This window comes from Diuraphis noxia, unplaced genomic scaffold, assembly GCF_037042655.1.
Source record: "Diuraphis noxia isolate RWA-SAM2 unplaced genomic scaffold, SU_Dnox_SAM2 contig0001, whole genome shotgun sequence".
NCBI classification, from domain to species: Eukaryota; Metazoa; Arthropoda; class Insecta; order Hemiptera; family Aphididae; genus Diuraphis; species Diuraphis noxia.
Genome location: NW_028301711.1, coordinates 42694926 through 42839104, shown reverse-complemented (window position 1 = coordinate 42839104; position 144179 = coordinate 42694926). Strand labels below are relative to the sequence as shown.

At 27.0% G+C, this 144179-nt stretch overlaps 14 protein-coding genes, 2 long non-coding RNA genes, 1 other non-coding gene and 1 pseudogene across 33 annotated transcripts; 7 read left to right on the top strand and 11 right to left on the bottom strand.

Annotated features, from left to right (window-relative positions):
• The first annotated feature begins 11070 nt into the window (after window positions 1–11070).
• On the top strand, window positions 11071–15822 carry LOC149060714 (uncharacterized). Its single transcript, XM_089216514.1, has one exon. It carries the CDS (start codon window positions 11293–11295, stop codon window positions 12568–12570), a length of 1278 nt encoding a protein of 425 aa, XP_089072640.1. The 5' UTR covers window positions 11071–11292; the 3' UTR covers window positions 12571–15822.
• A 5759-nt stretch (window positions 15823–21581) lies between these two features.
• Window positions 21582–33817, bottom strand: LOC107168778 (Protein phosphatase regulatory B subunit well-rounded). Of its 2 annotated transcripts, XM_015518301.2 has the most exons (12): window positions 33205–33817; window positions 31246–31736; window positions 30904–31126; window positions 29234–29430; window positions 27892–27993; window positions 26902–26994; window positions 25646–25776; window positions 25030–25089; window positions 24722–24935; window positions 24291–24410; window positions 23463–23692; window positions 21582–23406 (listed from the first exon to the last, which is right to left on the bottom strand). In XM_015518301.2, exons 3-12 carry the CDS (start codon window positions 31121–31123, stop codon window positions 23187–23189), a joined length of 1587 nt encoding a protein of 528 aa, XP_015373787.1. In that variant the 5' UTR covers window positions 31124–31126; window positions 31246–31736; window positions 33205–33817; the 3' UTR covers window positions 21582–23186. The 2 variants fall into 2 exon arrangements, with proteins under 2 accessions (XP_015373787.1, XP_015373786.1); XM_015518300.2 differs by having other exon boundaries at window positions 30904–31736.
• Window positions 33818–55302: 21485 nt separating this feature from the next.
• On the top strand, window positions 55303–56725 carry LOC107171879 (adenosine 5'-monophosphoramidase HINT3-like). Its single transcript, XM_015522135.2, has 5 exons — window positions 55303–55590; window positions 55963–56086; window positions 56170–56236; window positions 56301–56433; window positions 56503–56725. The coding sequence occupies exons 1-5, from the start codon at window positions 55483–55485 to the stop codon at window positions 56584–56586; spliced, it is 516 nt and encodes a 171-aa protein (XP_015377621.1). The 5' UTR covers window positions 55303–55482; the 3' UTR covers window positions 56587–56725.
• A 1605-nt stretch (window positions 56726–58330) lies between these two features.
• Window positions 58331–62169, bottom strand: LOC107168775 (3'(2'),5'-bisphosphate nucleotidase 1). Of its 2 annotated transcripts, none has more exons than XM_089215854.1 (6): window positions 61894–62169; window positions 60842–60969; window positions 60477–60695; window positions 60096–60144; window positions 59744–60012; window positions 58331–59662 (listed from the first exon to the last, which is right to left on the bottom strand). In XM_089215854.1, the coding sequence occupies exons 2-6, from the start codon at window positions 60959–60961 to the stop codon at window positions 59402–59404; spliced, it is 918 nt and encodes a 305-aa protein (XP_089071980.1). In that variant the 5' UTR covers window positions 60962–60969; window positions 61894–62169; the 3' UTR covers window positions 58331–59401. The 2 variants fall into 2 exon arrangements, with proteins under 2 accessions (XP_089071980.1, XP_089071986.1); XM_089215860.1 differs by lacking the exon at window positions 61894–62169 and adding an exon at window positions 61036–61174.
• A 4816-nt stretch (window positions 62170–66985) lies between these two features.
• Window positions 66986–70232, bottom strand: LOC107170402 (pleiotropic regulator 1-like; annotated as a pseudogene). Its single transcript, XR_016190078.1, has 9 exons — window positions 69967–70232; window positions 69768–69884; window positions 69526–69681; window positions 69228–69467; window positions 68809–69159; window positions 68604–68730; window positions 68323–68527; window positions 68106–68237; window positions 66986–67577 (listed from the first exon to the last, which is right to left on the bottom strand). The product of XR_016190078.1 is annotated as a pleiotropic regulator 1-like (transcript).
• LOC107170408 (RNA demethylase ALKBH7, mitochondrial) lies at window positions 70167–72732 on the top strand. 2 transcript variants are annotated; one of them, XM_015520515.2, is made up of 5 exons: window positions 70167–70271; window positions 71089–71409; window positions 71482–71664; window positions 71828–71955; window positions 72457–72732. In XM_015520515.2, the coding sequence occupies exons 2-5, from the start codon at window positions 71089–71091 to the stop codon at window positions 72593–72595; spliced, it is 771 nt and encodes a 256-aa protein (XP_015376001.2). In that variant the 5' UTR covers window positions 70167–70271; the 3' UTR covers window positions 72596–72732. The 2 variants fall into 2 exon arrangements, with proteins under 2 accessions (XP_015376001.2, XP_089074435.1); XM_089218309.1 differs by lacking the exon at window positions 70167–70271 and having other exon boundaries at window positions 70325–71409.
• Window positions 72733–73100: 368 nt separating this feature from the next.
• LOC107170405 (pre-mRNA splicing factor cwf19l1) lies at window positions 73101–76784 on the bottom strand. 3 transcript variants are annotated; one of them, XM_015520514.2, is made up of 12 exons: window positions 76529–76784; window positions 76405–76463; window positions 76167–76336; window positions 76013–76108; window positions 75678–75895; window positions 75462–75592; window positions 75107–75402; window positions 74940–75025; window positions 74749–74864; window positions 73844–73988; window positions 73575–73756; window positions 73101–73505 (listed from the first exon to the last, which is right to left on the bottom strand). In XM_015520514.2, exons 2-12 carry the CDS (start codon window positions 76431–76433, stop codon window positions 73364–73366), a joined length of 1611 nt encoding a protein of 536 aa, XP_015376000.1. In that variant the 5' UTR covers window positions 76434–76463; window positions 76529–76784; the 3' UTR covers window positions 73101–73363. The 3 variants fall into 3 exon arrangements, with proteins under 3 accessions (XP_015376000.1, XP_015375999.1, XP_089074373.1); XM_015520513.2 differs by having other exon boundaries at window positions 76013–76114; window positions 76529–76747; XM_089218247.1 differs by having other exon boundaries at window positions 76013–76114; window positions 76630–76653.
• Window positions 76785–76893: 109 nt separating this feature from the next.
• On the top strand, window positions 76894–83565 carry LOC107170404 (uncharacterized). 4 transcript variants are annotated; one of them, XM_015520507.2, is made up of 4 exons: window positions 76894–77251; window positions 80665–80879; window positions 81446–82334; window positions 82827–83565. In XM_015520507.2, the coding sequence occupies exons 2-4, from the start codon at window positions 80716–80718 to the stop codon at window positions 83382–83384; spliced, it is 1611 nt and encodes a 536-aa protein (XP_015375993.2). In that variant the 5' UTR covers window positions 76894–77251; window positions 80665–80715; the 3' UTR covers window positions 83385–83565. The 4 variants fall into 4 exon arrangements, with proteins under 4 accessions (XP_015375993.2, XP_015375992.2, XP_015375998.2 ...); XM_015520506.2 differs by lacking the exon at window positions 76894–77251 and adding an exon at window positions 80034–80175 and having other exon boundaries at window positions 82827–83519; XM_015520512.2 differs by lacking the exon at window positions 76894–77251 and adding an exon at window positions 80970–81001 and having other exon boundaries at window positions 80740–80879; window positions 82827–83564.
• Window positions 80218–87179, bottom strand: LOC149060713 (uncharacterized). Its single transcript, XR_016190077.1, has 2 exons — window positions 86365–87179; window positions 80218–80340 (listed from the first exon to the last, which is right to left on the bottom strand). It is a non-coding gene; the product is annotated as an uncharacterized LOC149060713 (long non-coding RNA).
• A 144-nt stretch (window positions 87180–87323) lies between these two features.
• Window positions 87324–93764, top strand: LOC107170414 (MAP3K12-binding inhibitory protein 1-like). The gene is made up of 5 exons (XM_015520524.2): window positions 87324–87972; window positions 88066–88234; window positions 88290–88633; window positions 89187–89255; window positions 93625–93764. Exons 1-5 carry the CDS (start codon window positions 87907–87909, stop codon window positions 93709–93711), a joined length of 735 nt encoding a protein of 244 aa, XP_015376010.1. The 5' UTR covers window positions 87324–87906; the 3' UTR covers window positions 93712–93764.
• Window positions 91398–97928, bottom strand: LOC107170412 (hydroxymethylglutaryl-CoA synthase 1-like). Of its 5 annotated transcripts, XM_015520519.2 has the most exons (9): window positions 97788–97928; window positions 96831–97075; window positions 96561–96755; window positions 95582–95707; window positions 95306–95497; window positions 95019–95169; window positions 94331–94492; window positions 94006–94226; window positions 93531–93877 (listed from the first exon to the last, which is right to left on the bottom strand). In XM_015520519.2, the coding sequence occupies exons 2-9, from the start codon at window positions 97060–97062 to the stop codon at window positions 93774–93776; spliced, it is 1383 nt and encodes a 460-aa protein (XP_015376005.1). In that variant the 5' UTR covers window positions 97063–97075; window positions 97788–97928; the 3' UTR covers window positions 93531–93773. The 5 variants fall into 5 exon arrangements, with proteins under 5 accessions (XP_015376007.1, XP_015376005.1, XP_089074415.1 ...); XM_015520521.2 differs by lacking the exons at window positions 93531–93877; window positions 97788–97928 and adding an exon at window positions 91398–91737 and having other exon boundaries at window positions 96831–97095; XM_089218289.1 differs by lacking the exon at window positions 97788–97928 and having other exon boundaries at window positions 96831–97531.
• On the bottom strand, window positions 97875–100668 carry LOC107170413 (ERI1 exoribonuclease 3-like). Of its 2 annotated transcripts, XM_089218318.1 has the most exons (6): window positions 100651–100668; window positions 100194–100370; window positions 99211–99357; window positions 98245–98454; window positions 98082–98178; window positions 97875–98022 (listed from the first exon to the last, which is right to left on the bottom strand). In XM_089218318.1, the coding sequence occupies exons 1-6, from the start codon at window positions 100651–100653 to the stop codon at window positions 97934–97936; spliced, it is 723 nt and encodes a 240-aa protein (XP_089074444.1). In that variant the 5' UTR covers window positions 100654–100668; the 3' UTR covers window positions 97875–97933. The 2 variants fall into 2 exon arrangements, with proteins under 2 accessions (XP_089074444.1, XP_015376009.1); XM_015520523.2 differs by lacking the exon at window positions 100651–100668 and having other exon boundaries at window positions 100194–100612.
• A 394-nt stretch (window positions 100669–101062) lies between these two features.
• Window positions 101063–102802, top strand: LOC149060711 (uncharacterized). Its single transcript, XR_016190076.1, has 2 exons — window positions 101063–101189; window positions 101258–102802. It is a non-coding gene; the product is annotated as an uncharacterized LOC149060711 (long non-coding RNA).
• On the bottom strand, window positions 101274–101397 carry LOC149060712 (U5 spliceosomal RNA). The gene has a single exon (XR_016190054.1). It is a non-coding gene; the product is annotated as a U5 spliceosomal RNA (small nuclear RNA).
• Window positions 102803–105908: 3106 nt separating the features above from the next.
• On the bottom strand, window positions 105909–116222 carry Art4 (arginine methyltransferase 4). 3 transcript variants are annotated; one of them, XM_015520526.2, is made up of 12 exons: window positions 115855–116222; window positions 115314–115546; window positions 111390–111518; window positions 111199–111302; window positions 110919–111134; window positions 110651–110828; window positions 110214–110304; window positions 109624–110019; window positions 109352–109542; window positions 109176–109286; window positions 108959–109095; window positions 105909–108760 (listed from the first exon to the last, which is right to left on the bottom strand). In XM_015520526.2, exons 2-12 carry the CDS (start codon window positions 115525–115527, stop codon window positions 108611–108613), a joined length of 1917 nt encoding a protein of 638 aa, XP_015376012.1. In that variant the 5' UTR covers window positions 115528–115546; window positions 115855–116222; the 3' UTR covers window positions 105909–108610. The 3 variants fall into 3 exon arrangements, with proteins under 3 accessions (XP_015376012.1, XP_015376011.1, XP_015376013.1); XM_015520525.2 differs by having other exon boundaries at window positions 115314–115591; window positions 115855–116221; XM_015520527.2 differs by having other exon boundaries at window positions 109364–109542; window positions 115314–115591; window positions 115855–116221.
• A 2124-nt stretch (window positions 116223–118346) lies between these two features.
• LOC107170403 (uncharacterized) lies at window positions 118347–123262 on the top strand. Its single transcript, XM_015520505.2, has 5 exons — window positions 118347–118535; window positions 118625–119387; window positions 121019–121149; window positions 121213–121377; window positions 121442–123262. The coding sequence occupies exons 2-5, from the start codon at window positions 118676–118678 to the stop codon at window positions 121544–121546; spliced, it is 1113 nt and encodes a 370-aa protein (XP_015375991.2). The 5' UTR covers window positions 118347–118535; window positions 118625–118675; the 3' UTR covers window positions 121547–123262.
• A 418-nt stretch (window positions 123263–123680) lies between these two features.
• por (Protein-serine O-palmitoleoyltransferase por) lies at window positions 123681–127425 on the bottom strand. Its single transcript, XM_015520516.2, has 7 exons — window positions 126953–127425; window positions 126670–126885; window positions 126377–126605; window positions 125009–125234; window positions 124827–124945; window positions 124537–124766; window positions 123681–124471 (listed from the first exon to the last, which is right to left on the bottom strand). Exons 1-7 carry the CDS (start codon window positions 127017–127019, stop codon window positions 123996–123998), a joined length of 1563 nt encoding a protein of 520 aa, XP_015376002.2. The 5' UTR covers window positions 127020–127425; the 3' UTR covers window positions 123681–123995.
• Window positions 127426–132944: 5519 nt separating this feature from the next.
• On the bottom strand, window positions 132945–140109 carry LOC107170411 (uncharacterized). Its single transcript, XM_015520518.2, has 3 exons — window positions 139953–140109; window positions 133883–134147; window positions 132945–133465 (listed from the first exon to the last, which is right to left on the bottom strand). Exons 2-3 carry the CDS (start codon window positions 134104–134106, stop codon window positions 133183–133185), a joined length of 507 nt encoding a protein of 168 aa, XP_015376004.1. The 5' UTR covers window positions 134107–134147; window positions 139953–140109; the 3' UTR covers window positions 132945–133182.
• Between the last annotated feature and the right edge of the window lie 4070 nt (window positions 140110–144179).

The window sequence follows — 144179 nt, the reverse complement described above, 5'->3', positions numbered from 1 at the left end:
ATGGGAAATAAGGACGTGCCTATAGGGTAGTTGATTAGTCGTTAGTGTAAACTAAAAATAGAAAAACTTATCTGTTGAATGACCAATATTAAATCATAGGTTCATATGTAAACTAAAATGCATATTATAATTTATAAAATTATAATATTATGTACAACGCGTAGTTCTCCATTTAGATATTATAGCCGAAATTTGAATAGTTAAATTAAATATTGTTCAATCCTATTTTGCGCGTACTCATTACAATATGTCGTATGTATGAAAAACAATAATTTTGTATGATTTTATGCTCCTTAGACTCATAGGCGTGCGCAGGGGTATACAGGGTATGCAGCTGTACCTATCTTTGGAAGCTCTTTAATGGGCAAAAATCGACTTTAAAAGAAACCTTTTTTGTGCAAGAAAAACAATTAGTACGTATAATTTATAATGTTAACAAGTGATTCAAAATGAGAGAAATGATATCAGACTAAATGCAGTGACAACGTTTGATTCACGTAAAAAATCATAATAAGGTGATAACTATATGCTAAATTGCTAACCACCGTCTGACATATAAAATAATGAGTTCCCATGACGAAAAAATTATCGTTGATAATGAATTCCTCTGAAGCAGTTTCATTTTTGGCTCGAGTGAATAACAAGTAACTAGCAATATTGACAATTATAAATCCAATTCAAAATCGCATTGACTTACTAACATAAGAAGTATAGGCGCCCGCAGAAATTTTTCTAGGGAGGGTAATGTTAGGATTTGAGGATAAATATTATAATTTTACTAGGTGTTTTAAAATAATAACCTTTTTTATCATACTCGTATACAATATATTATATTTTATTATATTACAACGTACAACTTATTTTATATTAGTATATTGTTGTTTAGTATATAGTAATTTATCTTAAATCATTCAATTAAAAAAAATATTTTGAAAAAGCCAGGGGGGCAAATGCCCCAGCTTTTCCCCCCTGCGGGTTTCTATGAAGTAAATAAATAATAATAACGTAAATATTTTAAGGTATGTAAATAACTATGATATTTAAATCATTGTAAAAAACAAGCCTTTATTTAAATTCGGCTCACCCAAATCATTATTTATAATATTATATGGAATTCAAATAATAACGTATTAGTTTAATTGGTTATCAGTTATTTATTAAGCTTATATTTGTTTTCATATTATCATAAAACTATATAAGTTTAAAAATACTAAGTTAGGTACGAAAAAAAATATAAAATATGTTTACCATACGAATTTTTAATAGTGTGCCCTAAGTCAGTTAGGGTTCGGAAATATGCTGCCGGGCGCTATTAGCAAATCGAAACATTCAGTTATTAGTTATCAACTACCAAGTATTTGTGGAATACATACTTTTTGTATTTTGTCATGATATTTGTTACAGAATTTTTTTTAAATTAAACAGTAAGACATTTCAATATTTGTGTATTATGTAGGTAGGTATATAAACTATCAGCATTTTATATGCTGAAAATAACTTTAAAAGCACGGCAGGGCAGCCTTTTGCACCCCTTGAGGCCTTTAAACAGAAGCCTGTGCTCAAACTTAATCTGATTGTACATTTTAAATTTGTTTTTCACGTCTTAATCATCACAAAATCGATTTCAATATACACTATTATGTATACTCATGATATACATGTTACAAACATGAAAATATATACTCGTGACTACGATAATCGTTTGTGAAATTGTATAAAACCGAGTTCCACACGACACGTACCTACATACATATGTGACGATTTTTTGCCCTGTTTTGTGTGGCCCTCATTATAAACAAACAAAAAAAGTTCAGGACCCATACCGTCATTAGGTTCACGAGCCATTACTAAAAAAATAGATTTTTCAAACCCTCCGAATCTCAAGTGATCGAAAAAAAAGAGAGAGAGAGAAAATAATATATAATATAATAATATTTCCAGTAAAAATCGATGTGCAGTTCAGATTTGATCACAGCTATTATAATCTAAAATATTATATAATATTCTACTTAGAACGATCACAAACGATTTTTAAGTACACGCATTGCTATATTATATTATTTTTATTATTATGATGATATTGTATTACATGCACACCCGTATATATTATCACTATTATGTCTAACGTATGGGCATTAGGTACTGCAGTGAAGTGCACCGTGCATATTGCAACAGCATCATTCACACGAATAAGTGTAAGTATACCGCCGTGCTTGTACCTATACCTATAATAATAGTGTATTATACACAGTTACCGCTGGATCGAATAATGTAGTCATGAAGAACTGCACGTCACCTCGTCATCGTCGCACTCGACGACTCTTTACAATGGCCATGTTAAGTATATAAATGGCTATTATTATTATTAATAATATAACAACGGGATAGCGGTGAGATGGCCAGGTGCTTTGAGGTGCGCGACGGCGCGATGCTGGTACACTGTCTTACGACAAGATCTACAAGTGTCACTCTGAGAATCGTATACGAATTATTGTATTGTGTATATTATACAATAAAAAACTAATATTATTATTATACTGCCCATATTCACGTGCAGTGGTGCAACCCTTCCTGACGATGTGTACATTTCGTCGTGCCGCGGCGGGGTGACAGTATATACGAGTGGCCCGCATTGTCGTGTTAAAAAGAAAATAGCTCGGCACAGCATGGCGACTGTCTGACGATACAGCCATTATTATTATCATAATATCGTTATTTAGTTTTTTTTTTCATACCACCTATAGTAGTATTTATTATGTATTTTATACGACCGCGTCGTTGTTGTAAATATTATATTGGCGGGTGCCCACCTACTAAATAGTGTACTTACGTATCTATACCTACAAAATACAACCACTATAATAAAATGCATACAAATAACAACAGTCTGTTAAGTCTTGTCGGGTGTCACTGTCGAGTATTATAATATTGCCATTTACGAGTATAACATAAAGTGCAATTGTATATTATCTATTACCCGCACAGGACATAATATATATAGGTAATATATGTAGTAATATTGGATCTTCGTCCAACGTGCAACACCACGGTGTGACTAATACATTCCTATATTATTTCAGTGTTAAAACTAATATTGAAAATAAAACGTAAACCGATACATATAGGTATTCATACATAAAAAAAAGAAAACACTGTAATTATAATTATTATGATTAAAACTGCAATAGTTATATCTAATATTACAATAATACATTATATTATATTATTTTAAGGTAAATATTATATTTAAATTATATAAGATATAATATTATATGTTATTAACTACTGTAATAAGTTAAAACAAACATAAGTAATTATTTAGGATAGTAACAAAATCTCCATAAGTTTTATATATACATATGTACAACACCTTCTTATAGATCTGAAATCTTAACTGAGGTAGGGGGGATTACTTTTAAAAAGTGTCTAGTACCTGCTGTGTTGCAGTACTAATAGTGTTCAACACATCTGGTGTCCATGTCTGAGGCCAGACTTTTCGAGCTTAATTTATTTGAGGAGATTAATGAGATTTTTATCCGAATTTATCCGAGTAAAACAGAAATCATTTAGGTGAGAGAATAACAGATCGCATGGACCTTCACGTTCAACACATTAATCAAAAACTTAAATGAAACCTAAATGGCAATGTATAAAAATTGTTGGAACTTAAAAATTATTCAACTTCAAAGTTTGTAGTGCCAACTACATGGCCAGTTCTCAGCAATGTCAAAGTAAAACATTCAAATTTCTAAAAATGATGTATAAGAAATACATCATTGAAAAGTGTTGTTAGACAAAAATTATAAATACACTTTTTGAGTTTATATAGAGACATAAAGTGGTGAAGTTAAAAATACAAATTGTAAATTATAATACAAATGTGTATTCAAATAAAAATCATGACACTTTTAACAATGATCCAACAAACTCGATTATACATTAATTATTTTTTCATACATTTATTTCTTTAGAAACATTAAAAATATTTAAAAATGTGTTTTTACAACAAGGTATTCAACACTACATAATTTGTCTAACTATATACAAAATCTTCATACTGAAAAATGTAAGTACCTAAAAAAGAGTGCACTCTACTGCAGTGTTAACTATCAATACTGTATACATTTTCATTGAGTAAGAATTCAAGTAATAAGTTATTGTTATATCGTAATGTACTAATGTATGAGTTAAATTTGAATAATTGACAACCTATTACCTAAAACGAACCTCAGAGAAGACTTTTTTAGACAGTTTTCTACAAAATGACTAAAATTATTATTATTCGTTTAAATATCTTGTTTCGTCCAAATTTTAACTTCAAATGTCTATAAAAATAACTGTTTAAAAAGCTATACTAAAATCTTATAAAGAATCTATTGTCTTAAAGATTTTTTATTGACATCAACACAAAAACATATTAAAAACATTTAAAAACATTTAAAACTTCAATCGTCAAGGCAGCGGTTCTTAACCGTTTGTAGAACCCGATGAAAAATTTTTAGAAATCGGGGAATCTCTACCAATTTTTGTCAAATACCTTTTTTTACAAAAAAAAACTTCATGTTATCATAAAATTATAATAGTTATTTTATATCAGAATTATAGGAAGTAGGCATAAGTTTATCTCTTAGAATATAAGATATATTTTACGTGAAAAAAAATAATAATCCAAAAATATTGTATAATAATGCACTCTTGTCACTTATCGAGGTTAATAAAAAGTAGATATCACTCTGCTGTACGTACTGTACGTAGTAGGTGTTTATAAAGTTTACTGAGATAGAAGAGTTAAATTTAAAGTCAGTTGCAGAATAAAATGAATAAAATCATTGTTACAAAAACGATTTTGAGCGAAGACGGTATATATTATTAAAGTTATTCATTTTACTATAAGATATTATTTAGAAACACGTTGGTAGATTCAATTTGTTTTTACAAAAAAATTTACATTTACATTTAAAAATGACAAAGTATTTTGATTTATAGTGTACAGCTATTGTGTAGATGACAGATATATGTGATGTATTCAATAGCCGACCATCTTTTTACTCAATTTAGGCACACAAGGTCGTTTCTTATTGAGCAAATGAATACATTATTTAACTTTTTTATTAGCTATGTCTGATAAAGCCCGGAATTATTGTCATTACCCAGGAAATATTTCTAAACGCATCATTGTCATACATTTACATTATTTTCTGGTTAATATCGTAATTTACTGTCTACAATTTGATCGGAAATTCATCATTGTTGACTATTAATTACCGGTAAATTCCGTAATTTACGTATTTACCGATAACATGTACCTATATAAATTCGCCGAAACAACACCTATAATATAATCTTATTATTTTGAAAATGTTGGCATTTCCATACCGGATTTTTAGGTTTGTCAGAGAGAAGTGAGAGACTGACCAGAGTGCAGCAGGTATATGGTATATATGTGTATAGTTGCAGTAACCGGTGAACTTTTCGAATCCTGGCGCATATATTTTAAATATATATACATATTATTAAAAACTTCATCGTATACACGTGTCGGTCGCTTTTTTCACGCATACATTATTATAAATTATAATATATAATTGAACACACGCGTCGTATTTAGACGCGCGCGTGTGTACAGATACGCCGCTGTCCTGTGCGATCACCCCACGGGAACGGTCTATATAGCTCGGATCACATCAGCTGCCATCGCTGCACAATACGCACGCACACGCGTCATAACCGGGACTTGGATTGGCGGGTAAAATACGCATTTTAGCTTAATATTATTAATATCATGTTGTAAAAACACAGGACTATTTGAATATATTATATTTATTATACATCATTATGAATTAAAATAAAATCAATACCTATATCGCTAACGACATTGATAATATTTTTTATTTATTTATTTTTTAATTTTTTAATTTTTCATTTACACAATAAAATATACAATCTGCACAATTATGCACAATTAGCATATTTGATAAGGGTTACATATAATACATGAGTACACATGAGTAAGAAGCCGCACCCACTAATGGCACTTGACTGGAGGTTGTATTGATAATATAATAAATTAATAACGTACGCAGAATCGCGCCCTCTTTAATTTAAGTCTCCAATGTGCTGGGGGACGCTTAACAAGAACTTATCAACTTGCAGATATCCAATTCAAATTAGTTTTTATTTGTAAATATATATTATTTAATGAATAATATATAACTAAAACAGCTTTAAAATTTAAATTCATTTTTTTAACGTTTCAGTGTATGTTTCCAATTTATTTTTACAGAGCAGACACATAATATGTATATAGATGATGGAATCATTGGTCTTAGTAAGACTATTGTTTTTACAATCTTTAAAATGAACTTTTTATGAACAAATAGGTGTGTGAAATAAATAAAATGATAGAGGTTTAGACCTTGTAGATTTCGTAAAGCAGTTTTTTTAGATACCTTTAGACTTTGGACCTTTAGTATAAAAACTCGGAAACACTCCTATATATTTTTGGTTTATTTCTTGTGAAATATTTCTTTGAAACATTTCACTATACGATGAAATTTTCACAAAAACTTGAAACATTGAAATTTTTCTAATACAAATATTAATTACGATTATTTATCATTACCTAACCTAAAACCAAATAAAAACGTACGTAAAAACATAAACGTCAACATTTTAAATTTCATGAAATTTACAAACACATAAGGTATATACAATAACTAATATACATTTTCAAATCTTTTTCACAAATAACATGTATCGTATACTCGATAACTCCGGGGATGGTAAATTGAGTCCCAAATGACCCCAACTCGGTAAATTGAGTTCCGGCGAAAAATAGGTAGTAGGTAAGTTGAATCGCAGAAAAAATAAGGTAGTAGGTAATTTGAGTCCCAGGGAAAATCTATTTATATGCATTTAAATTTTAAAAATATACACTATAAAATTTTTATTTGTGATTTTTGGACATTCATTGACTGCGTGTTGCTATTTTCAAAATCATATACAAAGCAGTCCAATTCAATTGTCCACAAACCACAAATAAAAATTTTATAGTGCACATTTTTAAATTTTAAATGCATATAAATCGTTTTCCCTGAGACTCAAATTACCTATACTGCCTTATTTTTTCTGGGACTCAACTTACCTACTACCTATTTTTCCCCGGGACTCAATTTACCGCTTTCAAAATATACCAAACTTATCTCGGACTCAATTTACCTAGCCCCGATAACTCGTCACTCGTCAATTTATAATATTTAATTTTCAAAATATTTATGTGCGTCTAACATTTAATCGATATTGACCCATTCGATTTATGTACACATATTTCGTTCTAATGAATAATAGTAGCAATTGCCTATTGTTATACTCGTACTTAAACTATTTGGACAGTAATTTACAAATAAATATTTAATAATAAGCATATATATTATAATAGGTAGATAATGTACAGTGAGAACCTAAATAAGTAATTAATCAAGTCCAGACCGATGAAATGAATGTGCTGATGTACCGCAAAATTGTTGTTGTTATAAAACTAAGCCTACTGCACCGTCGGAACGAGAAGGGTGCGCCCCTCACTAGCCTTTTATGTATGGGTAAAAGTGTGTGTGTACTGTGTGTGTGTAGTAGTAGTACTTCAGTGTGCACGCATGTTAGCCACAATCTGGGCACATATAATTATATTTGATTTTGTTTTTGTACTCAATAAAAGTATTTCCACCAATATTTTGTTTGAATATTTACTGTAGACGTTGCCATAGGTATTTATTTTTTCTTGAACTGGTCTTGCACTGATCCGAAATTAGTTAATTCGTAATATTGATGATTTTTAAAACCTTAAATGAAAAATGTTATACTAATATCACTTCTAGAGTGTATTTTACGACTGTATAGGTATACCTACTTAGTTTGTTCATGGAATTTACTAAAGAGCCTTTAAAACCCATATCTGTTGGCAAATGTAAGTTCATATGCGAGACCTAACATGTTAGTTACTACATGGTAAAAAAATGAGATAGGTATTATGTAAGTTCCTGCATGGAGCATGGTAAAAAAAGTACGTATGATGAGTATAGTTCAATTAGTTCATACACGGTAAAAAAAGGCACGTAATAAAGTTCCTGCATGACAGAAAATTATATTATACTTTATAAAATATATTATATTATACCTATAGGTACTATGATTTTATTAAATATAAATAACTATTGAAATATCATATTAACATGTACGAATGAACCTATATTATGATATTTGTTATATGTTATACGGGCAATGTGGTCCTGCCCGGGAAAAGTGAACCACGATGTTTTTTTTTCCCCAACTAATAATATTAACCGAATAAACAATAATTAATTATATTCATGTATTATATTAATATTACTATTACAAATATGTTGATGAAATAACAAATAAAATAGCAAATATTATCATTTTATTTAGGTTAGTCGAAAATATAAATTATTGCTCATAATAATATATCGTTGACTGATTTTATCAAGACTGCAGCTATTAATTTTATCATTCCGATATGGCCATATCCGTATGGAAAATGTATGATTCTTAAAAAGGTTACGATAGCAAACGATTGTACGATACCAAACAAAAACAAGTTTTTTCAGCGTGTTTCAAAAATTTCGTAGTTTATTGTGAAATTGCATTTCATTGAATTTATTATAAATTACTTAAATTATTTAACAGTTATTATTATTATTAAAATTGTTTTAAAATATTCATTATATGATAAGATTTAATAAAATTAATAATAGTATTAAACTTTTAAATACTATATAAACTATTACAAAAAAAAAAAAACATCGTGGTTCACATTAGCCGGGCAGGACCACATTGACCGTAACATATATAATTATATATAGTTCAGCTGTTAAGCCGTTTATGGAACTTACACTTTACACATACCACTTCTCTGCCATATATAGGTACATGCCTTTATTTTACCTGTTTACTTTCATATCTCATTTTTATATTTCGTTTAGTAATTTACGCATCCCATAATATATAGGAATTTACTTGTGTAATTTTGTAGCAGCAATTCTCATGTAGGAACTTAAGATTCCCATATTTTTTAATCTATAATCTATATACTCTATAGCATAAACTATCGTACAATTCACAGGATAAGTAACAATTAAAATGATATTTATAAAATAAAATGTAAAATATATAAACTCATTATATGACAATATTTCATCTTACATATTTCTTGTTAATTGTTTTCCATTAAATAATACATCAACTAACTGAAAATCATACCCAATGAACACTAAAACATAGGTACTGATATTTAAAGTAAATATAATGCCTTTAATAGTTTATTACAACAGACAACATCTCTTGATTAATATGAATTGAATTTAAAAACGAATCAAATAAAAAATCTAAACCAAACTTAATCGTATTATCACTGCGATGAGTGAACGACTATTATATTATTAATAATGTATACCTATGACATTCGGCATTAATATAGGTAATATAATGTGTTATATACGTATTATTATTTGTATGCCATAGAGAATAAATAAAAGTTTAACGCAATTATTATACCTAGCAACAAACTTATTAGTAATATACTAATATATATTACTACCATTATTATCTATTACATTACTTATATATATTAGGTATACGTACTCATGTACCTATATATTTACGAATATTATTTAACGCCATTCGACACCCTACATAGGTAGGCGTAGGTAATTTACAACAGTCGGTTGAGGATCGAGATTTGTGCCGCAGATCATTATATATATAATATATATTATATACATTAAAATGACTTTTTATAACCTCAAATAAATGCATCTATAATAATTAACTAAATCAGACTATGTCTCTTATAGCAAATAATATGAATTAATTATTTTTAACGAAACCTAGAAAGGTAAACGAAATTATCTAAGTTAACGAAAATATCTTATTATTATCTATCACTGCAGCGTCGAGCAAATGACTATATGTATTATTGTATTATTTGAAAATATTTGAAATTCGCGGCATGTTATATTTATAATAATATATATAGTTTATGCAAGCATTATCTGTGTAGAAATGTGTACCGTGCATTTTCAAAACACATCATCGCAATCATATAATATATTAACTACCAAGCAAAAAATTCAGTTGCACATCCATAAAAGAGTTTGTACATAATATCTATACGAATATTAGCTACAACTATTAACCACCCTATAACGAAATGTACAACGGTCGGTCGAGGGCTGAGATTTGTGTGCCGGGTTCGTATAATAACCGTCAAAATCAACCCTCCTCATCCCATTCGTCGGACGACCTTCCAACCCGCACTGCCACCCACCTATATACCCACCACCATCCAACTACCAAATAGCGCATATATGGACCCGTCGCATATGTACGCGTATTTCAATGACACTGCAGCAAGCATTGTATATATAATGATACCTATAGCTACTATAATAGTGACATAGTGTTAAGTATAAAATTATAGCCACACGGAGACTGCAGAGAGCGGAAAAAAAGCGAAAGCGCTGCACAAATGGGGCGGCGGCGGTGGCGGCAGCGTAGTGGCGAAGAGGAGATTTTTATTCGCATGCCGCGCGCCGCCGCGATTTTTATCAACTAGCCACCCACCCGTGGCATGACGCGCGCGCGGTGCCGTAGTGCACGTAATGTGCAATGTAGTGCCGCCGAACGGCAGCTGCAACGGCTGTGGCACGCGTCCCCCTTAATCCACCCCCAGTTCACATGACCCACCGACAACAAAGGTATCTACGCGCGCGCTCACACACACAGACGCGCGCTCGTGCACAATAGAATTATTATAATATTACATAGACGTGGTGGGCGCTCGCGTTGTTTATTGTTATTATTGTTATTGCCGTATATATACCTACGCGACTATACGTCACAGCACAACCACCGCCGATGAGTGTTACTGGGCGGCAGTGGGCACCGGGGTCCTGCCCCCTGCAACGGTCGGCGGCCGCAGTGATTGGTCGGTGGCGGCGGCGGCGGTGGTGGTATACTCGCGCGCCGCCGATAAACGGTACGCGGACTACAACAGGCCACCACCGCCGCCGACACCACCTCTGTTATACCACGCCAGCTAGTGACACCAGCAGCAGTCGGCAGTCACGCACCGCAACAGGAGCGGCGCGCACCGACGAGATAGACACGCGGCGCCGTCAGTACTGCAGCCGTAGCGCGGGATCCCGAGGCGTCTAAGTGCATCAAAGCGATCGCATTCTATATCCACCCACGACACAGCATTATTATTAACGCGCAATGACCGATTACGCGCAGGCCGCGGCTGCGGACCCGTCGTGGACGTGGTGGATGACCACGGCTGCGGCGGCCGTGCGCATGCGGAACCTCCAAAACCACCATGGAGACGTAAGCGGTGGCAGCGATATGGACGACGAATACGCTGGGCCCGGCGGGAAGCGACAGCGGATCGGCGACGTCAAGGACGAGTATTGGCCGGTCGCCTTGGACCGCAACGAACGCGGCGCACTGCTGCTGCGACATCGACTGGAGACGACGAACGACACGTCGTCCGCGGGCCCACTTGACTTGTCTGTGAAAGCTACGCTGACGACAACGGCTACGCGCATAGTGGACGGACGATTGGGAGCCGGCGGCTATCCGAAGGCCGTCACACCGGAAAAACGACCGGTCGCTACTGCCGCGAGCGCAAACCGCGGTAAATCTTCCAAGAAATCAGCGACCGGCGGTACGGCGGCGGTAACGACGGCGATAAAAGCGGCCACACGAAAACTGCTACCGCAACTCATGCTCGATCGCCACGTTGACAGGTCGTCGCCGGTGTCCGGTACGATAATCGTACCGGCCCCCCTCGAAGAACCGATGGCAGCTGGCAGTAAACGGCTGATGTCCACCTCGTCGTCGTTGTCATCGTCTTCGTCGTTATCGTCACCTCCGTACCCTGCGCAGGCAGACTGCGGTGGACAGGACGGTGACCCGCGGGACGACGAATACGACGGTGGTGACATCGACCCCGAGTTCAACATCGTTGTGGCCACCGACGAGGCCCGTCGCCAGATTGAGAGCATCCCCAACGCGCTGGGCCCGTACAGGTGCCGGCTGTGCGGCGTCCGGTACGCCGACGCCTTCGCGCTAGCCCGTCATCGGTGCCGGTGCATCGTACACGTCCGGTACACGTGTCCCGAGTGCGACAAGGTGTTTCAATGTCCGGCCAACTTGGCGTCGCACCGTCGGTGGCACGGTAACGGGGCAGCTGTAAAAACGACTGGCGTCAGCAGTAATCGCAACAAAAACGGCGACAACGGCGGTAAACCCGTCAATACCGCGCCCAATATAGTCAGCGACATCGCCGCAGTCATCGATGCCAGCGACAGTAACTGCAGCAACGTAACGACGGCGCCGGTTACGACTGCTTCGGGATTCAAAAAGAACATATTGCAGCGCGCCGTGCAGGCAGCCGCGGCTGCAGCAGCCAACGATGACAACAACAACGACAACGACGATGGCGACAAAAACGACAGGAACTGCAAGAACGACGGCGGTGACATCGCCAAATAATCAACTGCTACGTCGCTATGTTGGGTATTTTATGATATTTATTGAAATTTCACACATTATTTGGTAGGATTATTTTTAATAGTTTTGTACACACATTGATAATTATTTTATTTTTGGTGTAATCACATCCGAGTACACATAATAGCCATTGACCGCCGAAGCCCCCGCGCGCCCTCCGTTGCCACTCTACGTCGTCGCGTTGTAAATATAATGTTCAAATTTACAACGATTATGGTTTTAAGCAGTCTGCGCCTCAAATTTGTATTTAAAAAGAATTATAAACAAATAGATTCTATTTAAATGATTCGATCGTATGCAAAAGCTCTGTTTAGATACAAAATCTCTAAGAAATTATCGATAAAAGATTAACAAATATTGTGTATATTTGTATTACCAACTTTAGAGTATAGCCATAGAAACAATATTCTAGTCAATGTCCTAATATATTTCTAGTCATAAATAATTAAGTATATGTATGCGGTATGTATGAATATATTTCTAGTCATTAATAATTAAATATGTATAGGTATTTTTTATGTATGAAAATAGATTTCTAGTCGTAAATAATTAAGTTTGGGTACCCATTATGAATTATAATATGCGATGTGTATGAAAATAATTCTAGTCATACACGCGTGTATACCTATCATAATGTCTAACACAATGTTAATAGTTTATCGTATATTAAATGTCTAGTCCAACTCGAAAATTATCTAGTCGATTGAAATTTTCCGTAAAAACGAAATTAATTCTAGTCTATTTTATTCATAATTTAAATCATTGATTACTCACCTCCCTTGAAATTAAACTACAGACGCACGCACGCGATTTAACAATTAATCAAAAATCATCTATGTTTCCCATTAAGATAATATAAACAATTTTTTTTTATTCATAATTAATTTATAAGCTTAAACTTTCACGTGGAATAAGTTGTCACTGCTCGGTGGTGCCGGGCATTCAAGTCACCGCAGCGACTTCAGTAAAATACTGCATAGGTAAAATGTAGCCAATTCAAATAAAAAAATTCATAAAAATGACCTATAGTTCTTAATCCGTTACCACCGAGTCGTTTTCGACAGACTTTTGGGACACAAAGCGTCAGTATTTAGATAATAATATTTAGCACCAACAACAACAATAATATGAGTTGTATAATTATATTGTTATTACCTACTGTTATATTTATATGTAAGTTTTTAACTAACTGTTATTTATATTTCATAATTTGTATATAATATATTACGTATTTAAGCATGTGCGGTGGCAGTGATGGTTGTCAGTATATGAGTATAGGTATGTATAATAATTTCGAATGACTAAATTTCACCGCTGCCGCACTTCATATTTAATATAGGAATGTGTATATATTTAACTGTAATAATGTGTATAGGAAGTATACATAAATATTTATTCATTAATTGTATATTATTATAAACAACGCCGTCGTACGGCTCGAGTACGTTCTAGTCATTTATCCCCATATATTATATATTTAGACTGATACCTATATACACATTACACACACACACACATATATATATATATATATATATATAAATGCATGTATGTATAGGTACATCTTATAACCCTTTTGTCCCAAATAAATTTATACTATATTATAAAATTATATGTTTTGTATATATTATCGTATTTTAAGCAATACCTAAATAGTAATAATCTAATAAAATTAGATCCATGTCTAGAAACGAATAATTATTTTAGTCCGTGAAGTTTAGTCTGGTTGAAATAAACTCTAGTCAATACTAAAAATATAGTCAAAATTCAATCTAGTTAAGAATATAAATCTAGTCGAAATTTATGATCTAGTCAACCTATATATTATCAAAATAAATTATAAAAAAGTCTAGTCGAAATAAAATCTAGTCAAGCTTAATCAATATATTATATAGATACTTTACACCAGTATATATGTATTATATAGTCTAGTCACAATAAAATCTAGTCATGCCTTTTTAACCAAGGAATACCTACCTATAATATTTACTTGTACCTATACAGTATAGATGTCATATTATATGCACATTAGTTAGTCAAATAAAGAGGATATAAAAACCTATAGGTAGTTAAAACAAAATCTAGTCGTCAGAAACCAGCTTAGTCAAAAAATGAAGTCTAGTCATAACTCGAAAGAGTTTTATAATAATGTAATTGGCACATATATATAATATATTATGTATGCAGTGCATGAAATATAAATCAAAGCTACCCCCAAACAAAATTAACCACTTCAAAGCTTACACAAAACTAATTGTCAAAACAAACTATTTGTGTTTATTTTTATATTTATTATCAACAAACCTGAGTTAATAACTATTTTATGTTATTTGTGTCAATGAATCTAAAATCCAATTACATAAGTATAACTGGTGTGTTGACAAGTGGCATATTATAAAAAGTAGGCGTGCGTATCGGCGGTCATAATAAATAATATTTTGTGTACAAAAATAAACATAATCTTAAAGTAATTATTGATAATATCAATATATCTACATTCTACATATCTAAATATTACAGTCTACGATATTACCTATCCTAATTATCAATATGGACACTACGTAGGGTACACATTATTATTCATTATTAATAGTGAAAAATATATATATTGTATTATTATGCATAAGATATTTTATTGTAATTTATTATCTACTTAATTATTATATTTATATTTGTAACAGAATTTGTATCGGTCATTCAAACGAAAAATCGTATGGATAACCTATACGATTACCAATAATCCTATATTCTAGGTTTATCGTTTATCTATATAGAATACATATTATATATTATTGAAATATTTATAAATTAATGTATAACCAATTATAATTTTAATTATACTATACAGAATAATATATTTATTTTTATCATTTCGTAGATATTATTTCTATTTTTCATTATAATATGAGTGAAAAACAAATATATTTTATTTTAAAAACTTACTCATATATTACGAAACCTAAATGTTTTAATTTTTTATTGATCATATTATATTTTACATTACTAAATTAATTATTAATTTTATCATAACCTAAATATGTATTTATTTATTTTGTACTATTTCATACTTAAGTAAAACTTAATAATATTTTCCATTTTTCGTCTAAAACACATTATTGTTACAAATTTTGCATCCTATATATTTATTGTTAACATTTTTGCACAAATTATATCGTAGGTACGCGTATTAAAAAAAATTTAAAACAACCACTATTATTACTATTACTGTCCTACATTATTATTTTATTTATTATTATTATTATTATTATTATTATGATTATTATATGCATATATTTATAATAATATTTTATTTGAAATAAATACAGATATATAATATATAATACGTTTTTTTAATTTAATACTCAATAACATCATCGCATATTGTACTTAATGTATAGTATCAATCTCCATCCCTAAGCATAATAACAAGTCACCTAGGCAAGGAACCCTATGTCTCGATACCATGTAAAAAAAAAGGCAGGGATGGCTTTTTAGACATGGCTGGAGCGGTAGCTAAATCATAACTTTCAGAAAACTTTATAGTATGATATTATAATGATTCTTTGTAATTTTGTTAGTTACAGTATATACCTTTTAAATAGGAGTTTGGGAGGGGGTCACGTCCGCTAGGTTCCCTAGAATCCACCCCTGAACTAAGGTATGCATAATTTAATGGTGTATGTATCTTCTAATCGTGATAGTCGTCCACAGAGTGCGAACTGCGTAGTGAATAATGCATACGTAGCTAAATAGTACGTAGGGGCTGATGGAATTTCAAATTTTGATACATGCAAGTATCTAGTATTGGCAGTATTTGTTAACTACAGTATCTACGGTATGACTGGATAAATACGGGTGATGTTCGTTTGGGTGAAAATATTATAATGTTTACGACCAAAACATTAATAGTCTGTTTGGAAGACTATCATTTATAACTAGAGTAAGGATGTTGATGACCTAAGAAATACAAAATAATGCCCTAAAAAAAAAATGCAAAAAGCCCTAAAAAAGTGCAAAATGCACTAAAAACTTCAAAAAATGACCTTAAAAATAATCTGAAATACTAATTAAGTGAAAAAATGTATTTATAAATAATAATTTTTATTAGAGATATGGGCATAAATAAATTTAAAAAAAAAAAAAAAAATATAAAAGTAAAATATAAATAAAAAAAAAATTATATTAATATTTTCATTATTAGTGTTAGGATGTTGATGTTATAATAAATTATAACTGTTAAGGCATGTGAAATTATTTTTACCTGCGTAAAGTAAAAACCTGGTGACTGATGCGAATTTTTTTTTAAATAGGGTCCATTATTATTAAAATTAAGAATTCATTATGAAGTACCTATTTATTGTGTCTCTTGATGTGTATGGTAAACGATCATAAACCTCACATAATACACTGATTGTTTTAATATAGGTACAATTTCAACTTAATAATGATTTATTGTAGGTAGGTGATTCATTTTTCAAAATTATTTCAATGAAATTAATGAATGATTATGTTATTTGAAATTAAAAAAATAGGTGCATATTATAAATTATTTAATTGTACATTTTTTAACTGTACAATATTTCTCCTGCATTGCAAGCACATTTTTTAGTGCCTCACAAGTATTAATACATATTCATCGATTGAAGCCTTGATGACCCACTATTCCTAGGTCCATTACCCAGCAACCCTAACTTCAAATTTTGATTCGAAACCTATATAAGGCTATATAAGTTCAGCTATATATATTGAGCCTATATGAGCGTTTCCTCGGCACCACCCAAATCAAAGAAGGGATAGTTTGAAACCGTTGATTCACCTTTCACTATTCACAAGATCAGGGACGGACTGGGATATAAATCTGTACTTATGTCGGTCCTTTATGCAAAACATATAACTTCAAATTTAGGTACCTACACAAATATATTTATAACTAATAAATTAATACATTAATTCTTTAGTTTAATGTTTTAGAGGCACTATCTACTTTATTGATTATGTCATCTGTACCTATCGATATCATGTTATCATATTATCTTACGGGATACTAATCTGTAGTCAAACCCTTAGGCTTAGATCATATACTAGAATCGTCTTAAGCACAATAATGCACATATTTAAACTATGAAATAAACTGACTAAAAAATTCGTATAAAAGTATGGAACAGAGATCTCGATCTCTTTTTTTATTTTGTGTTGGTGTAAGGGAATCCAGACATAGTAATATTACTTTAGGTGACTGTAAGAGTTTTACAGCCTTCTCTGCTTTTTCATTACCTGCTATATTGCTATTTCTAGGAATACACATAAAAATATATGTTTACCAGCGGATCGTGCTGTGTAACATGAATTTTTGAATATCCCTAGTTATACCGGAAAGGTTGAATGGGTTTTTAAGACTTTTTAATATACTCGTACACGAACTGAGTGAAATATTTGACTACTTCTCGTATGGCTAAGATCTTGGCTGTGTATTTTTACGTTGTTTTAGAAAGTTTAAGTTAGATTTCAATGTTGCCACATTAGATTGCTCCTCCTACTCTTAGGTTTGTTATTGATGCGTCGGTGTAAATCTGTGTGTGAAGTCCAGCTTGGGCTATAATTTCACTGAAAAAGTATTTATATAATTTAGGATTTGTATATTTTTTGGAAGGTGATACAGTTTAAGATTAATATCTCATGAGATAAACCATGGCACTGAATGCTGATAAATGAAGGTATGATCTGGTCTAGATTGAATATATTTTGTAAGTTTTGAAATAGATTTTTTGGAAAAGTGAAGATTCCATGTGGAGTTCTATTTATTTAGGCTACAAGTAGGAATTTCTGATTTAACCAGATAGTCAGTGTTAGAGAGGATAATCCTATATTACATATTGAGGTGGCAAAATTCATGAATATTGGATAGATTTCATAGTAACAAAATAAAATAATATGAGACATAAAAAATTGCATAACAAATACTTAAAAAATTTACGGCTTACATGTAAAATGTAAATGGAGAGATATCAATATAATAAGTTGTCATACTCCAACTAAAAAAAAACTAGAAGACATTTATGACAGTATAAGTGATATACCTTACTCTCAACTCTTAAGATTAAAGTAAGTTCATCGAATGTCGAGATCGACAAGAAACAAGAATTCAAACCTACAATAGCGTGAATTAACTTATATAATTTGCGATATACAAGAATATGGCTATAAGTAACTCAAATTTCGCCCATAAATACATAAGCAAACCCAGATTTCACCTTATGGATGTGTATAAAAAACCTACAGATCGAAAACATGGTGGTGGATGAACAACTTAAGAAGTATACAATAAATGAGAAGTTATTTTGGGATGAGTAGTCATTTAGAATTTCTTGGTAAAAGAAAATCGGTGCATAAAATTATTTACCAAATGAAACCAAAAAAAGAAAAATATTCTGTAAGTTCAAAAGACGAGATGAACAACAATATAAAACTAGAATACCAAGAACACTAAGAACAGTAGACAAAATTAGAAAAAACAATGAAAGAGAAACTAAAAGCAAAAGTTATAATGGTAACCTATAAAAAACCCAAGAGTAGATTGCATGGAAGTATCAGAAGTTTTTTTTTTGCAACTATAAAACGAATCATTAAACCAAAACTTTAAATAAATCAAAAACCATGATGGTGAAATACGAATGGACCCTAAAGAAAAAAATTAAAAGATGAAAACAACATTTCATAGAATTGTTGAACGAGGATATTTCATTTTAAAGAGAAGTGAATATATCAAACGAGTTAAACAAAGTGACAAACCAACAATAAGCACTGAAAATTTCAGACTGTAAATACCGGCCGGGATCGGATAATATATGACAGGGAGCTTGAATGAAGCGATTAATAATAACGTAAATTAATAAGACAAGTCAAGTTTTTAGTACAAAACTAAAACTGAAATACTAAACTATCGCTCTTAAACATAGATTATTATGTATTTGCGAATTTGCGATGATATTCATGAATCAACAACATCATACGTAGAGGAAACTTGAGGCGAGTTGTAGTAACTTCTGAAAAGGAATAACATACAACAATACAACATAAGAATTTAGAACAGCTCTCAATCATAATCTAACTAATAGAAAAAAACAATATGAATATCACCAAAACATTTGATTATTAATATGCAAGCCTCAATTTTCGAAAAATTGAACGTCTTCCAGTATTTATGAGCTATACTGAGGATAAAAATAAATGGCCAAACTCTCCAAAGAGACAAGATCGTAGATAACAAAAGCTGAAACACCTTTACTCAAAATTTTCAAATCAAAATTATATTTTTTTTTTAAGCTTGGGATTATACAACAATATATCCAACGCGTATATTATTGCGAAATGTAGACTACCACATCAATACCAATTAAAAAAAAACTAAGATGTTTAGAAAAAATATATAGAAGACAATTTATAATTAAGATACAGAAGGAAATTTAACAAAGAAATCAAAATAAACGGTATCAGTGATTAGCTTCGAAGATAACAGAGTATTGAATGATTGGAACACGTGATGCGGATAAGTGAGAAAAATATAAAAAAAATACAGAAAATATGAATTGGAAACGAATGGCGAAAATACTTTGAGAATAAACCAGAAAAAGATATCTGAAAGTTGTCATAGAATAGTATTTTCACAGTAGTATAAAAGTATAATATATAATATAATAGTACCTTAATAAAATAGGAAGATTCAAGTCTGTGACAGTAGAGAAAACTTTAATATTTAAGAAGTAGATGATTTAAAGTGGCTTTGTATTTGTATTAACATATGGTTTAAAATCCATATTCATAAGTATTCCAACAGCCCTAACTTTTTTAGTTTACAATTATTTTAACCTAACCTAGCATCCTAACGAATAAAGTTATACAATTCTATAAATTTCGATCAATAATTAAATATTATAAATCATAACATTTTTACAAGACTAAAATCTAGTCAACAAATATCCTATTATCCAGAGTTATAACTAGATAACTGTTTCAATAAGGAAACCACTTCCATATGAATGGCCTTAAACTAATGAATAAATATGGCAAATTTATGTTCAGCAGAACATTTGATACTGAAATTGTTAATTTTAATACTTAATTTTCTTAACCTATTATCAGATTTATAGAATATGATATAATCTTTTTGAAATTTGTTTTTTAGAAAATTTTCATTTTTAAGCGAGATATGAACATTTTATATTGCAATATTTATAAATATTTTTCATGGATCAAATTGAAAAAATATGGTTAAAATCATAGAGCAAACAGATCATCCTATTACTTTTAAATTTCATACTGGAAATAAAAGTATTGTAACTAAAAACACAAAATTGATTTAACAAAATATGTCAGGACGGTACATACAAAAGAATTGTCAATGTTCATAAATAATCAGACATATTGGATTTAATATAAAACAATAAAGTTAACCTTAATAATTAATAACTGATTTTTAAAAACTAAAAGAATGGACTGTTTTTTTTTTAATAGAAAATTAAATTTTCATTTAAAATTAAAACATCAATAGAAAATAGTAAGGTAGAAACCCGATACAGAAGGGTTGTAGATGTTAACTTTTAGAGATACTTTACCATAATATACCATTTAAAAGCAATGTTTAATAAATGTAACAAACATTTTGGATAATATTGAATAATTAACTTTTTAAACCAGCAATTTCATTTTGCTAAAACTACAAAAAAATCTTAAGTGAAAAGTTAAAACAGTATTAATTTAATGATTATTTTAAAATTTCTCAAAAACTATTATGAATTTTGATATTTGATATGTAGACCTCCCCATACAATATAGGTTACTGTAAATTAATAATAATAAAAAAAAAATGAGTCGTAATTTTTTTTTTTAATAATATTTTATAATTTATATAATTACAGTAATAATTATGATGATCTAATGATAGTAATAATATAGTAATATAAAATAATTGTGTGTATCTTCTTTGTGTTTATGTATTATATAATATTTTTCATCTTAACAAACACACACACACACACATACACACAGACAAATACATATATTTAATATGTATATATGGAGTGTATGTTTTCTATCTATATGGGTTTTCATTGGCTTTAAAGTTTTAAACTGTCAGTTTTGTACATATACATACATATATATATTTATCTCAGAATATTATAACTCTCGTGATCGCATGCGCATTAACGACAACAAATAATAATAATTTCGTTATATAATATTAATTTATAAACTACATAAAGACTATAACGCGCGCGAGAAATGAAACTTTCATACGGTTAATATACGTATAATATTTATAATTATTATTAATAATAATAGTAGTAGTAGTAGTAGTAGTAGTAGTAGCAGCAGTGGTGGCAGTAGCAAATGCAAAGTAGCTATTAGTTAAGGTTAATGTATTGGCAACAACACTATTAAAACATATTTTATTTTTAAAACAATTATAAAAATCATATCATAAAAAACACAATAGGAAAAGAAAATTGCAGTAACATAAGTGGAGCAATAATGAACATCAGTGATCATAATTGAAATATCATTGTAAAAATGATACAGAACCACCATCAAATAATGGTTTTTCAATCATTAAATTATGTACAGATGAGAATGTGTGAGATTAGCTAATTTAAGTATTTTGTTATAAAATTATATTGTTAAGCTCCTATTAATAACACCATTACCATTTTTATTACTACTACTACACTTACTGCTACTACCACCAGTTCTACTACCACTATTGCTAACGGTTAAGAATGTTTACATGATAAATTATATAATATATATATATATATATATATATATATATATATATAATTAAAAAATAACAATTTTTAATATTTAATTATCCTAATATTATTTACACACGCAAACGCTTACACAGGGGAAGAGGGTTAAATCTAATTTAATTAAATTTACATTGAAAAATCGAAAATTAAAATTTTTATAACGCCACATTTTGCATTAGTAATACGCGTTTACACATGTTGATTGTTATTGTGATTAAATCAAATCAATAGAATAATAGCAATGATAACATCACTTTATGAGTACATATTCAAACAATTCACATAATATACATTTAATAAAATAATAAAATGCATGTTAACATGATTTACATCACATATGAAATTAATCATCAATATTTCATTCTATATCAAATTCTTTTACACATAAAATAAACATTCATAGAGCATTCAAATATGTTATATTCTACTATTTTAGCATTCATCATAATTTCTTTTTCTCAAATGATGTTTTTATTGTAAAACATGATTTTAATGTGGAGCATATGTAATCACATATTACCATACAAATACTATTGAAAATAAAATATACACATACAAACACACCACAGCAGTATATGCGCACCGATAACAACATTGTACGTTCATTGCATTATCTCAAAATTCCACCACATTAAATCATAACATTTTGATCTTTAATTGTACACAACTTTAATACACATGCATACATATGAATGTGTGTGTATATAAATATATATATAGATTATACATATACATGGACACATGTGTGTATTGAATTACAAATATTAATTATCGCTGCTACTACCACTCATACTACTGTTGTTGTGCTGCAATTGGAGATGCTGCTATTGGTGCAGCTGCCGTTGTTACAGTTGTTTGTAGAGAATCCAAACTATTGTTACTACTAGTCTTATTATTATTATCTACTGATATTAGTGATGCTGCAGATGGTTTACCACGGCCACTAGATGATATTTCGAGTTGTGCCAATCGTTTCCATAACTCTTCACGTTCTGTTTCCTTTTTCTTCTCTCTGTAAAAAAACCACACTATTGTAAAACATATTACACAATACTGTTACGTTTTTACTTTTGTCGTTCTGCTTTATAATTAGCAGTTAATTCGTCAAAAAGTTGACTATTCATTTCCATGAATGTTTTCAGTACATTATAAACTAATGCTACAATGGTTTGATTCCAATGTTCTTTACTGATACGGTATAGCGCTGGAAACATGATTGGCATGATTGTCTGGTTATTTTCTTCGATCAGACTCATAATGTATTCGTTGTTCCACAAATATAGCGCTCGTTCGGCAACCTAAATTCAAAAATACCATTATATAATGAAAACAGTTAAACAATCAAAAAATTATAAATTGCAAAGTTTATACTAAGGTTTAGTATTATAATTAAATAATAAATTAGAAACAATACACCTTCTGATAATCATTCTTAACTTTCTTAGACTACAAAAAATGAAACTAAAATCAATATCTGATGATCTGTAAGTATATTATTTTTTTAATTTCACAACACTTTTTTTTTAATAAATCTTAATATCATCTTTTTTATTTAGTTTAGCTTTCATCATAGCATGTGTACAATTTTTTCTATGCTCATATGCTTAATATAACTGTTATTACAGATTGTATAAGTTTAAATTAATCTTAAATTAAAAAATTCTATGTTGTTGTAGTTAATACACAGTTTTCACATAAACTGTAAATCATTTTTTTTTTGTATTTTCAATATACAAAATTAAAACTAAAATCAAAATTATTTTATTTTTAAAACCTAAATCAATACTGAAAAAAAAACTATTGAGCATTGGTACTGCAATTAAATAGTAGATATTGTATATACAATTTTTTTCTAAAAAAAATATAATAGAAACATTGTAATTAAAGTAAACATGCCTGAAAATGAGCACTGGATACGCAACGAGCAATTTGTTTAAATAGATGAGTTTCAATTTTTTGAAATTGTAATGGTTCAACAACATCGAGTATTTCTTCCATTTCACCGAGGAACATAACCTGTAAATCAAAAGTTTAAATTATAATTAATTAACTATTACACACAAATAATAAAAAATAAGTACTATTAATAAAAAACGTTAATATTGTTGAAAATTGTATTATTATTATTTACAATGATAAATAATCTTCTATAGGTAATGTAGTATTTTATTAATTTAAATCCATAAATTATTCCGTTATACAAAAAATAATTTGGGAATCATCCAATTCTTCAGTTAAAATAATTTGCAAAATATTTATAACAAATATTAGGTAATTTTTAATATATTTAAAATCTATTAAATGGCTAGGGTTATCTATTATATTACCTCTTTTAGGCTACAAGTTTTCGGCCAATACTTGAGTAGGCCTCGAATGACAGATTCAGTTAAAGAACTATCTTTTTCAATAAATTGAACTACACAGTACGCTAATTGTGCATGGTACAGACTTAAACATTTGACTTTGTGCAGAGGTATAAGCACTTTAACCAGGAACTGCTTGTGTTCGTTCTTCAAAGGAAGTGCAAACCCATTGATAATGCTAATGTGGGCAAAAAATTTGTTTATATTAACTTGATTAAAATTAATTTACATTTAAATTGTAAATTTGAATAATAAATATTAAAGTAAATTACCTTCCTAATATTTCTAATAGTTCACCAACACCATTGAAATGTTCCGTTTCATAAATGAACCTAAAATACACAATTTATTTTGATTAATTTAACAATAATAATTTAAGATATTAAGAGTATGTAACAGTGGTATTTATTGTCTCCGTCATACCAGTGCATAATATAGCAAATTTACGCTCAGCAGAACACTTGTAGCTCCTTTAGTTTAAAAATTACAGTGAATCGACCTATTATGAAACTTGATGGTAAGTACATTATCTGTGTTTGTGCGTTGGTTTTTTACAATAATTTAATTTTTAAGTGAGTTATGAGCATTTTTAATGTACTGTATATTATATGATCATAACTCACTTAAAAATTAAATTATTGTAAAAAACCAACATACAAACACAGATAATGTACTTACCATCAAGTTTCATAATACGTCGATTCTTTATAATTTTTAAACTAAAGGAGCTACAAGTGTTCTGCTGAGCGTGAATTTGCTATATTACGCACAGGTAAGACGGAGACAACAAATACCACTGTTATGTACTCTTAAGATATATTTTTGAAAAAAATCAAGTACCTATTTTCTTTTTACTAATTATATAATTCATTATATACAAATACAAACCTTAAAAATATATTGTTGATTTGCTTGCGAATAAAAGCACGCAAGCCCAGGAATTTTCCATAAATGCGATGCAACACAGTCTTGAGGAAATCTCTCTCCCGTGGATCCTCCGTATCAAATAATTCAAGGAGCTATGTAATATATTAAATTAATTATTAGAATATTTTTAATTATTATAAAAGTATACTATTTTTAAATTTTATTTAAATACTCATTTTAATCACAATGATCTGAACATCAGACGGTCAAATCAACTACATAATCATTAGACAAAAATTATTACCAACAAATAAATGTTTGAGTCAAAATTAATTGGAAATATTAAATATTGATTACTGGTAAATAATGAATATAATAACTAACAATTATCAATTTATCTTATTAAATCTTTTTTAAAGTCACAATGTATGTTAGGTTTTATTTTAAAGGTTTATTATTATTTCAATATCACTGACTGCTAATAATATAAAATCTTCAATTTCAGAGCATGTTAAGAAAATTTTACGGACAAATTAGTGTCTATTAAGAATAGGTGGCTTTTGATTGGTTCTCGAAAAGTCTAGTCACAGCTATATCACACAATCCAAAATAAGCACATCACTATATTGCATTTTTTTTATAAGTAGTATTATATAACATAGTACATTTTACTCAACAATTAAAATCAAGCAATAAGTCAGTAAGAGGTGATATTAATTGAATAAGCACAGCATATTATTATGGTTTCTACTATGTTGTGTAATAAAAATAGGTGTTAAAAAGTGGAATCAACTAACTGTGAATGAAGTGCTAATTTATGTGCTGTTATGGTCTTAATGTATGCAAATTAAGTATGAAAATAAGATACTAAATAGTATGGTTTTTATTTTAAGACAGCTAATATTGTTGAATTATAATATTATTAATTGTTTAATAAAATTATACAAATAAATTTCAATTCCAATTTACAAAATTCAAATTATCATTCACAATTTTATTATTCAAAATATTATGAAACATTTATGATCATTTAAAAAAGTACAACTTGGGGTGAATAATACATAAGCTATAAAATATTTTACATTAAAACAGTATCACAACAAGCTGTAACTACTTTGTCTAAACAGTGTCTACTTGTATATGAAATTATTGAGTAGTTAAAATAAGGTATGTACTCACTACACTTATTTTCATTATATAAATATGTTCATAGTTAGTAATAATTAATAAAATATTTATACATTCTCAATATTTTTATTCTTGTCAGTAATTTTTACCTGCAACACAAATTTCTGATCAATGACTTTCTTGCCAATGGCTGGTTGAAAGTCTGGAGATTCCAAAAAGCGTAAAAACAATTCATAAACAAGCTAAAAAAAAAAGATTAATGATTAGAAAACTACCACAATATTCAAGATAAATAAATGTCAACTATATGAACAACTATAAATTATTAATTATCAGTGTGTTATCATAATGAAATGTATTTTTTTTTATTAATACTTTTTCTATAATATTTCCATCTTAGTGTTTGAATCTAAAAATATTAAGGGTTCTTGGATACAGAAAGTTTTATCTCTACTTAATTATAATACCACTTTTTTTATAATCTAATAACCAACTTAGAATAAATAACAGTGTAAAAAAAAATATTTACTATAAATCAATATAAATTTATTTAATAATATTGACTAATAATCTATTTTAACTATCTAGCTCAGCCATACTCAGCCTTTTTTTTTTATTTGGGCCACAAAATATTTTAAAATATTACACAGACTGAAAGTTGAAATGAACAGAACGAGGGTTAAAAATAAATAAAAATAAATTTATATTTTGTGTATAACATGTGATAAGATAAAATACATAAAAATCATTAAAAAAATATAAATAGTGAAAATACCAAAAACGTAATCATCCTAATCGCAATAGCATAGGACACACTTTCATTGTTCTTTTATACTTATATTAGTTATAAAATTTTTTTATAAATTATTCAAAGAGTTCTGTTTAGGTCACATATAAAAACCATTGGCAGCCTGCAAGTTGAGTATTGCTGATTTATCTTATAACTATTTAACAGAATAAATAAAATAGAGAAAAATTCAACATAATTAATAAGACACCACACACGCATATCTGTGTTTTGTTGAAAGTTTTTTAACGATAATTCAGTTTTTAAGTAAGTTATGCGTGTATAATAAATTGTAAATTAAAAAAAGCTCATAACTATTTGTCTTTCTTATTTAATAAATGCATATATTTACTGTTAAATGAGGCCATGATGCTTCTAATGTAGGATCATCTTCTTCAGGATCAAAATCTGGATTATCACTGGGCGGCAGTGTTCTGAACAAATTTGAAGAAATCTAAACAAACAATGAATTATAGAATAGTATTTTCAAGAATCAGTTGTTTTTTCATTTTTATTAAAATAATAGTTAATCAGAAAAAATTAAGGGTGTAATAATCAATACTGATTTTGTCACAGCTAAAATGTTCAGTGATTGATAAGCATATTATAAAATCAACATAAAACAATTCATAATTTATATTCAACCAAATATTCTCCTTTAGCCTTCAACTATGAGTATAGGATAAAAATTATTACCCCTGACCACTTATTGTAATACAAGCATTATCACAAGATATATCGCTTAACAATTTTTATTTAGTGTACTTTTCTAAATATAGTTTGTCGATAGTAATATAGTATTTCAAAAATAATTTTTAAATCAATGTCACTGCTAAGGATAAATGTTTCAAGGTAAGTCTGAATTTAGCAACTACTAATTTTACATGCATAATTGTGTTTAGTTTTTTTATAAGCCTTGTTTAGTCATCATTTTCAGACACTTTTGTAAAAAAAAACTAATTTTATTTTGTTTGAAAAAACTAACTAGGTTACTTATATTTGGAGCAACAAATCAAGAGATGATTAAAATCTCGTTAAAAATTGTATTTCGTCATAATAACGACAATCAACATATGATTAAATATATGAACAATGTCCTAAGAATTTTGAAATATATATAAAAGTTAACATATAGGTATGGTAAATTAAACTATCTTAGTAAAATGTTTTACCGAAATATTCATTAATCAATTATCTGATTTAAAAATAAAATGCTACTCGTGTTGTGTCATCTCAAGAAAATCAAGCAGTTTTTAATCAATCAAGGGTTAAAATTATTCTAGACTGAAAAGTTTAAAGTTAATCACTCACGTAAAATCTAGTATAATCAAATTCTTAAAACTAATTATTTAAAGAACTCTCGTGCAAATTTCAGGGAATCATTTTTTAATCAAGCCATAATACAATAATATAAAACAAGTAAATACTTGTTAACTAATATTAAGAATTAAGAAAATAAATTGGTTAATATTTAAAAATACTTAACTTATAACAGTTAAATTAAATATTTGATGATAGAAAACCACAAAATAAATATAATGGCAACTTGTGGACTATGGCTAAAATATGATTACCTTTTTAGTTTTTGTTTACAAAATGATTCTAATTAAATAGTTACATTTTTAAAAAATAAAACGAAGAGAGATGATTATTATTTAAAAAAAAACATCTTAGAAGTATACTATGTTTCATACCATTTTAATGATTTCTGGATACATATTTTCTGTCAATACACCCCGTGACGTTGATACATAATCAACCAGTTCATTTAATGTATCACGCTTTATTTCCTTGCCCTTGAGTTCTGCCATGGGATCCATAAAATCAAAAGGCACTGAACACTGTCGGAGTTTTCTTATCATTAACTCTTCTTGTTCCTGAGCAGTTACATCTGGAGAAAAAAATTGCATCTGAGTAAGAAAAATTCAAATGATTTTATAGTGTGTATCGTATATGTACTTATGTTGTATATACCAATCACACAAATCACATAGACTAATGATAAACATAATTAAAAACTTTACTATAATCATAAATCATCTTTAATACTAACAAACAGATTGTTAAAGTTGTTTTTTTCTTAAAGAAATTGGATGATAAAATAAAACAAATACTTATAATATTTAAGTATTTAAACTTTAAGCAGGGCTTAACAATTTTATGAACTTAATTTTAGTAGCATTACCAGTCATTTTTTATTTTTTATTCTCTTTATTTTGTTTAAGTATCATTATTAAAATATATACATATGTGTACAGATCAATGATACAAGCTTCAATTAACTATGCATTATTATTTTATTACTTTAAATTTTTACTATACTAACTAGTCAGACTTGTTTACTTGATTTAATTAATTTAAATATATACACATTATTTTTTAATCCAACATTTGTAAGTGTCTTTAAGGTTATAATTATAGGTACTTAAAAAAAAAATTATTAACACATTTTAAATTAACACTAGTGTAAATAAATTATAAACAAGTACAACTGAAGAAGTACTTTATTATTATTATGGGCTTACTTTATCACAGATCCTTATATCAATAAAAATTATACTTATCGTAATACAAAAAAAGTCTATATAATGTGCTTTATCTATTTTCAATAGGCTAAATAAATGGACTAATAAAAATCACTAATAAATTCTAGACTATATAATATATTTTGTTAACTATTTCTCAAGTTACTTTTTTTAATTACTAATACAGGGATATTTTAGAAAATAAAATTCAAAAATCAATAAGTATATAATATACTCCTGAAATATTCAGATACTGTAGGTATGCCTTAGTAGGCTACATAATATTAACCCTTATAAACCTTGGACAACATTAAAAACTTCTAAAGAGGAATGCTGACCTATGGTATAAGCCTCCTTTAAAGCAATTCTAGACCTCACACGAAATGCCACGCCTAAAAAAACTCAACAACCTGATCAATGGTTAAATATTAATAAATGAATCGTACAAAGCACAATTCCTGAATATCTAAATAATTATTTTTTGATTTTCAAAAATGTTAAAACTATCAAAGGTACCTAAATAAATATGTCATAGATATTGGTTACCAAAAATCGTTACTTTTTTTATGTACCTATATAGTTGTATATTTCAGTATTTTAAAATAACTAATAACCTACCTAAATATGACAAATTTTAATAAACTAATATCTATATAATATATCTTACATTTTTCCTAAATTATCTAATATTGTATTATACTAAATTAAATAAATAGAAAGATGAATCTTATTATGGTTAACTCGTTGAAGAGAAAGAATTGTAAGTTGTGAAAAAAATATAGAAATTATATATTTATAAAAATTAACTAGTAATATTTTTACTGTAAACTTTTACTAACCCTTTAACAATGGTAAAGGCTGTAATTCGACATCTGAACACGTACGGTATCTAGAAGAAGACGATGAGCCCTGTGAACGCTTTGTTTTGCGTTTTAACACAGATATCTTTGTGAACGGGTCGATGCGGTCGACAAATGTTGTGGCCGCACCAGTTGATGCAGTAGTTCCACTGCTAGCAGCACTACCAGCACTAGAAGCAGTAGTCGCCGTGTTTGACATGCTCTATATAAGCAAATTCGAAATCTTTTTTTCTTTTACAGATGATCAGAGCTCAAATAAATTTTTTGTGACTATAGTCAATTAAACGATAGAAACACAATATATATAATGTATATAATTACTATTTTATTAATATTGCTCTTCTTGATATAATTGCATTTTGTTAACTGTATTTCAAGAATAACCTTTTATTTCAGTTAACAACTGTATAAACCAACAACTATTGGCCTATATGAAAACAGTTTGTTTGGATCGTTATTGAGTATTGAAGCAATGAAACGTCGGTGTGGTTTTTGACCGTCGTTTTGTTGATATTTATGATGCTGTTGTGATACAATCAAACTAGCATATTTAATGAACATTGTCCGTATGCCGAGTAGTGACAATTAATTTTTATTGGATTTACTATCACACTACAGTCTTTATAAATAACTTGAAATAATTATGCAGAGAATACAAATAATTTTATAAAAATTATGAAAATGTTAAAATTTGATAAATCCGAGAATAAATCACTAATTGAGATGATTCATTGTTTAGAAACAGTTGTCATAATATTATAAAGCTATCTTATCTTACACGATAAAATAAACAGACATCTTGAATTTTCAACCTGTAAAAAAAAAAAAAATAGTTTTTACATAATATATAAATATTAAACAATATACATTTCAAGAGTAAAAGATAATAACTTATTTTAAAATTTAACTAACATTTAAAATAAATATCAGCCTTGTTATAGTAATTGTCGATATTTATAATGTTTAAAAATTTACATAACTAAATAACAAAATAAAAATTTGTCAAATATCAAAATTAATGCAATGAGATTAAATAAATAATAATATGTATTAACTATTAAAAAACCTCATAGTTTGTAAAATGTCAATAAAGAAACAGTTACCTACTACAACTAATTATAGGTAAACATAGGTATTTCTAAGTTTGTATTCCCACCATAGTGACTATAAAAAATACATATATAATAGATTTATAGACAATAGGTATACATAAAAAGACATTGATACTCATCAATGTGTTGATGTATTAGTTGAGAGCCATTCATATACATTATCCAAGAATAAAGCAGAGCCCATACACGACACATTTAATTTATCATTTTACTTCAACAACAAACTCTGCCATATGTGACCAAAACTGAAGGACTGTTCTATTATACACAGCATGAAATAATCAAAATATGTTTTGATTGTTCAAGCTGATTCAACGACATCCATAACAGTCTGTCATTAGAAATGATCATATGGTGCGAATTGTAGCTGTTAATTTAAACATAGGTATTCGATTATTGATAACCGCTACATTGATGACATGAGATGCAGCACGACTGAATGAATGACAAAGACCATGTATGCACATTCTTCAGTTTCATTTCACTTGAATGAATTCAATTTCGAGTGAGACGGAGAACAAAACTGATTGTGTATGAGGTTGTATAAGGTCTGTTATGCTCAAAACTAATTTTTAATAATCACAAACTGAAACGCGTCAATCAATCTGTAGTCGCGATGCACTTATGCACCACAGAAAGTACACTATGCATTAACGTCGGCGATGAGCATAGATTTTTAAGGTATCTTTAATATCTCACATACCTGCCGCGGCAAACGACAAGTGCATATTCTGTGTACTGAAGATCGCGACTATTGCGAGTTTGCATTTAGACGCCGACCGACCTTATCGTTCTTATCTCACTATGGGTTGTTTTTAACAAATCTCAGTAATTTGTCACAGGCCGACTGACGGGCATGCGAGATCTGCAAATACGGTGGTCGAGTTCAACCTTCACGAAAGAAAACAGAGATCGATGTTAAATTGAAACGAGTACAATGCGCTCGGACCGCGGTGCACAATTACGGTGATTTTATCACCATTAAATTTAAATCGCTAATTTCATCACACACAAAAACGACACTCGCATATTATTAAATATATTATGCACAGTCACACACACACACACACACACGTCCACACGCAAACGATACAAATATTATAATAGGTAATGAATAGTATAATAATAGTAATAATAATAATAATAATAATAATAAAAAATGATGTACCTAGTATGACGAAGCAACCCAATAACAATATATTGTTTGTTGTTTTAACACAGTAACACAATACGTAAGTGCCGCAATGGATGGCGGTTGCAGTGGCGACGGCAAACGTCGAGGTTGTTGTCGCGAGGGCGGGTGACCGACCGACCGGATGATAAACACAACGACGGCAGCAGCGGTGGTGGCGTCGGCAATCGGCACACACGAATGATGTCCGACGGGGACGCGGCGCGAAAAAGAAAAACCGATGGCGGGCCGCGCGTGTGAAAAACGCGTACGCGAAAAACAGTCAACTGCGGCGAAACTGCGGCGACGACGGCAACGAATCGCTCCTGGGCAAAAAGTTCGCACGGCGCTCACACACACACATGCACACACTCAAGTTTATACCACGGTGGCGAGAAAACCGTACATAACTCACGGAACGATGCTATCGCTCTCTAATCACTCACACACACACGTACACAGACACACCGACACACCTGACACACACGCGCGCGCGCGCGCACACACACTCACACAAGCGTACACACTACACTAGCGCACTGGCTCGCGTACGCGCATCGAGACACATTCGCACGCACGTACTCGTACAGACCGCGGCGCGCAAGCCGCCAGTTCTCTCACAGACGCAAAACAGTATTAATGCGTGCGCGCGCTGCCGAAGTGCCGACGCCGCCGATGAGCGGACGGACGCACGCACTCGCCGCTCGCACTGTCGATGGGTACGCGGAGGGCGTCCGCACCCATGACTCGCAGACTCGCACGCATGGTGCAAGTACGCATACACACAAACGCGCGCGCACACACTTAACGACACGACGTTGGTGGTAGTAGTGGCGCTGGCAGTGGTAGTTGTTGTAGACGAACTATTTGTGGTAGTGTGTAGTAGTGAGAGTAATAGTAGTAGTAGTAGTTGTAGTAGTAGTAGTAGTAGTAGTAGTGTAGTAGTAGTGAGACGGTTTACCACCGCGGCACCACCGGCATCGCGACCCCGCGACAGTCATCATCGTCTTAACTCTTATTATTACTACGTACGGAGTATAGATAAGGCTGTTTAAAATATTATTATTAATATAAGTACCTAATGGAAATGATAATACAATATTATGAAGATTACAAAAATATAATTATAATAAAAATATATATGTCGTTTAAACGTTAAAAATTAATGTTTATGACTTATATTTTATATTTCATAACATAATATACAATTAAATTGTCAGTATTTTTCATTATTTTTGCTTAGTAGAATATTATATTAACTACACATTAGAGTGCTGATATACGTGTGCCTCTGTAACTCCACTACCTTGACTCGACCAGCAACACAGTACACTGGTTACTACTGTTACTAGAGTCCATAATAATATAGTAAATAATAAATATAATATCGATGAGCGATAGCACGCGATAAAAAATATTACATTATATTGTTACATTAATAAAAATAGTAGCTACTACGACAAGCTATTATAGTTCTTAATACGTCTTATACGTCATAATAATATATTTATACGAAAATATGCGTTGTTATCGCAATCTGTCCCGACGCTGGTCTACTGCCGTTCTTGTAATTTCGTCGTTATCATAACACCGTCATACCGAACACCGATTATCATTATTTATTGTGCATAGACCGTGTACGCGTGTTGCGTGTACTTATTTTTAAATTTGTCTATATTAGATAGTAGGGGAGAGTTGGTATTATTTAACTACCATCACGTAGGTACTTATCGGACGGTGTTTCATATAGATAATAAAAACTGCAATTTAACACGGTTCCCGTGGGCGCGTTCGTTCTCGATTTGGAGATGAAAAAAAATGAAAAATATCTAGAAGTAACGCAATATGGTAGGTGCCTATATATATTATAGCACGGATACGCTTTTGAATGTTTTTGGCACCGCGCCGGTAACATTTTCCGTTATGTAAGAAACGATGTGACGTGTTTGGTCGTTGGCGGTCGGCGGGAGTCGGGAACAAAAAGTTAATTAAGTACAAAAAATCACCGGGCTCGCTTGACGGCCGTTTTAAATTTAAGATAGTACCTATTATGATGAAATAGGTGTATCGTTTATCATATATACATTTATATATATAGATATTTTAAACGTCTGACGAAAATAAAAATTACCTTCTGGTTACATATAGATTATTAATATAAATAAATGTATTATTTATTAGATGTTATATTATTACCTACTATATTCATCATTGAACCAGATTTAAAGGGGTAAGACTGGTAAGAATGTACAGTTCTGGGCCCATTTATGAAATATTTTTTCATTGCATACATATATAGATATATGCAGGGCCGGCGTTAGAGGTGGGCGACACCCAGTGCGATTAGTGAAAGGGGGGCGCCTCAATGATATAATGTTAAAATTTAAAACAATCAAGGTTTAGAATCTTCTTTTTTTTATTAAAATTAATATAAATAATAAAATAAATAAATAAATGTTAATTGTAATATAATATGAATTTTTTGATTGTTTTTTTTTTATATATGAAATAATGCAATATAATATGTTTATTTATAAGCAGTACAATAAGCATAAGTGATGTTCTTTAAATTTGATTTGTTGACGTAAGTAAAGAAACCATAAAATCATAGCACTTGAATTTTTAATTTAAAATAAAACTACTACTATTTATATGGGGAGGGGCGCATATTTGTTTACTCGCCCAGGGCGCCAGTGACTCTACTGCCGGCACCGGATATATGTCCCATTGCACAATTTTGGTGGACTAAGATTTCTGAGAAGCATTATAGGACATCCAATTTTTAATATTAATAAATTTAGTGGATATCCAAGAGGGTTGAGTGAATTGAGAAATTCAACTGGATAATTAACTACATCATCTACTTCCAGTAACTGAATTCACTGATCTGTATCCCATATTTTTTGCTTTGAAAGAGTCCTATAATATTTTGTTTATGTCCCCTGCTGTATCATTTTTTGATGTCAATATGGCCCTCACACATAACCAGTCCATTGATCTACCTTTAATGTTTTTGATCTCTGGATATATTTTGTCTGTGAGTTCCTTTATAGTTTTTACAACAATACCTAATCAGATCGGCTAAGTAATTTTTTCTTCATATTCCGGATATTTTCCATCTCTTATTTTTAAGAGTAACTCTTAAAACTGCTTAGCAATCATGTATCTTTTTAAATGTACTCGCATATTTATGGTCAAGAAACTTTTTCTATTAAAGGCTACAAATATGAAGACTTGATGCAGGCTACAATTTCATTAGCTCGAGTTCCTCTTGGTACGACTCGTAGAGCTTGTCGAAAATCTCCATCGAGCAGTACCGTGACTCCTCCCATCAATAAATTTGAATTTTTCAGATCCTTCAGACGGTTGTTTAAAGCTTCAAATCCTTTCTTGTGAGACATTGAACTTTCATCCCAAACTATAAGCTTGACATTTTTCAGGACTTTCGCCAAATTTGATTGTTTATTAATATTACACGTTAGGATATCGATGGTGTTCAAATCGAGTGGCAACTTGAAAGCAGAATGAGCAGCTTTTCCTCCATGTAAAAGCATAGCAGCAATTCCTGATGATGCAGTTGCAATTGTTATCCCATAATATGAGCTTCTTACTTTAGCCAAAAGTAGATTGATTTATTGGGTTTTACTGGTTCCGCCAGGAGCATCCAAAAATATACATTTTCCTAAACTTAATTTGATGCTATTTAATATTTGTTTGTAAACAAACCACTGTTCCTCAGTCAACGAGTGTTCATTTTACTTAACAATCTCATGTAAAGCAATTAAATCATAGCTTGTTTCTTTTAAATATTCTCTATTTTCTAACACCCCACAATATCTTGTAGGAGTTGGCAAACCATATTCTTTTAAGCTAACTCCACCTAGATTCAAAGCAAAATCTTCAATTAATACAAAACATTTATTATAAAGTTCATCGTCTGTTAAATGATTTTCCATGTGTTGTCTATGGTATTGTCGCCGAATATCGTCCAAAAAATCGTCCTTATACTTATTCCAAAGCCTTGAAGCGTCCGATGGATTGCAAATTATTAATATTACATTAAATATTAATTAAATGTTAATTAATTTATTGTAGTAAATTTACTAAAAACGACATAAATGTAAAAATAAAATGTCTGTAGGTAATCCATAGCCATAGGCGCCCGCAGAATTTTTTCTAGGGAGGGGGCAATGTTAGGATTTGAGGATAAATATTATAATTTTACTAGGTGTTTTAAAATAATAACCTTTTTTATTATACTCGTATACAATATAATATATTTTATACTTTAAATTTGTTGTATAGTATATAGTAATTTATCTTAAAACATTCAATTAAAAATAATATTTTGAAAAAGCCAGGGAGGCAAATGCCCTAGCTTGCCCCCCCCCCTGCGGGCGCCTATGTTCATAGCCAATTTAGAAATAACTAATATTTCATAGTAATAATAACGTTAAATACAATAGTCAATAGTAGGTAGGTATATATTTATTTTAGGTCCCAAAATTAATTAAAATCAATGAAATATACATAACTAACAAAATTAGACATATAGTCCATACTTATTCATGTAACGTCTTAATAATATCATGAATTATAGATGAAATGATTGTAATGGAAAATGTATTAAAAGAATATCTTCAACTGTATTATTATGTGAGGCATTATTGTTTTGAATTAGTCCGTTCACACAGTAGCGTAATTACGGGGGGGATTTGGGTGTCGTATCCCCCCCCCATGACCTTTAGATGTTGAAATCAAATACCTCGGCGAATTAATATTATTATAAATAACCTATACTTTATACTTTATAGAAATAATACAAAAAAAACAAATCCTTTATGCTAGTTGTATATAAATACTTCGTACCTAGTTCGTTAGCAAGTTTATAAGTATCACTATTGCAATATGTTTTGTGTAAGTTTTGAGTTTGTTTATGCATTGTGTAGTGGTGCAAAAATAAACCACCGAGCAGTAAAGTATTATTTTATCGTGGATCGACGACGATCGAAAGACTATTGTCATATCTGTCCTATCTTATCCTATCCTAATATTTTTCCGTAGTCCTATTGAACTAAAAATAACTTATCGATTTGTACACTTAATCGGAATTTATTCCACATGTCTCATGTGTACATAAATATATTGCTCTGAATTCTGAAAAGTGCTTATAATAAATACTTTTTTTTATGGTGAGGGGGTATAGGTAAAATGTTAAAATATTTTATCCCCCCCCCCCACAAACATGGCCAAATTACGCCACTGCGTTCACACATATTTGACACGGTTCGTTTTTTCAAAGTTTATGTGTAAAAAATAATTCCAATTGTGAGGCCTAAAGTTGTTGGTAACTTTAATCTCATTTTGAAACTGTAAATAATATAATCATAATATTATGTAGTAGTCATCAAGGAAAAAACTAGATAAATATTTTATTACTACATACCTAAATTAATAAAATATATATACGTATACAAATACAATGTATGACATATTGAAGATTACAAATTATGTATGGGATGGGGTGTTCTTTAGAAGGTACCTACATACTTTCAAATTATGTTTATAAGTAAATGCGATCTAGGGCCACGAATAGTATCCTGTACTTGAACCCAATTATAATTATAATTAACTCCAGAGACTAGAAATACGTAAGGTAAGTACCTACTAAGTAGGTAATATTATAAAATTTAAAAATGCCTCTTATAATAATACAGTTGAAAAAGATATTCTTTTAATAAATTTTTCATTACTATCATTTCAACTATAATATTTATGATACTATTATGACGTTACATGAATAAGTATAATATATTAAATATATTATAATAATACGTATTTATATTACCTACCCATGTTACCTATATGGCTATATGCAGGGGCGGAGTGGCCCGCCGGGCAACCGGGACAATGCCCGGTGGCCTGGCTTGCTTATATTAGAAGTGGCCTGGTCCTGGTGTGATAAAAATAATTAATATTTAAAATATTTAGCTGTTTTTGATGATTGTAAAAACAACGAAAACAAATTAATAATGTGATATGTGAACCACCAATTATAAGTAGCAAATACTCTATGTTGCGATAATAACTAATAATAATAACTAATAATAACTCGTTTTCTTATTATCGGTCGTCTTATCATAATAATAGACAAGTAAAACACGCAATCTATAAATAGTTATTCAAACGGGGTATATTATTTTTTAATTGACACAAAACAACAAAGTACCTATATGACAATGGTTGTAAATAACATCACAGGCTTGCATTTTTATTTAATAATACCAAATACCACAGATTATGTTTGTAGTTTGTATAATCTGCGATAATACGATCAATACGGAATAAATCCAAACAAAGCCGTAAAGTTTTAATAAGTTAATGTGCAATTTTCTATTTGTTTTTTATTTTCAATGTTCACAAAAATTCCAAAAACCAGAACAAACGAAAAGGAGGACATGAGAGGGAACAAAATAAAAATAAAAAGCTCTTGTCTGTGGTTGGGAAAAAGTGTGAAAAAATTAATTAATATTTCAAAGGTAGGTATTGACATATTGTAGTATGCAGAGTTGGGCAAAATAATATTATCTAGTTAATTATTTGAATTAGTATAATTTGGAATAAAAAAATATTCGAATAAATATATTTTTATAGTAAAATATCATATAAATAAAATTGTATTTAAATACCCCCTACTCTGGTAGTATGTTATTACTTTTAATTTAGTTAAAACTTAAATTTTTGTCAATGCATAATATATTATGCTCATGCAAATAAGCTGATGGTATTACTTTTCTTCTTTAAGAAGTAGATAACGCTGTCATTACTAACAAGTTGGGCAGTAAAAATAATTTACTAAGCAAATTGTTATTGTAAAATATTACCTATTTAATACATTTCCTAAAACAAGAAGCTTAAGTGTTTTTATAATATATAAGTATAAAAAATAAATTTCTATAGTAGTGATATATTTGTGTTAATATAAAATAATATCTGTGTTCAGTTATAAGATTACTTAGAGGGAGTTTTTTGGTTCAAATACTTATTGATATTATAATGAATAAACATTTTTATGGTTGATACCTATTACCTACTTTACAATAGAAGCTAGGTAGAATATAAAATGTGTATGATAATAAATTGATAATATCTTCTAGCAATATGTAGGCTAAATAAATTGTTTTATACTTTACCCAATCAAAAAAATGGTAAGCACACATCTAGCAGTAAGACAATAAATTGTAAGAAATTAAATTTGAAAAAAATGGCCTGAAAATATCTGTTTGCCCAGTAAGAATTGCTGGGCCACTCCGCCCCTGGCTATATGTTTTATTTTGTTAGTTATGTATATTTCATTGATTTTAATTAATTTTGGGACATCAAAAATATATACCTACCTACTATTGACTATTGTATTTAACTGTTATTATTACTATAAAATACCTATAACGGGGTAACATTGGCCCCGGGTGGTAACTTTGGCCAACCGTTAGAATTGCACATACTTTTATATGCTTTGATAAGACATGTGACTATTATCAAAATGTTGTGAAGGAAGGATTCCGATAGCTGACAAGTGACAACACTGGTAACCGAATATGATAACAGTTTTTGCCGTTTTCACTTGCCTTGTCATCAAAAAAAATATTCGTTAATAATATTTTTTATCAACGCTGAAAAACACCTTGAAAAACATGTGTAATAACTAGCTAGGGCTCGGATGTTGTTGCATTTGCAATTTTTTTTCTATCGTTCGGATTCGTTGCTAAGTAAGTTATAAATTTATTTCAAACGAGTACCAAATAATATATAAAAAATTTAAGTGCAATTTTTTACCTTTTTTCAATTTTGTTGATTTTCGTCATTTTCAATACAGTTTTATATATTTTTTTTAAGTTTTCACTTTTTTTTGTTAGATTATACAGTGCAATAATTTTTAAGGTACCTAATGTAAGGTTTTTTTAAAAAAACAAATCAAAAATAGTTTAAATACAAAGTTTTAAATTTTGATAAAATTATTTGTAGATTTCTGAAAAAATAAGAAGACCGCACAATGTACCAGATTTTTAATGACGCAACTGACGAGAATTTGAATTTGAATCTTTTTTATTATCTACTCGTTTAAAACCTGTCTAATAAAACTTTATAACATTTCTTAATAAAATGAATTAATCCATTTCATAAAATAATTTGTTAAATATATTTTTTTATTTTTTTGATACAAAATATTTTTTTATTGCAATTTTTAAGTGCAATTTTGGGTATTTTTCACAGCAATAATGCAATCAATTTTATAACATTTTTAGTGCAACACCATCCCTAGTAATAACTTTTGTCGGGTGCTAAAAGAAAAAATGGTCGCTGACCTCTGTAAGTCTGATACATTTTCATAAATAAAGTATTGATAAAGTATTTACTAGGTAACAAATTAAAAAAAAAAATGAAATTTGTTTTAGTTAGAACACTTAAAATAACACGTTTTCGAGGTCGGGTAACATTGTCCCACTATTATTCGGTGGGCCAAAGTTCTCCAGGTACTTAATTTGTGTTGTCACTTATCTGCCTCGTTAAAAAGCCAACTACAACGTTGATGATTTTGTTATTGTCAAGTTTGACATGTTTCCCGGTTGTATTGTAGCAATATCCAAGAACAGTGCTTCTGTTGACTGTATGGAAAATCTGTAAAAAATTTGGAGATGGCCATACAAAAAGGACTGTATCGACTACGAATGGGATGATGTAATAAGAAAAATCAAACCGTCTTTATTAGGCAAACGAAATTTTTTCCGAGTGCCAGAACTTGGCAACTTGGCTAACTTTTTATGTATTAACAGCAAATAACATTTGGTACTTATGTAGTGCAGATTTTTTTTTTTGAATTCATGTAATAAACATATGTATAAAATAAAATGTTTTTTCAGAAAAATTGCTTTTTTATTCATTATTACCTATAGCTTGTTTTGCCATATATAACCTGGTTAAATTACTTTTCAGATACTATTTCTAATTAACCTTACATAGACTAACTTTGGCCCAAAGTGGGATGAACGGCAAATCATAGCGATATTTGGAGGTGGGACAAAGTTACTCATTCCCGAGTAACATTGGCCCATTTTTTGGGAAAAGTTTTTTATGTTTAAAAAAAAAAAATTGGAAATTACATTCCGCAGAGGGCATGTCTGAACCCACACAATTATGAAATTTTTTTTATTTTAGTTTTTTTACGTGCTACCTAGTTTAACTAGTTTAAGTTAGTCGTAAAGTTGAAAAATGGTATAAAGTTACCCTGTTTACGCATTAGTATTAGTATATTTTGATATTAGTTATTTCTATATTGGCTATGGACTACTTACAGACATTTTTTTTTACATTTAAATCGTTTTTAGTAAATTTACTTTGTTATTTTGTGTTGAAGACACTCAGACGACTGAATTTTATAATATTCTAATAACTTTTCATTTATCAAATAAATTTTTTGGTATAACCACACGTGGTTCGGCTGCGTAATGTATACGGTATCCGGGCGGTTCAACCATTCACGGTTCAACCGCTATGTGTGGCCCGACCCTAATACTATACGTCTATACCTACGTCTACACTAAAATATCTGTATGATATATCGAATTAGAGCTACTGACTTTCCAATTAATTAACGTGCTGTAGTCAAATTATTATTTTTCTTTTAACTTGTATTTATTTAATCATCAAAAGATTATCAAATTATATTTTATAAAGGCTGTACACCATATTATTTTATTTAAATTAACTTCAATAAATCTAACATGAAATAATACTATCTAATAATTAATAATATTTATAAGATTGAACTCAAATTATATAATTATGATATTAATTCTACACGGAAAATAGAGCCTAATGCCTCTATAGGAGCCCAATGCCCGACACTGTTTCAATATATGAATACAATTTTCAAACAAATTTTTACAAAAAAATACTGAATGATAAATTCATAATGAATCGATACATGAAAATAATAAAATGTAGTAATACAAAATATTAATTGCACGGTCTTAGACACATTCACCTGGGGTAACAATATTTTTATATATCAGTGTCTAATTTATTTATTTAATTAATATACTGATAATTTGCATATGACTTTATTCACACGAATACAATGCACGGATTAGGTTTAGTTAACAAATTTAGAGATCTTACAAATGATGTATATAAAATAAGCTTATAAGTTATAACTAGCTAACTATATTGCTTAAAATATAATTTGTTTCCTACTGTAGTGGTTGTGGTGATTGGTGACTATATAATATATAATACTTTAGTACCTATATATTTATTTGAATAATTTATAATTGTGTAAAATAATATTATAACATAATTATTATCTTATTATCAGTTATCACTTTGCTAGTCTTATTATTATTTTAGATTATTAGACAAAACAGTAAATATAATAATTTATTTAAAATTTTATGCGAGCATGGTTGAAATTAATCTATTTAAAGGGACCAACTACTACCTAATTCTAGTGACCCTAGCTTACTATTCTCTGCATAAACCCTAAGGAGTATTGAATTCTCGTCAATAAATTGCTTGGATTGCCCCATCATTCGTTCGTTGTTTACCTATTATAGCGAAACTGTGGAAGAGATAGAAATTAAAGATATTTTGCTAATACCTACCTAAAAGTTCAATATTATATTATGTTAAAATTATAGTATTCTAAATTTCTACACTTTGTCGAGTTAAAATTTTATAGCATAAAATATTTATTTTTATTTAAATTATATTTTTAAATATATAATTTAATTTTAATACGGGCTAGACAAAATGTTTAAATAGGCCGTATAATGGGTATACCACTGTTCTATAATAATATGTTTATGTTCTACCTCGCTATTATATGCTAATTTAACATAGGCGTCCCCAGGGGGGCAAAGCGGGGCACTTGCCCCCCTCCCCCTGGAATAATGTTATTTCCACAGCAATTGGTAAAATTCTGGTATAATAATGTTTTTAATGTTTTAATTGTAATAATAATACCTACCTAATTGTAATGTTTTAATACATAATTGTAATAATGACGAAACATAATAATTTACTATAAATAAAATGTAAAAAAAAATTTCATTTATTTTTAAAATTAATTTTGCCCCCCCCCCCCCCCCCCTTAGAAAAATGTCTGTGGATGCCCATGTCATTTAATATAAAATGTATGTACATATTGGGATGATTTTAGTTTATACCAGTAGTCAGTAGGTATTCGGTACCTATATAGGCTATATGGCTATTATATAGACATACCATAGTAGGTATATTTACCAATATATTTAAAAAAAAAAAATTAACTTATCGGCACCCAGTACAAAATATAAATATTCCCCCATAGATAAATATAAACTCCACATATTATTATATTATATTTTAATATATGAAATAAAAGAAGAATATATTATAAAGAGGTGAAAACACCAGTATCACAAACATGTGTAGGTATTTATTTAATTTCGGTATTCTTATTAAATGAAAATCCATCCCAAACGAATGAATTTCTATGATATTACGTCATGTTGGCATTGATTTAATTTAATTACAAAAAAAAAAAAAAACATTTAGAGACAGTTAATACTTAACATACTGATTAGGCGTTCTAATTTTCTGGGATAAATCATTAATCGTATCATGTTCACGATAAGCTGCTAATTGGAATGACTAAAAAATAATTATGATTGTAATAATAAGAATAACGACTTATAATAATGATAAATATTAAAGAGAGGTAGGTATAATAACCAGACACCAGTTGCTACAGTAAGTGTTTTTTTTTTTATGGGAGGAGGGATATAATATAATCCCCTTGGCCATGAGCCTTTAAATTCTGAACGGAGTTATGAATGTATTAGATTTACAATGATGAATTTTATTTATTGATATTTAAGATATTTAGAGTTGTAAGACATTTTTCAATGGTTTTTGTCTGTTGATAAAAATGTTAATACTCGATAAAAATGCTTGAAAATTTTAAGCGAAAATCCTTATCAAATGTAAAAAATATTTAAAAATATCGAAAAGAGTATTCTTAAGCGATTTTAGTACAAATTTTGAAAAGTGTACGAACATTTTCCAACTGTTTTGTTAAAAATTAAAATAATTATCTTTTTTTAACTTATATACTAAAAGGTTTTAAAATTATATTCGTATATATAAACATGTGCACATGTTTTTTTTTTGCTGTAGGTAGGTACTGTATAAAAAAATGGATTGGGCCAAAATTTGTTTTGACTTATTCATGGTTTGAATACGAAATCTTGTATTACATATTTTTGGATATTTGACGCGCATATAATCATATGTTTTTATTATTTCTTCATATTAATGCAATAATACTTATTTTATTAAAAAGTTTTTCGGTCTACCTATCCGGTCTAAATATGTTTAATTATATAAACCCATATCTCATAAAACCGATAGTAAAATCATAATATTGCTGATATTTCAATATGGATATTATACATTCGTAATCTTTTACAAATTAGAAACATAATTAGAAACTTAACTATTTTATAACCACTCGGTCACGTACAGTTGTTCGTGACCATTTTTAATATTATTATTTATTAATTTCAACAGTTTTTTAATAAAAATGTTTTTATAGGGAATTTTTTGCCTGTTTAAGCGGATAATTTCATGCATATTTAACACTTTTTCCTTGCATTAGATTCACAACCTACTCATGAGTATTAAGTTATTCTTACATGCAGTATAGGTATTACAGATTAATAGGTAAAGGAATGATATAACTATTTTAGGGAGTTTATACTTTTGGTCATCAAGTATATTGTAAATTATTAATTAAAATTAAATACATAAATTAAATTATGTATAAACTTATACATATTACATGGTGATTTTTTTCAAAATATTTATAATTATTGAAAAAAGTAAACTTTATTTATATTTTATACCACTAACCTATGTACTTGCCGTTCTACTCGATATACGTTTGTATTTATTTAATGATTTATAAGTTGTATGGGAGATGGATTATACCAGTGCCAGTTGTAAAGATTTTGGACTCCAGTGTTGAATTTTAAGGGAATTCATAAATGTATTATTAATTTATTTTATTTTATTTTCTCACAGACTTACTTTATTTTTGTACCATTTTATAAACATTAAGTAGGTACAACAAAATAATTAAAATCATATTATTCTTGATTTCAGTAAGTAATCGTCCAAATTTAAACTTAAAATGTCACTAATAACTAATAAGAGTCTATAAGAAATAACTGTGTTTAAGCATATGTCTTAAATTTTTTCAGTTACAATAAGTATGTTAATTAGAATCCTAGTTTTAAATTTTCAATTCGAAGCAATAAGACTGAACATTTTATAATTGTTTAATAATAAAATAATTTAAAACTTTTAAAGATTTTGATAAAAGTTTAGTCAACATTTGAACTGTTAATAGGTACTTATAAAGAAACATGCATTTTATATGTTGGTAATATTTATCAACTGCTATTATAAAAAAATTTAAGAAACCATGTACTCTGCAATTGCCAAACTTTTTGACCATAAGCAAATAAAATTTTATTGACATTTAAAAAATTGAAAGATTTCAAATTTTAAATTTCGAAAGGGTTATAAAAAACTCAAAACGAGTCAAAATATTTTGAAAATTTCAAGTAGGTACCTATACAGTTTATAGTTTTTGAGTAACAATAAAATAAGTAAATCATATGATCGTTGTTTATGAGAAAATAGGCTATTTATGGGAGAATATTCAAAGAAAATGTATTTGACTTCGGATTAATATTTTTATTTATTGTAAGAAAACTTGACTTATCTTTGTATATAAATTTAAAATTATAGAAAAATATTTTCAAATTTCTAGTTTGAAATATTTGGTAATTTTCAAAATGTTGACTAATGTTGTCAAAAATTTAAGTTCAGACGAACAAAAAATTATTGTAGTTTCATGCTCATTTTGATTCTACGCGGAGCGATAAATGTATTAATTTTACGATAATGTATGTGTTATTTTTTATAATTTTTTTTTAATTCTTTATCGCCAGCCCCCAGGGACCGGATTTATATGCACAAAAAATACTTAAAATATGCTTTTAAATATGCTACAAAATATACTCTTATTTTTAAATATGCACTTAAAATTGAATTCAAAATATTGTTTAAAATTATAAAAAAATTAGTATTAATTAATTAAGTATTAAAAAAGGTATACATAGGTTATAAAACGGTTGACTCATTTAGTATGTCGTTTATTATATTTTTCTAGTAAAGCGCAAAGAGATGGGTTTTGTTATATTTAAATAAAGGAATATTTGGAGAAATAAAGGCCTGGCAGATATCTTCATTAAAGCTATCTACGTTCATATTAGAAATGAATGTTTGATTTGTATTTTTTTAAATTTGATTCTTTGGGTTTAAATTTTTTTTGTGTTTATCACATGGTAAATCTCAAAAACTTTGTACTCGTGCTAAATGCTAATGAGAATTTCACAAATATTGCTATACATAATTGAACCACTATATAGTTTTAAAAATATCGTATCATGTATAAAAGATCGTTTATGTATGTCTGTAAACGACTTGTAATTGGTGTTTTTAAGTTACGAGTTAAAATTATATGAAAAATCACCAGACACAAAATCTGACCAATTTTATAAATATAAAATGCACGACACGGACTGAAACCGAACTCTGACCAGTGACCGTCGAACACTTATGAACTCTATTGTCTCTATTATATAATGAACAATGTATTTATCTATATTAATGTAATATATATATGTTGCATATTTGTAAATAAGTATGTAATCATCTTTTGCAATAACGATAGGATTGTTATTGACATGTGTGCATGACCGTGAACTTGAAAATACGACAAATAACAAATATACCTATGTGCTAGAAATAATGGGTAGCACACGATTGCGTAGTGCGTACGTTTATCCGTTTTGGCAACACGATTGCGCATGAAATTTTATGCAACGTTGTCAAATTTACTAATTTTATCGTATATAAAATAAATAATAATATAATATATTATATAATAATAATAATAAATAATAAATAAAATGAGGTTAACTAAATAACAAAAAAGTAATTAGTAAATAAATAAAATCGTCAATTATTATTTAAATAAAATTATCGTGAGTACATGTTTTAAAAATGCTTGAATTTAAATTTCTTGACATCTATAGCTTACTAATTTTAAATATTGAATTACATTTTTATGGGTTTAAAACTCATCATAATCCTTTATAGTATTTTGAATTCTGTTTAAGTCTTCTTTACCATTTTCTTTGCTCTCCTATTATCAACAGATTGTATAATATTGATCTGGTCTTTCAATATTTGAATAACAAAATGTGCTGGAGGATAAACACTGTGAAATTGTCAAATTATAAGTCCTATATTATATGAAATCGTTCAGGTCCATTTGTGCAGGTACTAAGAATACTTAATAATTCGATTGACAAAAAAAAATATAATTTCATAAAATAAGACCAATTTTGATTCAAAAATAGGTAAAAATCCAAAAATTATTATATGTATATATAACAATACCTAATTATATATACCCTATTATATATATAATAATTTGAGTTCTCTGTATCACGAAACACACTTTTAGCTTACTCTGCTATTTTTTAAGCATCTCATAAGAAATATGTAAATGCTATAAAATCTCAACCCTGGTCATATATGGTATATACACCGATAAGAAAATTGGCAACAACGCCTAAAACTTTTTACGCAATCGTGTAGTTAAAAATCAGGTAAAATCATACGGAATCGTGTAGCTTAAAAAGGTATCGCCGATGACGAACGTACGCAATCGTGTTTAACCCTAAATAATAATATGTACTATAAACTACAAATATACATTTAATCGGTAAAAACGTTGAAATATGTAAAATATGTAAGACACAATTATTATAGTGTTATTTTAATAAGAATGATTTGTCGGGGAAAATTCTCATCAAATTTCAAAAAGTTTATCGCAATACATAAATAAATATAAATCCTGTCCCTAGTTATCACCTTTCACGGGAGACAAATGCTTCGATTTTTTTCAACAGTATCTTTTCTGGTAGGTAAGTGAATCTAGTTGGTACTCTGGAAGGGTGGAAAATCAAAAAGTTCAAAAGCAACAGGAAAAACAAACAACAATTTAAGGAAAAATGAGAATTTTTTCAAAACAGGTTTTCTACAAAATTGATTTTGATTTTTGTTTTAACTCTAAAAAAAAAAAATGATGCACAAAATGTTCACTGAATTTTAATATCAGAATTTTATATGCGCCATAAAATTTTCAAAAATATTCCAACGCTTTTTAAGTTATTTATATACGCTTGAAATTTTCAACTTTTAGATTCTGAACGAAGTGATGAATGTATTGATTTTACAATGATGTGTGTTTTTTTTTTTTTTTTTTTGTTTTTTTTTTTTTGTGTCTGTATACAGCATAACTAGTCGAAATAATGCTTCGATTTCAAACTTTGGGGGTGGTTTCCGATGTAAAATTGAAGATCCTTGGTGCATTATAGAGGTCAAAAGTAAACATTTTCCAACAGTTTTCAAAAAAATCGAGAAAAACAAAAAAAGAAATGACAGAAAACCGGGAATTTTTACGCAAAATCAGTTTTCGACCAAATCGATTTTTTTATATGGTTGTAATTCAAAAAATAATCACTTTAAATACTTGAAATTTTCACCAAATGTTTATGTTAGTGTTCTCTATATACAGTTTAATTTTCAAAAATTTTCGACTTTTTTTGAGTTATTTATAGACCACTGAAATTTACACTTTTTTTGAGTGTCGGTAAAAAAATGTTGGACGACCAAAAAAACTTGAAAATTTAATACAAGGTTCCTTATGAGTTTTTCTTATTGTAGCTAAAAAAAAATAAAAATCGTAAGACACAATTTTTTTTAATAAGCTTTTATAGTTCAAAATTTTACGAAATCTGTCGAAAACGCGAAAATTTGCAAGTAATTTTGAAGTTGAAAAATCATAAAATTTTTTGCGTTTATAACTAAGGGTTAAAAATACAACACTAAGTTCTCCATAAGTTTTCCTTCAAGTAGCTATAGAGAAAACTCGAAGTATCATTATAGAAAAAATTTTAAGTGCGTTTGAATTTTAAATTTTTACGAAATAGCGTAACGATAACGATTTATCCTGAAACGATTTTAAATATTTGTTATTATTCAAAAAGTATAAGTCCTAGATACTTGAAAATTTTACCAGTTATTAGGATTGGTATTTTCTTTACATGATTAAATTTTCAAAATATTTTGACTTTTTTTGAGATATTTATAGACGACTGAAATTTTCAATTTGTCTGAAAATTTTTTTTTGAAGTGTCGATAAAATTTTTTTGGCCCTATAAAAATACTGGAAAATTTAATACAAAGTTCCTCATAAGTTATTCTTAAAGTGATTAAAAAATTATAAGAATACATAGGCACAATTTTTTTTTATAAGCATTTATAGTTCAAATTTTTACGAAATCTGTCGAAAATGTGAAAATTTGCAAGTAATTTTGAAGCTGAAAAATCATAAAATTTTTTGTGTTTATAACTAAAGATTAAGAATACATCACTAAGTTTTCCATAAGTTTTACTTCAAGTAGCTATAGAGAAAACTCGAAGCGTCATTATAGGAAAAATTTTAATTGCGTTTGAATTTTAAATTTTTACGAAATAGCGTAACGATAACGATTTATCCTGAAACGATTTTAAATATTTGTTATTATTCAAAAAGTATGAGTCCTAGATACTTGAAAATTTTACCAGTTATTAAGATTGGCATTTTCTTTACATGATTTAATTTTCAAAATATTTTGACTTTTTTTAAGATATTTATAGACGACTGAAATTTTCAATTTGTCTGAAAATTTTTTTTTGAAGTGTCGATAAAATTTTTTTGGCCCTATCAAAATACTGGAAAATTTAATACAAAGTTCCTCATAAGTTATTCTTAAAGTGATTAAAAAATTATAAGAATACATAGGCACAATTTTTTTTTATAAGCATTTATAGTTCAAATTTTTACGAAATCTGTCGAAAATGTGAAAATTTGCAAGTAATTTTGAAGCTGAAAAATCATAAAATTTTTTGTGTTTATAACTAAAGATTAAGAATACATCACTAAGTTTTCCATAAGTTTTACTTCAAGTAGCTATAGAGAAAACTCGAAGCGTCATTATAGGAAAAATTTTAATTGCGTTTGAATTTTAAATTTTTACGAAATAGCGTAACGATAACGATTTATCCTGAAACGATTTTAAATATTTGTTATTATTCAAAAAGTATGAGTCCTAGATACTTGAAAATTTTACCAGTTATTAAGATTGGCATTTTCTTTACATGATTTAATTTTCAAAATATTTTGACTTTTTTTAAGATATTTATAGACAACTGAAATTTTCAATATTTCTGAAAATTTTTTTGGAAGGGTCGATAAAATTTTTTTGGTCCTATCAAAATACTTGAAAATTGAATACAAAGTTCCTCATAAGTTATTCTTATAGTTATCAAAAAATTATAAAAATACATAGGCACAATTTTTTTTATTAGCATTTGAAGTTCAAATATTGACTTAATACGTAAAAATTACGGCAATGTTCAAATTATCTTAGATAGAAATTCATAAAAATTTTTCTTTTTTGATCTAAGATTTGAAAATTTAATACAAGGCTCCTATCATATTTTTACAATAGAAGTTGAATAATAAAAGAAATGCGTAGTCACAAATTTTTTTTATAAGCATTTAAAATTCAAATTTTGACTAAATACGTAAAAATTACGGCAATGTTCAAATTATCTTAGATAGAAATTCATAAAAGTTTTCCTTTTTAATTCTAAAATTTGAAAATTTAATACAAGGCTCCTAACATATTTTTACAATAGAAGTTGAAAAATAAAAGAAATATATAGCAACATTTTTTTTTTACATGCATTCAAATTTTAATTTTGACAACATACATAAAAATCACTAAAATTCGTAAATTATTTTATTTTAGAAATTCATAAAAAATTTCCCTTTTAAACCTAAGATTTGAAAATTGAATACAAAGCTCCCAAAAATATTTTTCCCATAGCAGTTGAAAAATCAAGAAATGTATAGTCACATTTTTTTTTTTATAAGCATTTAAAGTTCAAATTTTGTGTAAATACGTAAAAATTACGAAAATTCGCAAATTATTATAAGCTAGAAATTCATAAAAAATTTTCTTTGTAAATCTAAGATTTCAAAATTTAATACAAGATTCTTTACAAGTTTTTCAATCTTTATCACAAAAAAAATGTCCACTGGAAATTCAAATTAAATTTTCATTAGCATTTGAATTTCAAATATTGACAAAAATTCGTCAAAACCATGAATATTTGCAAATTATTTTGTAGTTCAAAATTCATAATATTGTTTGTATTTATATCTAAGGTTATAAAATTTAACACCAAGTTTTCCATAAGGTTTGCTTCAAATAGCTATAGAGAAAATTTGAAGCGTCATTATAGGAAAAATGTTTTGAGCGTTTGAGTTTTTAATTTTTATGAAATCGCGTAATGATAACGATTTATCCTCAAACCAGGTATTCGTATATCTATGATAATATAAGGTATTATGAATTATGATAACTACATGCAATGTTTTTGGAAAAAATTATTAACCATGCCTTATGCAAAATGCGTAGGTACTAATTGAAAAATAAAATATTTGTTTCAAAATAGAATATATGACAATATTTAAATATAATATATCCTAGACTGACAAATCATCTCCGTTCAGAATCGTTTTTCGTATACAATGATACCTATCATTGCATTCAAATTTAACCCCATCCATTACAGTAGCCTACTGTACAGCAGAGCGACATCCACGACTTACCCGCTTTTTTTAGTTTCTATTTCTATAAATGTCAATACAATTTTTTTTTTAAAAGCTTGAAAATTTAATACAAGGTTCCCTATGAGTAGATATAATAGCAGTTGGAAAATATTAAAAATACAAAGGTACGTTTTTTTATAACTGTTTTAAGTTCAAATGTTGACAAAATTTATTAAATTGAAAATTTGCAAATTATTTAGTTATAATATCCTAGACTGATAAACCTTCTCCGCTCAGAATCATTTTACGTATACAATGATATAACATATTGAATTCAAATTTAAAACTATCCATTACAGTAACGTCAGTAACCCACTTGTAATCTACTGAACAGCAGAGCATCATCCACTACATTAAATAATATTAAATTCCGTTGTTTAAATAATATTAGTATGATACATTTTCAAATAAATATAGGTAGGTAATGCAGTAATCTCTATGTACATATAATTATTAAACTTAAAATATTTATGTTCTGTCACGACTGTACCTGCCTACATTAAAATATTATTGTAGAAATAACTGTATGTCTGAATGTATAAGTATTAGTCAATAATTGTTTATAAGTTATAACTATATTAATGTTTAAAGTTGTGCTTGCGACCAATAACTAATAAGTATGTTAGTTCAGAGGCGTGCTCGAGGGGGGATAGGGGTGTCATATTTTTCCTTTAGATTTTTTATAATGAGTTATTATCTACATGAAAAAAATATTTTGGTCGTAGATTAGATCGCGCTCCTGTATTCTTAACAATTCGATATGTACGTACGGCATGTTTATTGTCTCCGCATAACACGTTCAATGCCGCCAATATGTTTGATCTAAAAATATACATGTCATTTCAATTTTTCCCGGAATTTAGGGGCGGAGTTGATTTTATTACTATTAGTATTTACAACATATTATAATATTGCATATTATTACCGTCCAATAAATTATATTAAATTAAATCTAAAAGTTTTCAATTATAAAATATTATTTATAAATTATAAGCAAATATATGTATAGGTCCTACAATAGTAAACATGTTTAATGTTTATACAATGATATATTATCATAGTCGAATACTCGAATGTACCTATTTATAAATTATAATAATAATAATAAAGCAGAGCCCCGGTGGCTTATGTCGATAGTCGACCCGTACTCGACCGACTGGATGGTAATTCATTACGACATGGCAAATTGAAATCCTCCTTTAGTTAAAAATTAATTGTATAATTAAAATAATATATTAAACTTGTATATTGTGTATAATGTATTTAGAAATTGGAAAAAAATGTTCTATTAATGTTTTTGAAAACCTAAATTAAAAAATGTGAAGAGTAAAGTTGGAGATTAGAATGTGTCTATTAAATTGTTCAGGGGGATAATAATAAAAATAAAAATACATATTCAATGTAAGATGGTAGGGGCGAAGCCCCCACGGGTTTGTGACAAGTCAAAAATTAATATCTCCTCTTTCAAAAAAACTGAGCAAGCACGCCACTGTGTAGATTGTAGGTACTTAAAAATTACCCATTTCCATTTTTTTACAAAAAAAAAAAAAAAATATAAAAAATATGTATTCCTACCATCGAAATTATTACACATTTACGTAGCTAGAGAAACTAGTAAAGTAGTAATATAATATGCATTTTATAAATATTGCTCAAAATCATATAGGTAACAAAAACCTACTCGAGTATACAGAATTTTACTAATTTCGAACGACTATGCCTCAAACATTCAGAAAAACGCGAAGAGTGTCGTCTATAAATTATAATAATACATTACTTTAATAATTTGTAAACTTTTAGCAACAACTTTAGAAGTTTAGTAGTATATATATTAATAAATGGGTTGGCAAGGTTATTTAGCATCCATGCCACAGTTAATCTGAAAAGAAATAACTGATATGAGGTTAATAGATATTGAAGGGCTTTGCCTTCATAGAACAAAATAAGTTTTAATATTTCAAATGCTTAAAAAAAGAAATACAATTTTACCTTATTATGTTATTACTATTTAGTATTTACTTTTTACTTATTATAAAATAATATGGGTCATCAAAAGTTTAATTTTCTATTACCTCTCACGAAAGTCGCGTTATATATATATGATTATATGTTAGTGGTTGTACTTATAATATTATTCTTCCCTCTTATCATTACTAAATTTTTTTAATGATTTTATCAAAGCGGTACGATAACAGTATAAGTGGCAAGTGCATCAGTAATGTTATGTGCTAATATTACAGTTATTGTCTATTTAATTAATTAATAATAATATATTTTATAATTGTGACTCACAAAACAAAACGTTTTAAAATTATTTTTCTTCCTTTTTTGACCATTGTGCATTTGTATAGGTATCTTCCTAATTACTAATTATGTCAAAAGAATCGAATGTTGTTGAAACAATAAAGACCCGAGTAAAAAATTGTATATTTTGTAACTTAATTACTGCCAATGATCCAAATATTATTCTTGAGCCTCGAGTAAGAATGGTTTTTATTTATTTTTATATTTTCATTAAATTTTATTATTATAATTTATAGGAGACTACTGACTACCCTTTTCTCTATATGCCTATCCTAGATTAGTTAAAATATCAATGGATTTAAATAGTTATTAAATGTAATACTAACTTGCAATCATTGATGATCAGTAATGGACTGGATTAGAGTAGTTATACTAATGTAAATTAATTTAATTACTATTTTACTAACTTGCCATTTTTCAAAAACTTTGAGTTGATAAGGCACTCGGTCTTATAATATTATGACTGCTTAACATTCACTAAATTACAATCCAAAAACTTTTGATGAAATTATTAAATTACATTTTTTATGGAATGAAAAATATTACAGAGCGATCAATTTGTAATCATTAAAGATATTAAGCCAGTGGCCACTTACCATTTCTTAGTGTTGAGTGACAAACATATAAAAAGCGCTAAAAGTTTACAGCCTAATGAACAAGATTGTAATTTACGTAAGTAGAAAAATATTAATCCACATTAATTATATGTACCTATTTTGTTTAATTTGCATAATATTTTTGTATATTCACATTAGTCAAGAGCATGGTTGCAGCTGCTAAACAAATATTATTAAACAATGGTTGTGATTTAAATGACACAAGGTATTCAAAATCATACATTACAATTATAAATGTATTCATTTTTTATGCTTTGTTGTTTTATTAGAATGGGTTTTCATTGGCCTCCATTTTATTCAATAGGACATATGCATCTTCACGTCATCAGTCCTGTTAGTTCAATGTCTGCTTTCAATCGTTTTGTTGCATTCAATCCAAGTTTTAGTTATGTTTTTGTCGATGTAAATAAATTATTTTATAAATGATAATTTTTTTATTTGTTTTATCAAAAGAAATATTTATATTAACAGGTAGATTATGTGCTGAAACGTATTGGTTGCAAAGAAAAGAATGAAATAGAAAACACATCTTCGGTCACGCAAAGCAAACTGTGATACGTATTTGACATACCCATCACAACATGTTATTTTTAAATTATTACTATTTTTATTCAATATTATTATTATTATTTAATTTATTATTATATATTATATTATTGTTTTTATTTAACAATAATACAATTATAAGATTTGATTATATTGATAATAGAAAGTTTTTAAATTTTCTATATTCAATAATAATTATTAGCCAATATTAAAGTGCCTAATAATTTTGGATCATCAAATTTTCTATTAAAATAATGCTATTTGATAGTTGGGAAAATACTTGTAGCTATTTTATAAATCAGTCATGTAATAAGTTTCAAAGTTTAAGTTTATATAGGTTGCATCTCATAATTATTATTTTTCACTAGGTCAATTTTTACAGTTTTGTATATGTTATACTGCAATCATGCAAAAAATGGTATACTATTTTGAAGTGATAAAAATTTAAAATAAAGTTATAATTATATTCACTTGATCACTGTATACATGACAATAGTGATGAAATTATTATACTATACATTTTATAAATTTATATTTTATATTTATAAGTTTGATGAACTTGATAGAATAAACACGACTCATTAATAATAATTAAATATGATTTTGTTTATATCCAAACATGACATCATTTTTTGACTGATGGTTGATAAAAGATAGCAGTTAGTAATAAATATAAAATGCTCTTACTCTGTTATTTTATAAATATAAATTAGATGAAAAGTGATTATGTGCATAAATATAATTATTATTTTAGAGCCCTTTCAAACAAATAGATTCAAAAATATCATAAATTACATAATAGTTAGGTTTCATAAATAAAATAACAAAATATTCTTTTTGAACAAGTTATTTACAAATTGTCTCTACTATACTTCAGTCCACAAGAGATCAGTACCAGTTTTCGACCAAAACTTATCTGATTCTACGCACCTCACAAATCAACCCACTGACAGCATTCGGTACTGTTGCTGCTGGTCATTCTGCATGCACAAGAAAGTATTGATCTCTTGTGGGCCGTAGTGCATGAATAAAACTAACAACATAATGTTTTTTTTTTATCATCAAAATTTGGAGTAGTAAAAATTTTACAATCTTCAACTTTGAAGGACAAGGTTTATTTATTCTAGAAAATTTTCTATAAACTATAGTTGGTACTTTGGTCTTGGGGAGCTTAAAAATAAAAAAGTTATAAAAAAATTATATTTTTATTTTGTATTATTCAAAAACGAATTAACTAATATACTTTTAATTGTTTTAATTTTTAAATTTGTAATTAATGACCTTTACTATAATAGTGTTAATTTTAATTATTTTTCTTGTCAGTTTTGTGAAAGATAATTTTTAAAAATATTTAAGTACAGATACAGATACTTATTTTGAAAAGTATTTAAAATATGTATTAGAATACTCAATTAAGAAGTATTTGAATAAAAAAACTAAAAACACTTTCAAATTATTTAATGAAAATTATTTTTTAAGTTAATTTTATAGATTGTTTTAACTAATAACAATTAAAAATAAATGTATAATATTTTCCACAAAAACATAAATTTAGCTGATACCATGTACTATAAAAAAATATTAAAAGCATAACACAATTCACAATTATTTGTTTAATTAGATATTTAATAAGTTCAATTTATATTTACTTCCCAAGGCAAGTGTTATATAATTAATATAGTTAGCATTTTTTTAAATAATACTATAACTATTACAATTCACAATTACTTTAACATTTAAATAAATTGACACATAATTTAAAATCTAAATTTATTAATGTAAATAATATGTTCATATAGTTGTCAAACTTAACAGTATTGGCATTTGTATAAAGTATAATATAAGAAATAGATGGGTTCGGGTAGATTATAAATAATTAGCAGTATAGTCAGAATAATAGATATTATTTTGGTAGTATTCACTAATCACTATTATGGAATGGCGTGCATGTTAAAATTTAACAGACAATTTTATAATTTTTATTATATATTACCTATAATATAAATTAGTACAGTGAAATGATCCAATTGCAGTATATTTGTCCTTGTGGAAGACAGACTAAGGCATAATTTATTTTAACTTAATTGTGTTCTGCCAATTAAGTAGGATAATAATAATTAAGAAATTATACATTTTGACTTTCAAACCAATATGATTTTTTGTGATCAATTAAAGCTTTAATTTATAACTTAAGATAACTTTAAAACTATGATTTAAGTAATCAACAGATTTTATTATTATTGCGGTTGTATAAAAAAAAAAACATAAGGAATGACAGGTAATACAACATTTAATACCAGGAACTCTTGAGATGTCTATTCTCAACATTATAACCCTTTAAGTTTATAAAAACCTAATTATATTATATATACTGAATTTTAACTTTATTTACAAAAGAGTTATAATATACCAGTTAAAAACCACTTGACAAAAACAAAATAATATTTCTAGAAACATTTCCATATTTTGTACTTGAAACTAAATTAATAATTTTAAGTTCATATAAATGAAATAAAATATTCAATGCAACAAATAAAATACATCTAGCAAGTTTAAATAAAGCTTTTAATACAAGCTATAAATATCTACAATATTGTATGAGTGCATGTGTTTGAAAAAATGAGAACCAAACTATTAAATTAGAATTTGTAGATTAAAGTTATTTACTTAATCAAAATTATTGTAATACATTAAATACACCTGATATTTGTTGGGAATGTATGTTGTCCAGTATACTTTATTGATAAAAATTAAATTAATAGTGTTTGTATTTTAATTGTTACTTAACACCTGCATTTTAAATACATGTACTCATAGAACATACTCATGTCATTTTTGACTGAATGTCACTAATAAGTTTCATGAATTCAGTATGGTTATAAGAAGGAGCCGTGGCAAATACTCCATATTTATTTAAAGGGTCTTTTTCATTTTCCTTGCTATAGCTATATTTATTTCCATGTATATCCGTCAATTCACCACCAGCTGCTCTTAGAACTGCCTCTGGTGCTGCCGTATCCCATCGTTTGCAACCAGCACTTGGATAAACATAAGCATGTGCTTTTCCTTCTAATATATAAAGCACCTATATAATATGTTTTCAAAATTAATCCATATTTCATTATTAAAACTACCTAATAATAATCAATAAGTTGCAGCATTATACCTTATTTCCAGCACCACCAACTCGTATAACTTCACAAGGTTTTAAACCATCAATAAATGTTTCTATTGCTTTATCATAGTGACTCCTAGTGGTTACATACACTTTTTTTGTTTGAGGGGGTTCTTTTAACTCAAACCCACCTACACCACTGCCAACAAGACCCCAAAGTGCTCGACCACTATTTTGCCAAAATGGTTGATAAATTACTCCAGCCACAGCTTCATCATTAACACATACTCCAATTAATATTGTAACATGATCTATTAAACCTATAAAATAGAACAGTAATTATACATTTTTAAAAGTCAATCCCCAATATTCATGGAAAACAATATAATATAAAATGATTTACCTTTTGTGAATTCTGACGTTCCATCTAATGGGTCTACCCAAATTGTAACCTAAGCATTGCAATATATAAATAAAGATTTATCTCAACCATGTTTATGTTGACAATAATAATATCTGAGGAAACCATATCAAATACTTTAAGAGCCACATGGAGGGAATGCTTTAATTAAGTATAGAACAGTAAAATAATTATGCAAATACTGAAGTACTCTTGATTAAAATTTATTAAAGATTTAGCAATATTTTAGAGTATCCGAGTATTATTGAAAATGTATTGATATTTTAAGGAAAATTACAAGCATTCAAAATGTATTTAATTTTAGGACTAAGATAGTATATTTTTTAATTACTTAGTGTAAATATTATATTTAACAACACTAACTTGATCTTCTGTAACATCAAGTAATGATTTTGGACATTCTAAATCCAATATTTTAGGATCGAGATCAGTAATTAGCCAATCTGCAGGAACATCTAAATTTTGACTTATTTTATCTACTTCCTCTGCCACAATATTCACTTTAGGATACAGATTTTTAAAAGATGCAACAATACACCGTTGTGCAGATCTATCAGCTTCAGTTTGCAAGTCATTTTCGCCCTAAACATATATAAGTTAAGCAATTAGAATTTCAATTAATCGTTCAAATTAATATTTGATTAATAATTCAACAAAATTTTTTCTTCTAAATATAGTAATTTGAATGTTAAGATAATTAATAAAATTGAATAAATAACAATATTAACCTTTTCAATTATTCCCAAATCTCCTTTTTGCATAACATCACGGATTATTTTACCTGCTTTATGAGCAACAGATACTGATGAAGCCAAAAGTCTACAAACTAAAGCTGGTCCTTGAGCCATTTTATAAACTAAACAAATATAAAGTATATTAATAAAGTAAAAATTCTATTTAAGAATAGTTTATATTAAATTACAATTTTAAAAATTCACAATAATATTGGTGTAACGGTTGAGTAGAATAGACTGAAAATAATATTGGTAAAATTGATACCATCTTTTTATGACTAAATATAATGAAGGCCATTAATAATATCTATTATAATATTAATGTAAAAAATATAATAACTATAAGTTGTCTATACAAGGTAATGTACAATAATTTAAACAATGGGTATCGAATTCTATAGCCACACAATGACCTCTACAGTGATAGTCAATTTTTCACCTATATATTATTATATATATATTAATATAACAATATCAACATATGTATGCATATATTACCACACAACTACTATAATAAAAAATAAAAATTATTATTTAAAAATGTTCATTGAAACTTCATAAGTATATAGCCTTAGTAAAAATATTACAATGTGTTACAAACTCAAACAATCATGGTCAGACCACATTATTGACTCTTTGCAGACTCTAGAAATCATTATTACACACGGATATATACAAAAAAAATTAGTATTTTAAAATATTTGTTTAGCCGGTATAGTTCAAATAAACACAATTACATAAATGTTAAGACATAGAATAGAATATTACAGTAAACAATAAATAGAATTCTATTTTACATATAATTATTTAATTTACTATATTCATCTTTGTAAAGAGTAGGGTTTTAACTATTATTTCTTATGTCAGCAGTTTTGTGAATATAACAACTAATTATTATTTAAATAAAAAAAATACAGCCAATTGCTTTTGAATCGTTTTACCTAGTATAGGTATCTGGGTAAAATAAAAAATTAATTTTAACAACAGTTTTGAGTTTTTTACTATTACTTCATAATCATTAACCAATAGACAAGTTAGTTACTTACCTAATAGTTACCAAATATGTTAGTTAATCAGCAGAGGTAATGATTTTGATTTGGAGAAAGTTCACTTTACTGGTAAACCTTCATTAATACCTACGTAAAATGCTTAAAACCTATATATCTTATGGATATCGGAATAATAAGAGAGAACAGCGTTCGGCTTTTATTTTATTTTAAGGAATAACAAAACACTTCAATGTCTTAATAGCGATGATCTTATACTATGATGTTTGATGAATCGAAAAATCTATCATTATATTTTGAATACGAAAAAAGATTTCTTACACGAATACGGTAATAATGTAGAAATTAGTAACTAGTAGGGAACATAACTACTTTCTCTTTGAGCTTGCACATAATTTATTATACAATATATATTTTCATCAGTCGAAATTTATGATAACGTTAGGTTAAGGGGGGAGAGTTCCACACTCCATACGCACACCTGCAATCTGATAAAAAAATGTATAATATAATGAACTTAATATTATTGTTCAAGTCGTTATGATACAATATTTGAAATTTATAATCGTTACTATTCACTAGGCACTATGATAAATATAGAAAATATAGATTTTATCTTAAATATTAAATAAAAGTAGTCCATGGATATAATGCAATCGGTGAGATAAATAGATAACAATATTCTGGAGCGCATAGTCGTGGGTTTAGATCAAATACGTATCTATAATTATCGAAGGTCGTAGGCGGTTGTAAAAATGAAACGTCACTTCACACTTGTGATTTTATTATTTTACTATTTCCTTTTTTTTCAAATTATTTTTTTATTTAGTCAACCTTTTACAATTAAAATTAAATAAAACTACCTTTTTGATTAATTTTTACCCGAATATGCATTGCTTGTGGTGAAACAAAAGTGTTACAATAGACAATTTCAATAAAAGTAAAAAAATCAAGCAAAATAAACTTTTAGATGAAAATAAAAAATAAGTGTTTTTCCAAAAAAATTATAAAAAATAAAAAACATATTTAACTTATTTTAAAAACATAATTTCATTCGATCATTTATCATTTAATAACCAAAATGTAATATAAAAACTTTCTTAAAGTATATCTACAATTCTACATACTATTATTTTTTAGCACGGTACAATCATCAATCAACAGTACTTGATTTTAAGTCCAATTGTAATTAGTTGTAAGCAACTAGACCTTGGTAATTTACAAATTTCTAACCAAATTTTTATGTGCATATCGTACCTATTATAGTAATGTCATATGCTGTTAAATCTCTTATTTACTTGCTTAGTGAACATTTGTTTTAAAGGAAACCATTAAATTACAGCAGATAGCTTGTGAAGATCTCCAACTGGGAACACTAAGTTTAAACGATTTGTATAATTTAATGATGTAGATCTATGTATTTCTTTTTTATTCAAAAGTATTCTTACAGCTTGGTCCTGTTGCACTATTAATGGTTTTGTAGCATTATCTGCACTATTACATATTACATATTAGGTACACTATTACACTATCACCCATCCAATACTATTAATAAGCCATATTGCATAATACGCTTAATAGAGTACAATACAATGATTAATACAATAATATACAGTACGCTTGGATTGACGTCTATGTTTGACCTTTACTATGATTGCTCTGTAGTCTGTGGTTTGACGTTGACGGTTAACCCCACCTATGAAGTTCCAAGTTCAACATATTATTAAACGTTCATAAAATTATGATTATAGGTAATTCGATATACTTGTGTTAACTGCCGGGGTTCATTTAGGTAGGGGCCAAGGGTCCCGCTGCTCAGAGTGGCAAATTTTTAAAGATTTAGAAGGGTGGCAAATTTTAATTTAGTACTTTACACACTGACGTCAATAATTAATAATTTTTCCAGCAAATATGTACTCATCACCCTCCCACTAAAGTCATATTAATATTTTTTTTAATTTCAATACAATTTATAATTTCACCAATAATTGATTCGTTGTTATATACGAGTATACGACGATAAATATTAAAAATATATGTTAATAATAATAAACCAATATGGAAACATACCGATTAAACTAGACTCCAGACCATCTCGGCATTTCATAAATATTGAACACATTGATAATTGCTAATGCCTAATTTCAAAGTCATTAATAATATCAAGTTATCAAGTTGATAATATCAACTGTTACTGACAATAACTGAGAGCTGTAAAATATTTTAAATTAAATTGTGATTTTGTTTATCTAATATTCTTACATGTAAGTATATAATACATTAATGTATCATCTTCAAAAAATACTCTCTTATATTATATATAAATGTGTTAAGCATTACAAATAGCTAAATGAATTATTAATTATCAAATATCAGTACAAACTATTATTTAAACATATAATAATAATTTATACTTATAACTAGTTATAACCTATAGCACAAGCACACTGAATAAATTGATTAAAATATTGCTAAATTCATATAAATAATACCCGCCTTGTAAAGTATTTGAGTAAACGTATTTAAATGCTTTTATAGTTTAATACTTTTTGAAAACTTTTCGAATTAAATATTTTTCATAAAGTCGTGTTGGACATATTATGTTAACAATTTGTATTAGAAAATCAAACACAATTTTGCATTCTTTTCAAAATTTAAACGAATTGTTCCTCCGTTGCCGCACCTTTATTTTGAAAGATTTACTATTTTATACTTTTATTTATAATGTTTTTAAAGGAGAAAAGGGTATTGAATTTATGATTTATATTCAATAAAGTTTTAATGGGGATTTTAATAAATAATAATAACAAAAGTTTTGTATTGGATTTCCTGAAATTTCTAAATACGCCACTGCAGGCTATCTGAACTATTTTCAAGAAAAAATAATTATCATATAATTTACTGATAGGTACAAACATAATGTTGATAGTTCAATAATAGTATTTGAATATTTCTATATTTTTTGTATAGTGGCATAATATTTTTTAATAGAAAATTGAACCAATAAGATACTATTGAAATTTTAAGTCAAAATGGAAAATGCTCAGTGTTTTTCAAAATAATCAGAAAAACATAAATAAAATTATGAAACAACAAAATTTACTACGCATTTTTATCTGTACCTAATACTAAAAAACGAATAACCAATATAAATCAATAAATTTCTATAGGATTAGCATTTTAGGTATGTTGTTACATAATAAAATTTTCATAAAATTTTGATACATTTTGAGCTATATGTCTAAATAGAAATTTAACATTTTCGATTTTTCAGTTATTTTTTCAATTAACTTCAATAAAAAAATGTATTGTTCGTCAAAGACCTTGAAAATACATTAAAGCTTCCCGTATTTTTTTAGTACTAATTAAAATATATCGAAAACACATGGTCACAATATTATTTTTTTAGCGGTAGAAATTTAGAACCGAAAGTATATATAATATACATAGAAATTTGACAAAATTAGTCTCAATCGTGAAAATTATTGTGCTGTTGAAATCAATATTCATATCAAGGTTTGAGAATTTAATACAAAATTCTTTTAAAATTGTAAAATAAATATTGGATAAAAAAATTTTTTATGAACGTCTGAAGTTTACATTTTGACGAAGTATTACGTTTCTACTTGTAATAATTGTGAAAATTCTAGTTATTCTAGTTTTTTTTCTATAAATATAAATGAACAAAAAGTTTGAAAATTGTATTTAAGGTTTCTCTTAACCATAAGTAATTCATTCAAGAATCAAATATATTTGATTTTTTTCTAACGAATAGGTATTAACAATTTTAGTCATTTTGTACTACCTAATTAAAAAATATTTTGTGGGGATTTGAAACTTTCACATTTTCTATTTAATTCCTAAAAACAACTGGCAAGGAACCTTGTATTAAATTTTAAAACTTTTTGATCCAACGAAAGATTATTTTTAATATTAAAATAATTTAAAAAAATTTAAAATTTAAAATATCGTTAATAATATGTTTCTATCAAGATGTGGCAAAATATTTTGAAAATTTTATCATGTTAAAGATAATCATTTGATGACAATTTGAAATATCTACGGATATTAGTTATGGAATCAAAAATAACGATGAAATAATTTAATCATTCAATGAGAAATCGTACATTTATATCAGATATCTATAATATTATAGCGAGTTAAATAAGTATTTAAGAATTGTAAATTTTTTGTACGTTTTAAAATAATTATAACTCGCTTCCAAATTAAGATATTGTAAAAAGCCTATGAGGTCGACGTAATAATATTCTTATCCAGTTACCCATAAATTTTGTAAGAGGTCCATTCACTCAAATTTTTTGTACAAACGGAGCTAAACGTGATCTGCAGCTGAGCGTAAAATTTGGTAAATATATTATACACAGAGACGGAGAGAACACATGTGGATATCACGTCCTCTTAATCGTTTTTTTATTCTTATATACACATAACCAAATTATGATTATGTTGGGCTTTGGTTTAACTCTTCAAATAATTTGAATTTCCAATTATACCATTTTTTTTTACATGTAATAACAAATGTTCTTACATTTAATAAAACAATTAGTTGTTTGATTAATAGAATTAAACAACTTCCATTTTTATAAATCTAAGTACATTGATTTTTGTTCAAACTAATGCTGATTTAAACTAACTTTAATGTCTATATTGATACTATAATCCAAGTTACGGCTATTTCGAATTTTCGTCAGAGCAAATTATTTTTTATTTTTAAGTAAAATATATTTTATAACCAGTGGTGCCAAAGTCCAACATTTTACCTATGGCATTAGACACCTCCAAATAAATATTTGACACCCACCTATTTATTTCTTAATTTCTTATAATAACCTTACCATATACTAAGTATAGTTTTAATGTAATATTATTGACTTCTAGTTCACAATTAATTGTATTGTATAAAATACAATAATTGTTATCATCAAATATTTAGAATAATAAAGGTGATCCCCCTACCTACTAAAATCAACTATGGCAATTGCCATAGATAATTAATTAATATGTATTAATAAATACATTTTGGTGCCACTGTTTATAACTATGATTCTCAACAATAATTTAATAATATTATTGATTGCTGGACGTAGGTACGAAAAAAGTATTTAAAAACTGTGATATTAAATTAGTATATTTTTTTTTGTTTAATTTTAAACTGGTCAAGTTCTTAATGTATGCAGTCTTATACATTAAAAATGCATTTATTGTGATCAGATTTGTCCATAATAATTGAAACTGCTTGGGAAACTAATTTTTTTTTATTAATTATTATTAATCACCAAAATGTTTATAACTAAGAGTTCATTAGGAGTTCTTGAGAACTATTTTAATTCCAAACTCTACAAATAATATTTAACAAAATTGAAACTAATTTACTATAATAGTATTTTTGAATATTTTACAGCTTGCAGTTCCAATGTATACTATACACTAGTAATTAAGAAAAGTTATAACTCGTTGCAAAACCATAAACATTTCATTATGGGTTTTATGAAAGATAAAATATGAATTTCATGAACCTTTCTTCTTTTTTTTAAAAAAAAGAATAAAATAGAATTAAAATCATTTTGCCGGTAATAATATCGTTTAAAAATGATATATTCATTTGTGTCAATAATTTTAAAAAATTAATATTTTACAAAAAATTAATATTTCCTTCTTCGGATTATATCGAGCTTCCAATTAATTGGATGACTTTCTTCAATCTAAAACAAACACAAAAATATAATTATTTTTGAACCTATAAAGTTTAATTAGGTAGTTCTAACTAAGCACATTTTGTAATTATATAAATATAAATTATTTTTGTCAAATGATGAAACAACTATAATTATTTGCATAAAGAATTTATTTAAAAAAATTTTCAGATATCCAATAAGATATTAAATTGGAAACATTCAAGAAAAACTGAAAAATGAATCTTTTTTTGGAATAGATTTACCTTATATCTTATTCAAACTTTTGAATTTATTTAAACGTTATAAGTTATAACAAATTAACAAGTTTTAAAATATGATTATCATAAAAATATAACTAATCATTGAAATAGATTAATATTATTTGTTAGTAAAGCATTTGAATTTAAAAAAAAAAAATATTATATCAAAATGTATTGTAATAAATTTATAAATGTTTTAGTATTATAGAACAAAATATATGAAAATAAAGATAGTAATGTCATTTTAAATAAAGTAAAAAAATAGTTTATTATTGACGTACTAGCAAATACTTACAGCAATATCATCTTCTTGATAAAGTTTTATAGTTTTATCAGCTTCTGCTGTAATAAGTCTTGTAACACTGTTATCAAATGCCATAACAAATACTCTAGCTTCACTATCCATTGATCCAGGTTGTACAAGAGTCTTTTTAAATAATACATATTTTAATATAAGCAATCAATAAAAATAATTTACAGTGTGTATAACATAATATATCGAATTTACATACCTGCATCCTCTGAAAATTATAACCAGTTCTCCAATCATAAGCATACATTGATCCATTATTTGCTTCAGACATCAACACCCCACAGAATTCACAGCCATACATGCAGTTAACTATAGAATTTTGACCAGTAAGATTTTGTATAAATTTACCATCTGGACATGTCCATTTTTTTATATTGTCTGGACTAGCGCTGGCCAAAATGTACCTTAAAATCACATAGCAACAAGCAATTAAGTAAATCATAATGGTTCTGTAAATGTTAAATAATATTTAAAACTCACACTTTCGGATGTAAAACTAGTGATCTCACACCTTTTTTGTGATTTGTAAGAGTTGCACCGTTGCACGAGTCTTTCCAACAGCTATATCCCATAGTCTAATTGTACAGTCATGAGATCCAGTCATTACCTAACTATAAGCCAAAAATATTAAATCAAAATTCATTTTTTTAAATGTTAAATAAATAACTTATTTAAACTTTTATACTTGAGGTTCAAAGTCATGGGTAACAACACTGGCCACCGTATTTGTATGTCCAGTAAGTGTGTGAACATTGGCTTTTGTACATTGTACGCATGTTCTATACTCAAGCTGTTGAATCTCGTCTAGCAGTTAACAATACATCAATTGTTGGATGTAACATAAGACTATATACAGCACTCAAATGTCCATGATTATGTCAAACTACTTTATTATGTTCCAAATCCCAACATTTCACTTGCCTATCTTTACCACAACTGAATAAATAAGGGTGTCTAGGACTTACTTGTAAGCCTCGCACACTACTTACATACCAGTTAAGGAAAGTTTTAATTTTCCAGTAGCTAAATCCCAAATCTAAAACCAAAAAAATATATCAAATACAAATAGATATTATATATCATGAAATTGTTTTGTAGTATTACTTTAATAACTCAATCAGCAGCATCAGTAGCAAATCATTCATTACCATTCACTACAGTAACACAGCACAATTAACCCAGTATAATTACTCCGTATAACTTTTGTGGACCGTGGAGGATGCCATTTTGGTTTTGGCATAATATGATTAATCAGTTGATTAGCAGCAGCTATGTTTTGTGTACTTAGACTCAATAAAACCATACTTTTCTCTGTGTTTTTATTTAATTTCTCAGGATTATCAGCTAAAAAATAAAATATAATAAAATAATTAATACCTAAACAGTAATAATGCATCGTTACTTATGGCTAATGGAAGATTATTATCCTTATAAATATCAAGGCTCTCTGATTTAGGATGACTTACCTAGTTGAGATTTCTTTATGTTTATCTTATTTTGTTCCACTTTGTCAAAAACCAGACCATAACAATTTCGAGCTTTAAAGAGTTTTTTTAATCTTCTCCCAGTTCTCCCTATACACAAACAATAAAAAAAAATAAAAACATTGTTTCATTACATTACAGTGCACAAATCAATTTACGCTTCTTCATCTATTGTGGTGGAAGCATCCTTTGACATGATAAAAACATATCATGAGTCCTTTTTGAGTGATCTAAAAACTAATGTATGAACATTATGAACAGAGTGCCACTGTACTTCCTAAAGTATAATAAAATAGCATTACTATGTAAATGTATAAATTTGTAAATAAAATCCATGAATATTTTAAAACAGTTTTTACCTCTGAGAAACTCATTGCGTTTTGGCTTCTAGTTGACATATTGAATAATGAAAATGAATATTGAATATAAAGTAACTATCACAGATATAGATCTGTGGTAACTATATGTCAAACAGTTATTAAAATTAATTTTTTCAAAAAAAATTTTGCATTGCGCATGTGCAATAAATGTCCGTGATAACAATATTACAATGATAATGCGATAATTATATAGATCTTACACGATTTGAGATAATACTAAATTATTATTTTAGAATTCATAATTATCATATCATAAATCATAATTCATAATTATAAGCCATAAGGTAAACATATTATTATTATTATTACATATTACATTTTTAATAATATTTTAGAAATAAGTTATTTGTGAATTATGTGAATTTTTGTAATATTATTATTGAATGTTGTGTGGCAAATTTAATTAGTATTCTCACTTGGCTTATGTCACTATATATATATATACAGTCGTATCCACTATCGGTATCGGGAATTTAACGTCATCTAATGGTTAACTTTTTTATATAATGCAATATATACTGCAGATATGCCAAGTGTTTACACTTTACACCTTATCAGACCAATCCAGATTATATAAGAGCAAGATATGACAATTGACAATGACAAACGTTTAACGTATCCTAAACATAGTCATTATTTAATATTTTCATAAAATTATTAAAACTCCTCAAACTAGCATACTACACACAACTTACTCTTCAGTTATTACTTTAATAATTATGAATGGATGCTGTATAATATCATCGACTATTGTACCGTTATTAGTAGTACAATATAATGGTTCCTTCCTCTGATCGAACATTAAAAATGGTACTGTAGTCTATAGATATGGTATTATAATGACAACCATCATGGTATTTTGACAAGTCTTTTAGGTAGTTCACTATTTTGTTTGTACGTGGTTGAGACAGATAAAGAGAAAAAAAGTTATTATTGCACACGGACGATTGATGATACGGGATCACAGGAACTTATCTAATCTTAGCTGATTATTGTATTTTTTACACTGTATTTTGTGTTATTTTATTGAGTGAAAAATTGGAAACATTGATTGACAATTAAAAATAATTTTTTTTGAATAATCTCATATATTTTAACAAGATGTTCATGGTGAATTTGGCTTGTAAAGAATTTGTCTTCAACCAGCTGTTCTCTGCATCTCGTCTGTTTCATTTAAATGAATTGTTTAGCACATCATCTTCATCAATTGAACGTATTATAAAATCTGTCGATAAAAGTGAATATGTAAGATATAAATTTCCAGAAAGCACAAATAATTTAGTTAACATTAAACGACAACAATTTGATTCTTCATTTACCATTGTGCCAGACATTGTGTCTGTTGATGAAGAGTCACGACTGATTGATGAAATAGAAAAATCATTAAAACGTCTACGTTATCAACATGATCATTGGGATGATGTAAGCATATTTTATTTTTCATAATTTATTTAAATTAACTATATGTAAATAAACAAATATTTATTAACTTAGGCTATACATGGATACAGAGAAACTGAAATCATCACTTGGAAAGATCAAAACAATTCAAATGTGATACAAAAGCTCAAAAATAGAGTATTTGCTAATGAATCAATCACAGAACAAATGCAGAGAGTTCATATACTCGATTTATGCAACAACGGTTATGTAAAACCACATATAGATAGTGTACGAGTAAGTATTAAACATTTGATTTTCTTACATTTTTAAATGAATGAATAATTTCTTTTTTACAATGAAAATATATCAAATGATACCTACAACTATTTTTTTTTAGTTTAACAAAAATAATTGTTGAACATAATGTACAATATATCATTTATGTTTTGTTAAATAGTTCTGTGGCAATATAATAGCTGGCTTGAGCTTACTATCTGACTCTGTTATGCGTTTAGCTGATGAAAAATGTCCAGACACCTATGTAGTATATGCTTTATTACCTCGCCGATCATTATATATTATGAAGTAAGTCTTACATCATATTTTATATTAGGTTTAATATCCTTGTTTCATTTTTATTTACATAAAATATAAACTTTTCGCATTGATATCATTTTGTTTTAATAGGTAATAGGTTGATTGTAAGCAGTAAAGCTATTGAAAGATAAATTAAAAATTAATCTAACTATTTATTCTGTTGATATTTAAAAATATATGTAAATTGATTAAATTTAATGTGTTTGAATATTCATAAATTACGTAACAAATTCAAATTTATATCCTAATATTGATCTTAATTTAATTTTAGTTTTAACATACGTTTAAAAATTCTCATAGATCATAGTAATATTCTTCTAAATTGTGAACAGTTCAATATTTCGTTTATTGACATTTATCATTCTGCAGAATTTAAATAAATCATTTTGGGTCCTTATTACTTCATGAAAAATGTCAATCAAAAAATTTACAAACTCAATTTATTCTGTATTTAATATTAATTCTTATTTTTAATTAAACTTTTAACAGGGATTCAGCTCGATACCAGTACACACATGAAATATTAAGTGATGGAGCACCAACTGTGTTCAGTGATAGACAGATTGTACGGGAACGAAGAGTATCGATAGTTATGAGAAACGAGCCACCGATTGAGGCTACAAAATAATTCAATAATCATATTAGATTCGCAATATTTAATTATGTAATTATATTATTCAATAGGAGATCTTGTACCAAAATTGTTATATTTTCTAAACTGTTTGTTCTCTGTTAAAAACAAATTAAAAAAATATTTTACAGCCATCCCTTGATATTCCTAACATTTGATAATTAAAAATAAATTAAAAATGTTGGTCTCTTGAAAATTAAAAATCTTTTTGTAGTTTGTTTTAAGTAAAAATTAATTTAGATTCACTTAGTTATTTAAGAAAATCATAGGGTAAATAAAGTTGCGATTTATGACAAACCCTGCGAAATCCAAAGTTATTTCACCACAATTAAAAGTTCAGAGTATTCATTATACATATGGTTGATAATTAATTATTAAAAACTTGTATCTTTTTTACACACCTCACCAAAATTAGCATTGCTGATACATTTTTCATACTTTATCTTCTTAGATTGATGTGGCGAAAGGTATTTGATAATATTAAATCATAATGTTTTAAATATTACATCATATATCATTTAGTGTTATATTATCAAAATAATAGATTACATAATATTTACATACTTCATAAATGTTAGAAATTATTTTTATTTTTTTTTTTGCTTTCAATATTTCTAACACTTGATCATTTTCTATCATAATATTATATTAACTATTTTTAAAAATTCACTTTACATCTAATACTTTTGAATTATCATATTTTTTAATCCATTTATAAAATAAAAAATATTATTGATAGTAATCATGATTAAAATCAGTTATTAATTAATCTTTTATAGGATTAAAAGGTTCAAAAGCATCACGGAACATTTTTACATCATTTTCTTCTTCATCTAAAGATTGCTCACATTTTCTCCAGTCAATACGACTTTCAACATTCAATAGTCTTGGAGACGCCAACACTTCTCTAAAAACAAATAAATAGTTCACTTCATTAATGCATTTAAAACACTTAAATTAATAATTTATAACATACCTTGCAATATGAATTGGAAATTTTTGACTATGACCAATTTTTTTGGCAGCACTATGAAATAAACGTTTTCCGTTTGGCAACTCTGTACAAAAGTAATGGCCTTCCGTATTCCCAGCTATTTGGCGTAACGATGCGGCTGGTGGAATGTCTACCAAACTGAGATCATATTCTTTAAATTTAGCCTATTTAATGTTAATATATTAAACATAATACGAGTTATAAACTTATAAATAATAATTGTTATTATAATATATATTATTTTTAGTTACTTTAAACATATCCTCAAGATGATCTGCCTTTCTGATAGGAACTGGAACCACTTGCAATTGAAAATGAGCAGATAAAATATTACGTTCAAAATAAACTGCTACACGACCTGTGCTTTCAAAATACTGATTTAAAGAACTTTTAATCCTGTAACGAAAATTCAAATCAATTGTAATTTTATTTAAATTAAAAATTTAAATTTCAAAATTTTAAAATGGTTAATAGTAAAACAGTGGTGATCAACCTTTTTATATATGTACACCACATACACAGTTTGAAAATGTTTCTGTACCACTTAACCAAATCACGTTTTTTTTTTGATAAAAAATGTAAACGTCATTTTACATCAGGCATGTCAAACACGTCGCCCTCAGCTCAATTTTTTGTGACTCGTGGCTATCAATATTAATGAACAAAAACATAATATGATAATAAAAAAATAAAATATTAATGCTATGTCACAACTATCTTAGATTCTTAGGTAATGATTTATTTGGTACACATTATTAAACTATCTTCTGATAAACTGGAATCGAAATATAGTTTAAGAATTTTCTTAAATATTTATTTTTGTGCAATTTGTAGGCCCGTATAGCTAAGCTTCTTAATACATATTTGATACTTTGAGTTTGACATGCCTGTCTTACATGTATAGAATATTATTTCTCAAGGAACTAAAAAACCATGATTGTTTAAGTGTTAAATGCAAAATTAATGGAAAATGAAATATTCACAACCATTATTGATATGAAATTATGTAAGTTATATATTTTAATGTGAATAATGATCCATTACGGTTTTTTCATGAAACAAAATTTTCTTAGTGAACCACAGATAAGATTTCCATGCATCACAGATTGATGAACATTGGATTAAAACTTAAAAGAAGAAAATAATTAATAATTACAGATTTATTTCATTTTCTGTTTCTGGTGGTACTTCAGCAAGTGATTTGTAATGTTCAATTGGAGCTACTAGTATGTGTTCTTTGACTAACGGACCCTTAGTGCCTGATAAATATACCTTAAACAAATTAGTTTATATTATACAAATATTAATTGGTTAGAACATAAGTAAAAATAATAAATTACTGAATACCTGATTTCCAATAGATATAATCAAATGCTTGGTAATGTTTTTACTTGACAAACAAAACCAACAAGAATCTGCGCTTATATCAATTGCTGTAAAAAAATACATCAAAACTATTATATCTCAGGTGTACAACCAAAAGTTGTTAAAATTGATAAATAAATTTGACTGACATTGTCTGACTGGTTGTCCATCAAATTTTCTCTTTTTATTTTGATTATTATTTTTATAATTGGTGTTAGTGCTTGTATTATAAAAATACTGTTTGGAAACTGGCAACATATTAGCAGTATACTGAGATATATTATCAGCATATGGTGATTCGGTGACAGTAAAGTCATTTGTATTTGGTGTAGTAAGTTCTGCTGGTGATAAAACAAAGCCATACAACCATTTTTGTTTTTTTGTTTTATTATCATGATAATCACCCAAACCAATAAATCGTGTTACTGTTTTACTATTGGTATTTCTATAGAGCCAAAATTATTTTTATTATTAATTCAAAATAAAAAATAAAAAATAACATACTTGTATGGACTACGCTGATAAAACACTTGTTGCAATCCAGCAAAGTGATAGCGTGGAGTTAAATGAATAGCCACCCATGATAACAATTGAGATTCACTTTCTTTTTCAGTTGGTTCCTTAACACTGATGTTCTATAGATAAAATATTTATAAATATTCATGAAATTGTTTCATACATTACTAATTATTATAGTATTGTTTAAATAATAGTTTCTACTTCAAGAATTCGCTCTTTGTTGCGAATGTCTACTGGCCACGGTGAAGTTAATAGTACATCTAAAGACGTACTTCCAGCTCGAATACAAGAATCTCTGAACTGAGAAAGAGAATCATAATTGAATGTATGAATTTCATTTTCCTTACTACTATTGTTTTGTATCCCACTAATATATCCTATTTTAAGTCCATCAGAAGTTGTAAAAATTCCATCTTTACCTAATAAACACATAAAACATAAAAAATATTTCCCTAATTTAAAAAAGAGAATCATATACATGATATGAAACATTATGTTAATATAACCATTTATTAAAATAGCAAAATTTTACCAACCAAGATAATAAATATTTGGTGCTAATTGTTGATCTTTTAAATTATTGAAATATTTTTCATGTTGTATTTTATTTGGTCCCAATGTATATATTGGAACTGAAACTTAAAAAAAAAAACTTTAAATTCATTCAAATAAATAATATGGTTGCCTTACTATATTTTCCAGACTTTTTAAACTCTTCCCATTCTTTTTCAGAGGATACATCGTCCCCAAAAAAATCACCTACGCAAAACACATAGTCAAACATGCCTTTTTTTGCAAACAATGATTCTATATGGTCAATGAATGATGTTATATGTCCTTTGATACCGCAGCAAACCAATCTGTGTACATAAAAGTGATTTTAACAATTAAAAATTAACACAGAATTAAATATAAATTCAATTCTTACATTTTGACTTGCTTTTTTTTATTTTCCATCGTGAATACAATAATTATTCTAATAATATCCTAAAAACAATATTTTAGTTTTAAGCATGTCAATGAACATTAAGTTAAATGAAATAGATAGGTACCTGAAATTTGTTTATAATCGAAGAAATTAAACAGGCTAATTTTACTACACAACAAATATTAGAAATATTTTATCTAAAGAATAACTATTAAGTAGTAATACTTTTTTTTGAGTCTACAGTAAAAGCTTAGAAGTAGTTGTAGGTGCTTATAAGTTATGGACACTCGGTCTGTTTAGTGTTTACTGTTTAGTTCAGTAGGCAGTAGCGCTTTTTTCTTTATCAATTGAGTGGTTATCTACAAAACAAAATTTTTATCAGTATTGTTCGGTGGTATAAACCATAGACATATAAATATGTATATATATATTTATATGTCTATGGTATAAACACAGAATAGATGAAATATCAAGCACAGAATTTAAAATATTTCATATAGTCTGTGTATCAAGCGAGTGGTTTTTTATAAATATAAAACAAAATTTTTATCAATATTGTTAAGTAGCATAAATTTGTAAAGTCGCTAATATTCTAATTTCACAGTTCACTGAACTATCGTGAACGTCGCATAATATCATGTACTTCAAAAGTTCTCGAGTAACTCAATTTGCTACAACTTTACTCACGAGTCACGATTTAGAGAAGATATCTTCTCTACATCGTGATTTCACTGCTACAATAAAATATAATTCACAGTCACAAATCAGTAAATCACGATACAATAATTATGTATCGAACACATTGTTCCGAATATCATATGCTACGAATACATTTTTCATCGATATAGTAAGCATTGATAAACTGAAACTTAAAAACTAAATTTATAGGTAAAACAAGACCGTGGGTAATAATAATCTTTGTTATAAGTTATAACCATAATTTTGATATTTTATATTTATCTATGTTTGCCGTTTTTAATTTATTTTATGAACCACTGATCTAGTAAAATATAGTGCTTATCACTATTCACTTAATATATTCTGAATTCAGAATATTATGTTCAGATTTACCGCCATAAGTTTACCTACTTTAGCGAATTACAAAATAAATTGTTTTCAATTGTGAATATGTTCAAATAAATGTTCAGGAATAATTTTGGTTAAATTAATTGTTTTAAGAATATATGTAAATTGTACATTCTATACCTATTCTAGGATTTGAAATCTGAGTACTAAATAAGTGATTGTGTATGCTATATATATATGTCTATATTTTACTGATGAATTTATTGATGAATAATATAGTACAATTTAAACTACGATTATATTTTAATAATTATAAATTATTGTACAATAGAATCATTGATTATACATATTATATAAAGAGTGTAACAGGATGACCTGACAAATGAAAAAGATTTTTCTTATCAATATTCAAAAAAATTGTTTTAGATTTTGAACGAATAAGTGAGAAATAATGCATTGATTTTACAATGATGTATGTTTTTTTTTTAAATTTTTGTGTCTGTCATCAGTTGGTACTTTGGGGGGATCAAAAGTTCAAAGAACTTTGAATAAGTACCTATACATGTTAAAATCTAAATATCTTTTTAAAGTTATTATTTAAAAAAAAACTAAATGTCATAAATAAATGTTTTTGAAATCAAAAAATTATTAAAAATTAGATTTACTTACATATAGCATATTTTGAATTTTTATACATTCCTAATTAACTAATTAATATTCCTAACTAATTATTATTAAAAAGTATAAACTATAGGTACCTAAACACTTACATAGTTGTGAAATAAATGCACTGTATACAATTTATTAATTTTATTATTTATTGTTGTTTATTTTTATTATTATTTTTTTCAATTTTAAAAGTAATTTCATTACAATTTTATCTTAGTAATGAGTAAAGTAACTTATCCAACACTGGGTAACATAATTGCAAGATTTGTTATAATAATAATAATAATAATAATAATAACCTAACCTACAGATTTGGTAGGTTCATTGTAATAATAATACCCACTGGCTACATAATGCATAATGATATTAATGTAAATTGTAAAGGCAATTATGCGAGTATTGTGTCTCTCAATTTACGTGAATTACTAAGATCCTGAATGATAGATTTTCTATGAAAAACATAATCATCATTCTAATTTATCATTGCTAGACCCACGATTGGTTAATTTAATTTCAGTAAGTTATATTTTAATTTATTATTTTTATATGACCTACTATGTATATGTATTAAATTTTCACAAACTACTCAAAGAATGTACACAGTGGTCGGTGGTTAGATTCGCCAAGCCATCGTAGTTGTCGCAGAGTATGAAAAACAAAAACATTAGTGTAAACTGATAAATCGTTGATCACATTTTTATAATTTACCTACTATATTTAAGATTATTAAAATTATTATTATTATTTTTTTTTTTTATTGGTCTTGAAATTTACAAAGAATTTCCGCTTCAACAGCTATAGGCCATTAGCGTTAAATTAATTTATATAATTAGAAAGAAAGAAAAAAAAATTGTTAATTTTAATATACAAAATAAATATGTAAATTTTTGGACAGTTTGTGTCCTATAATTATGTACATGTCAAAATTGTTGTTGTTGTTAACTTATAATAACTTTAATATTTGAGATTGTTTGAAGAAATGTATCGTTTTTGTTTCGTTTTCAGGATTTGGACCTAGACTTTCTCCAATGCCATGGCTTATGTTTAATTTTTTTCTGGTTTTTTGGTATTTTCTACATTCTTCGATATTAAAATTATTATGTTATATTGGTATGGTAGTATTTTTTTTTTTATAGAAATACATTCGAAATTCAAAATTCGTGTACATCCTCTGCCCACCAATAGCGCTTCTGTCGTCCACTTCCAGTCATTTATTTAGGTTTAGATGTTTGCGACAAAGGCATCCCCCCGCCAAACAAAATCGTGGTGGTTGTTTATTGACCATTTGAGGAATCCTTGGTCGTCGTTGATCCCAAAAATTATATTACTAAATAATACAGATAAGTATTAATTGTATTTTTTATTGTTTTTAAAAAATTTCACAGCCTTGGTATGATACGATAATCTATTAATCTATTAACTTATATGGTTATATTACATGCATGAATTAGAAATTATTAGAAACTTGGAATAGCATTAGTAAAACGCCGTAAAAAAATTTAAGTAGGCTGCCCAACGTCTTCGGGGAATAAAATGTATCACCCTCTTTCATCGGAGTCGTCCCTTATGGTGGTTGTCTAAGGTATTTGACGATGCACATTGCACAGTAATCGTCTTTATTGTTTTAATATTTCATTGTTGCGTCTGTTGTTTGCGCTTTAAACGCTCTTTTTGCTGTTTGACAGCGTTTAGAACATGTAACATGCAAGTACGTAATCTCTCACACACGCTATTATCATCGTTGCCGTCATCAACGTCATTATTGTTGACCGTTTACTTGTAAATGTTGTTATCGTCATCGGTGTCGTATGCCGTTCAACAAGTCGTCGGACTTATCAATGTTTCAACGACATCTGACGTCACACAAGACACAACACAAATCACATTGGTGTAGGTTCATTAGGTTCCTAGTAGCTGCTATTTAATATCTATACCCATAATTTATTGTGCCTGCACAATTTTATTATACACGTGTGATTGTCGATTGATGTGCAATGTGCATAACTGAATATCATTCTGACAATATTGTGTATTGCGTAATCGGATTGTGTTTATTTTTTTCTATTAACGTCTCAGGTAATATAATAGGTTCCGGTCGATGTTATCATTGAATTTTTGTTAGTTTGCACCCAATAGGCAATAGCGTAAAATGTAAATAACATTGTCTCTTGGTCGAAAAGCTGATGGATTATGTCGGACACGATGTTTTTTGTACATTGCTCCTTCATTCATATTCTTGATCTAAAAATGAATAATAATGTCACATTTACTTGTGATGTTTTAAATTTTTTTACTACTTATAATTTATAAATACTCTTTTTGTCCATATTCATAATTCTTAGACTTCGTTTGACTTGCATGTAGCGTAATAAAGCATTTAAAATTTTTCTATTAGAGTACTATTTATCATCAAACATTTTATAACTAGTATTTTTATGATTTTGATTCTGTCTTTTCTTATAAATTTTTCACAATAATTAAAATTAATTTATAGAATTCCTATTAAATAATAATTATACATTGGTATATTAATGAGTAACTTCTATTTTGTATTTTTTTTTTCAGATCCATACATTTTATCCAAGGTGTCAATAGTTAAAAACATAATCAAACAATATGACTATTGATAATGTCACAGCAAAATTAGATAACATGGATATTAATTGTGAAAATACCAAATCAGACAATATCAATATTGATTGTACAATAATTACTGAAACAGATGGTATGAAAATTGGTGGTGTAAAAACAAAAAGCATGTCACTTAATATGTTAGAGAAGTAAGTTGTTTGGAATAAATGCAGTTTAGATCCCGAGTGATTTTTTAAATTTTTATTCAAAATGTGTTTTTTTCATGCTCAATTTGATAGAACTTTCAAACAATGTTGCTCAAACTTCATTTGTAAGTTAAATTCAAAAATACTTTTATAATTGTGTTTTTGAATTCAAATACCAAAATCTTATATCTTTGGGGAATTTAGTATTTAAATGGTCAACATTTTGTTGAAATCAGAATTTACCTATTGCAATTATTATTATAATTGATTTTTCTGATTTTTCTTTTTTAAGTAATTAACCGAAAGCAAGTATGACAGATAAATCTTATTATAATAAACTAACCTTATTATGAAACATAATGTTTTACCATCAGATGTAGTGCTAATTACAAAGAACAATTCTATGTAACAAATTAATATATAAATTTAATTTATTGATTTAAAGTTTTTAGTTAATGATTATAGTTTATAATTGATAATACTATGTAAATGTTTAATAATCCAACTATATATTATTTATTATACAATTACTAATTTTATTAATAGTATACATATTTTTTTTGTTTTAGATCTGAATCGTATGATATTTTTAAACAACTTCCACTTGAAATCATAAATAAAATTGTACTACAATTAGACTTCAATGATATTCTGAACTTGAAATTAGTTAATAAGAGGTGGCGATGTGTATATTTAAACCAAGATGAGATATGGGCGAAGGTTTGTGAGGATTTAAATATACGAGCCATTGATTACAACCGGTGTCTAAACGATAGGTTAAAGCATGATTCAGAATGCATAGGATATGCTGAAATAACTTCAGAAAAATTATTTGGGCCTTTATGCAATCATTGGATAACTTTTAATCATTATTTAATGCTTTTAAAGAGTATAAAAAGCAATGATTTTCCTACCATTTATATACCTCGCCCATATGTAGAACAATCATATTGTACTGATGATTATATAATCAATATAAATCGCTATCACAGACAACCAATTCAAATAGTTACTTTAAATGGTCCACATAAACCATTAAATAAAAGAATTTTGCCAATGTTTCCTAAATTAAAAGAATTAATTAAATTAAAAGAATATCCACTCAAAGTAATTGGTAACAAAAGATACTTGGTAATTGAAATTTGTTCTATTATATTTGTATATACTATTAAGAATAGTGCATTTGACAAAAGATTTTTCAAAGTGATACAAAAAGCTGTTAATTATGGCTTAGATGAAAATGATTTCAACAAGGACTTCTTGAATAATCATTGTGATACAAAATTTGATTTATATGATTATAAACTAGTAGTTGTGCATCCAGCAATTAGTACATTATTTTTAATTGATCTGAAAACAGAAAAAACATATAAAGAACTGCAATTTAGTTCAAGAGGATGCATTGTCAACAGTATAAAATGTTCAGATTATAGACTCATGATTGGGATCACAAAAAAGGTAAATTTAAAAAAATTTTCTATTGTACTGTTTGGCTTCAAGTGGTTTTTAGACATTAAATCTTATAATATTCCGAATTATAAATATGTATGAAAAATTTATTTTAAATAAGATCCATCTCTAATTTTAACAAAAAATTGTATTCAGGGATATTTGCATATCATTTAACTATACAACTGTAACTAACTTCATCATAACATTTTAGTAGATAACAGTACAGATTAAATACAATATGATTTAAGCTAAATAAAAAGTTATTTAAATATATACTTTTGTTAAGTACAAAATATATTTTTTATAGTATAAGTATTTCTTTTCTATTTTTTAAATAAATCTGTTCTTATGAATATTTTAGAATCAAAATTAAACTTTTGTAGTGCTACATTATGATAGTTAATATTAACTATTTTATTATACAAGCTAATTTATTTATTATATACTATTTGGCTTATAAAAGAAACAAATTAACATGGTTTATGTTTTAATTTTCAGAATGAAAATGATTTGAGTAAGGAACATTTGGCAATTGTTTATCACTTGAAAGGAAAAACACAAGACAATGGATTAAAGATATGCTTGTTAGGACCTGTTACCCAGTTTAAGGTGACCAAAAATTGTATTGGAGTAGAAAACACAGGTTATTCTAACGTGGTTACTCCATTTATCTTAAAGCAAAATGATTTACATTTGGATGTGTTTTGGCTTAAATGTGATACATTTTCATTTGACTCTACTAGAAATTATATTTATTATAATTTTAATCAAAGTATATTTCAGTTTGACCTCAAAGCAATTACATCGCTTCAATATGAAGGGATCCAAAAAATATCTAATGATTCAATATTAAGTCTCTTACCTCTAACACCTATAAATGATAGGTATTTGTTAGTTAAATTGGCATATCATAATTCATATGAAATATTTGATGTCAAAGAACGTGTTTATGTTAGGTCTATACAATTAACTTCAGGATATTCATTAGTTCATGTAGGTAAATTATCTATAGTGTTCTCAAATTCCAGTGGATATATGGTAATTTCATTTAATTAATTATGTGATTTTTTTTGTAAAGCATGTTTTTTGATATATGCATTATGATTATTATTTTAAACTCCATTACATTGAAATGTTTATTTGTTTATTTATTGATTAATTATGAATTTAAATATATACACGTGTATTTATATATTTATGAATAATACTGCTATTTTTCATTTTTCCATCAGGAAAAAAAAAATGTATTTAATAAAAAAATAATTGTTAATACTTAAATGTTGTTTTAGGTTTGTTTGAAAAATGATTGTTTGAATATATGATTTAAGTTTATAATATATATTTAAATAATTAGATATAATAATATATTTGTACAAAGTTGTTAAGCAATTAATTAAATCATAATTTAATATTTTATCATTTCAAGTAAATAAATGTATAAATTAAAATAATAAAATAAAGAGGATTTTTTTACTAAGAAAATTTAAACTTTTTATTTTTTATTTAATAACTTCTAAGTTACTGCTATCATTTTTCTTGGAAAAACACATGCTCACGTCTCAATATATATCATTATTGAATTCTACTGATACTACCAGAAAATCAAAAGTAGCAGAACTCATTTGAAAATATTTATAGTATATTTTGCACAACATTGACTTGATATGCTGTAGAAATCATAACAATGTAATAATATATTATATAAAAGTACCTAAATAATTACACTGTTGGAAGTATGAAGAGCTGACAGCTGTTATAACTTTTTACTATACTCAAAGTCAACACATATTTTACTATTAAGTACACTTAATTTATGAATTTTTTTTAGCACTAGGTATATAATCAGCAATAACTCATTTTGCATATTTGACCATCGCGGAAATATTATATATTTACTTAAATGTTTTTATAATATGATGTGTATCTGTATCAATTATTTAATTTTGATTTTTGAAAGGAAAAAAATGTGTCATGATTTATTTCAAAAGTTTTCATCGTTAACAGAATTATATAATTATGTATTTTTGTAAAAAACAAAAAACAACAATGATACTAATAGTAATAATGAAAATAATTTTGTGCGCACAAATGCACGGTGTCTACAAAAAAAAAAAAATTAAAAAAATACGAAGTAAGAAAATTCATTGTTACATTCAAATCTCTTATTTTGTCAATGTATGAAAGTAGGTATTTAAAGCAATCTTGAAACAGATATAAATTCAGACCTTGGTAACATTTGGTATGTTTAATCACAAACAGTTTATTTGAATATCTATATTATCGTTGATTTTATATTATAAATAGGGTTAGGATGTTTATGACCTTAAAAGCATTAAAAAATGCATGCAAATATGCTCAATAAATATCAAAATATGCCCTTAAAAACATTCAATATGCCATTTTAAAATTGTATTACTTAACAAAAATGTATTCTAAATTAATATACAACTATTTTTATAACTTTAAACTTGAATAAAAATAAACAAAAATATGAGATTTTGAAATTTTATATAGGTACTTACAGTAAATTAATATATAATTTTGTTTTTACTAAAAAGATACAAATATACATAAAATGTGTATTGATTGGAATTAAAATTTTAGTTATTTTTTTTACATACTTGAGTTGATTTGAACAATAAGGGTTTTTTTTAAGGTTTTCGAATAGAAACTTGCGTCGATTATCAGATAACACACTTTTGTAAGCCGAAAAACTTTGTTCAGCATCAACAGACGTGATGGGTGCATATTTAAAATATACACATTCATCTGCTGTTAGTTCAGCTGGTAAACTGTCTTTTGAAGTTTCACTTCCATTAAGTATTTCAGCAATTTTCAATAATATTTTGATATCCGGATTTTTGCTTAAAACACATTTCATTTTATTTTTAATAATTTCTCCTACATGGTTTGGTACATTTTCCAATGGTTGTACAATGTTCATTGTTCTGTATTCAATTTCATACAATTCCTACCTATGGGTTTGCATCGAGATTTATCATTCATATTATATTTAAGATATTTTTTAGCGAAAAATGCATTTATTTAGTTTTTTTTCTTCAAAATATGCATTTATTCATAAAAATCCCTAAATATGCAAAAGTATGCAAAATAAAATTCAATGTATCTGATTCTATGTCTTATAAAACGAATTTATTATTGGGTCTGCAATGTGTACAATTAAAAGAAAAAATATGCAAAAGTCATAAACATCCTAACCCTAATTATAAAATTATTAATACCTATATACAAATTACCTATTGCGTTAATGGTTGTAGATTTATTGACCTACTTTTTTAATAGTTTTCAACAAATAAAAAATGATATTCACGATGGTTGATTTGAGTACAGTTTTATAAACTCAGAATTAGTGAATACGTTACCTACGTAATGAATATCTATAATGAAAATCGAATCAGAAGAAATCGGGAAATATAATTCATTCAAGTAATCAAGTCCATAACCGATGTTTGACACACGAATAACTGCAGTCGGTCGTGTTTTAAGGAGATCGATATAGGCAATTTAACATGATTTTATTATTCATTATTTTATTAAAGTGACTTGTAAAGCTGTAAGTGTGTGCAAAGTAAACGTACAAAAGCGTGTGTGAGTTTAATCTGTAATCGTTTTCTGTCAACATTTTCTAGAATCCGTCCGTCGTCGTATTAAACATCACTGTACTATAAGGCTGGGGCTATACACGGCGATTTCCGCTGTCGTCGAAAACCTATATGTTTAAATTGGAGAGGCTATACGATTTCGCCGCGATATTCGTCGTCGGCCGACGATTTTTTTTAAAACCGCCCAAACGTATTTCACTGTTTACTGAATAACAATCAATGGAACGCTGATCACTGATGTCCTGATGAAGTTACGTGAATAATGAATTTACAAAAGAAAACAACTGAACAATTTTGTCGGTCACTGTGCCCACTGGTTGGTGTATATTATTGTAATAATACATTTAATATTATTTATTATTATGTACATAGTACATTATCCGTACCATGAAATTGATATCATGAAATTTCACCTGTGTATTTCGTGCAGGAATAGTTTTGCAAGTTGTAACAGATGACCCGCATAATTCAACTTGATCGATCAGCCGGTCGTTACTATTATAAATTATAATATTCATCGTCAATTAATTTACGTACCTACGCGCAGTCATTGACAATAATTTTGAAATATGATAAACTTTTTCAATTAAAAAAAGATTGGCTTTTAGACTAAAAAAGTTTCATCGTAAAACTAATATTATTAATATTAATTATTAATTATTCTATATATTTGACCAAATACTTTCGAAAGTTGAAGTAAAAATAAAAACAATATAATATACAAATAGATTTAATAGTGCATGTTTTAATCAATTTGAATGAACATTAAACAAGAAAATTGTGATACACCAACACTGGACTGCATATACTATTGTTTTTATTATTAAATAAGGATCTAATAAAAAATTAATGCTGAGCAAAAGGCTGATAATATTCGCCTGAAAACCATTATGTTCCACAAATTTTCTCGATGTTTCACGACACTAACCGAGTGAATGTGCGTCCGGTGATTTTTAATTTTCATTATCTGCGATGTTTGGACGTCACATCGTGGCAACTGACTACTCGAAGGTCCATCATAATTATTATAATATTATTAAAACATATTTATTTTATTATATTGCAATAATAACGATACCTAATATATTGAATGAAGTATTAGAATAATTTTGTGCATGCTGGGTTGCGTTAAACATTTAATGAATCCATAGAAAGCTAATAGATGGTGTCCATTAATTAATTTGTTATAATAATATATTTTAATATACAACACCATCTATGTAGTGTGTTTTGGTATAAATAGTATAAATTCGTATAGAAATTTTGAATCTTGTTTGGGACAATTGTATCATAGAACAAAATATATTTATAGAAAAAAATCTTATTTTGGAGACCAATTTCTTTTCATACAGCTGCAGCTGTAGTTGTATTCCACTTTCCAGTCATTCCACCGTTCGGTTAGTCATTCGAATTTCGTTATACAGTTGGACTCTTGTATGGGTTGTATGAGTAGCCCTAATGAAAAACCGCTGCTTGGCGCAACGATCGTGGCTCACTTTTCGCCTTACGAGTACGTAATAAATTAATAATTAATATTTTGTGCCGAATGCTCGTGTAGGCAAGCCATGATTGTACACATTCTTATCAACGGCTATGTCAATCGAAGCTAACTTCATACTCGTAAATTAACCTTAGAATCTCCGCACTCCGCATACGTACATACATGTAAATATTGATTACAAATTTAATTTGTAAATTTTTTAATACTGGATACAGATAATTTTGACAGTGTGCATTATTTGCCATAAGCATGACTATTGACTATGTAGTATTTAATAGGTATTTATCTTTTTATATTTATACATTACGTTAAAGTTTAGAAATACAATTTCGATATAAGATTTAAGTACGATCATAATAATATTACTTTGAAGTAATATCAACTTAAAGGATATAGAATACATTAGTGCATAAAGTCTATAGATTTATAAGTACAGCCTACTGAATTGAAAACTATGGAGAACGGCAATGAAATAACATTTGATTCTGAAGAGATTCAAATAAATAAACCTAAAGCTGCGGTTAGTTTTACTTTCACACAACCATTAGTATTATAATAGTAAACAATTCAAAAATTGTATTCGTTAACTTAAAATCATTATATTTTATTATAGGTCAACAATAGGATTGAAAACTTCTTAAAGAGAAAGAGAGATGAAAATCATGATAGAAATACCAGAATGTATTGTACTCCAATATCTAGCAGGAATTATTCTAGTGCTTCTAGAACATGTGATACAATAGAAGCTAAGCGTCAGAAAGGCTCTGAATGCTTTGTAAAAAGTATAAAATTTTTTATACCCTTTTTATTTGATATAAATTAAATTTTTTTTTTCAGAAACAAAAGTGTATAATAATTTAGGACCACTGAATAATGGGGGTTTGGATCCAGCTAGCATAAACAGTTACAATTTATCAAATAATAATATAAATTCTGTTGGATTAAAACCAGATATTTATGAAAGAATATCAAACATAGAAACAGTTTTAAATATTAAAAGTGATGGTCATAGTTACATTGATATTTATGAAAAACTAAAATCATTAGAAGATCACGTATTAAAACTAGAAAATATTTTATTAAATATCAATGAAAATTACTCATTATCAAATACTTTTTCTATTGATCAAGATACAGGAATCATTAGACATAATTTAAACCCCAATGATTTTATTACACAGGTAAATTAATTATTATTATATTTTACGGATTAAATAGTAAATAGTATTTTGTTGGATAGGTAAATGTTGACATATTTTACTTTAATATTGTATTTGAAGATATAGTTATTTGGTAGACTAGTTCTTTGTTATATTTAAACATTAGAAAGTAAATTATGTGACTTTATAAATAAGGTTTAGTTATATACAGATGTTTATTTAATATTGGTATGCATGCACAATTATTGTCGAAATAGGCTATATAACTGTAATGTGTTATAGCTACTGCTTTATTTTTGCTATGCTGCTGTTATGTGTAGTTTCTAACTATTTGTTTAATTTTGGTTGTCTTATCTATTCTTTATGATTTTACATAGCAAAAATTTAAGATTTTCATAAATTGTGAAAGACTAACAATAAAATAAATAATACGTACAGAAAATGTTAGATTTAAATTGGTATTTTTGGTAAAATTACAAATATAAGTTTACGGATAATTATACTCTAGGTAGTCAATAGATCACACAATATTTGTTATAGTATCATAATATAATGCATGATAATTATTTTTCAGAAAAAACTGGCTTCTGAAGATAATTTAATAAGAAAAGAAATAAAACCAAGAGTATTACCAAAAAAATCTGTAAGTTATCTACTGTTTTATTCAGGGTGTCCCACAGAGATCTGAATTTCTGACAGAGAACGCACCTCATTTGCGCATCCAAATGACGGAGCTCCGCCGTCTCGATGTGAATTTCTCCCACCACGCGGCGACCAGTGGTGAGCACCGCAGCGCCTTTTCACGACCGGCGAAGTCGGAGGTGACGACGACCGCGTACGATGGACGATGCTCGGGCTGGTTAGTGGTGGGAATGCGCGAGATCCGACGAGTTTTGGTCGCCACCGAGGTGCGTTCTCTCGCCGGACCAAGTATAATAACTTTTGTTCTAATAAATATTTTTTAAAAATTTCTTTTAAATATAATCCATAGACACTTGCGCTACATTTTTCGAATACATTTTTAATTTTTTAATACTGAAAATAATTAATAAATTATAAATATTTAAATTGATAAATAGATAAATTTTTTTTTCGAAATATTCAATATAGCCAATTTGTAAATTTGATTTTCAGAAAAATTTATATGGTAAAAACACTTAAATAAGTCAAAAGGCTGATTTTTTACAATTTTTTTAAATATCAATATTTTCGTTTAAATTATAGTAATTTATAGTTTATACATTACATATTATTAAAATAAATACAATAAAAAAAAAAATTAGATTTTAACATGCACTTATTTAAAAATGTTCTTATAAAATATTTTTTAAAAACTTTATTATTATTTGAAATTACAAGGCTTCTAACATAAACTAGATCGTAATTTACTTAACGAAAATATTGATATTTAAAATTTTTTTAAAAAATCAGCCATTTGACTTAAATAAGTGTTTTTACCATATACATTTTTCTAAGAATCAGATTTACAAATTGGCTATATTGAATATTGAATATTTGGAGAAAAAATTTTTATCAATTTTTAAGTTTTTTATTTTCAGTATTAAAAAATAAAAAATGTATTCTAAAAATATAGCGCAAGTGTCTATGAATTATATTTAAAAGAAATTTTTTTAAAATATTGATTAGAACAAAAGTCATTTCATTTGTCAGAATGTCAGATCTCTGTGGGACATCCTGTATAATATTAATAATATCAATGCGTTTATAATGCTTATATTGTGGTATTAATTATCACAATATCGATCAAATAAATATTTGACATTTTTACAAGTTCAAGCCTATTTCACAGCACTCTAGCTTTAAAGAATTGAGCCTGGGGAAGTTGTTCTGCTGTATAGTGTGTTAAGTGTATCTCATCATTAAGAAGTTTGCTATAATCAGAGACTGATTTACACAATTGCCGCCCCTAAACAAATTTTTTTTTGCCGCCCCATTACGACTTAGTAAAAAACAAAATAATGAAATATGTTATCTATGGTTAGTATTTAGATAATATATGTTCCGGCAGTCGTTCGATTATTTACTTGGACGTTTATTGTTATGTATTAGTATTATAAAATAATGAAGAAATTATATTAACAAGAATATTATGTTATACAAATATTAAACATTTTCATTTTCCATCCTTCAAAGTAATCACCATACATAAGAAAATCAAAAAGAAACCTAGAGTATATTTTCAATAAAATATTGGCCTAAAATTGCCGCCCTAGGCAACTGCCTACTTTGCCCGACGCTAAATCCGCCACTGGCTATAATTAATGTTCATATTATAGACGTTTAAAATTTATTTTTATTGCCTTAACTTCCAAATTCACTTGTTAATCAATGCCCTTGTACTATTGAACGGTGTGAGAATAGGTTCACGGTATACCTTAAAATTATACTAAATATTTTTGAAAATTTCATTTTGTATACTGTATAGAAAAGTATATGTAATAGAAAAAAGTTTGAAATTCCTACAATAAACATCATTTTTTTAATAGCAGCAGAATAACTAAAATCATTGTTTTTTATTTGAACATCCAATTCTGTAAAACTTTTAACTTAAAATGTTTATTCATTAAATTGTGCATTTGTTTTTGAAATTTTTTAATTTTATGAAGAATGTATGGAAAACATTGTATAGAATTGTCAAGTTTCAGCTAAACAAATTCAAAATGTTATACATTATTAACTAAAGAATGCCAATATTATATTTCTAATATTTTCAAATTAAAATTAAAACAACATATTTATGATTTTGTATTACATTTTCAAGCGTTTTATCTTTACCAAGTCTAAACATTTTTATCAATACTAATAATAAAACAAATTTTAAAAAGTTGGAACTAATAAATAACATAAGATTAGCACAAATATTTTGAAAGTAATAATTTAAGTAATAGTAGAATGTTGTAAGTTTCTACAATATGAACATTTTTTGATAACAACAAAATAATAATACATATATTTTCGGTAAATTGTATCAGTTTTACAATATTAAGGAAATACATATATTTATGTAGAATCTCTTTTATTTACTATTTATGCCTGAACTGTGGAACCCTGGTGTGATGAACTGACCTCAGCATGACTGCAGCACTGATTTCTCAACTAAATAACTAAAAGAATACATTTATAATGTTGTATGAATTACAAATATTTATTTCAAAAATCATGATATGATGTTTGTTAGATAATCATAACTAGAATTTGAATTATGTAGGCATTTGCTCTTTTTTTATATCAGAACAAAGCTAAGTCAACTATAAATTTGACGTATTCTAATTAGAATAAAATGCTTGACATTTTTAATTTTAAAATTTTTTTATCTATTATCACAGAATATAAAAATTATTTGTTGGATCAAAAACCTTGAAAATTTAATTCATTACTTAAGTGATAAACTTAATTTCATTGTTTTTCTTCATTAATTTGTGTTAAAAAAGAATATTTTCATTAAACCATGCACAATAACATTGAATACTAATATATTTTATATTAACAAATTATTTTGGCTGACTATTAGACATGACTTTTTTGATTTTTTTTAAATCAGTTAAAGATTTTATTTATTAAAATCAACTAAGTTGGAGCAAATAAAGCTTTTGAAATTTATAATAATAACAGTTCTATATTATCTAGCTACAAATTTCATATTATAATCAATCTTGATTGAAACTGTGGAGAAACTTGAGTAATTTTTTGCTGGGTAACATAACTTATTCTTATTTTGATATAATTTTGAGGTAAACTGTTTTAAACAAAATGTTTTTGGTGAAAATTAGATCAATTTACCGTATTAACCTAACCTTATTATTAAGGAACGGATTTATATACATTTTGCAAATTTTTTTGGTTAGTCTAAAAGATTGATAAACGAGATAGAAATCTGTTTCACATACTGGTGATTTAAAATGCACTAATTTATTTATGCATATTTGAGAATTTTTATTAGTAAATTCATACTATAATATTTTGATTATAGGTCATATTATTAATATATTATCACAAATATAACAATTAAAATTTTTTTTTTCTTCTATAGAAATAAAAATAGGTAATAAAAAAAATTTTACATTGTCAGTCCTATCTTCTCTTATCAACAAAAATTGCTAATATTTTATTACCTCCATTGACTATCGTTAAAAAAAATTATATATATATATATATTTATAAGTACATTTTTAACTTTTAATTATTTTTTTTTTATTTTCATATATTTCTGTACTCATTTATTAAATAAATAATAATAAATATAAATTTTAAAGCATATTTGTGTTATAAAAGCATATTTAATGATTTTTTTTTAAATAAATGCATCAACATTTTTAAGTGCATATTTATGGTATTTTCAATGTATACTTGGATATTTTAAAGATCATATTTCAGGGTTTTTTAGGGCATATAAATCCGTTCTATACCTATTAAGTATAGTAATATAAAGAATTTATTAAATATTCTCAGACATAGAAGCTGACACACTGTTCACAGTGACTGGGTATTGATATTTATGTGTTGCACAATGGAGGTAAACTCATAATTTACAGTACACTGTTCCAAGAGAGAACACATTGCAGCTTGATTAAAATTAGTTTTTCTGTACATCCTCATGCGACACTCTGCCGGGGGTTACAAGTTCAGATAGCTGAAAGATGCACAGACCCACGCTGGGTTAGAACACGCTGTTCTCTCGTGGAACAAAATATATAATATAGCAGAGCAACTTCTTCAGTTTTCTAAAGTAACTATTATAGTGTTTACATATTTAAATTTGTATCTAAAAGCATTAACTTAATGTTTTGCTATGTTACAATTCATATTTTATAAGTAAGACCTGTTAATTTATGATAGTTGAGTTTATCATGTCAATATTTCTGGTCATTTAAATACCTACAAATCAAAACAAAATTAATTAATTTTGTTATTTATATTTCACTCTTAAAAACTATTTTTCTACTAATTAAATTTACAGTTAACATTTTTTTTTAAATTTAATCATTTTTCAGAAATATTCTGCCAATGAAATACAAGAGCTCATTAACAATTTAAAAAGAATTGAAGATAACAAAAAAAATTGTTTGAACCAATATTAAATACATAAGTAATTTATCATGTAAGGACATTAAAAATATCTGGTACTTCTAAACATAGTTTCTTATTTCTTTCGTGCATAATATCGTTTAAAACTACTATCGATATGCGTCAAGTACCACGAATCTGGAAACAAATTGTCAACATTTGAAGTAGGTTCAAAAGGTGCTACAAACAAATAAAAATAATTTAATTTATAGACTATAGTCATGAAAAAAATATTACTATTATTCAGGTATCTTTATGAAATGATAAAAATGAGTAATAATTTTTTAGAATTTTAATAGATATACTACCTTTGTTGTAAGCTAACTCTCGGTTTGTTAGTGTATTTTCAAATTCAACAGTCGATGTGCATTGTCTATTTTCCAACATCACAGGAATATGTTGCAATAAATTAATAAGGGATTCTAGTTTTGCTCCTGGGCGTATAGTAATTGAATAAAATGAAGAACACATTCCAGAACCAAATGAAAACATTGCTATTCGTTTCCCAGCCATTTCATTGGTAGATTTACTGTAATTCAATTTATTTAATATATCAATTACAGTAATATCACCTATGTCCATTTTATGGTAAAATTGTTAAAAATCAATCAAAGTCCTATTATGTATCATTACCTAAGTAAGTAGGAAATTAGTCCACTAAATATAGATGCTGTGTACATGTTTCCAATATTTTTTGGTAATTTTTGAGTTGGCGAAGTAAGTTTTTTAAACAGTTTTTCTGTATCCTTTATAATGCCCAAATCAGATAACATATTGACACTGATATCTGAGTTTCTAACAGGGAGTTTATAATATTTCAATGACAATCAAAGGTTAATTATGCATCTATACTATACAATCCCAAATTTTGATTTGTTTTATTGAAATACAATGTTTTTAAATAATTGTATTTAAATTATGAATCTAAAAATATTTTTTTCATGTAAAAATTTCGAATGAAAAATATTTTTGTGTTAAAAAAAAATTATTTTTATCTTGTAAATTATTAGGCACTCGGGTTAGTTTTTTCATGAAATTTTAGGGATGTCTTCAATTTAACCTTTTTAATCAAACGGACTTAATAAATACATTTTAAAAACTAATTTTAAGTTTTAGTATTACTGAAATGATTGTAGTTATTATACTTGGAATTTTTATAACTGATTGGCCCAAGAATTTTCAGAATTTATTAAAAATCATAAATAAAAACAAATTTTTATAATTTAAAAAAAAAAGTAGGTAGATAATAATGATGTTCAATGTATTGTTAATTGCTCCCAATCAAAAATCAGGTTTCAGTTATCTCTCATATAATGCTTACACATATTTCAACAGATCAGGTTCATTCTCATAACATTTAGCATCTAACTTCACGTCATGAAGCATTAACCAGGTAAACGCTTTCCTTACTAGTTTTCCATATGGTGAATGAAACACGATGGCATCAAACTGTTGCAATACACTTTTAGGGCCTATAAAATTTTATATGAATATTATGTAAATGAAATCAATTGCCATTAGAGAGTTACAGCAATAAATCTGAGTTTAGACGATCTTTACAGAATGGATGAAAATAAAAATTATACTTATATTTTACTAAGGTATTACTCTGATTATTAGAATTGCTGTTGTCTGTATCAGAGAATTTCTTCAAAAACCTATTTCGGTACAAATAATAGCAGTTGTAAAGCGCTTCAAAATAACACCGGATTGATACTTTTCCATCCACTGTTGGATAATTTGTGCCCATATCTCCTTTGTAAAAGTCATATGTGTCGTTCATGTGTGAAGCTCTCAGTCCTATGTTTTTATTAAGTTTAGATAATGTAAAAATAATAAATAATGTTATGGTTATATGAAAATTATATGATTTTATCAATGAACCTCTATCTAACACCAAGGGTGCATTGGGTCCTAGTAGCATTGCCACTGCGCCAGCACCACCTGTTGGCCTTGCTGTACCACGAGCATATGTTGCAACGTCTGCAGCAACAACAATAGCAAGCCGTCCTACAAATAGATGTACGTAAATCGATTACATTATAACATATAAATATTGTTTTATTTATAATGATTTAAAATTTATTAGACAAGTGTTCAGGACAGGAACTTAGTATACTACTAAAATGATCACTGAGGTTTAAGAAGACACCACACCTGCATGACCACATGTGTTGCCGCCTCCACCTTACAAATTCTCAACAGCTAAAACTGTTGCGTGGGGGAACTTAAGTTGACCAAAATTCTAGAATGAAGTGAGAACTTTATGAGTCGTATTGTTTTTATTATTTGGATAACATTAATATAATTTAAGTAACCAGTTTCAGAACATATGATTTTTTTCTTCATTTAATTATTAAAAATTGTTGGTCAGTGCTATCCAAAAATAAAAAAGCTACGACACAGATAAAGTTCTTCCCTATGCATTGTGGAACTAACATAATCCTACTATAAATACCGAAGGAGTTAAGTGATTCTGCGCAAAATAGTTTATGCTATGTTGTACATTTGTAAAACAGAGACAACACGAACGAGGGCGTCCGCTTAATAAAACATTAAATTGTAAACTTTTGAGATTAAGCAAATATGTTTAATTTTAAATTTTAATGTTATAAATAGACACCACGTAGACATCACACGAAGACTTAAATTATTCTTGATTTTTTAATGTTATAATTACAAAACAAAACTTAAAATTTGTTTCTTATTGACCGCTGTTTAACTACTCATAAGATATAATAACAGGGAATACAAAAATAAATGACTTCTTAATAAATATGCAAATGCAAAAAGTCTTGACCCAAAATGTAATGATAGTAATTAATAAATTCACAACTTCTATATTTATATAGTAGGTATATACCATCCCAAGCACTGGACTCCAACCATGCTATTGAGTTGAAAAGGGCAGCGGTACCTCCATAACATGCATTGGTCGAATCTACACCTTCAACATTGTTACAGTTGTCAAATAAACGCATCAACATGGATTTGATACTTTTGGACTTGTCTATCGGTGTTTCAGTTCCCACTTCGAGTCTTCCAATATTTGAATAACCTTATTTGTATTTAAATGTATAATATAAAAAATCATTAGAAACATTTACATTGGAATAAAAATATCTATACATACTTGTTCTTGTACGGTGCATCAACAAACTTACTGCAGTTAGAGACAGTGAGACGACATCTTCACGGTCAGAACAAAATGCCATGCGCTCTTGACCCAAACCGATTGTATACTTGCCTTTAGATACATCATCGTGTAGCTCAAGGTCAGCCTGGTTCACACATCTAGATGGTACTACTATCTCTAAGGCAAGTATGCCTACGTGTTCAGGCCATTTACCTTCGGTGTTATCCATTATTATAGTATGACTTTAAACAAAAATTTACATTTATATACAAACTCATTGGTATTTATAACAGTTATGACATAATTTATGATAATAATTGAAGATAAAATTGATATGATTAAAACATAAATCACTTACAATATTTTACTTCAACAATATAAATTTGAAAACCAATAATTATTTTACTGATTTAATAGAGTAATCGTCAGAAATAATAATAAAACGTTTATATAGTATCTATTGAAATTGTAAGTGTGCAATTAAAAATAATTAATAATGATCAATAAACAACATAATGGGAACTATTATGATAATGTGAGTCAAACTGTATACAATTTTTATTTATATGCTAGAGTATTTATTGTCTAACTAAATATTAATCACACTGTGTGAAAATCTAGGTATTGACTATTTGTAATTTATACACAATTTATTTACAGTTTGAATTTCCCACTAAATATAATGATTAGTAAATTACATATTATATTGTTATCATATGCCAATCAAAAGGTATAAAAATAAATGGATACATTATACAATAAACTTTTGTATTGCTATATTTATAAACTTTCTAAATGATATCGTACAAAAATAATGATTTATAATTTCATTTAAATAAATATTTATATTGAAACTTTGGTGAAAATAAAATATATTTCACATTTTAAATTTCAAATTTCATACATATCCTGCTATACTAAAACTTAAAAATTAAGAAATTAAGAATTTCTCACCTTTAATTTTATATACTAAAATTAAATGTTGAACACTTGAATCCATCCATAATTGATTAATATTAATAAAATTAGGTAAAAAAATAATTAAAATTTCTATTATTTATTTTAATTTAACTTGTTTGGTACAGTATACAAGATATAATCTATACACTGATTATTTTGTTAGTAGCTTGAAATATACAACCTCTCTGTGATAATTGGTTCATAATGGTAATAATGTTAACACAATCATCTATAAACAAATAATAATAACTATATTCTCAATTTATATTTATTCTAAATAAATATTACCAATTCCACTGTGAATATTACCAAATTGTTTTGAATTTGTAGTCTTAAGCATACTTTTTATACCTAATGGATATTGTCCCATTGTCAAAGCAAATAACTATTAAAATAATAATAAAAAAACAATTATTTTTAAATTTATAATTAGTTGAGAATATTGAAATACCTTTTTAATATTTATCCAAGTACACATGAACTCTGGAATTTTTATTGTTGAAGGAAACAATTTACATTGTTCAATGAACATGTTGCCAATGTCCCAGTTTCCTGAAGTTACGATAATGGATTTTTCTTTTTCCATATTAGTGTGATCATTATGCCAATTACAAAAATTGAAGAAGACATCATCAAATGGTGGGCTATTACAGACCATATCCTAATATTCATAAATATAAACAGAATATTAGAAAAAAAAATTGAATAACAAATATATTCATACAATTGTTATGTTATAGAAATTAAAAGCTCTATTTTTATAATAATTATATTGAAATGTATTTTTTGTACATTATAATACTATAATGCATAAATCTTTGATAATCTTTTAAATAATATTTTGTGGGTTTTTATGGGGCCGAATATATATTATCTGGTCTCAGGGCAAAAGTTCTGGAAAATTTATAGTATATTTATTAGTAAAATTTCTAAGAATAGCCCTAAAATCCCCTTGGTTCATGAGAAATAAACAACTACACAACGATATGGGCCTACCACACCTATCTACCTGGATAACACAACAATTAAAAAATTGCCACGAAAGACTTCACAATGTTAACGGTGCACTTCACTACAAAATCGGCAGAAGATCCACCAATTTAAGACTCAAACCTTGGCTACCTCAGGATATCCTACTAGAACCGAATGAAAACACTTCAACCTCAGATTCTGACGTAGACTCATAAGGTAACCAAAATTTAAAAATATTATAGTAAATGTAAGGCCACTTTAGCTACCCAGCACATTTTTTGAATTTTTATTTCGAAATTACGCATTTCTGGGAGTTAAGAACAATGGTGCAAAAAAAACTGCGCGGACGCAGTCAGTTATTTATTAGTTTAGTTAGTTTAATAGTAATTCTAACAAATTGAATTACAAAGCTTAACATAAGAAACATTGATTTTGAAATACATACTTGCGTAATACCAGTCAAATGTGTACAATATTCTGTCAGCACTGGATGAATTATAGGTTTAACATATGAATGAAAACACGATACTACTTTGAAATCTCCTTTGGTCATGTTAAGTTCTACAAGTATACACGGGAATTCAATTATTTCCTAAAACAAATATATTAAGAACTATTAATATTATATTATCCAGTTAAACAGTAAGTAAAAGACAATTTTAATATGATACATCAAAACAATTTATTATTATAAAAATCCTTTATTTTACCTGATTATCATTGATATGTATTGGATATAACGAAATTGTCTTAATATATATTGTAAATTAGGATTTTATGATTCTAGACATACAATTTTTAAGTATTTAACAAATTTGAATACATAATTAATATGGTTGGGTACAGTGGCGCCCACGTAGGGTACCAAGTGGTGCAATTGCACTGGTTTCTCGTAGGTCCCGGGGCCTACATACATTCGGGGAACCCACTCTGGTTTCTTGATCAGACACTATAAATACATAACTATTCATCTGGTCCATCTGAATATTTAGATCGTTGAATAAAGTGTAAAGAGTTGGCAGTGCCAAATATGCAAACAAAAAAATTTGGGGCCCTATAGTTATAACTGCACTGGTTCGTGGAAAACCTGTGGACGCCACTGGTTGGGTATATTTGTTTAATAACTATATAGGTACCTAAGCTTAAAAAAAAATATAGCAGTAACCTTATATATTGCCATATTGGAATTAATCATACTATTAAAAGTTAATTTTTAAATAGAGAAATGACAAAAAAACTGAAGTTTTGAGAAAATTTAGACATGTATCTGTTCTAATCAAAATGTTTAGAAGATGGAATTAGACAATTAAACTAGGTATGGAAACAATTATTATTCATTAGTAATTACTACATTTAATCATCTATCTCACTTTTAATTCGCCTACGATAAAGAAGGTAAATTAATTTCTACATCCATATATACTGAACCTGAGGTTTTAGTAAATTAGCCCCGTTGTCACACGTAGCTTCAAAATCTAAGACAAAAAACTTAGAATATGGTTGTAACACGTTAGGTCTTGTAACTGATTCTGCATTTGGCTTGTTTGTTGACCGGATAAACATTGTTTTATTGAACACCAAATTGTACTTATGAAATAATTGTGGCTGAAATAAGACATTTAACTTCCTCATAATTTATAAAACATTTAATCGATAAAAAATAAAAATATGAAATTATAATTATAAAGATACTCAAGAAGCCAGAACATCTACTGTTATCATTTCCTGATAAAGTGATGTTTAGTAATCACAATATGTATATTATCTAAAGCAGTTCTAACATAGAACAGTAATGGTTCTAATTTCTAAATTTCATAAAACATTTTTCAGATATAATTTAAATTTTAAGATTAAATATATACTAATAATTATTATGTGTTTATACCATTAATTATTAAAAAATGATTATTATGTATAATGTATCAGTAGTTTTAAAACAATTTTTTATTTCATATATTGTCCTGTAGGACGTAAATAGTAAGTACCTACTTGCGATTATGATAATATAATTATAATTCATGTACCTACTTTAAGTCTTTAATTTCTGAGTAATAACTGATAAGTATAATTTTATTTTATTGTTATAAATTAATACACTTTATGTGTTATAATAGTATTTATTAGCATCTATACCAAACATAATTATTTTAAACGTGCAAAAGAACAAGAGAATTTTATTTTTGATTAACTATATTATTTATAATCTACCTATATTTCAGGCAGTCACACAAATTAAACTCTACCATGAACTTACTTCTGATCGAGCGATCAAGGTCAATTGTCGCCTAAAATATCGTACACGAATATAATATGGTTCAGAAAAGTATCGACACTTAGCCACATAGGTATGTCGAATACAATTGTGTAAACGTGTTACAACACTGTGCTCAGAACCGAAACTGTAGATAAACACCATACTTTTAGGTAATTGTACTGTAATGTATGATCTGGAAATTGGAATCCACTACTTACATAGTTGAATCTGTTTATAGGATTTATCACAATAGAAGCCCGACCAGACGATCAGGCAATTTAAAAAATTAATTTTCTAGACTCCTTTGAGTGCTCCCCTCCACGGAAATCTTTAGTAAAAGGCGAAAGATTTTTTCGTTTTGAAAGGGAACCGGAGTTAATGTTTCACCGGCGATCGGTTCCCTATATATAACTCGCCCGGCTGCGTCACTGTGTAGTTTTCAGTGTTCGCATCACACTATTTCCCCGGATGTGGACGCAAATCGGTCGGATTGCATCGAGTCCGGAACACTACCGGTGAAAACTTTAAGCTTTATAGGGACTATGAAGTCCGACCACCTGTGTTTGCGGTACGCTCAACACGCCCGGTGATAGCTTAAAAACCGCGTCGGCAAACGACCGAGTCCGCGAACGCCATCTATTGACCGTCCGCTGGTGGCCTGGCGCGTCCACAACAATAATACTGAACGGAATCGGGACGAATTTCGAATTTCCTCCTTCATCACTTGATTTCCCGATCCATGCTCATAAGTCATAGCTGAAGTACGTAAGAGCACGACTAATTAATTCAATTATTTATTTTAACACGCGAAAGTGGATATTGGACAGCGAACTCGTATATAAAAAAATAAAAAAAATAATAAAATCTGATCGATCGAATTGGTTGTTTGTTGAAGCTTTCAAACGTCGGCTGTTGTGATTTAAATAATTCGTAATCAGTGACAACATTGGCATAATAAATGGTAGTATAGTGGTATAGTCATTTTTTGCTGACTGTGTTTGCTGTTTGTTACCGAAATATAATTATTATGACGACTAAATTTCGAGTACCTCAGCGTTTTCAATCGTATATAAATTATCGTTTTATTTCTCTCTTTAGCCGATCTACCGGGGTGCCTGGTATAAGTGGTATAGATGTTCGTGGTTCAACGTTACACCGCACTTCTCTTACAGAGCGCACACCGATGCATTGGAAACGAAAACTGCCTCGACCCGGCCACTACAGGCCATTGCAAACACCAGGTCCTGGTCGCCGTTTCGTATTGTAATAATTGCAGTCGTTGGGGTACTCTATCACGAATTTGGCCTATTTTACTTATTGTGTTACCTGTTCTAACCTGTTGCGTTCTTTGGTGTTTGCATGATAAAACAATTTTAAAAGTTGCCCCAGTAATACCAAATTAGTGTAGAGTATTTAACAAGGTAGACTGTGATATACAGAATGATCACGATTTAAGGTAACACTAAATATCTCGGCCCTCAGGTGGATAACCTAGTATTGAAATGGGATTTTCGGGAGTTGATAAAGTCGATAGAGAGTACCTATAAATACGTATTTTTTGAAAAATTTCAAATTTTTAGCACTTGGTGTGCACATGAGCAATACAATTTATGTTTTGTTTTTTTTTTTTTATAATGGAAAAACAATTTTTTCAACATATTCAGATATATTATTTATTTTTTAAATTTGCATATCAAAAGTTTTTTCTATTTACAAAATTGACCAAGTTAAAGTAGCCAAAATTTAGATTTATGCACAATTCGTATTTAATGAAATTTTCATTTATAACCACTGGAAATAATAAAATAAGTATAAAATAACAAAATATTGTTTTTAGAATATGATATTTCGTCAATTTTATTAATTAAATGTATAACAAAATATTTATACTGATAATTGTATTATACATTGTTCAATAAAATACGTTTTAATTTTTTTACTAAACAATTTATTTGACAATTTTATTTAACATTATTTAAATCTATAAAGAAGTTATTAATATTGCCATTAGGAGATCTGTAGATAGATAAAATACCATATATTATATGACCATTGTCCATTGTGTTCTATTAACAAATATAAACAATTTATACCTGGAATGATTCATTCTGTTGTGTTGTGAATTACATGATTTTTTATGAACATCATTATACCATCAGATTTACACTCATCGTTTCTTGTAGTTTTTATATTAAAGTCGATGCTAATGGAATATATTCAGAGTTGAAGTCATTAGTCATTAGTCATTACCTACCTATCCATGCTTCTGATGTAATCATAATCAGGGCTATGATTTGTATGCAATAAAAAATTGTAAAATATGCATTTTATTTACCAAAATATGCAAAAATATGCATTTTAATTTCTATCTTAGATTTTATATTGACCGACATACTTTTATTAATTGTGTTTATCTTTCTCCGTCAAACTATTCAATCTTTAATTGCATACCTATTGTACCATAGGATTGTATTAATAAAAATAAAATTTTTGTTTGACAAACAAACCAAGTTTTATACTTTAATCAGTAGAGCTAGAATTAAATATGAAATATTAATATTTTTTTTTTATTAATTTGCATTTTATTAAAAAATAATTATTGCAAAGCGATTACAAAAAATATTAATATTAAATTATAAATATTAATTACGAAATATACTATAAAACATGCATTTTTCGCATTCTTATAATCGAAATATGCAATAATATTCATTTTATTCAATATATGCATTAATATGCATTTTATCCAAAATATGCAAAAACATGCAAAATAAAAACAACACCATTCATCTCATCATGAGGTGATTTGTGGACATTACTGACAAAATCAATAATCAGAAGTCGCAAAAAAAACATGCTGTTGCATACAAATCCTAGCCTTGATCATAATATTTGTTAACATTTTTTCTTTAACGATAAGATGCTTTAATTCATTTAAATGTTTGTTTATACTTCTAATGTGTGTAATATATTATGCTGTTACATTTAGGATAAGTTTACATTATATCATCAATCCATCAATGTATAGTATATTATAGGAGTTTCATTCGGAATCTAAGATTTCAAAAAGCTTATTTATTAAAAGCATGATTGGTTTAAATTGTTTATAATATTATTGATTGTATAATTGTGGATGTAATATTAAGATGCAAATTTATAAACAGTTGTGATTAAGGTCTCTGTGTGATGATTAGCATGCTTTTTATGTAATTATATTGATTTTGACGTTGATTTTACATTTTTTCTAGGTCTTGCAGTATTCTTATGTATTGTTTTTGAACTTTCAATTTTTTTCATGAGAATGTCACAAGTTTTGACCCATACTAATTTGAATTTTTCATCTCTCCAATTTGTTCTTGCCTATCCAAATAGAATATTACAGTCTTAAGTAAGTCTTTCATTGATACATACTTTGATTTCATTAGACTTTGATTTTTTACTATGTATAGTATTTGCCGAAAGTAGAAGTTTTGCTATTGCAGTTAAGGTTTCTTTTCATCTCGGTAGTTCTAAGTTTGACTATAATTGAGTATAATGATACTGTTCTTAGAATTGGCGATATATGTTCTATAATTTGATTCAATTACGTTGATAATAATGTTTGTTTTTAATCCATTTGTCGAATGATTTCGGAACAATTTTCATTTGTGGTTTGAGGTATTCTAGTTATGTCAATGTTAGTAGGATTGTTCGATTTTTAATTTGTATAACGAAACTTTGTTTGATAGATATTTATTTTCTTTTGTAATTTTCTATTCTTAGAACTTTCACTTCAATGAGCACAGAGTTTTTTTTATTCAAATCATCGTATTGTTTACCTAAAAACTCAACAGAGCTAATAATGTTATTATTTTTAGTTTCCATTTTGATAGCTGGTTCATATTTGGTTCTGCTGTTTTGCAGTCAACATAGACAAATTTACTTTTATTTAATTTGTATAGCTTTTTTAAAGTTGACCTTAGAGATACCTCTACAATAAAATGCATTATATTTTTGCAAACATTACATATTAGTCTATCTTCATTGTGGGTTAGAATTTGGGAACATTATTCTGTATTTATAACGGTAATACGTAATCCGCAAATGATAATTAAAGTAATTAATGAAAAAAGAGATAAAGAAGCCAGTGTATAGTTGACTGTATAGAAGAGAGTATGAATAATTACTGACAGAGTCTAAACAATTATTGATACAAACACATTTAATTGAATGACTTACACTTTCTATTTTTGAAATTTTGACTAACCTCTTAACATTTAATTTAAAAAAAAAATTTAACATTTCTAATATGATATAAAGCTAATATAACCCGTCTAATAAGATGTCATGAAAAAAATTGGTTGTAATATTTATATGAAAGAATATTTAAAAACAAGCAAATTAACGTACCCCTAACAAAAAGGATGTCTTTAGTAGTAAGTATTCAATTTTCTATCGATCATGAGGGGTCAACGAATGGTATCCGCGTAGCATGCTACCAACCAAATAACTTTGTAAATGAAGTATGCTACCAACAGAAAATATGACAGCTTTTGTCATACTAATTCTTATACAGGTATTATATTATGTTTTTATTTCATTTTGGTGATACAATAGGGACTATAATAACTTACTGTTGATATGTCTATAATATTTAGCCATTGTGATAATTTATAAAATATATCCACCAAGACCCTTGATAACTTACTTTTAGATATTATATAGTATAAATAATATAATATTATATTATAATTTTTGTCTATGTTGTGTCTTTCCAACTTGTTGTTTTAAGTAACAGATTTATTAGATTGTCAACTAAAATATAAATAATGGCAGTTCATTAAAACAATATAACATTTTTAACTTATTAAAATAGAAGATTATTCGAAAATAAAGCAATACATTAATACTTCAATTTTAGTTAAATATATTAGGTAATCAATATTCAGTAGGTAAAATATGGTAAATACTAATAAAAGATACCAAGTCTACACTGATTCATCACTAATGAAGTAGCAGAAGATAGCATGCTACACAAGAACTGAATGATCTCCCAGCTTAAATATAGATACAACTATATATTATATACAAGGTGTAACTGATAGAACTGACATTTGGACTAACTTTTTTCACATTAATATATATTTTTTTTTTTGTTCCTTAATTGAACTTAGCACTACGTGTATAATACATTTTTTTATGTTTTATTTTTTAGTACTGAAAATAAAAAAAATTAATTTAATAAAAAAAATGTTGGATAAATTCAAAATAGCCTATTTATGAATCTGATTATAAGAACAATTTTGATGGTAAAAAGATTTATCTAAATCAAGTAGTTTATTTTTTAGATATTTTTTTTGGTTAAATTAATTTGAAACGCAATAACTTTTTAAAAACTATGATTTTTGAGAATTTGCTGACATGAGTATATTTCTTAAATTATTTATTTATTATATAATATTAAAAAAATTGTCATAGGTACGATGAATTGGCATAATTTTTTTTTTTTTTGGTCAGATCTTTCCCGTGAGAATTTACCCATTGCGATATCTCCGGAATTAATGGTAACATCGAAATTCTAGTATTGTAATAGGACTCACAGGGTTAAGAACTACAATTATTTCATATTTTAATTTAATTACTTCCAAAAAAGTTAAAGATAGCCATTTTGTAGAGTTTATTTTTCTGAAATATTGACGTTTCAAAATTGTATTTTCATTAATTTCCTGATTTTTAATATTTTTTTTAGTTTCGAGATAAATTGCGAATATTTAACACCATAATGTTATTAAACATGTGACCCACCGCGCCGCGCACATTCCCATACGGTCGGCCGAATACTTTCCGTATTCCTAATAGTTATAAACTTATAAATTTATTATAATATTTTATTTCTTCAAAACTATAAAAAGTATTAAAAATCAGGAAATTAATGAAAATAAAATGTTGAAACGTCAATATTTTCAGAAAAATAAACTCTACAAAATGGCTATCATTAATTTTTTTGGAAATAATTAAATAAAAAAATATATTTTTTAAATTTTTTACAAAAACATTAAAATACATTTAAAAATGATATAATTGTAATGCTTATCCCTGTGAATTTTATAATAACACCAGAATTTTGATATCTCCATTATTTCGTGAGATATCGCAATGGGTAAATCCTCGTGGAACACCCTGTATATACATATATTAACAACTAAATAGACTTTAAATAATGTGTAATTATAAATAAATAATTTGTATTAAAAAAATACATGTTTTGGAAAATGTTAACTCACACTAGAAGATTAATAAACAGTAAGCAAAACTGGTAATAAGTGGCTTGTATCTAATATTTTACCATTTAAATTTTATTAAGTCTGTTAACACTTATTCATATTGATAATAATATTTTATTCATTACATTAAAAAAAGTATACATCATTTTTCAAGTAATCTAAACTTTTCTATTATAGCTGTTGTTCATTACATAAAAGAATCAGCTATAATATCTTTTAATAAATTGAGAACTATTTTTTAATAGTAATGTAGATGTAATAGTTACACATAGGATATAAAAAAAAAAATATATTTTTTTTTTATCAAATAAAATAGTTGGTAGTAATGATAAATTTATTATTGTTAAGCTTTACAAACAGCTCTATCTTAATTAAAATATTACTATATATAATATTCATATATTATGTATACATAGGAATCACAATAATTAATTAATATTTAAGTATATTGTAAAAAAGCTATGATATTTTATATTCAATTAACATTAAAGAATGAAGATCACATGCAATAATCAGTGAAAAAGGTGTAATAATACACACCTTAGATATTAATATTTACCAAATTAAAAATAACATTACAAAGAAAATTAGTTATAAAAAGTATACATAAAGTTATTGCCAAATCATTATTGATTCATTTAATCAACCTTAACAATACATCAGCAACAAAAGTTTAACTAAATATTATTATACACTATGAGATAATAATATACAATATGTTTCTCAAAAAGTATTACATTCAAGTATAATGTTTTTGATATTTTTATCATATTAATATTATTATTTTTTATTTATAAAATAATTAATACTTTTTATTGTTTTGTATATACCATAAAACTATTTATTTTATTTTTATTTTTAAATGTTTATTGGCCATAAACTAGCATACTAATTTTGAAGCAAATATATAAATCAATACATATATTTATAAATGCGTGTATATTGCTTTTAGAATATAATTTGGAAATAAAGAAAAATTGTTGCTAAGGGTTGTTTAGTGTCTAAAACAGGTTTATATTATTATGATTTCTTTTTTTTATCAAAATGTAAAAAATAACGGTTGTTTATTATATTGATAGTCAATAAATTTAATTTTTCTTATGAAATAATGAATAACAGGAAACCATTTCCTTTTTAAAATTATTTATAATCCTACTTGAGTTCAAAATTATAAATAAAAATTGTTTGTATTAAACATTTAAACTATACATTTATTGTATGGATAAAATTATTTTTGGAAGGAGAAATAAGTCTCCTTAAAATTGATTTTGAAATTGTCGCGATTCAAGATTCATCTTGAAAACACAAATAAACCATAATATAATAACTTAACGATATGAAATATTTAAAACACTAGTGTTGGGTGCAACATAGTCTCCAATCATTAAACTGTTGTTAACTGGATAGTTTCCAATAGCAGTGGTTGAACCTCCTGCAGCAGCTGTCGCTGCCCCTAATAAAAGTTGTTGATTTTGGTTCTAAAAAAGTTAAGTTCAATTAAAAAATATATTATAAGTAAAAAAACAAAATTACTAAATGTTTGGAAAAATATCTTTTAAATTTGAAAGCATATATTCAATAATTCTATGTTCATATTTTAAAACTAATTGGAAATTAATAATTAGTATTACATCAGGAACATATGCTTTACAAAATTTAATCTACTTAATATCTACCTGGTTGGAAGTAAATAAGGTCGGAGATATTCCACCACCAATAAGTTGTGCTCCTGCAGTAGAAGTAGCAGTGCTAACTCGTTGTCGCCCTGTACTACTTATAGATCCTGGATGAATATTTGGTTGAGGTAGGGTAACTATTTCATAAAACAAATATATTTATTTGTTTTGGCTTTAAAATTTATTATTTATAACATAATTGGGTTTACTCAATTACCTAAATTTATAAGATTTGTATTGTTGGCAACAGCAGTTGGAGATGTTTGCATATCCATGGAAATGTCTGTAGCATAACCGTTCAATGGAATGCCATTAACCATGTTCAAAGCTATTTAAATTAAGTTTTATTATTGTTAGTAAGACAATGATACTCAATACTATTATAAAAAATACCAGATGTAGTACTTTGGAGATCCAAGTTGGCCCAATAACTTTCACTAGGTGATATAGTATTAACACCGGGAGGAGGTTGAGGCGGTTGACCAGTGTACCGAAAGTATGGGTTTTTAAGATCTAGATTATTGGAAGAACTTGTGTGTGGAAGCCCATCAATCATTAAATTTATGAGAACATCATAACTTTGTCTAAAAATATTTTAATTATTTGTATAAAATATTGTAATAAAAATTGAATTACTGAATAATATAAGACTTTAATATACTAACCTTACATTTGCCTGAAGTGATACACTACCAGTTAAAATTTGACCAACTTTAACAAGAATAGGCTTTTCTAGAAGGCATCTGACTTGATACCAATGAGTTAAAGATTCAGTAGGCGAAGTAGACAGCCACAGAGTTTGGCTGCTGCCTTGAAATGCAACATCAAACCAAAAAGCTAATCCATGAATCGTTCCAGATTCAAGTATATAATACTCAAGTGGAATGTCAATTTTGTGTAATTGTTGTTCAGTAGCTGTGAGAAAATCTAAGCTATGTTTGACAGACTTAGCAAGGCATATACGAATATCAAACGTATCTACTATTGGTTGTCGAAAATATTCTCGCATAGCCATATCACGTAATGAGCTCAAGTCAACTCCATGAAAACATGACTGAACCCTTCAAATAAAAAAATATACATGAGATTACTTTAAAAATATCAATATTTGATAAAAATATATTCAAATTATTTGTGTATCTAATTATTTCAAGCAAAATTATACTTAGTCCAAAGTCAATAGGCGATTTTGCTTTACTAAAATTCTCTTATTGAAATATAATATAAATATATAACAACAATATACTTTACATACCAAAAGCTAGCTTTATTTGTTTGTTCCATGAATAAAGCATCATCAGTGAATGGAGCTATGTGCAAATCTCCTTTACTTGGATACATTTTTCCTATTAATTATAAATAATTAATATCAACACAATAATCCAATCAATATATAATCAACTCTATTTAAGAGAATGTGAAACCCGCATGCGTTGTATCCATCTTACAAGTTTACGTTCAGCAGATCAAATTTAACTCCGTTAATTTAAAAACTAGAGTAAATCAGCCTCTTATAAAATTTAAATTTAAGATTATTATTTAGATAACCTCATTGGCTTTTAACTATATTTCAATTTTGAAGCAACAATTATAAATGTTTTAAAATTATAAATTTTGGTATCGCCTCCTTTTGGCTTTTAATATCTATATCAAATAATCTGTAATAATATAAAATATTACAAAACAAATTACCTCCAGGTTTTAACCACTTTTTAGCATGTAAATAGGTTTCAAGCATGCGTTCATTGTAGAGCATATATCCCATTGGTTCTGATATAATAACATCCACTTTTTCAGGTAAATCAATTTCTTCAATTTTGCCAGCTACAATAAAAATTTTGTCTCCCAAATTATTAGAATCCACCAATGTCTTCAAATATTCAAAAACAAAAAATTAAACAAACAAATAAATAAATAATTAATTATATTTATTATTATTATTAACTTAAATATTCTATACCTGAGCATGTTGTGCCATTGAACTTGCTTCTACAGCATAAACTTTTTTAGCACCAGCTTGGACAGAAAAAAATGATAATATCCCTGATCCAGCACCTACATCTAGTACCACTTTGTCTTGAAAGTCTATAGTATTGATAAGCACTGCTTTTTGATAGGTACTTGTCCGTATATAGTCTTGTAACATGTTTTGTTGTTGAGAAAGATATCCATAAAACTAATCAAAAATTAATACATTTAATATTAAAATTAATAATATTGGGTTATTTTATATTAATTACCTGAAAGTATTGTGCAGCTGATGCTTCATCAGTTCGATTAGAAAAAACTGAGATATCATTCCCTTTTTTAGCACGATCCAGCAATTCAGTAAATTCATATAAATCTAGTTTTGAAATATTTACTTAAGTAATTATTGTACTTCATAAAATTGTTTTTTATATTAGTATAAAAAAATTTCAAAATACTTTACCTATATGTGTTTTGAACTTTAACATATATGAATAATTATTCAACTGTATGGCATATGTATCTTTGGCAACTTTACAATAGTCTACTGAATAACTAGGAGTGAATTCTACAATATTCTCATTGTTACCACCTAGAAAAATGAATAATTCTTCAATACAATTTTCAAAATATAAGGACATTTTGAAATATTATCGAAACTTGTCGTCTTTTATTTTTAATGCTTATTAACTATTTTTTAGATCTATGAAAATGCTAATTAATGATTAAAAAAGCTCAATATTTTTTACATACATAATTTGAATGTAGGATGTGAGAATTTTTAATAATTAAATGTATTAATTTAATATAAAAATAGTTTTATAATACCAACACGATAGTCGCTTCCAATTAATGCAAAATGTAAGAATAATAATACACCTTTATCTTTCAGAGCGATAACCAGATAACACATCGAGTCACAAAATATTGCCACAATATTTTGATGTGACCAATAAAATAAGTTTAATACTTTTAATACAATTCTCAACTTAAATTAATTTATGATAATACTGTTTTACATTCTGTTAAACATTATTATTGAATTATATTAATTAACATTTAATAAAATTGGTCATAAAACAACAAGTATAAAAATAATTTTATAATTTTGCCATAAATGTCATTATTTTCTAATAATTGTTAAAACAAAAACCATTAATATAAAAATCATTTCTATAAAATAGACTAAATCACTATTATTCTATGTACCTAATTACATACCTTTATAATAAATACAGTATGGTATATTAGTAGTACAAGTAGTATAACTTTATCATTAATCAGTGGTGCATTAAAAAGATTGACTCCAATAGGGAAGAGGAGCCCCTCATGTTTAAATAATTTACCTGTTAGCAAAGGAATGGTGCATAACAGTTATTTATTGATTTTATTAAACTATTTAGAAAAATATATATATCATATTATTTGCATATTTACAAGTTTAAGGAATATTTAGAGAATATTTTAGGGTTTTTTTTTAGAAAATATTAGCATTACCTATATTTTAAACTTAGAAAAATTTGCTCTTTAATAATAACTAATAAATTTATAATTGGGAATTAATGAGTAAATGAGCAATGTATATATATATTTATTTTAAAAAGTTGGATTTTATGTTATACAATTGAAGGTGGCCAACCTATATTTCTCTTAATCTGTTTCAGTTAACTTACTTCAAAATTAGCATGTTAATGCTACCTATATCTAGGGTTACCATACGTCCGGATTTCAAACACAAGTCCGGATTGGCGTCCGGATTCTACAAAGGTAATCGTTTAACGTGGTTAAATTGATATAAAAAGTTATATCAGGTGGCAGATTTTTGGGTTCACTCTGTATAAATGAATAATATCTAATTTCTATTTTTATACATATTTTTTCCCGGCATGTCACGATATGCGACTACCTATTGGCTATTATTATCGTTGTTGCCATAAAATAAAAGATTAAAGTATTATCAAATATAGTCTTACTAAATTGTTAGTTATCTAATATTATTATATATAATATATTGTGTTAATTTGTTCACAAAATTATTATGAAACACATTTTATAACATATTTAAACTAATTTATATATTTAAATAAAATTGTATTAATGAAAGATAAATATATTTTTTATTTTACCCCCCCCCCCCCCCGAAACAGAACTGATGACCGGATTTGGTCTAAAAACATTATGGTAACCCTACCTATATCAGTAAACCATTTTCTTCCAATTTTTGCACATTTTTTAAGTATTGAAACTTAGTTGTTATGGATTACTATTAGGGTTGCCAACCAGCCAGTATTTCATTTCCATAGATTTAAAATGCCGGTTGTCGGTATTAATGTATCACCAACTTATAAAAAGCTGGTATTTTTATCTGATTAAAACTTTCAATATAAAATTAAAATTAAAAAAAAAAATTAAAATAAAAAAAAAAATTAAAACTTTCAATATAAACATTATAAATATATATTATAATATTAATATTTTATCGTTTTTGTAAAATTGGTTATTAGATATTGCTGTCAATAAATCATATGATCTTAATGACTACCTAAATTAGCAAATTTACTTGACCTGTCAAAATTAATTAAGGTTCAAGTCAATAGGTAAGAATTGTATAAAGAGCTTAATTTGATAAGTTATTTCCAAATTATATCATAAATAACACAGAATTTACTAGTTCAGAAAAATAGGTAAAATATAAAACAAATTGTAGAATATGTAATTTTGATGCTGTTAACATTTGTTGAATGCGTTTTTAGTGACATGAATAGTCTGTGGACGGCTCCAATGGATGGCCAAGCACAATTGTTTAGGACAAAGATTCTTAAACTATGATACATGCACCCCTTGGGGTCTGGTCAGCAAAATGTGTTATACATATATAATTTTATATATACCTTATATTTTAGTTAAGTAACTAAGAAGGGGTTCCCAAAAAAATGTATTGGTAAAAAAAGATAGTATTCATACAATTTTGAGAATCGTTGGTTTAGAAGTTGATAGAGTTAAAACCAAATTGGTTATAAGAAATAATATATAATTATTCGGAGTTCTTTGAAAAAATACAAATACAGTAAGTTCTCGTTACAACGAACTCCAAGGGACCACATTTTTTTTTCGTTATAACGGAAATTTCGTTGTAACGAAATTTTGAAAATTCGAATATGTATAGTTCAAATATGTATGTAATAAATAAATAATTCAAATGTAAATAATTTGCGAAAAAATAAATAACTTTATTATAGAAAATCAACAATTTTCTTTTGAACAAGGTTTGCTGTTTTAATAGAAAGTAAATAATTTTGTAGTTATAACACGGTCACACATAATGACAATTTAATGGCTTGATAATTTCGTAAAATCGTATGCTTGTTATCTTTAGATTAAATTAAGAAGGGAAAATACATATATTTTAACCTGTACGCTGTACAAATAGTTCGTTGTATCGGGATTTTTAAAAATCAATCATTTCGTTATATTGAGATTAGTTTAACATTGTTTTAATAGCTTTTCGGCAGGGAACTTCTATTACTTTCGTTATAACGGGATTTTTCGTTGTATCGGTATTCGTTGTAACGAGAACTTACTGTATACTTTTAAAAATTTATAATTTACCTATTTAATAACTACCTACTTTATTTATTATTTTTACATTTTGTAATATTAAATATAAATTTACAGAAAATTATAATCTTATCTTTTATTTCCTTGTCCCAATATTTTCCAAATTAAAAGTTGGCAACCTTAATTATTAAACAAATTGAAATTGCAAAACTTATTGATTATTAACTTATATTTATTGTTTAGGTACCTGTCAAGTAGTTAAAATTTGAAATTTTAGTTACAAAATGAATATAGATTTAAAAATATTTTAATAATTATAACTGTATAATATATTAATATATGAATGACTTTAAATAGGTACCTACTACAATTATTGTTAAAAATGACATGCCTATATTTTTCAAAACTGATTTTATAATCACTTGAATTAGGTATTTGTTTATTAATTTCTAATTGTTGTATTTTATTGAGAAAAAAACTACAACTACCAACAAGTTAAAACATTCCATTTTTAAATTCTTAATTTTTTACATTTAAGGTATTTAAGATAAATTTTCTAAATAAACAAAAAAAAAAAAAATGTAAATTATTTTTAATAGATTTTCAATAGATTTTTTAAATTTAAACCCAAGTACTTTACTTTAGAAAAATTTATATTTACCTATAAAGATTTAAACCTAACAATTATGAGAGGTTAAGGATGGTACCTATCATTGATGGCTGACATTAATATAGATAGATATTTAGGTATTTCATCCTCAATATCAACAACATTTAAAATGAAATATTTTCTTTATCTCCATAAACTTAACCAATTATCAACACTCACCCAACAATTGAAATTGTATCCCCTGTGATGCCGTTCCACTGTTCATGACACAAGTATTAGTAGTGGAAATGTAAGCAGGAGAGTATATGATGCCATCATCAGAGGTTTCATTGTTGATTCCGGCATTCAGATCGATTTTCACAATTTGTATCAACGCCAAGCGTTTGTTATTGATTTTTCCAATGTTGGTTGTCTGCAGTAAATTCACAGCCATTTTTAAAACTCGGGTGATGCTACGAAGATCAAAAATGAATGATAAACAACCAAATCAATGTTTCCTGAGTTACAACAAAATAAAAAGGTAGATAGATAAGTTATAAATGTGAACAAATGTTGTCGTTTTTAGTGAAAATAAAGGAGATAAAAATATGTGTTGATAAAGAACGCTGATGGTGACCGAAGACGATTTGGTACCAACATTTTAAAATCTCAACACCAGCCCAAAACGGTGCTACGATAAATGTAGGTAGGTACCATCACCGTCATAGAGGGTCACAAAAGGATGAACGACAAACATTTAATAAATAATAAAAACGCTTACTTGTTGGGTGGATTTGATGTTTAGCGGAACGCCGGGCGGCAAGCGATAACGGAAACGGTGAATCACGTTATACGAAAACGAAAATACTTTTGCCGTTCGTATTTTACGTGGTAACTGCTGTCCGACCTCGTCAGTCGCCGGTGTCGGTAATCCGCGCTAAAAATCCAAAACGCCAATAACAATAGTAATAAATAATAATATTATTATTATTACTGCTGTCTTGTGCTCGGAGTGTTTGGACTAGCGTGAGGATTTGTAAATTTGTAATTTGTGTGAGTGTAGTCACTAGTGTGTGTGTGCATGTGTGTGTTGCGTACAGTGTGTGTATGTGTGTGTATGCACTGTGCGTGTGTGTTTTATAGCAGTAGTTGGGTTTGTGTTTATATGCTTGTGCGTGTGCGTGTGCGCGCGAATTTGTTGTTATGGCGTTCGTACTGTTCTTAGTGATAACAATTTAAAAATTAGAAAAAAAAATAAAAAAACTTAGTGTGAAGCAAGGTTAATCGATCGAGGGATCACGAACTTTATAGGTACAAATTAATTACGGACCGGTGGTGATACGACTGTAGTTGGTGGCTGGTGCTAGACAGTATAATAGGCACGTGTTTCTGTTTTGATAAACGACCATATTAATATTAATATTAATTATTTATACACATTATTTATAAATTTATAATGAACGTCGTCGACCGTGGTGTAGAATAGTCGCGACCAAAGTAAAAGAGATAAGATAATTAATATTATAGACTGTAATGGTGAACATTCAAATGCACGCGCCGCGGCCGCGGTTATCATGGAGGTAGAAAACTGTCGGGACAGACGCGGTAGGAAAAAATTCCAAAACTACGGAAGTCATTGGACCACGACCTACTCTGCGTGAACAATGACTGGATAGAATATTTCGAATGAACGTTGTTCCCCTCTATAATATTATGAGTGGTGATCACAACATTACAACAACGGTGTTGTTGTACTCGTAGTATATTTGTGGTCTGTGGACAATTTATCATTAAAATTTGCTGATAGAAAATAGGAATGTTACATTAGAAATATAGAATAATATAGTAATGTATTATAGTCATTACTCATTAGTCATACAATTAATTAATACGGTATTCTGAAAAAAAGCCCCAGAAAAAAAATGGAAAATATCTTCGGAAAAAAGTTAGTTTTAATAAAATTAGTATAATTTGTATTAGTCATTAGAGTCAAGAGTCAGTATGTAAATAATATTTTGAACTAAAGGTATAAATATATATTTGAAATGCACAGTGATGAATCCAGGTATACTTCAGGGGGGGGCGAACGCCCCCTGACAAATACAACTTTCAACAAAATGTACTTATTTATTAAATGCACAATACTAATTTAAATATAAATAATTAATAGGTTTCTAATTTGTTTTATAACTTTTTAAATATTTATAATTTCTGAATTTTAATAAATAATAATAATAGGTAATACGATTTATAATGTGACAACCTTAGATTGATTTAAAAAAAATAAAAAAATAATTTGTTTTGTAATTTTATATAAATTTGAAATGTCTAAATTATAAATTGTAATAAGAATAACTACCTATTAATAGATATAATTCATAATACTAAAATGCGTATCACCATTCACCAATGAAAAAAAATGTGAACCCCCCCAGAAAAATTGTCTAAAAATATTCATTTGTAAGTATATTTTTTTTTTTTTTTTAATGCACGTGACGAAAAAAATGAAGTTTTAGAAGTTTTTCGTCAATAACTTCAAAACGAAGTTATGCAGGTATTTTTTTACATTCCTAGAAAGCACCGTAAAACACACATTTTAGAAAAAAAAATTTTAAAAATCGATAGGTTGCTAAACTAGAATTATGCCCATTATTTGTTATATTAGTATTTAATTATTTTTTTAAACATTTTGCATGATTTATTGTAAATTTTTATTACAGTGGAATATTTTTCCTGTGATTCATTTTTCTTATAGGATTTTTATTCCGATTACCTATTATCGATAAATTATAATAATATGTTACTTGTTACTTCAGTATCTTACTGCTCGTTACGGACCAGTGTTGTATACGTATACTGTATACAGTATATTTGTTTAAATATTTGCACCTATACGACTTTTTCTCACAGGTAGGCGACAAATTTAAATGCACTTTATGCATGTATGATGTATGAATATTATGTATGTGGCATGTCATAAAGTGGTGTAAAGGGAATACAATATAAGATTTTAGTATTTTAATGAATTTTATTGAATTGGAAATTTAGAAGTTAGTAATATCGTAAATATTCTATTTTTATAGTTTCAGTCCATAAAAAAATGATAGTAAATTTATTTAATGTTATATTTCATTAAATTTTTCTTTTATATTTTATGATAACCCATATATTTTATACATTATACCTAATAAATAAATTATACCCCTTGTAAGATATGCATAGGCAATAAAATATGCATCCTTCTGTCATCTTCCTTATCAAAATCTGTACTCTGAAGTGATAAGAGGGCAAGTGTCAAATTTACGTGAGTTATCGCATAAAGTAGTTGTAGACGCTCACGTTTGTACTTTGTAGTCGCTAGCTATTTCTACAGTTTAAATTTTTCAGTACTACTTGGATGTCGGATCATAGTTGTAGTTGTACAACTTACGTTATTATTTGGTGTTAAAGATGATTGAGCAGGTATGTTCAAAAATTGCTATTTTTAATGGTTTCAAAGAATTGTCATTTGCCAAGAATGTATAGAATTTCGTTATAAATTTTTTTTCAAGATCTCAACATTAATGCGTATTATAAAACATTTATAAATCTCAACTGCAACTATGGCGTTGGTGTATAGAAACACAAATGGTAATAGGTCTAAAATATGTATATTGCCAATGCCTCTATTAATGGGTTTTGTTATTGGCATTATGTCAGTTTATACTTATTATTTGCTAATGAATTATGAAGACAATACAAAGCTAACTCCAGTCCCAGTTGAACATTTTAGCAGTCAAATCAAGTTAAACCATCATCACCATTATCATATTGTGGATCTAACAAAATCTACTATAAATCATAATGTATCACTTTTGTGTGTTATTTTTATTAATGACATAGACTCATTACTTATGCAACATAATGTTTGGCTTGACAAATGTGGCAACAACAAAATGTATGTGAGTAAACAAGATCACAAATATATTGGTCATGTTGTTACTGATACTTATTCATCACAACCATGGAAGTATTACTGCCAGACTTTAATGTTCTTACATAACAAATATAATTCTCATCAAATTAAATATGATTGGATATTTTTGGCCAAGGATAATGTATGGCTAATTTATGAAAATTTATTACATTTAATATCATTTTTGAATGTCAATAAACACTTTCATAATTATTATGCTGGGGAATATATCAACGGTGTATTAAATATCAATGCAGGTATACTGTTTAGTACAGATACATTAACAGCCTTAGTACATTTAATCAGTAGTATGGATGGTTGTAACTCGGAAGTATCCAACAATGAAAATCAAATGTTAAGTGAGTATTACAAATAATTTGTGTAATTTTGTAAAGTTTAATTTAATGCCGGGTTTAGGAAGGTAAGACTTTGGGTAGTTGGAAAATATCAACAAAACCAACCTTTGAATTGCCCAATTGAATTATAAAATCTTGTATTATTCATTTTAAAATACCTATGACAAAATATTATGATACAGTAATCCCTCATTATCCGCGGATTAAAAATCCAGGGTTTCGATTATCCACGGTTGGGTCGGCGATAACATTTTATTAACACATATGGTGAAATTTTATCTTTATTATACCCATACTTATAACAGATAAACTACATAAAGTACACACCTTAATATGTACGGTTAATTTGTTACTTAAAAGATAGTCCTCAGTTGTTGGTTGATATTAGTGACATGTGTACGGTTGTATTACTATTTAATTTAGTACCATACTTCATTTTAAATGGCTTCACGACCTAAAATTTCAATGAAACGGAGAAGAAACGTCAAACATCAATTACAAATTTTTTTCATTCTTCCTAATATATTATGTATGTATGAATAATTAATAAATTATATTAAAAAAATAAATAATCAAATAATTGTAAAACATATTAACCTTTTTGTGATTTTTAAAATTAAATACAAAGTAATAAAAATTAAAAATTGTATGTAAATAAAACCTAACTTCCCGTTTTACATTGCTTTATGGTCTTGTTATCCGCGCAACTTTGCTGGAACCTAACCTCCGCGGATAACAAGGGATTACTGTACTATTATACTGTCACTGTACTCTGTATAAACCTAATGGACTGTGGTTAATACATTACCATAATAAACTAAATAATTTAAAACAGTGGTTCTCAACCTTATTAAATCTGCACATGAACGACCAACACAGTTTAAAAATTTCATGTAGGTACTACCTGAAAAATATTCTTTTATTATCACAAATGTTATATATTAGATACATTATTTTATATGTATGGAATTTTATTTTATTAAGAATAACAAAATTATGAGAATATAAGCGTTTAAGGCATGACAATTAAATTAAATAGGTATGTACAATTATTATTAATGTTAAATAAACCAAACAATATTTAATGTGTTTAATGATCCCTTCCATTTTTTTTTTATAAAGAGTGATTTCCTTCACATACCACAGGTTGAGAAACACTGGTTTAAAATAATCAACTACTTCACTATGTGGTTTGGTAATAATTAATGAATACATAGTTGCAATTTTTACCCAAACAATAACATTAAATTTGGAGAGTGTAATAATATCTTTACCTTCTTTTTGATCTTCCTATCCAGACATTCATTTTATCGATAATAATAATTATTTTATTTAAAAGTTTAACTGTCAGTTAAATAATAAAAGATATCATAATTTAATTATGTTATACATTTTTTCTACAGACTTATTTAATAAGCGATTATAAATCTGGAACCATATAAATGTTAATTCAAGGCTGTGTTATATTGGTCATTAATGTTCTTTAGCCAAATTAAATCTGAAATAATTAATTGATTAGTTAAAATAAAATAAATTGTGTTTCACATGAGTTTACTTTAAATATATTTATGTACTAATGTCTAGCCTTGGATAAAATTGGAGATTAATGCAATATTTTTATTTGCGTTCAATAGATTACTATTTAAGAAAACTTAATAATGTTATACCAATTAACAATATGGATTCATATGGTTGTACCTTGTTTCATTCAATAAATCTTTTCAAAGGTTTTAATGTAAAAAGCTTGAGACCTGAAGTACTTAATGTAAGTAAGACCAACTAAAAGTATATTTAACCTACTTCATATAAATAATATTATGTTTTACAGAAATGTATGAGTAGATTTGCTATTACGTTTCAACTAGACTTATCTTCGAATTACTATGCAATGTTTTACAAGTATGTCTTATACAAAGTTAGATTAGTAGCTAAACATGATCTAATGTCTAATGGCAGTAAGATTATATCAGAACCATCTCCTGAAGATGTAAATGTGAGTTACACTATTAGTATTATTTCATTACCCATGTTTACTAATTATCTATTGTTGATTATAGATTTGGAGGAGAGAAGCTCTTTATGAATTGAATCTTGATCCTGGTAATATGTCACAAACAGATTTTTTTTACTACTGGTCAAAGAAACGTCAAATTATATTGTAATCGTTAAGTTTTAACTGTTTTAAATTAGATTTAGAATAATTGGTTGTGGCTTCAGTGGTATGGTTAGCTAATCAAATAGTAGAATTTCTATTATTCTCATTCGGTATTCACCTATAACTATCCTGACTCAATTTATATTAAACAATTTGCTGAAAATAGAATTTTGTTCATTATATTGTTTCATAGAATTCCATTATTATCTTCTTTCCATACCATTGTAATATTTAAAAACAGGGTAATTAAAATTATTTTTTGTAATTTGTACTTTTAAGTCATGTTTTTGTAATAATTAAGTACGGTTTAAAATGATTCGTAAAAGAAGCATACAACTAACTTCTAGTCTGTGAATTCTAGTGAAATTATGCAGCTAATTTTATTTTTCTAATTATGTTTGTGTAAGTAACAACTGATCTTAATACCAATTGTATTTTGAATGTAAGATATTGAAACTTGTATAAGCTGATAGGTACTTAATTTTTTTTTACACATGTCATTATATACATATCATTTACATTATAATTTTAGATAATACTGTAAATATTATTTTAAAGCTTTATAAATTTAAATGTTATTTTAAAGCTTTGTAAATTTAAATGTTATTTTAAAGCTTTGTAAATTTAAATGTTATTATTTTTGTATGTATACAGTGGCGTACATAAGGGGGGGGGGGAGTTAACCCCTCCCCAGAAATAAAAAAAAAATTAGATATTATTGATGAACGTTACGTTCTGAACAGTATACATTTAAACAAATATTATAATAATTAAATAATTATATTGATAGGTGTTTGGAAAGTTTTGTTAACTATACTGTTTTTATATTCCTAGCTACTAGTTAACTATAATGTAAAAGTAAACTATAAATTGTTAAAAAAGCTGTATACAACAATATCTATTTAGTTATTTTCTTTTAATATCTATTAATTATATGAGTGTACATAGACAAACATCATAATAATATACAAAATTGACTATTGAGTATAAATTATTTACTTTACTCATAACGAAAAAAAATATTAAATTATAGTTGCCGTATGCAATATCTTATCATTTAGTAATCGTTTAATTTCGCGTGAACAACAATAATGCAGTAAAATGGATTCTATTTTTATAATACTATTGTAAATGACCATTGGCAATTTTAAAGTTTTGTTTATTCTATTCTACCTTTATTCTGCTGCTCGAGAAGTTTATGTAAAACGTCAAACACTGAAAACTATATATTGAAGTTTATTGGTAAATATTTAGATAAGATTAGTAAGAGTTTCTATTATTACTATGCGTAAATATTTAGTGATGGGTAAATTACTTTTAAAAATTATTGAAATTATGTTACTTGTTACTTCAAATATTGTTATTTAAATTAAATCTGCGTTACCTAAAATTATTTTTATCACGTTGCGTTACCTTTTCATTAACAAGTAGGTAGTGCCGTACAAATTACGAGTATATATTTTTCAACCATAGTCTGCAGACTTTTAGGTAGGTAGGCATATCAGATTAAAATGTGTCTACATACCTAGGTAAATGGGTAGTTATAAAGGGAAAGTTTTTATGTTGGTTATTTTTTGTTAATAAACTTTTTAACCCCCCAGAGAAAGTTTGAATGTACGCCACTGCATGTATAAGTATTTGTTTTGAACACTTTTTTACTTTGGATAAATTAAATATGTTTTAAAATCTATGAACATTATAAAATAAAAAATATAAAACTGAATTTGTTTTGTCAACCACAAAAATTAAACTATAATAATATACTGTTCAGCATAATGCAATATTACTATATTATGGTATAAATTAACCAATTAAGGAATTTTATTAAAATAACTACAGCTTTCAGACCTGAAAAAGTACATTGTAAATATTTTTATGTTTTATATTATTGGTATGTACCAATTTGAATTATTACTTTTGTTTTGATAAAGTTGAAATGAATTGAAAAAACTGATTAGTATATTATGTGTATATATATCACTGTGAACACTCATTATTTTAGAAACTGTTCATTTTTTTAAAAATATTTTTATGTAATTCAGTCATTATATATTAGTGATTGTTAATATTTGTTTATAAATAAAAATTACATTTTATACTACTTTTTTATGATTATCATTTAAAATTTTTAAACGAATGTGTTGGTTTTAAAAATTATTTTTGTGTTTAATGACAATTTGTTTGAACATAATTGTAAAATACAATAATCATTACATTTAGCAATTAGATCAGCCCCCCTCCCCTTAGAATCTTATACAACCATTTTGTTAATAATGAAATATTACTAAAATAACGGTTTTGTAACTGCAGTTACAACAAAGTTATATGGTTTCTGCTAAGATCATGATATATTCTGCTCATCATAATATACAACAATTTATTTTCATACCATTTTTAAAGAATTTAAATTAGGTAAATTTGGCACTTTAATGGAGAGCAGTTACTTAATAGAAAATTTACAATATAATACTGATGAAAAACATAAACAACATTACAAAATGACTAAAATATGATACTCGACTCCAAGAAGCAAAAGATTCTTGGTAGGTGGTACTGTAAGAGTTTCCTACAGACATATCAATTAATGAACCAAGATAAGCTAAATGTATAATGTTTAAAATAGTAAACATAATGTTAATACTTCTAAAAAACCAGTTACTTTGGTTTAAGCTACCTAAGTATTTTTTTGAACCATGATGGGGAAATTTATTTTTAGCATAATAAGAAAATTTGTTTGGAAATCTTGATGCTAATTTTGTACGTATTTGGTGTTCTACATATGTATATGCAGCAAGAGAAAGTAACACAGCTGATAAACGTCGTTCTAAGCCGTGTAATAGTGAGCTCACAAAATATGTGGTCCCTATAGCAATTATTCTATTTCTATGTTTTTTATTTTTATTGCCATATTTCAGTACTTCTTCAAATATATCTAAATAAATAAACAAATAAATGATGTATAAATTAATTTACATATTAATAGAAAAATATTCTTACATTTTTTTAACCAATAGTGCATTGGTGCGTTCCAATTTATGACAACATGTAAAAGAGATTGAGGCCATTCCATAATCAATGGATGGGTTACTAATATTTCACTGTTGTGTTCATTGTGGTATCCACAAACAGTTGCAAATACTGTAGAAGCATAGGCTACAAAATAATGACCCGTACGGAACTCCAAAGCTTGTTTGTACATAGTTAGAAAAATGTTAATAATTGAATTGCTGTAACATAGAATTATAATAAATTGAAAATTAAATATAATTTGAATAAATAAATCAAACCTTTTATTATTGGCAAGCAAATATTGGCTGAACAGCCAATCAACAACACAAATTGACAAAACAAAGCAAAACAATGAAATTATTATTTTCCATATCAAACGACAGACTTTGGTCTTGTTCTTAAATGAAAACAAGGTTTTTAATATTATTTTATATTTAATAGAAATAAATGAAATTATTACCCAATAAATAGATGGAGAAAATGCATTTAAGTATTCTTGAAATGTTAAAAATGGACCCAAATAAACAGTACCTGCGCACATCATGTAACCTGTATACTGAGGAACTGAAGGAAACGTATACAATTTATTTGATTGAATATCAAATAATATTGCCATTGCTTTCATTGACATAAGCATATGAGCACTTTTGGTTTTTTGCCATTTTGAATTATTTGTAAAACATTCACTGTAAACATTTAAATTTCTAATAATATCTTTTTTTGAAGATGCTATCAGACTAATATTTTTCTCTTTCACCTACAAGCAGTATAGCCACTTTGAATTCATTAGAACTAATCTTATGTTATTAGTTTTTATGTTATGGTAAATTAAAAATAACATTTGATAAAAATACAAAATAAGTAAATTTGTATACAAAATATTAAAATTTACAAATGCTCATAAATTGCAGAATAAATGAAATATTGTAATAAGTAAATAAATAAATACAGAAAATGTTCTGAACTTCAAGTTTGATGATAGGTAAATTCACTTTAATATGAAAACTAACAATACAAGATTGGTTCTGCTGCGCCCAAAATTTCTATGTTACTACATAGATAGACTAGAAGCAAAAATATAAATAGTGATCCAAAATCTTCTTGAGATCAAAACATAGATTTTTAGTATTAGTCACTAATATTTATCTTTATATCATGTTATTCTACAGTTATATAACATTATTTTAAATTCATTAGATAAAACATATAAATATAAAATTTTAAATGTAATTTAAGTATTGAAAACAATTAATAAGTTTGTACATTAACTAGACATTACTTGTTTTAGAGGTTAAACTAGTTACTATACTTTGTCTCAAAGTAGAATACACCAAGCAGCACACATCTCTTACATAATGGTAAAGGTGACAGGTAGAAAAGGAAAAATGAGTATAGAACCGATGTATTCTACTTTGAAACAGAGTATATAATTATATACATAAAAATAAGGTTATTACATTTAAATTAAGTATACAGTGGCACTCAGCAAGGTTAGCAAATACTGCAACTGAATGTGTTTTTGAGAGGTGGTGGTGTAAATTCCTTATGTCACAAGGAAGTTTACACATTTATAATATAAACTATAGTCTATAATAATTCATTTTCACGAATCACAATGATTTATAAGTGAATATAATTGTGGAAAGAGGCAAGAATGTTGTTTAAAATGTAAAGAAAATGGATAGGTGGGTGGTTAATTTTTTTAACTGCACATGTTCTCTAAATATTTCTGTGTGCCACTGATACCATATAATAAATACACTGATATAATATCTTTATTCAGAATATTTAGTTTTCTTTTATTATATTTGAATTAATATTAACTTACCGATAGAATAGTGTAAATAGGATTATAATAGAGAATACAGTAGATGAATGTTGTTTTAAAGTCAATATACATATTATAGACACTATGTAACAGAACATAGGAAACAATACAATTTGAAGTAATGTTTGATATAAGTCTCCATCTTCATGTAATATAATTAATGGTAGAACACCACATATGGCGCACACTGTGTGCAAGACTGCTCCAGAGACTAGATTGATTTTATTGCCTAAAACCGTGATAAATCTAAGAACTTGTTAAAATATAATTTTAACATAATATGTTTTACTTACATATAACAATGAATAATCTAAAGAATATGCATAAAAGAAGAGTAGTTCCCAGTAGATTTCCAGTACTCCAAATAGCTGGCACAACACATTGAGTACACAGCTGGTAAAAAGTTAGATTGCTCCAAAAAGAGGGTTCACTATGATTTTCTGAATCTAAATTTTGATGATAATACTGATTTTCATTTTCTAATTCATCATCGTATAACTCATAGTAATCTGTTTTTGTAAATTTTTGATTAATATATTAAACACCTATGTTTATTTCGTAAGAATAATACGTTACCCTCTGGGAAGTAGTCTCCGGCGTAGTTTTCACCACCGTAAGACAACGAAAACTGTTGCTGGTCCATTAAGTAGATTATAATAATTTTATAAACATAAGTAACATAATATAAGAAAAAACTAACATTTGTTTAAGTCTATTTGTGTTTTATACGGTTAGAAATCCATTTAAAAAAAACTAGAAGATTAGAAAACATTTTTTTGGCATAAGTCTATTATTATTGATTTGGCTTTATTTTGACTTTTTAAGTTTAAAATCCAGACGGCCAGTTATTTATTATCAATTTAATGATTTTATCTACCGTCATCGGTAAAACATAATATTATTATTATTGTAACCATACACATAACCAAACTTAACCAAACGTAGTAACGTACCATAACTATAGTTGATGATTGTAACCACAAAGTAAATAAGAATAATTTGTTATGATACTATAATAAATAATAATATTCCATGACATTAATACGAAATAGGACTAGTTTGTCTTCATAAGTTCATAGTATTAACACTCAATATCATGACAACTTTAACAATAAAATTGGTATACTGTTTTTAAAATCATTTATTATAATATCATTATTTATTATTATATGTCATATCACTAAATCCAGTATCAAGATTATCAAGATAGATGTTTTTTATTGTTTTCATATTTTGTGATATAAAATAATTATTAGTTACAGCTTACAATAATAATATTAATAATAATAAATAATAATATGATTTATGAAACTATAGTACACAAGTATAGTTGCACATTAGCACGGACTGAGAAATAGGTACCTACTTAAGAGGACGCCACACCCGCATGTGTTGTCTCCGTCGTACAAGTGCATAGCATAGCAAATTTTACGCTCAGCAGATCACGTTTATCTCCGTTAATTTAAAATTTAGAGTGAATTGACCTATTATAAAAATTAAAGGCATGATTATTACCGAGGGCATCTCATAGGCTTTTTATTATATTTTAATTGTAAACCGAGTTATGAGTATTTTTAGATATAAAAATAATTTACAATTTTAAAATAGTCATAACTCAGTTTAAAATTAAAATATAATAAAAAACCTATGAGATGCCCTCGGTAATAATCATGCCTTTAATTTTTATAATAAGTCAATTCACTCTAAATTTTAAATTAACGAAGATAATCGTGATCTGATGAGCGTAAAATTTGGTATGCTACGCACTTGTACGACGGAGACAACACATGCGGGTGTGGTGTCCTCTTAATATAATATAAATTGTGTATAATATCAATTAATAATATAATGCTAAATGTATAATAAATATATAGGTTCATTATCAACTATCGAGTATCATCTGCATCACTCGAGTACTTGAATAAGATCAAATGGATTGGATACGATACGAGCTGGCAGGTGGGTGACTGGGAGTAGGGTCGCTCAAGGTTAGGACTTAGGAGTAGGCTTAACTCATTCCCCCCCCCCACACAAGCCTACTCATTACTTTAAGCGACTCGGCTCCCCGTCAACCAACCATCTGTTCATTTCCAGTCTATACTATTTTAATTCGTGGTCTGTATCAAGAAATTTACGAACATAATTCCGGCCACAGAAAGTCTGGTCAAAAAAGTCCCGTGGAAAAAAGTACGATGTCATAAAAGTCCGGTTTATTCATAAATATATATAAATTTATTTATAAGTTAATTATATGTTTATATAGGTACGCAATATCATACTTTTATATGATAAAACATTTCATTTTTAAGTTTGAAAAATCATAATTCAACTCCTTTTAGTCGTATACAGTGCATATTAGACCTAATATAAAACATGGACATTTACCTAATTTATAATTATATAATTATATATGTATATTGACAAAAATTATAATGCCATATTTTAATTTTTTTGTGCCTATTAATTATATTGATTTAAGTTGAAAAATGTTGGTATACTTATACTGAATTCGCAGACCTTACGACATTGGAATTTTTTTGTGGGATTTTTTTACCGGACTTTAAGGTAGAATTCCGGAATATTTGTATGAATTTCGTATCGTGGTGGATTGATATCACGGATTAAGAAGGGTGTAGGTACTACCAAAGAGTTCGTGTTTAAAAAGTCTGGGTACATTTAATTAGGTAAAATTAAAAATACGATGTGATGCACAATAAAATTTCTAACCCCAGTATTAATATTAATATAAAAGTCAATTTTAAGTTAATATGCAAATGTCCGAAATAACTTTGTAACTATGTTTTAGAAGGCTGTTAACCACAATATAAAAAGTCAGAGTTAAAATCTATCGCTACAAATCGCTTAAACTCGATTTTTTAAACCGAGTATTTTGGAGTTTTCTGATCATAAGCGACTTTCTAACGAAATTTGAGTGATTTTTTTTAAGTACTGTCAAATTAAGCATGCAAAAACTCACATTTTGAAAAAATTCCAAACAAAATAATTTGTGAGCTAGCTGCATTTATGCCTTATCGTTAACATTATTACCTATACTTATTATTATTTTTTTTTTTCAAAGTTTATTAAGGCTTCAACAACACAGGTTTTTAGCCTACTATAGTTAAAACTTATACAAGAAAAAGAAAGGAAAATATATATATGTATACATTAAATTTTGGAATACATTTTACTACATTATTATAGTTATTATTTACAATGGGTATTTAGTGTTTATATTATAGAAAAATGTACTGATTGCAACTGTGTTTTCATCTTTGAAGGCTTGATAGAATGATGCTGGATTTTGGAGTATCTTGCGTGCTTCAGTGAATTTGGGGCAGATGATTACGATATGTTCAATTGATAGAGTTACGTTGCAAGTATCGCATATGGGTGCTGGTTCTTTTTTGATGAGATGTACATGGGTTAAGAAAGAGTGGCCTATTTTGGCTCGAGTAATTGTTACTTCGTCTTTTCTTTTTGTGCCGGGAGGATAGTTTAATTTCTTTACGAGTATTTTAGTATTTCTCAGTTTGTTGGTAAGGGGAATATTTTCCCAAAAAAGTTGCCATTCTTCCATTATTTTCCGATGGATTGTGCTGAGGATTTCAAATGAGGATGTAGAGTTGATTTTAATGGACTATACTTATTATTGTCATTGAAAATGTTTACGTTTGATAAATTAAATGGTAATCAATGTTTATTATCAACAGAATAATTAATAATGAACGACATATAGCTTGGTTACTTAAAAAATACGTAGGTATGATGGGTGTTAGGGTTGGCCGTTGAGAATTAATTTATTAACAAGACAACTGTACATCGCCGTTATTTTTATTGTTATACTTTACGTTGTATGATTTTTTGAATAAAGCAATTTATTTTTTTAGATTCCGAGCAGAGTATCAAATATAATATATAGGTATATAGGTTTTACAGTGATGTGTGTTTTTTTTCAATCCTATTTAGCGCTTTAGCCATTACTCATTATCAATAACTTTTTTATTCCAATTAAATAGTAGATACCTACCTAAAAATATATAGATCCTAATAAAGTTTTTAATTTTTAGCATTAAAAGAAACTTTTATCAATAATTAAATAATACCTACAAATATTAAATAACATATACATACATATTATATATATTAAAAATGACTGATCGATTTTTGAAATCTGGAAATCCAGTTAACAACATACTATTTTTGAATAATTATTAAAAAAAGTTTTAAAAAAATATTTTTATTTCCGAACTACTTTTTATGCATGACATTTAAATAATTTATCATTTAATTTTAAATTTTAAAATTGATGGGCTGTGATATAATTTTCTATTGAATATCCACTATTAGATATATTTTACAATAATAAATTATGTTTATGTGATATTTATTTACCTTGAATTGTCTTTATAATTTCATATACTTTTTGGCTGTCTTTAACATTGCTTACGTATTTTATGCTTTTTATTTAAAATTTTTTCTCTATGTTCATCAATTTTTTATTTTTACAAGAAATAAACAATCTGTATCATTAAATATACTTGATACAATAAGAAGTTGACAATTCATCATGCGATTTTGATGAAAGGAGCCACTCATTAATGACACTTTCTGTTAGATTGATAATAAATTTAATTTAATTTAAGATATCACGACACCACTTACGCTCCAAACGTCTCGAAGAATTCCCAGGTGTTGTGAGACTGGCCAAGTTTTTTATAAATTCATTTGGGTGATTATTTAGGCAACAATGGAATAGATTTTTTCTTCGTCATTTATTGTTTTGAGTCGGTGTGAAGTGTGTGATTTGATACGTAGGGTTAAGCATTCATCAGTTTCCTAAGTGAAATATTTTGAAAGGTTTGATTTTTGAGATATTTGACTTTTTGCATTGCCCCAAAGTTGAAGGTCTTATAGGTCCATAGTGGTTTTACTAGCGTTTTGTATACAAGAAGCTTAGTTTTAGTGGAGTTGTATTTATTATTGCATAGTTAAGGTTTAAGTAAGCGGAGACGATGATTCAATGCTAATATTTTAGTTCTAATGTGATGAGCCCACGTTAATCTTTGATTAAGAGTAAGGCTGAGGTATTTGATTTTTGGAGAGTAGGGAATCGGAAATTCCAATAGTTGATTACGCGGGTTTTTTATGATTTTTTTCGGTTTTGCTATCATATTTTTTTACGTTATTACGGGTTTCTTTGTTTTTTTGGGCTTATTACATATATTGTTTTTTTATTAATTTATATTTATTTGTGTTATTTCAGCAGTTTACACTATACATATAATAAATTATAATAGAAACACTTTTTAATCATCATGTGTAATACATATTTCGGAATGAATTAACGATGTATATATGACATAATAGTTTAAGTAAGTCTATCTATATGGCTGTAATACATATCATATGGTATAATATGTTAATAATACTTAATATTATTGTTTTCATGAATCATGTTATCATAATATCATTCAGTGCAACCTCCAATGAATTAACGGTTCAAATAGTTTAATTTAACTGTATATAATTATAGATAGGTAGGTAGTTCATAATAATTTTCTATGATATAATATATAGTTAAGTGCTTCACATTTTGCTTATGTTTAGGTAGATATCTATGTCATATAGGGCATATACCGTACCGTTATCGCCAAAATTTGAAGTGACATTTCTCCGGAGTTGGTAAATTTCTCCATCTCCCGTTTCCGCCAATCTATACCTGCTATTATAGTACTATGGTATAATTTATTATATATTAATATTTTGTATTAATTTCAGTATTATTCCTATTATTTTTAAGGTATACTTAATTCTTAACTTGAAATAATTGTACATGGTTTATATGATCACATTATAAATATTGGAAAATAAATTTATTACTAATAAGTAATAATGATAAAGTAAAAGTCATTTATTTATAAATAGGTACAGTAGTTTTATGGAGTGCATAATGTTCTATTATCTGTGCTGTGGTTTCAATCTTATCGATTTATATACGATGATTCTATATTTATGTTATATATTATATTATATTACACAATATGTATAAAATACCTAATATATATTGTATGTATCATATATGTACTATGTGTGCATTTAAAGTTGACACTATCATAGATTAATGTGTACAACTATCGCATATCGCTCGTTGATATATAACATTGCCTTACATCACGTGTACTTAAATTCTCAAATTAATTAAAACATTTTTACCATCCACATGCTGAACAAAAACACTTAGGATTTATGAGCTATGAAGATTTTACTTTTTTACCAAAAATACCAAAAATATGGAATATATTATAATAATTATTCCATAGCAAGTAGATTGGTGAAAACGGGAATCGGAACTTTTTTAAGTAGGTAGAAACGGGAGATGGAGGAATCGGTTATTTCAAATTTTTACGGAGACGAGTAATTCCCGTCATATAGGTAGTCGTACATTATTACATTATCTACCTCACTTCATTAATCGATAGTTAAACAATGGCTTATTGTATTTATAAAATTTGTTTATTTTTCAGAACAAACATTAAAAACAAATTTAAATTTTTATTATTTATAGTATTGAATTTAGCTAATATAATACTAACGTCCAGAATCCAGAAAAGCATTAAATATAATGTACTTATACCAACACTTTTTTATGGATTTAATTTATATTGTTTAATTAACAACATTTTATAATATTCTTATAATATTAATTACTAGTACAATAGTGCCTGTACATGACTAAATTTTTTTAAGAAATATAAATACATTACACGCGTGTATTACTATACTACAAATAATTTTAATGATAATTAATTTGAATCTAAACCAATGTCTGCATTCGTTATATCTTGTTGCATTAAATAGTATTGATGGCGGTCATTATTGTTGCCATTTTCACGACGTGTCGTAAACAACATGTCATACAAGTCTTTTGAATTTCTTATAATGGCCGGTTTATATTGTAATTTATAAGCTTCCTCGTTTTCTCGGCTTATAAAATTGTTAAGCATGCGTTGATTGTCGATGTACTGTAACCTTGGTGTTGTGAAGGCGGACGGGATAACTGGAAACGCAGGTTTCCTTTTTCCAAATCTAATTTTAAACAAAAATTGTTTGATAAATTTAATGATTTATATAATTTTGAAAATACTGATGCTTTAATATATAGGTAATCTGAACTCTAGATTTTATTAATCAAGGAAAAATAATCAAGTGATTTATAGTGTTTATATATATATTGTAATAATTAGGTATTTTCAGTGTTTTGTGTGTTAATAAGTATGTGTTAGGTAGTTCTATAACACATTATTAGTATATACAACCGTTTATAGTTAAATAATTAAAGGCATTTTGATATGAGTCAAACAAATTGTAATAATTATGATATTAATTTTCTAGATGTAATTGATCCTACCGTTTCATCTAAATAATAAATTAGAGCATTAATATCAAAATAATATTTAAGTACCTATATTCGTTTAAATGAATGGTGACATGAATGCAACTTACCTTGGACGAGAAACTACTGCCAAGTACTGTCCTAATTGGTCTAGATATGAACGTAATTCATCTGGTGAACCGAAAGTTTTAGGCCGTGTAGGTCGAGCAATGCTTTCCACTTCAGAAGACGTCACAGGATGACAACAACACGTTGTAGCCAAGACCATCAGATAGATGACGAATCCAATGTAGACCACAACTCTGACCATGTTAGAATTATTACTTTGATGCATGGACAAAACGTTAGATGTTATTTACGTTCCCGATAAAAAAACTGTAACATCAAATTTTTAAGGAAATAAATATTTTATATTACAATATATAAATATTATGACTTAAACGGAATGAAAAATATTATGAAATATCAATTACATTTGTATTGTAAAATTATAATAGTTCTGTATTATTAGTTGATAACATAAATTATATTAGTAAAATATATATTTAATTATTGCATGGGCTATAGCAGTATAGCCTATATCATAGACTATAGAGGATAAAATTCAAATTGATATGTAATTTAATAGATGTCGAAGGAGTAAAGAAGGGGCTTTATTGAAAAAAAGATACTTTAAAATCGTTTGGTAGTTAACGGAAATTCATATAATAATATTATAATTAAAATAATAATACTAATTATTTTTTTTTTAATATGGGATAAAATTATAGATATTCATAACAGAAAATATTTAGTTGATATCGGTTTGGTTATATTACATATTGTGTTGGTTCTAGAAATGTGTTTGTATTTTTTTAAATTTTGTTTAAATGCTCTATAATAAATTAACAAACTACCAAAGTCTGTGTTAATTATTTTTAATGATTGTTGGATTTTGATTGTTGTTATACTGTAGTATTTATACTGACGTAGGTACATTGTCTTGTTGTGAGATGTAAATAGTACTTGAACTTCGGCGAAGAATGGTTTCGGAACCTAAATATATATCATTGAAAAATCTATTTTTAAAGTACAAGTTTTTTTTTCCAATAAATAATAAGCTGCATTATTGTTTTACACTTAAAAAAAACTTGGTAAAGTAAAATAAAGTGAAGTTATAAGTTATAAACTATAATTGTTTATAACTTTTAACTATCTAATTATAAAATAAACCGTTGACTAATATTCCTATTTTAATTAAAAAAAAAAAAAAAAAAACATTAGCATAGTGAAAATTACAATCGTCGATCGACTATATTACTGTTATCTGTATAGACTGTATTAAAATACAAAACGACTGTAGTAGAACATAGTAGAATTACTAAGTTATTTTTACTTTATTATGAGGATGGTGAACCTCATTGGAACTTTTATTTAATTGACATGTAATTTTGGTTTCTTCAGTATAAAATAACAGTAGGTAGGGGCAAACCAATTTAGTTTATTAACTACTCTTTTGTGAGCACTTAATGCCGGACTGATTTAGTCAACCGTGTTTAAAGGTAAACTGTAATATTCACCATTGGTTTTCCTTTTTTCAAATGATCTTATATGTATTTTATTTAATTTAAAAATATATATAGCTATTAGTACATATTTTTAAATTAAATATAATGATCATTGATCACCTATACAAATTTGATTATTTTAATTTATCAATGCCTTCCATTGTCTATAAATTATTAATAGCTATACTAATAGATTTAAATTAATAAAAACCAGAAAATTTCGATAAATTATATAATTTACTTATATTTCCTGTATTTTAAACGTAGGAAAAAGTCACTAAAATATTTATTTTTTACTTAAAATGTTTTTAATATAATTACAAATTATAAAATTCGGGCAAATAGCTAAGAATCTTAGAATCATATGAGAAACGAATTCAAACATTTTAAATCTTCTATGGTTTTATTTACTGCTTCACTATTTGGAAATCGGAATGTTTAAACTAAGGTAGTAAAGTGTAATAACATAAGTTAAATATGGATGAAATTATTAAAGTATTACTTGTATTAATAAGATAATTATTATTATTTAGTCTAGAAAATGTGTGAAAACAGGTTTATCAATTATGTTGAAATATTCACGTTTTTTTTTTTTAATTTCGTGTACACTAAAATCGTGTTTTTTAATTTTATTTTAAAAAGCGACCAAGAAATTAGTGGACCATACAAAAACAATGTATAGCAGCGGTGTGTGAAAGTTAAAAATGCATAGGGGGCGCCATTTGAAACTGTTAAAAAGTGTACGTATAGTGATTACATAATAATCTCGAGAAATAAATACAATTAAAACATGTCAACAGCTACCAATACGTGATAGAATAACAAATAAGTATGGTGACGCTGCAAACCAGACCAGATTTTTAGTAGTGACATAGTTTTTTAAAATGGAAAGTTCTACATATGAATTAGTATGATACGTATAAAACGAGCTCAGATCAAACTAAAAATATATATTTTAGTTTGTGTCTAAATTCCAGTGATCAAGTATCACTTAAATGAAAATAATAATGAAATATTCCCGGTTGGATTGAAAAATTAAATAATTTCATAGGTATATGAGGTGAAGTTATTTGGTTTTTAAAATAATAAAAAGATAACAATACGCATTTTTTTTTTATTAAAATAATACGTGTTGGTGCCTATATACATAATATAAAATATCATAATAGATGTTATTGTTTTTAAATACAAATTATATTGTATTTTATTAATCCCAAGAGTGCAAGAAATGTTGTTTTATATTAAAAAAAAAAAAAATTAAAAAATATTTTTGTGAAAGAAAAATAATAGTAGGAATAACAAGTCATTTTTACTAGTTATCAATTAAAACTCATGGTAAAACCACTAATTTTATTGAAATAAAATACGTTATTTTTAGTACATTTAGTGAACATTTTTAAATAATTACTTTTTAAAATGGTTTGGTAATATCTATTTAATATTTTTTCAAAACCGTAAACACTGTAGGATTCATATGATGGAATATTAGTGTTTTAACTTAGTCATCATTTTCTTTTTATGCAATTTAACTTATATGTATGTACTGAATATTTTATTAAAAATTTTTGAACAACGTATCTTCCTTCTATTATAATATTTAAGATTTAATCGTTTAAATGAAATAGATTGAAATAAAATGTTGAAATATGACTACCCTAGTATTTTATGATTTAATATTTATTTGTATTTTATTATTGAAGGTGATTCTTCTAAAGTCGAACATTAATTTATCGGAAAATAATTTACGTTTTTAGTACGTGCCTATTTTGTTTTACATAGTTTGAAAAAAAATAGTAATTATAATAGTTTTGAGATTTTATTTTTTTGAATGACACCATACAATTAAAAAATATAAAGGGTGCATGGTATTATGTTATTATGATTTTTAGATTGATGTAAATAAAACGTATGATGATCCTTGTATTACCTATACTATTTGTTTACAATCAAATATTATATATAATTATAAAAAAAAATATCCTATTATCCATATAAACAAAATGCAAAGAGCCAAGATGTTATTTTAAAAGTATATTTGATTGTTTAAAATATGATAATATAGATATTTGCTGAAAATTTTGAGTATCTATTAAAGAAAAAAACTTATCATGGCAAAACTATTGAAAATAATATGTTGCATCTTGCATAATATATATATATATATATTAATTTTCCGTTGGTACCCAATAGTGTATACATATTTTTATTCCATTTAAAATGAAAATAACTTGAGTTACTGCTTTATGATAGAGGAAGTAACTCACAAAAATAGTAGAAGAAATAAAGTTGATATAAATAGAAATTTATAGTTGTGTAGTACACACAAATTAATGAACATTTTGAAAAAACACACAAAACAAAATTAAAAATAGAATTAGAATTCATGGTGATAACTTGGAATGGCTTTTCTGGAAAATGATTAAATGTGAGTTACTGCCCTTTTCACTGGGGGTGGCGAATTAAGTGTATACAAATAAATGAATTCTGATAATATTTTCTTAATATTGATTTATTGCAATAGATTTATTTTCAATTATAATATATGATAATTTGATCTTGAATAAAGATTATTTGAAGCTGTATATTACTTAAAATATAGATTTTAATTAAAATTAATCCAACAAAAAATTGATATATTTTAAAAGATATTTTAAAAATAATAATACATTTTACGAAGACGTAATAGAAACTACAATTATTAATAATTTCTTTTATTTCAGTAGCTTATAAAGTACACGTCATCAAGAAATTTAATGAGTTTTTAATAATAATAATAAAAAAGGAACATAACATATGCTAAGTTTAATTTTTGAGTTAAATGTAACCGGCATTGAAGTACTAGTTATAATAAGTTAAAATCATATTTTTATCATACATTTATAATTACTATATGATAAACAAATACGTATTAGGATTTAATAAATTTTTAGTTTTTATCATAATTAAATGAAAAACAAACCACAGTGAAATCTCTTTATAACGAAACTCGTTACCTACAACGAAAAACTCTATACTACGTAAATCACATTAAGTTAACTTATAGTAGTTGGTTTGATTTAAGACCTATTAATTACTCTCTATTCCGAAAACTCTCAATAACGAAAGAAATCTCATGGTCCCTTCAGATTCGTTTTAGAGAGTTTTCACTGTATTAACACTTATATTTAAAATTTATTTTTTTATTATTTTACAATTTGAAATACACAATCTGTACAACACAACATAATAAGTATATATGATAATATAATAGTAGTATGAATATTTTGAATTAAGAAGTCACACTTCTGTGATCAAGTGACACTTGGCTGGGAAACAAATTAAATTAAAAATAATATTTTCTGTTCTATTATACTTAGTCCGTATAACATAAACATTTCGATAACTTCGTTATGCATATAAATATATGAATAGTAGGTAATTGTAATATGTATATAAGTTTTTTTAAATTAGATAACTTGAATTTAATTAAAAATTACTTTTAATTTAAATTGTTATCTTAATAAAATTGAAGTCTAATAAAAGTTAGAATCAATACCTTTTATAACATGATTAAATATATTATATGATAAGCAAATAAATATTTTAGTTGATTACTAATTTATCAACATTCAGTTATTGTGATAAAAATATTAAATTTTTACTTATTATTACTCCTATTAAGACCAGTATACTTATTTTGAATTATTATGATTTATTAAATTGTAAAATAAATATATATATATCACACATAGTTAATAATATAGGTATATTTATTTAATATTTAAGAATGAGTCAGTAAACACTAAACATAATAGTAGAATATATTTTTGTACTTTATGAATTTGTAATCTTATATTATCCGCCGTACACAAAACCCAGTATTGTAACTTGTATAGTTACCTATATAACAGTATAATTGTTTAGCATATTATAACTTTACCTTACTTTGGTACTTTAATTTTAATTTTAATGTGTATTAAGGTAATCCTCAAAAATGTATCAATTGAATTGATCTGACTACTGATGAAGTGTTAAATATACAATTATATTATGTAATTACATATTTATAAAGGAAATATATTCATAAACCACCAATACATAGCATAATATTTGCATTCTATAATATTATGTTAACATAGATATTAATTAACAATTATGAATAAATTTTTAAAAAAATGATGTGATTAGTTATGAAGTTATAAGGTAGATCGTAAGTATTCAATCATATATGTAAATCTGAAATACCCAATAATCATTAAATTTTCATGGCTTCTTAAAAAAAAAAAAATTATGACGGTAATCATTTTAAATTAAACGTATACAATTATGTAATATTGTAATTACTGTATAAAATAATATTGTTTTATTTCTATTTATAATATTAATATTTTATTTTATATTGTCTAGAAGTTATTGTTGCTACAGCTATTTGTATTCATTAGTTTTATTCACTATTGTAATATTATTTATTATTTAACTTCTATACGTTATATGCATATTTTGCAAAATTTTTTTGAATATACTTAAGTCAACAATTTAACTATTAACTCTAAAAAGCCATAGAAAGTTATTTATAAATAAGATGAATTTATTTAAACTAAACTATATTGGATGTAATAATTTTATATTATTATTCGTAATTTTTTATACTTACATTTTGTAGACTTTGAATAGGCACCTATGTAGATTTTGCTGTTAAACGGTTAATTTATGTTGTCGATTTGTTAATATAACTACTTATAGAAAAGTTGTAATGCTGCTGACGATAGTACAGGAAAAGACAGTTTTCAGTGACGATTTGGGTTTATATACCCTTTTGAGTTCACACGCACACATACACCCACATACATAAATGGGCGCTCCAAGTGTTCGTTGGCGATCCATCCTATGAAGAGGTGTGCAACAAGTATCTCCACCCATAATAATATTTAACATGTATTTTGTATATATATATTTAAGAAACATCAAGGGATCGATATTACTGAAGTACAAATATAAAATAAAACTAAACCACTTTTTTTAAATAGGTACCGTATATTATCTGAACGCAAAAATAAAATATATTGTATATATTTTACTATATATTATAATACTTCTTTAAAAATAATAATTATTGAGCCCTTTGGTTTATAGAGCTTACAATGCGGCCTTGATACAAAGTAGTGTGGCATGTTTTCATACCAACATGGTATATTTGTTTAAGAACTATTGACTTATATTAATGCATATGTAGGCACTTGTATAGTTGTATACATGCAATCTGATATTTGATATTTTTGCAAAACGACTTAAGTACATACAGTACGTATACACAAAAAAATAATATTGTTTATTGTGATAACAAAAGTTATACTTAAACCTTCATCTTAAACAGGTGTTATAGGCAGATGCTACACAATGTACACATGATATGATCTTTAACAGCAAAATATGAATATTTTATAATCTTTATTACAATAAGTTATAAGTATTAGTATCCATAGAATTGAGATTTTAGCTGAGATGTAGGTACTATAAACAATTGGCGAATTAATAATATTAAGACAAATAAGCACAGTACATGAACACAAAAATAATATAATGTATTGTGTGGTACTTTATATTATATTGGTATTATACCTGCGTTTGGCGTATTACATATGTATTTATTGTTTCTGAATTAAAAACTTTACTTAGACATATCCTATTGTTTTGAACGCTTCTAGGTTAGGTAGGTACTTCACGAAAGCATAATAATATACCTATGGTAGCGTTTGAATAAAAATATATGGAAGCAAAACTTTTTGTTCTGTTGGGATTCACTGATATTTTAATGACTATTTTTCATTAAATTTATACAAACAATGTTATACTAATTTTTTCTAAATACATATTATAATCATAATTTAAATTACATACTCGTATATATTAAATTATTAATTATTGTAAAATTATAAAGAATTCAAATGAGTCAAAATATTTTTAAAAACGTTATTGTGTAAAGAAAAATATTTCGATGGTGAGTAGTTTTAGTAAGCTTATTCATTACAACCATTATTTTTCGTTTGAATTTCCGATGTTGTCATTATTAAAACTATGCATAAAAAAAATTGCTATGTCTATATGTATTTCAAATATTTTTAAATTGTTATTATTTGCATAAATATCTAATTCTGTCAAGCTTTGATTGTCAAAAGATAACTTATAAATAAATTGTTCATAGTACTGTCTCTATTTTTTTAAATTCTATTAAGAACAATTCATAAGGAATATAGTATTACATTTTTAAACCTTAAAATAATAAATAAATATGTAATATACAATACATGCTAGGTAAGACCCGTTAGTGGGTGGTTTATTTTTCAACACCTCACGTCCTGTCTTACCACATAAACTTATTGAGCATTAGCGTATAGATTGATTATTTATAATAAAAAAATTTAAAAATCTTAAAATAAATATTAAAAGATTAAAACTAAAAAATTCTTATATACATATTTATTAAAATAGGTATCTATTATAATTTAAATTGTATTGTATTACCTACTGAAAAATTTGTATAGACTTGTTGTCATACGAAATATATATATATATAGGTACCAACTAAAAAATTATTGTTTGCGGATATCTATCTATAATTTTTTGCTTTTTATTTATATCTATAAGTTCTACAGAGTTACGTTACTAAACTGTTTCTACCTCTTTTATAAAAAATAAAAATCATTTTTGAAAATATAATTTTAGGATATAAAAATGGTTCCAATAATTTCCTTTTATTGAACCGTAAATATATTATTATTTAAGGATATGTGTATTTTTACGAATAAAATTGATTAGTGACATTTAAAAATAAATATTTAATAATTAATCATAACTAAATGTGTACAAGTAATTTGGTGATAAAAACGATAAACGAAATTTAAATTCATTTGGAATATGTTCATAATAAATTGACCTCGTCAAAATCATTCTCAACCATTTCAAACCTCATATTATTGACTGTTTATAATATATAAAAGTCAATGGTCTGATATTAATTGTAATATTTATTAAGTTCATCTTTTTAAGTACCTACATTTTTCTTTAAAACTGTACATTTATCTTAAAATTTTTTAAAAATACAAAGGAATCTACCTACAAATTGCAGTACCTAGGTATGTATAATTCTAATGTATGACAAAAATAAGTAAAAAATTGGAACCTTCAGTTTAAGTTTGTGCATTATTATAGTTCATGTTAATTATGTTATACTTATAAAACGTTTAATATTTTACTCAATAGTCTATACAGTATGATTGGTTTAACTGGAAAATAAAAGTTTTTTTTTTGGAAAAATAATCTGATGAGTTGAGTAATGACGTTTGCACATGTTATAAATTTCCAGTTGGTTAACTATAATACGTCATTATTTAAATTTGTATAAAAAAAACTAATTATAATTTATATTGTATTATATGATTACATATGCATGAACATAATGAAGTGAAAAATGTTTTGAAAGTTTATTTTAATTAATGCTGTTAAAAATAGATTTATAAAAAAAGGAACATAACATAAATTGTATATTTTTAAAGTGGTTTATTTTGCTTTCGAAATGTCACTATTAAAAATTTAATCGAAATTGTCTAGTCCAAGGGTCACCAAATGGTGGCCCAGGGGCCACATCCGGCCCGCGAATGCATTTTAACCGGCCCGCAGACTGAGAGAAAAAGCCAATAATTTAATTATATTTTCATTAGTTTTAGTTAAATAATTAAATAATTAATAAGTGTATATTTTTTTATTTAGAAATAAAATATTTTTGGCCAACCGGCATATTATAATAAATATTATGTATGTACTTTGAATTTGTATGGCCCGAAATTCCTGGCCCTATTTTCTGAATTCTTAATGTGGCCCGTGGAAAATATTAATTGGTGACCCTTGACTCTAGTTCATAGTGTTACATTTTTTTAAAATAGCTTATCTATTTTTAACATTATTGTGATATGTGAATTATAATATAGTGAAACCTCCTTTAACGGATACCTCTCAATAGCGGACACCTCCAAATAACGGACGGGATTTTGGGAACGGTGAAATGTGTACTCACTGTATGTCCCCTCTTAATAGCGGACACCTCCAAATAGCGGACGACATTTAAGCGACCGAGAGTGTCCGGTATTTAGAGGTTTCACTGTATATTAAAATTAAAATTTAAAAATTTAATTCTTTAGGGGGACAACTAGGACTTTTGTAACTTGTAACTAAGTGGTTCATTTCGCGTGAAACTATTTTTACAAATAATGAAGATGTGGCATCCGCTTGAATATACCTATAGTTTTATAAATTTATTTTATATCTAAAATTCTTTTGGCTTCAATTGAGAAAAGTTGTTGTATTAGAACATTGATTTTGTGATTCAAAAAACTGTTCTTTAATGTTTAGAAATTTTGAACAACTTAAAACTAAAAACAAGATATATTTGGTGTATACAGTTTTCCTAATAATCTTAAGTTATTTTTAATTTAGACTGGATAGTTAAACAAATTAAAGATCAGTAAAACAAAAAAAATCATGATCAAAACTTAGTTGAAAATTCATTGTTTCTCAAAACTAGAAAATATCATTTTAATAATTTATTTAAAATACCAATATAAATAATTATGTAGGCCAACTCTTGAAGTTTTATTTAAAGTACTTTTTTTTTTTTAATTGTCGTTAATCTTAAAATTAAAAAGTAAAAACTTAGATTTCTACACTCAACACTCCCTACTCGGACAAGTCCCGTTTTTGATACCTATAGTATAATTATGACGAGAAAAAGCGTGAAATATACCTACACTGTGATATAACGTATAGACACTAGCTATTAGTATATACATATTTTATGTTAATATTATAATAATAAAAATGTAAAAGT

Excerpts from the sequence above, each read along its gene's own strand:
- LOC149060714 (XM_089216514.1), top strand. The coding sequence starts at position 11,293 with ATGACCGATTACGCGCAGGCCGCGGCTGCGGACCCGTCGTGGACGTGG.
- LOC107168778 (XM_015518300.2), bottom strand. The coding sequence starts at position 31,123 with ATGTCAAACACGGCGACTACTGCTTCTAGTGCTGGTAGTGCTGCTAGC. Across the intron at positions 26,995-27,891 it reads CATCATGGCCTCATTTAACA|CTTGTTTATGAATTGTTTTT; the intron begins GTAAATATATGC and ends TTTTTTTTTTAG. Across the intron at positions 23,693-24,290 it reads TATCCAGTGCTCATTTTCAG|GTTGCCGAACGAGCGCTATA; the intron begins GCATGTTTACTT and ends TTTTGAATTTAG.
- LOC107171879 (XM_015522135.2), top strand. The coding sequence starts at position 55,483 with ATGTCAAAAGAATCGAATGTTGTTGAAACAATAAAGACCCGAGTAAAA. Across the intron at positions 55,591-55,962 it reads ATATTATTCTTGAGCCTCGA|AGCGATCAATTTGTAATCAT; the intron begins GTAAGAATGGTT and ends AAAATATTACAG. Across the intron at positions 56,434-56,502 it reads TTAGTTATGTTTTTGTCGAT|GTAGATTATGTGCTGAAACG; the intron begins GTAAATAAATTA and ends TTATATTAACAG.
- LOC107168775 (XM_089215854.1), bottom strand. The coding sequence starts at position 60,961 with ATGGCTCAAGGACCAGCTTTAGTTTGTAGACTTTTGGCTTCATCAGTA. Across the intron at positions 60,013-60,095 it reads AACGTCAGAATTCACAAAAG|GTTTAATAGATCATGTTACA; the intron begins GTAAATCATTTT and ends TCTATTTTATAG. Across the intron at positions 59,663-59,743 it reads TTGGTGGTGCTGGAAATAAG|GTGCTTTATATATTAGAAGG; the intron begins GTATAATGCTGC and ends CATATTATATAG.
- LOC107170408 (XM_015520515.2), top strand. The coding sequence starts at position 71,089 with ATGTTCATGGTGAATTTGGCTTGTAAAGAATTTGTCTTCAACCAGCTG. Across the intron at positions 71,665-71,827 it reads CACATATAGATAGTGTACGA|TTCTGTGGCAATATAATAGC; the intron begins GTAAGTATTAAA and ends TTTGTTAAATAG. Across the intron at positions 71,956-72,456 it reads CGATCATTATATATTATGAA|GGATTCAGCTCGATACCAGT; the intron begins GTAAGTCTTACA and ends AACTTTTAACAG.
- LOC107170405 (XM_015520513.2), bottom strand. The coding sequence starts at position 76,433 with ATGGAAAATAAAAAAAAGCAAGTCAAAAT. Across the intron at positions 75,593-75,677 it reads ACAAAGAGCGAATTCTTGAA|AACATCAGTGTTAAGGAACC; the intron begins GTAGAAACTATT and ends TTTTATCTATAG. Across the intron at positions 73,757-73,843 it reads ATCTTGAGGATATGTTTAAA|GCTAAATTTAAAGAATATGA; the intron begins GTAACTAAAAAT and ends AACATTAAATAG.
- LOC107170404 (XM_015520507.2), top strand. The coding sequence starts at position 80,716 with ATGACTATTGATAATGTCACAGCAAAATTAGATAACATGGATATTAAT. Across the intron at positions 80,880-81,445 it reads TCACTTAATATGTTAGAGAA|ATCTGAATCGTATGATATTT; the intron begins GTAAGTTGTTTG and ends TTTTTGTTTTAG. Across the intron at positions 82,335-82,826 it reads TGATTGGGATCACAAAAAAG|AATGAAAATGATTTGAGTAA; the intron begins GTAAATTTAAAA and ends TTTAATTTTCAG.
- LOC107170414 (XM_015520524.2), top strand. The coding sequence starts at position 87,907 with ATGGAGAACGGCAATGAAATAACATTTGATTCTGAAGAGATTCAAATA. Across the intron at positions 88,235-88,289 it reads CTCTGAATGCTTTGTAAAAA|AAACAAAAGTGTATAATAAT; the intron begins GTATAAAATTTT and ends TTTTTTTTTCAG. Across the intron at positions 89,256-93,624 it reads GAGTATTACCAAAAAAATCT|AAATATTCTGCCAATGAAAT; the intron begins GTAAGTTATCTA and ends ATCATTTTTCAG.
- LOC107170412 (XM_015520519.2), bottom strand. The coding sequence starts at position 97,062 with ATGGATAACACCGAAGGTAAATGGCCTGAACACGTAGGCATACTTGCC. Across the intron at positions 95,708-96,560 it reads GGAGTCCAGTGCTTGGGATG|GACGGCTTGCTATTGTTGTT; the intron begins GTATATACCTAC and ends ATCTATTTGTAG. Across the intron at positions 94,227-94,330 it reads CTAATTTCCTACTTACTTAG|TAAATCTACCAATGAAATGG; the intron begins GTAATGATACAT and ends ATTGAATTACAG.
- LOC107170413 (XM_015520523.2), bottom strand. The coding sequence starts at position 100,397 with ATGAGGAAGTTAAATGTCTTATTTCAGCCACAATTATTTCATAAGTAC. Across the intron at positions 98,179-98,244 it reads CTTGGATAAATATTAAAAAG|TTATTTGCTTTGACAATGGG; the intron begins GTATTTCAATAT and ends TTATTTTAATAG. Across the intron at positions 98,023-98,081 it reads TAATATTCACAGTGGAATTG|ATGATTGTGTTAACATTATT; the intron begins GTAATATTTATT and ends ATTTGTTTATAG.
- Art4 (XM_015520526.2), bottom strand. The coding sequence starts at position 115,527 with ATGGCTGTGAATTTACTGCAGACAACCAACATTGGAAAAATCAATAAC. Across the intron at positions 111,303-111,389 it reads AAAGTTCAAAACACATATAG|ATTTATATGAATTTACTGAA; the intron begins GTAAAGTATTTT and ends TTTCAAAACTAG. Across the intron at positions 110,020-110,213 it reads ACAAATAAAGCTAGCTTTTG|GGTTCAGTCATGTTTTCATG; the intron begins GTATGTAAAGTA and ends TTTTATTTGAAG.
- LOC107170403 (XM_015520505.2), top strand. The coding sequence starts at position 118,676 with ATGGCGTTGGTGTATAGAAACACAAATGGTAATAGGTCTAAAATATGT. Across the intron at positions 119,388-121,018 it reads CAATGAAAATCAAATGTTAA|ATTACTATTTAAGAAAACTT; the intron begins GTGAGTATTACA and ends TGCGTTCAATAG. Across the intron at positions 121,150-121,212 it reads TGAGACCTGAAGTACTTAAT|AAATGTATGAGTAGATTTGC; the intron begins GTAAGTAAGACC and ends TATGTTTTACAG.
- por (XM_015520516.2), bottom strand. The coding sequence starts at position 127,019 with ATGGACCAGCAACAGTTTTCGTTGTCTTACGGTGGTGAAAACTACGCC. Across the intron at positions 126,886-126,952 it reads CGGAGACTACTTCCCAGAGG|ATTACTATGAGTTATACGAT; the intron begins GTAACGTATTAT and ends TTACAAAAACAG. Across the intron at positions 124,946-125,008 it reads TTTCTCCATCTATTTATTGG|AACAAGACCAAAGTCTGTCG; the intron begins GTAATAATTTCA and ends TTTTCATTTAAG.
- LOC107170411 (XM_015520518.2), bottom strand. The coding sequence starts at position 134,106 with ATGCATCAAAGTAATAATTCTAACATGGTCAGAGTTGTGGTCTACATT. Across the intron at positions 133,466-133,882 it reads GCAGTAGTTTCTCGTCCAAG|ATTTGGAAAAAGGAAACCTG; the intron begins GTAAGTTGCATT and ends GTTTAAAATTAG.